Here is a 102,519-nt window from a genome sequence, read left to right as displayed (position 1 = left end):
GACGTGCACACAGCAGCGTGCGGGTCTATAGGCTTCCTGTTGAGCCCATATACTGCTATGTGCGCGTTCATCCAGAAGCTCGGTACACCTGCACAATATCGGCAGAGATTGGATCCATTAGATCTGCAACAAATGAAAGAGGCTACAACCATATAAAAAAAAACACATTCAAACGTTTCGGTCCACTCAGAATATAAGACGATTTGCATCCTGCACAAGGTACATCCAGATGTCATAATGAATGATGTTCTCACTACTTACTGTGGATTTGTTTGGTAGTTTACAAACCCTGCAAAATAATATTTGTTCGCTTAAATAAAATATGTCTCAAAACAATGTAAACACTAGTCATAGAATTCATATAAAAACCCAGAAAAGTGATCTATGGGGGGGGGGGGGGGGTAGCTTATCGGACACTTCCAAGATCTATCAGAAGACTTAGGATTAAAGGGGTTGAGTTTATTGTAAAATCTTTAGTTGGGACCCTAATATGAAGATATACAATAGTGATGACCGAACATGCTCGGATAAGGTGTTATCTGAGCATGCTCGTGCACTAACCAAGTGTCTTGGGCATGCTCAAAAAATATGTTCCAGTCCCTGCGGCTGCATGTCTCGTGGCTGTTCGACAGCACAACACATTCAGAGATTGCTTGCCTAACAAACAGGCAACCCCTGCACGTAATGCAGCTGTCCAACAGCCACGACACATGCAGCAGCGGGGACTGGAACATATTTTTCGAGCATGCCCAAGACACTTGGTTAGCGCACGAGCATGCTTGGATGTTCGCTCATCACTAATATACAACCTTTGTATTTCCAAAGGTGCCCTGATATTCTGTTATCTGTGTTGCATGCAGCTCAACATCAATGCTGTGTGTGATGAGCGCTGGCTGATTTGCTCAACAGCTAAGCTAGCCCCATCCTCTATCACGGTGTATACAAAGACAGAGAGGTGGGCTGGCTTAGCCACTGATAAAGAGCGGTCAGCCAGCCCCCTTCAGGCACAGCACAAGCCAGACTTAAGACTGCCGATAGCTGAAGATCAAGGTATGATTGGAAAATAAAAAAAGTAGTAAATTGTGTATCTTTTTATTAGAAACGCCTCCTGCAAAAGACATTAGCATTAGAGCCAACGGTAAATGTAAGGTGTGTACTGTTTGAGGACACAGAAGAATGGACCAACGCAGAAGTTTACACCACCTCACTCCTCCCTGAGAGCCATATTCATCGTGTGCCAAGTCCTTGACGATCCTACTACTTCCCACACCCACCTGGAGATTTTGGGTTTAGCTATTTAACCTCGGTGTGCAGACCTAGAGACCTGTCTGGATAATACATACTGAAAGGGAAGGGACAGCACCGCTGCCTTCCATACTGCCGGCTGACCCTACACAGACATTTCCTATAGTCGCCCCTGTTAACCGCAGAGACCTTCCCGTCTAGATCCGGCTCCTGGGAATCTGCGTGACTGTATGAAGACAATGGCCCTTTATAAGGTTAATCAATCATTAACAGCCTCAAAGAGTGGAGAACAGAGGACTACAGTAATACCTCGCTCATGTGACGAACATGATGGGCTTGGGCCTGTATCCGTGTGCGCCACAAAGTTCTGCTAATGGGACTACACCTGCACTTGTAGGACGGACGCCAGGGTATACAGTACATGACTTGTACCAAGTACCTGCTGTTCCTGGAAAGAACAGAAAAACCACATTGGCCATATTACCTAGCAGATTAGTGCGTTCTCGGGCGAGCTGGCCAACAAACACAACAGTACCATCAGGGAAATGGGGAATTCATTGTCTTGTTTACACTGGGCAATTATCATTATTTTTGCTTTCTTAATCTAAGACAACTCCTTTATAAAATATGTGAACCTATACAGGGAATGTGTCAGAATGATTTTACTGCTGACTTTGTGACCCTAAGAGGACCAGTCACTTGCCAAAAATAGGTTTGTTTTTTTCACTAAACACTGCTATTTTCCGGAATCAGATGATGTTTTTCTTTTGTTGCTGCTCCTCTCCGTTGCAGAGACACGGCCCCCCATCTTCTATGTGTATACATCTAGGGGTTATGTAGCCAAGAGGGCGTGTTCCACAACTCAGAACAGCGGTATTTACACCAGGTCTAAAAATGACCTATTTATGGAAAGAGACAAGATCAGGAATATTTTACTGCTGCAACTGGCGACATGGCTGCATAACAAAAATGTGGGTGTTTTGTAGTAATCCATTGACCCAGAGCGGACAAATCAAGCCTTGAAGCCACATGTAAATTAGCTATAAAGTGCATTGGGGAGTGTCATTGCACGTTCAGTATGCGGACACTCCCCCGGGGCTTTCCTACTTAGTTTGCATGTAGTTTCCAAGCTCGATTTTAAGTAAAGTAAGTGTCCGATGTATGATTCTTCAGCAGGCAAATATCCCGCAACCTTAGTGGCAGCGGCTCACAGCTAGGTCTGATTGATGCCTCTTTACAGGGAACAGTGGGATGACAATGAAGGCGTCAGCTGTCAATCAAGCCTAGGTGGGCGGAGCTGTCGTTAAGATCACAACTCCTGCCTACTGAAGAAACACCCAGTGAACACTTGGAGACTAATTTGCATAAGTTATATAGTCATAAAAGTCTCTTAGCTCCATGCCTTCACCTTTATACGCAGAAATAGAGAAATTTCCTTTCCTATTTTGTACAAATCTGACAGAGAAAAAAAAATGATGGCACGTTCCATCAGACGCAACGCAGAGCGGCTACAGCTTGTGGCGCAGTGCTCAAGGAGCCCACTTGTCTGCAGCCGAGGTGCTGGAGGCCTCAGGGGTTTCTTGGAGTTAAAGGGATGTTTCCATTAGAAATAAGCGAATAGGTGATAAATGTACGACAACCTCCACCGGCCACAAAAATAGGGTTCCCCTGACCCCATGTTCATGGAGTTGTGGTTACACAAGTGCTCTGCTGCTACAATAACAGAATACTGCTCTCCAATATCTCTGCAAAAGGGAACTCTGTTTTTGTGATTCTGGGGTTCCCAGTGATTAAATATGTATTCATTACCCATCGTGTTAATCGCTATAAAGATACAGCAGCATCGTACCTAAAGTCATATCATGGCAACAGCACTATAACCTGGGGAAGACATACAAACATGGCGAGCAAATATGGGGGAGAACCTGATGAGACGCCTACACAAGGGACATCCTATATGTTTGTGTACATATACACATAGATTAATGTTATTAGTGAAAATGAAATAAAGCGCAAAATAACAGTCTAGATCTTTCTGTCATTACCTAACACCCCTATATAACTACATAGAGGAGCACTAAGCACAGAGCTCATTTTCTGCATGATGTCGGCGTACACTAGAGACTGACAGACGTCTGCCTCCATGATTACTATTTTCCATACCCCCAGCTCTTATACCTTCAGAAACGTCCATAAATAACATCAGATCCCTTTATAAAGCAGCATTTTACAACCTGTGTATTTTGCTTACAGGTTTCCCTGATTCCTGCTGCCCTTAAGGTACTGTCAAACTAAGCGATATCGCTAGAAATATCGCTATAACTTGTGACGGTATAGCGATATTGCTAGCGACATCGCTGTGTCTGATACTTACCTACAACCGGCTCCCCCGCTGCTTATCGCTGATCGCACGAGAACGTCCAGGACTGTTTCTCGTCGTCAGCTTCCTGCTGGGCTTCCTGTGGAGAGACGAGCGACGAGCGTGGAGCTGGGCGGGAGGACGTCAGGATCGCCTAGTGTGACAGGTAAGTAGCGACCCCTGACCCCTGCAATGTCGCTGGTGAGATCTGCCTGTGTGGCAGCTCACTAGCGACCACTTAGCGATGTACCAGCGATCCTGACCGCGTCATATTGCTGGTCGGGATCGCTGGTGCATCGCTAAGTGTGACAGTACCTTTACTAAAGAGGAGGACAGGCAACCTTAATAAAATGGATTATGTTTAATGACTCATTAAGACCTCCTTTTTTGGAGTAGGAGGGTTGTATGAGAAAACAGGATTTTTGGTTGCTTACCGTAAAATCTGTTTCTCGGAGCCTTCATTGGGGGACACAGAAACCATGGGGTGTATGCTGCTGCCACTAGGAGGCTGACACTATGCACAGAAAAAGGTTAGCTCCTCCTCCGCAGTATACACCCCACCGACCGGCACTAATTTCCTCAGTTAGTGAGAAAGCAGTAGGAGAAGTAACAAAACAGAATGAAAACAGAACAGACAACTCAACTGTAATCAACAAAACCTAAGAACAGGAGTTGCAGAATATGGGAGGGTGCTGTGTCCCCCAATGAAGGCTCAGAGAAACAGATTTTACGGTAAGCAACCAAAAATCCTGTTTTCTCCATCGCTTCATTGGGGGACACAGAAACCATGGGACGTCCCAAAGCAGTCCCTGGGGTGGGAAACAAACTTCCATCAGGTCAGCGGACTCACCACCGCCGCCTGCAAGATCCTTCTGCCTAGGCTGGCATTCGCCGAAGCATAGGTGTGGACCTTGTAAAATTTGGCAAACGTGTGGATCGAAGACCAGGTTGCCGCTTTGCAGAGCTGCTGCGCAGAAGCTGTGTGGTGCACCGCCCAGGAGGCACCCACTGCCCGGGTAGAGTGAGCTCTAATTCCCGGAGGGGGCACTCGATGCTTGACCCGGTAGGCCTCCAAAATTGCCGATCTGATGCAGCGAGCAATGGTAGCCTTGGAGGCCGGCTGACCTTTCCGCGCACCATCTGGAATGATGAAAAGAGAGTCTGTCTTCCGCAAGGGAGACGTCCTAGCCAGGTAGACCTTCATGGCCCGACCCGGTCTAGCTTGTTCAAGGAGCGTTCCAGAGGGTGGATTGGACCCGGACAAAAGGACGGGAGAACAATGTCCTCATTTAGGTGAAAAGTGGACACCACCTTAGGAAGGAAGGCGGGGGCCGCAGGACCAACTTGTCCTGATGGAGCACCAGGAAAGTGGGGCGCAAGAAAGGGCCACCATTTCCGACACGTGCCGGATGAAGGTGATGGCCACCAGAAAGTCCACTTTCCAGGAGAGAAGGGACAGGGAGACTTCCCTGAGAGGTTCAAAGGGAGACCGTTGAAGAGTCTCCAGAACCAGATTGAGATCGCATGGATCCACGGGAGAGCGGTACGCAGGTGCCGTATGAGCCACTCCCTGAAGAAAGGTTTTGACCTGCGGACGGGAGGCCAACATCTTCTGAAAAGAATGGAGAGCGTTGAAACCTGACCCTTCAAAGAACTAAGGGCAAGGCCCGCATCTAGGCCTGCCTGGGGGAACGCCAGGATAGAAGGGAGAGAAAAGGACATGGGCGGAACGTCATTGGCCTCGCACCAAGTGAAATAGGCCTTCCATGTACGATAATAAATTCTCGAAGACGATTGTTTTCTAGCCCGGATCATGGTGTGAATAACCCGATCTGAAAAACCTGACCGCTTCAGAACCGCGGTATCAACAGCCATGCCGTTAAATTAAGTGGCAGAGAATTGGGATGGCAGATTGGACCTTGAGACAGCAGATCCGCTCTGTCTGGAAGCTTCCAGGGGGCGTCCGCGAGAAGATTGATGATGTCCGCGAACCAAGCCCTTCTGGGCCAATCCGGAACGATGAGGATGACTGGTACCCCTCCGCCTTGATTTTCTTCAACAGCTTGGGAAGAAGAAGAAGGGGAGGGAACAGATAAGGGAGCTTGAACTGCGACCAGGGAATGGTCAGAGCATCGGCGCCCACTGCGAGAGGATCTCGGGCCCTGGATACGAACTGTGGGACCTTCCTGTTCAGGCGAGACGCCAGCAGGTTCACGTCCAGAGTCCCCCAACGACGGCAAAGCTGATGAAAGACTTCCGGATGTAAGGACCACTCTCCCGCCGTGAGACCCTCGCGGCCGAGAAAATCGGCGGCCCAGTTGTCCACGCTGGGAATGTGCACTGTGGATATCGCTGGGACCAATACCTCTGCCCAGTGTAGAATCCTGGACACTGCCGCTAGAGCAGAGGAGCTCCGTGTCCCCCCTTGGTGGTTGACATATGCCACCGCTGTGGCATTGTCTGTCTGAATCCGGACCGGCAGATCCCTGAGAAGCCTTTCCCAGTGAATGATAAATCGCCCGTATCTCGAGGACGTTGATCGGCAGAGTTGTCTCTTGGGTCGACCACCGACCCTGAACCATCTGATTGCGAAACACAACTCCCCAGCCGAGAAGGCTGGCGTCCGTTGTCACAATCTGCCAGTAAATCGGAAGGAATGACCGGCCCAGGGAAATGAGGGGTGACGTCAGCCACCAATTGAGGGACTGTTTGACCCGGAACAAGAGGCGAATTGGACGATCCAGGGAGAGAGTGGACCTGTTCCACCGAGACAGAATGGCCTGTTGAAGCGGTCTCGTGTGAAATTGAGCAAAGGGGATCGCTTCCGTCGTCGCCACCATCTTTCCAAAGACTTTCATGGCTGACCGGAAAGATGGAAGCTTTAGGCTCTGTAGCGATCGAACATCTCGCCGCAGAGATCAACTTCTCTTACGGGAGAAAGACCCTCGATCGACGGGTGTCGAACATTAAGCCTAGAAACACAAGACATTGAGTCGGAACGAGGCAGGACTTCCTCTTGTTTACGAGCCACCCAAAACTGGACAGGGTGTCGAGAACGATGGTAAGGCTTTGGAGAGTATGGTGAAAAGACGGAGCTTTGATTAGAATGGCGTCGAGGTACGGGAAGAGTACGAGACCTCTGATCCTCAACAGGGCCATCAACGCCGCCATGATCTTTGTAAACACTCTGGGCGCGGTGGCAAGACTGAACGGCAGGGCGACAAACTGGTAGTGGTCCTGATGAATCACAAAACGCAGAAATATCCGATGCCTGTAAAAGATGGGGACATGCAGATAGGCATCTTGAATGTCTATTGAACACATGAATTCCTGCGCCTCCATGGAAGCGATTACTGAACGAAGGGTCTCCATCCTGAAATGACGCAGGCGGACCCTCTTGTTCAGCAGTTTGAGGTCCAGAATGGGCCGAACCGCGCCGCCTTTTTTCGGCACTACAAACAGGTTTGAGTAAAACCCTGTGAATCGCTCTGTTTCGGGAACGGGCACAATGACCCCGGAACGGAGAAGCGAGTCGATGGGTGCAAAGACGCCCGGAACTAAGGCGGGGTCTTTTGGAGGACGGGACTCGAAGAAGCGATTCCGGGGACGAGACACGAACTCTATCTTGTATCATGAGGATACAACTTCCCTGACCCAAGCGACTTCCACTGAGGCAAGCCAGATGACCCTGAAGAAAAGGAGTCGGCCGCCCAGTTGGAAAGGCGCCTCGGGCTTTGTAGATAGTCATGCCGAGGTGGACCTTCCAGTTCTGGACTCTCTGCCCTGGGAGGAGTGAGATCGCCAGGATGAAGTGGGCATAAAGGAGACCTTCTTCCTATCCTGGTGTGCTTGCGGCCTTTGTTGGTTGGAAAAAGATTCTGCCGTCGCGACGCGGCGGAAAGACCGAAACTGACACCCTGGAGGGGGGTCTACGAGGCTTGGACTGTGGAAGAGAGCTTGTGCCCCCAGTGGCGTCTTTGATAATCTGGTCCAGCTGGGATCCAAAGAGACGCGCACCCTGAAAAGGGCAGATTGGTAAGGGATTTTTAGACGACAAATCCGCTTGCCAAGCCTTGAGCCAAAAGGAACGCCGGATTGCAACTAAGTTGCTGGACGCTTGAGCTGCACAAGAGGCGGCATCCAAGGAGGCCGAGACCAGATAATCCCCGGCATGGGAGATCTGGTTGGCTATCTCGGCCAAACACTCTGGTTGGGCTCCATCAAGAATGCCTTGGTGGAGATCTTCCGCCCAAGCAGCTTTGGCCTTTGCTACCCAAGTGGAGTCAAAGGCTGGGCTTAGCACCGTCGCAGCCGCTTCGAATGCTGACTTTGCTAAGGATTCCATGATCCTGTCGTTAGAATCCTTCAAAGCCGCCACACCTGAAATCGGAAGGACCGTGCTGTTAGATAGTCTGGACACAGGAGCGTCTACAGAGGGAGAAGCCGACCAGTTGTCGGTAAGCTCTTGAGAGAATGGATACAGCACGCCGAGGCGCTTCCCTCTTTGAAAGCGCCTGGACGGATTTTCCCTTTCCTGGTGAGGAGCTTGGCAAACTCAGAATGAGGAGCGAAGACTGCGGAAGGTGTTTATGCCCGTCTGAACGAAACCTCCTGATCTGAGGGTTTCGCAGGGGGGTCTGTGATCTTGAAAGTATGGTTAATTGCTGCAATGAGGTTCTGTACCGTAACCTTCATGTCCGCGGTATGGTCTGAATCCAGCTCTAAAATCTCCTCGGATGGCGCATCCGAGAACGCTTCGCCTGACTCAGGTGAGGATGCACGGGAAGGAAACTGCTGGGAAGGACTATGTGGTGAGATGGAGCGAGGGGAGGATTCCGGCCGGAGATCCTGCCTGGGTCTTTTGCGGCGCATTGTGGCTGGTTCAGGTGGAACCTCTTGTGACCTGCTGGATCCTGCAGAGGAGTTCAGGGACAACTTATGAAGAATGGCCACTAGGGACTGAGACACCCTGGTGAGATACGCCACTGATTGAGATAGGGAAGAAGCCCAGTCAGGAATGGGAGATTCGCTCTCACGTGGAGCAATAGGGGGCTCCTGGGCAGCGGGCTGGATGGGGGGAAAGTCACTGAAGCAGTGCCGGAAGGATGGGGGACAGGAGGCAGAGGAGGGTGTCAGTCTGCAGATGCAGAGCTACTCACGGTACGGTGTCCTGTGGATTGCTTTCAGCGAGCGCTGCTGCACAGCTCGTCCATATCTATAGGGCCACAGAAGCGGCGAAGGAGTCCGGCTGACAGGCTGGAGAAAATGGCGGCCTCCTGTGAGCCCGGTAGAAAAGACGCGCGCTTCCTTGTGGAGACAGGGAGGGCGGGGTTAACTGCAGCCAAAGGTGGTACCGCCCGCTGCTGAGCGCCGCCTCCGGAGCGCAGATGTGGAGGGAAAGAGCGGAGGGCGGCCTAGAATGGGAGGGAGCGAGCGGTGGGCGGGCTTAAAACGGGCGGGAGAGAAGCCCGCCTAAGGAAAAAGGCGGGGGGCGTGGCCGCGACGCCGAACAAGGCCGCAATAGAAGCCGGGGTCTGGAGTAGATGCGGCTGCCGGCGGGAAGCGCGGGGCGGCGCGGAGGCAACGCTGCACTGCCGCGCGATTGCCCCGCAATGGATCCATGCCTGGCGCCCGGCTGTTGAGCCGAAACAAGATAAGTGCGGCCGGGGAGGGGGCGCAGAGAGAGGAAGAGGCTGCTGAAAGCAGCCATGACACCTGGGGATGTCACTAAGGGCGCCCGATCCGCAAGGTATCCAAGCCTGCAGCATGGCTGGCGAAAATAAGAGAGAGAGGTGTAGCTGGGGAGACGTGGGAGGCTAGGGAGAGGAGGTGACACTCCGGGGTCCCATACTTACCTCTCAGCAAAAACCTGTACCTTATCATGATGCTGTCCTCTTCCATAGAAGGAGGTCTGCGTCTCATCCAGACCGACAGGCTCTGGTGGGTGAGTGGGTGGGAGACGGGGGGCGAGGACCAGGTGGATCGCCTGACACGCATCCGTGCTCGGGCTCTTGGTCCTGCCGTGGAGAGCTATGAGGATATGGGGTGGCAGTACACGCCATACTCATAGTCTCTTTGTGGGAGTACGGATGTGACTGTTCACTCCGTATCCCTCCGAAACCTGCAAGGGAACGACGCACGCTGAGGTAGATATGGGTCTAATGAAAGACCCGTGTCCACCTCCTACTGACACTAAGCTAAACTGAGGAAATTAGTGCCGGTCGGTGGGGTGTATACTGCGGAGGAGGAGCTAACCTTTTTCTGTGCATAGTGTCAGCCTCCTAGTGGCAGCAGCATACACCCCATGGTTTCTGTGTCCCCCAATGAAGCGATGGAGAAAACCTGGACTGAGCTGCTTGCTGCAGTTTTGATAAAATCCCTATTTTATCTGCAGCAGATTTAGCAATTCTCTAATGCTGAGCTCTGTATATCCCAGCCCACATCACAGATCGGTAGATTTCTGCCTATGCACAGTGTACACCGAAAGCGGCCAATCAGTGGTGTGGGTGGGGTTATATAGAACTGTTGAACATGAAGGACTACCTGGCAGCAGGGTTACTAGTGCGCTAGTGATAACCTCCTGCTGATAAAACAGTGATTTTATAAAAACTACAGCATGCAGCCCAGAAAGTGACACATTGCTGGAATCAGGGTATATGTCACTACATTATGCTGCTTTCAGATTAGGTGTAAGAAACCAGGTGACAGATTCATTTCAGGTATGAGATAGGTGTCCACTGGGAGGCTCCTCTCTGGCTTCTCCCAGCCCAGCTTGAATGACAGGTCTCTCTTTATTTGCCTAAAGTAAGAAAAACCTTACCACAATGAAGCTAAGCTGGGTCGGGGGAACTCGGAGGGCAGCCACCCTGCAGACTTTCCTCCCAATAATTTTCTCAAACACACTTCTGATTTTCAAAGTAAACCATTCTAATGAGGAAGCCCAGCTTCCTAGTGCAATCCAAGTGATTGGGGTTGCACCCCGAGGCTACTGCGATGAGCAAGTCACAAAAAATCCAATGCGGTTGGAGTTTTTGCACCTTGCCTGTCACAGTCGCAGTACCCTCAAGGGTTGCAATGTGACCTCAATTCCTTGCATTGCGATGTAGCAGCGACACCTAATGACCTTAGCTTGGGAGGCAGACGCTGCAGCCAAAGTTGCCTCAGCCTTTTGCTGCCTGATGACAGGTTCACTTTAAAGTACCTTATGTTAAAGAATCGATAGTGCTTAAATAACTTTTCTGCCGACATAAAGGAAATAAGATGCAGTTTCACAATGGCTGAGCCGCCTTTCAGCAGTCTCCAGTGGAATGTGCACTTAAAAATAAACTTTGGCTCGGATAGCCTCTTTTCTTAAAACACATTTTGGCTGGAAAAGCTAAAAAAGAAATTGCTCTTTCAACTGCCATAGAGAAAAAACAGACGAAAAAAAGAAAGAAGGAAAGAAAAGATCACAACATAGATAACTGTCATTGAAAAAGTGTTACAAGAGAAGTCCAGATACAATTATTAGAATTAGTATGTGTTTAGGCCACAGGAGAAAAACAAAAATTAGAGCACGATTTTGGCTCGTATTAATAGAGATGGATCATCATCTGCTGCCAGTGGGACATTCCATTATGTTATAGAACATATTCCTCGTATTGGCAATGCAACAGTGATGTAAAAAATCCACATAAAGGAAACCCATTGTCACCCATCTGGGACAAAGTATCCACCATGGAGCGCGTGGAACCTTGGATAAAGTGCACGTAAAGTGCAACTGAACAAACGTTCCTTCCCAGGAGACAGAAACAAAAACAAAAAAAAAAAAGAAACTTGATCTTCATAAGCAACATCGAGAAGAACGGTCCCTTCTGATGCCGGGTAAGGAGCCTTTATACAGCTCGTACGATGGGAGCCATGCAGTAGGTAGGACAACAAGTCGCCATGAGTAGAAAACACGAAAATGTTATTGGCAGAGACAACTCCTTTTCCCCCCAAAATAGAGAGACTACATGGGACTTGGCTTTCTGGTGGCTATCAGGTTTCCTGGAGCTTCACATTCTTCCATGACCAGACGGGTTCCTCTTAAAACAAACTCGTGATCCCCGCAGGCAAGCTCCTGATCGATGCCATCCTCGGAGCCGTTTCCCATCCCCCTCCTAGATACTATAGGGTCCGTACTGACCGTGGTGTCACCGTAGGTTAAGCTTATGTCACCGTCATTCAGTATCAGGTCGGAATCGTCATCCTTTAGCTGCTCCTGGTTCTGAAATGTAAAGAATAAAGGGTTTGATTAATGTGCAGAACACAAGATAAAATAAAAAAATGAATTAGTTTGTTGAATGAACATTATAGAAAAAACACTTGTATTAAGTAGGGATTCTAATCCCAACCGAACAAATACACCGTCATATAGAGAGAAGACAATTAGTGAGTGATCCGACGAATAGAAGAAATTATATATTATAAATATATATAAGAAAAGTACATTAATAAGTACAAAAGTTTAAGTATAATGCAACAGACACAATAATAACTTCAAGACTGGAAGTAAAGTGCAAAACCAGTCAGAAGTAACCGATAGAAATTAAAGGGGTTGTCCGGCCCTGGGCTACAAGTCTGCAGTCTCTCTATGAAATTACCTATGCACACTACTAATAGACAAGTCATTGTCTTTTAATAGTTGCAAAAGGGTCTGCAGTCCAAAATTGGACATGACGGATCCTAATCTACACAATCATCTGTCGGCGGCCCTTCATTCACACAGAACTGTCAGCCGGACCTGTCGATATCCACGCATTCAACGGATGCTAGTCAAATGTGTATGGGAGGCTCATTTGTGATTGGTTATGTCATGTATTTTTCCCACCGTACAAATGTCATGATGTGACTTATATAGTCCATCAGTCTTTCCTACATGTGCAGGATGCATCTTTCCCTCTTGGATCCCTAAAAATGTAACGTGGTTCGGCTGGATCAGAAACCGCACGTACAAGTTTCAAAGGATCTGAAGATTTAAAAAGAAAAACTGGGAAAATATAGATGCTTTAAAACACCAAAATAATCATTACTTACTCTTTAAGCAGTGCCTCTGCTGCTCCAGCACTACCACCAGTCACCGCTGCAGCCATTTCATCATAGAGAGCAGCAGAGAGGAAATGCTGGAGCAGCAGGGGCATCAAAGGGTAAGTATTGCTTCTGACAATTTTAAGTATTTCCTACTTTTGTCTCATTTGGTAAAAACAGACAACACCTTAAAAATAAGACGATTGATGACCGTTTCCGAACAGTACCTAGAAACGAAATCTGAAATAAACTGAAATACACTTGTCATAAGCATCAGATCCAACAGGAGTGAGCGTCTTACCTCATAGGCTTGAGGGCTTGTTAGGCATCTTGCAATGGGGCCACAACAATTGGGGAGTGTACTGGAGAGCGGAGGTCCACTGTGTGTTAGCAGAGGTTTTAAATAGCTACATAGGTTGAGAAAAATGACATAAACATTCAATTCATATCACAGAAGAACAGGCGCCCCTTATGGGAAACCCTCCGCTAATCCACATTCTGATATTTTGGGCACCAGCCCTAGAGTCCCATCCAGCATGGAGGAATCCTGATCAATAATATTCAACATCTGATGGACAAAGGATTAAATGGCAGAATAAATGCCAGCATTGTACAACTAAGCGAGTCTCCAAAAGAAGCCCCCTTAAGCTATACCCATTGTGCATAGAGGCAAGTGACTCTCCCCTTTGGCTAAAAAAAAAATTATCCCCGCTCTTTTCCTTACTGTATGGCGTTATACTCTAGAGCAGTGGTCCCCAACCTTTTTTGCAAAAGGGACCGGCTTCAAGCAAGACCATTCTTCCATGGTCCGGCAGGGCGGGGTTGGAGCTTTGATCATAAGGGGGCGGGGCTATGGACGGGGTTGTAGTTTAGAAGTGCATACTTATCATTTAATTATAACATTTATAATGTGAATGTGACTCAACTCACCATAGGTTTTGAATGAGTGGGAGCACAGGGCTTGTTTCCCTGTATCAGTGGGAGCACTGGGCTTGTTTTCCTGCAACAAGACGGTCCCATCTAGGGGTGATGGGAGACAGCGACACCCTTGTATGCATGGCTCCGCTCCCACCCTTGTATACATGGCTCCGCTCCCACCCTTGTATGCATGGCTTCGCTCCCACCCTTGTATGCATGGCTGGGCTCCCCCCGTCCTCTCCCATCATACTTACCCTCACACCGTCGCTGAACTTCCCTGCATCTCTATCCTGGCGCGTCAGCTTTTTCCTGTGCGGAGCGGTCACGTAGTACCGCTCAGCACTGGATGAAGCTGCCGCGCCCGACAGGGATGCAGGAACTGAGGGTGAATATCGATGTCTTCTTGAAGCCGGCAGTTGCAGCTGTCACTACAATGCTACAGCCGCCGGCTCCCCTTGTGTCCAGCATTCTGAGCCGTGGCTCCGCAGACCAGCAACAGAACTGCAACGGCCCGGTCCTGGGCCACGGAGTGGTGGTTGGGGACCCCTGCTCTACAGTCTAGAATGTTTGCCCTCCTTGCTTCACTCCCCGGTTTGCTAATCCTCTTCTGGCCATCCTGGTGATTCTCTGGCTCATGGCCGCTGCTCTTTCATGGGGTCCCCTGCACATCAGCCTCACCTTCTGCCTGTCCTCCGCCTGCCCTGACCATGGCTGGTCTACTATTGTGAACGATCTCAACCTACGGTGATTCTGCCTGTCTGACTACGACTGCTGCAATGGTATCCACAAATCATGTCCTCTGTCCATTTGCATGTTAACCTTTGCTAAAGACCCGGAGATTTCCTTTGGGAAAGTCTGTACCTCCTTGAAAAGGTTCTGATTTAACACAATGATCTGTAGCATCCAAAATGTCCATATTGCCCCAGTAGGGCTCATGGCACCTGTTAGAGCCATAAGCCCTGGTAGGAGGTATGCAGAGGGATTACCCCCCCCAAAAAGGAGATTTTTGTGTACTCACCGTAAAATCTCTTTCTCTTAGCCTTTAATTGGGGGACACAGAACCGTGGGTGTTATGCTGCTGTCCACTAGGAGGCGACACTATGCATAATCTGAAAAAGATTAACTTTGACTCCTCCTCTGCAGTATACACCCCTGGACGGCGTCAGCCCTCTCCAGTTTTGTGCAAAAGCATTAGAAGGAATATACCAGAAACATAACCATGCCTGTAAAAAAAGGCTACTATAAACAGGCTCAAACAACAATATGAGAACCCAACCGTAACAACGGCCCGCAAGGGCAACAGGGTGGGAGCTGTGTCCCCCAATTAAAGGTTAAGAGAAAGAGATTTTACGGTGAGTACACAAAAATCTCCTTTACTCTGTCGCCTTATTGGGGGACACAGAACCGTGGGACGTCCCAAAGCAGTCCCTGGGTGGGAAGCAGTGGACGAATATTGTGCTGACAGTCCTCTAGACTTGGGGTACTGCCGCCTGCAGGACCCGTCTACCCAGGCTCGCATCCGCTGAGGACTGGGTATACACTCTGTAGTGTTTTGTAAATGTGTGCAGGCTAGTCCAAGTGGCTGCCTTACACACTTGATGTGCTGAGGCTTGATGCCGAATGGACCAAGAGGCCCCTACCGCCCACGTAGAGTGTGCCGTGATACCGGCCGGAAGGGGAGAATTGTTGAGGCGGTAAGCCTCTTGAATGGTGGACTTGATCCACCTTGCAAGGGTGGCTTTGGAAGCCGATAGGCCCTTGCGAACGCCTTCTGGAAGAAGGAAAAGTGAATCAGACTTCCGGAAGGGAGCAGTCCTAGACACGTAAATACGCAATGCCCTGACAAGGTCAAGCGTATGCAGAGCCTTCTCTACCCTATGAATGGGAGCCGGGCAAAGAGACGGTAGTGATATTTCCTCATTGAGGTGGAAGCTGGACACGACCTTCGGAAGGAAGGATGGTACTGTACGGAGAACCACCTTGTCCTGGTGAAAAACCAGGAAGGGTTGTCTGCAGGAAAGAGCTGAAAGTTCAGACACCCTGCGTAGCGAGGTGATTGCCACCAGGAAAACCACTTTCTGTGATAGAAAGCGGAGTGAGACCACCCTAAGGGGTTCAAAAGGAGGTGACTGTAGTGCTGTCAAGACCAGGTTGAGGTCCCACGTCTCCAACGGACATTTGTAGGGGGGAACCAATCGGGAAACCCCTTGGAGAAAAGTCTTCACTTGCGGCTTGTTAGCAATATGCCTCTGAAAGAGCACTGAGAGCGCTGACACCTGCCTCTTCAGCGAGCCCAGGGATAGCCCGGCGTCCAGGCCTGACTGAAGGAAACCGAGGACCTTTGGAAGAGAATAGGGAAGTGGAATCTGCCCACGAGAGTCGCACCATGTGAAGAAAATCTTCCAGGTACGATAGTAAATCCTGGCTGAAGTTGGCTTTCGAGCCCTGATCATGGTTTTAACAACGTCCGGTGAAAAACCTGCTTGGGTCAAAACCCAGGTCTCAATGGCCACGTCGTCAAATTGAGAGCCCCTGAGTTCTGGTGGAAGAACGGGCCTTGTGACAGGAGGTCGGGACGTGTGGGGAGACACCAGAGAGCGTCTGCTGTGAGTTGCACGACGTCGGCGTACCACGCCTGGGCCAGTCTGGAGCGATCAGAATGGTGGGAACACCCTCTTGTTTGATCTTCCTCAGGACTTTGGAGATCAGGGGGAGGGGTGGAAAAATGTACAGAAGCTGGAACTGGGTCCAGTCCTGAACCAGGGCATCTGCTCCGAGCGACCGCGGATCGCGCGTCCTGGCCATGAAATTGGGAACCTTGGCATTGAGATGGGATGCCACGTCCGGGGTCCCCCAACGATGACAGATCTGACAGAAGACTTCGGGATGGAGAGACCATTCCCCCGAGTCCATTCCTTGTCGGCTGAGATAGTCGGCTTCCCAGTTGTCCACACCCAGAATGTGGACCGCGGAGAGTACCGACCTTGCAGCCTCCGCCCATTGTAGGATACGCGTTACTTCGGTCATCGCCTGGATGCTGCGGGTGCCGCCTTGATGGTTCACGTATGCCACTGCCGTGGCATTGTCCGACTGTACTCTGATATGAAAGTCTGCCAGCAAGTGATGGAAGGCTCTCAACGCCAGGAAGATGGCCCGAATTTCCAGGATGTTGATGGGCATGGTCGATTCCCTTGGTGACCACCTGTGATGTAGGTGCACCGCGCCCCAACCCATAAGGCTTGTGTCGGTGGTCAAAACCTTCCATTGACCGGAGAGAAAGGATTTTCCCCTTGCAAGCGAGGTTGGCTTGAGCCACCAGTGCAGGGACCTCCTGGTGTTTGCTGATAACCGGAACTCCCTGTCGAGGGAGAACGGATTCCTGTCCCAGGACTTGAGGATGGCCAGTTGAAGGGGTCTGAGGTGAAACTGGGCAAATGGTACCGCCTCCATTGCTGCTGCCATCCTGCCAAGTACTCTCATGGCATACCGGAGAGATCTGGGGGACTTGCGGAGGAGTGTGTGAACTCCCAGACGGAGAGCCAGTGCCTTGTCCCTGGGGAGGATCACCAGACCCTTGGAGGTGTCGAATAGCATCCCCAGGAAGGTCAGAGACTGACTCGGGGTAGTCGAGGACTTCTGTAAATTGACTAACCATCCCAGGCGCGTCAGAGTGTCGATCGTGATCGAGACGTTGACCTCGCAGTCCTTGAGGGTGGGGGCCTTGATGAGAAGGTCGTCCAGGTATGGAACGACTACTATGCCTCTGGAGTGCAGAACGTCCATGGTAGCTGCCATGACCTTTGTAAATGTTCTGGGAGCCGTGGCGAGACCGAACGGGAGGGCCACAAACTGGTAATGGTCTTGGTTGATTGCGAATCTGAGAAACCTCTGATGGGCGGGAGCAATCGGTATATGCAGGTATGCGTCCTGTATGTCTATGGAGGCAAGATATTCTCCTTTTTCCATAGACGCAACGATTGACTGGAGGGATTCCATGCGGAAGTGACGAACTCGAACATACTTGTTGAGTTGCTTGAGGTCTAGTATGGGTCGGACGCTGCCTCCCTTCTTGGGCACCACGAACAGGTTGGAGTAGAACCCTCGGAAGCGCTCTTCTGCTGGGACTGGCACTATGACTCCTGCTCGCAGGAGGGAAGAAACCGCTTGACGGAAGGCCTGAGCTTTGAGCGGGGATTTGAGGGACAGAGGGAAAAAACCTGTGCGGTGGGCTGGTAGTAAACTCGATTTTGTATCCTGAAGACACTATTTCCTTGACCCACTTGTCTTCTGTAATAGGCAGCCAGACCTGCTGAAAGAGTAGCAGTCGTCCGCCTACAAGTGGGGTGTCTTAAAGAGGGCATGAGTCAGGATGAGGGAAAAGTCTGAGGTTTTCCTCCTTTAGGTTTTGCCTGGCTTGCCTTTGATTGCCAGTTCCTGTCCGGCCTCTGTGCCGCACGTGTGTTGTCCCTGCGGGGGGAACGATTATGGTTTTGTGCTGGGCGTGAGACGGACCAGCCTGAAGAATTCCGAAAGGATCGGAAACGAGATTGATTACGCCTTTTAAACGTGCGTTTTGGTCTTAGTTGAGGGAGGGAAGTACTTTTGCCCCCGGTAGCGTTGGATATCATTGTATCCAGCTTTTCACCGAAAAGACGGCCACTGAAGTACGGGAGATTTGTTAGGGACTTTTTTGAGGCCGCATCCGCTTTCCATTCTCTTAGCCAGAGAATACGCCGGATTGTGATGGCGTTTGATGCTATTCCCGCTATTCTTGCTATTCCTCTTGCAGAGTCCAACGCTGCATGGACCATGTAATCTGCCACCACTGCAATTTGCACCGCCTGGTCCGTCAGCTGAGGATTTGAAGCTTGAAGGCCCTTTTGCAATAGATCAGCCCAAGCCATGATGGCCTTGGCTGCCCAAACTGAAGCAAATGCGGGAGCCAAAGAGGCACCTGCCGCTTCAAAGATTGAACGAGCCATGCGTTCGACTTGTCTGTCTGCTGTGTCCTTGAGGGTTGAACTGTCCGGCAGCGAGAGAAGCGTTTGTGCTGCCAGCCTAGAGACTGGAGGGTCCACTTCAGGCGGATCCGTCCAATCCTTGGTGTCTTTCTGTGGAAAGGGGTATTTTGCTTCCAAATACTTGCGATTGGCGAATTTTTTCTCAGGCTGCGAAAAATGCTTAGAAAGGATTTTTTGAAATTCCGGGTGATTAGGGAAGACCTTCGATGGTTTCTGAACACTTTCAAAGGAAATCTTGTGTTCTGGTGCTTCCGGGGTTGGATCTGAAATGTCCAGCACCCGAAGGATGGAAGAGACGATATCCTCAACTATCGCAGTATTGCTAGGGGGACAAGGGAGCAAAGCGTTCTCTGTTTCGTTATCTGAATTGGAGTCACATATGCCCTCTGAGTCCTACGCATCGCTAAGGAGCTCCCTAGCGGGCGAACTAGAGCGGAGGTTTCCCGTGGTCTGGGATCGTTGTGGAGATCCGCATTGTCCTTCTCTATCAGGGGACGGCCTCGGTGACCTGAGGCCACTGTGTCTTTCCCTGGAGGGGGAAGACCTATTGCTATGTGAGGACGCAGATGAACGCGACCTGTGGGTCCGCTTACGCCTCGAACTGTCGGAAGCGCCCTGATCATGAGACCAGACGTCCCTTTGCTGGGTAACGTTCATAGCCGAGACATGACCCTGCAGAGCCTGCAGTAATGTGGAAGTCAGGTTATCTATAGATTGTGTCATAGACTGCGACATCTGAGTCGCCCATTCCGGCGCAGTAGCGGTCGCAGAAGCGTTGGTAGGGACTTCTTGGGGTTCTGATCCTGTTTTTTGGGTACAATCCCGGCAGTGCGGATACGTGCTGCCGCTGGGGAGAGTGGCCTTGCAGGCTGTGCAGACTGCATAAAAGCAGTCTTGCCTGGTTCTTTTCCTTGAGCCCGACATAGTACCTAGGCTGATTAGTGGAGGCCCTACAGGGGTATCTACGCAGAGGAAAGGAGTAGCAGAGCGCTATATGGTCTAGGAATTCACAGCTGAGTACCAAGGACCCATCTGTGATCTTACCCCACCGGTGCTCCCCCAGCGCTGATAAGTCCCACGTCCTGTGCCCCCCGGAGACTGCTGTGCTGCGTTCCTCCAGGTGCAGCAAGATGGCCACCGGATTCTGAGGTGGAGAGGGAAGGGGGCGGAGAGCTGGAAAAGGGCGCGCTGGGCCATGTAAAAGCGCTCCCCTCCTGCCTCGATCCGCCCCTCCTATGACACTGCAGTGTCATTTTCATCATCCGGGGGGCGGGAATGGGGCGGCGACTTCGGCTAGGCCGAAGCCGCGGCCTAAATTTGAGGTCTCCTGCCCAGCAGGGCTCCAGGACGGCGCGGTCGTCCGCGGGGGGGTCGGATTTAAACCAGACCCCCCCAGAATGAAAGGAGGGCTGGCGGTAGGGCCATATATGTGACTGGGGCCCTGTGGAGGGTCCCTTGGGGCGCCATTGCTGCAGAGACCGGGGAGCAGGGAGCCCGGTCTCTGATAAGTGCCGTGCCTCGCTGCACCTCCCCCGGTCCCAAAAGGAGCCCACAGGTGGACTGGGGTCCCTGGTGCCTGGTACAGGCCCTACCTGCGGTGTCTCAACCTAATACCCCCAGAGGGGGATTAGGGAGGGTGCTGCTGTCACCGTCAGGGGGCTTCATCGTCGCCTCGACCTCGACCCAGAGCCGGACGGAACTGAGGAAGGAGGGGGGTCTCAACCTCGAACCAGTACCCGAGGGACTGGTGAGGGAGCGACATGGGGAAGAGCCACCTCGACCTCAACCGGGTGCCCCTAATAGGGGACCGAGGAGGGAGCCATGCCGGGAGTCTCGCTGGAGACCCTCTTTTCTTCATCTGTAGTCCTTTGGAAAAAAATCCAGGAAAAAAGACGGAGGAAAAAAAAAAAATCTTAGGTGTGCCTCCTGCGACACTAAGCAAAAACTGGAGAAGGCTGACGCCGTCCAGGGGTGTATACTGCAGAGGAGGAGCCAAAGTTAATCTTTTTCAGATTATGCATAGTGTCGCCTCCTAGTGGACAGCAGCATAACACCCACAGTTCTGTGTCCCCCAATAAGGCGACAGAGTAAAATGTTTTTCTACGAGATCAGCTTATATGAAATGGAAGAATAAGAATGTGTTAGTGATGGTGTCAATATCTGAAGGAAAACACAAATGAAAGGATACTTATGATCAAAGTTGTACCACAGTCTGAAAATCCAGGCGCTCTCTGCCTTTGTACTCCTCCGCTCACCCTCTGGAAGTCCCTGTAATAAGAAATGGTTAAAAATCACACAGATCATCACGGATACCCACTCCAATGCCACAAGACAGACTAAGGCTGCACATAGAGAAGTAGAAATGGCGCACAGATTAGCACTATGCAGGTCTGGCTACTGTCAGTTGATGGGCACTGGATGATAAAATAGCCTAGAGCTAGGCACCTGAGTGGCCTGTACGGGAAAGTGTTATGGGCATGCTCTGTGCAAGGAGAGGGAATAGGCGAGCTGTGACCATCACCTATTGTGAAAGGTCGTTTCTGATTATGTGCCATCAGCTATGTAACAGAGATGTCATCTGTCATTGTCATCCTGCCTGTGATAACAATTAGATGACTGAGAAGTGATCTGTGCAGGACAGGACATGTCCATCGGTTATGAAGGACGGTATTACAACTCTACATAAGAAGTAATTGTATTATAACGCAAACCCTCTCACTAGCATGCGGCCATCTTTGTCATACATAATGAATGGAGAGGCAAGACACAGTTGCTACTATTGGCCACACTGAACCCCTACTGGCCGGGACAACCATGGGAGGGAGGGGAACAAATCTCCAGGTCAGGGTGTCAGCAACCTAATCATTATTACCTAGCCAGATCTAAAATGGCCGACTTCAAAATGGATGCCATGGTTCCCCACCCATCTTGAAAAGTTAAACTAATTTGCCACAAACAGGAAGTTGATATCACCAACCATTTTCATTTTATTTAGGTGTATCCATATAAATGGCCCACCCTGTATATACAGTGGGTATGGAAAGTATTCAGACCCCTTTAAATTTTTCACTCTTTGTTTCATTGCCGGACATATGAAAGCCCGCATAGAGTTTGCTAAAAAAAAACAAAAAAAAAAACACATGAAGGACTCCCAGACTAGGAGAAATACCAACATGGTTACTTACCGGTAGCCGGTTTTTCCGGAACCCATGACAGCACCACCTGAGAGAGGGATCCGCCCCGCCGGGACAGGAACCTACTGAGACATAAGGGGCGGCACCTCTCCCCCGCTTCAGTTGGGTTACAGAGCACTGAGAGGACTTCCCGGTTAGTTACATGTTTAATCCAACACCACAACACTCAAAAATACCCTACTAATTGTGCACACCCATATGGTGAAAAGGGGGGGGGATATACGGGTGCTGTCATGGGTTCCGGAAAAACCGGCTACCGGTAAGTAACCATGGTGGTTTTCCCTTCACCCATGACAGCACCACCTGAGAGATTTTTGGAGATTCGAAACACCTTAGGGAGGGACCACCGCTTGCAGCACCCTTCTACCAAAGGTTAAGTCAGCAGAGGAGGATAGATTTAATCTATAGTGCTTAAAGAAGGTTGAAGGTGAGGCCCAGGTAGCGGCCTTACAAATCTGTTCGATCGATACCTCTGCTTTTTCGGCCCAGGAGGTCGCCACGGCTCTGGTGGAATGAGCCTTGATGCCGTCAGGAATCGGGATACCACTAGCTGTGTAGGCTACACTAATGGCCTCCCTAATACATCTAGCAATAGTCCCTTTTGAAACCCCATAGCCTTTCCTGGCACCCTGAAAAGCTACGAATAGGGACTGAGACCTCCTCCACTGGCTAGTCATAGATATGTATTCTACGAGAGCTCTCTTAACATCCAGATTATGGAACTTTTCCTCCCCCAGATTTTTTGGGTTCTCGCAGAAAGATGGAAGGACAATTTCCTGGTCCCGATGGAAATCTGATGCTACCTTGGGCAGATAAGCGGGGTCTGTTCTTAACACTACCCTATCCTGAAAGACTTGCGTATAAGGTGGATTTACTGAGAGAGCCTGTAAATCGCTTATCCTGCGGGCTGACGTGAGGGCCACTAACAGGATTGTTTTTAGGGTCAGAAACTTCAGGGGTAGCTGATGTAATGGCTCATACGGATCTTTTGTAAGGGCCTCTAGCACTAGGTTTAAATCCCAGGGGGCTATCCGGGGTATTGGGATAGGCCTAGCTCTATGGCAGGATTTAATAAATCTGGCTACCCATCTATTTGATGCCAATTTGCAGTTGTAGAGCGCCCCTAGTGCAGACACCTGAACTTTAAGTGTGTTCACTGCTAACCCTATCTGCAACCCCGATTGTAAGAACTCCAGGATGGCATTAATCGGGGGATCTTTCCCTAATGGCCTACCTAAGAACTGCAGGAACTTATTCCATGTTCTGCCGTAGATGTTAGTCGTCACTGGTTTCCTACTCTTTAGCAGGGTGGCCACCAACCCGGGGGAGAACCCTCTATCCGTTAAAAGCGACCTTTCAAATTCCACGCCGTCAGATGGAATCCTTTGACCTGAGCGTGGAATATTGGACCTTGAGCTAGTAGGTCCGGGATTTCTGGTAGAACCCATGGATCGGAGAGGGACATCCTTCGTAGCAGAGCAAACCAGGGCCTTTTTGGCCAAAATGGAGCTATTAGAATCACCCTGGCCTGATCGTTCCTGATTTTTCTGACAACTGTTGGGATCAGAGCCACTGGGGGAACGCATAAGCTAGCCTGAAGTTCCACTGGATGTGCAATGAGTCCACTGCCCATGGATTTTCTCTCGGGTTTAGAGAGCAGAACCTTTCTGTTTGCCTGTTGTGTTTGTTGGCAAAGAGGTCTAACACCGGTTTCCCCAAAGCGGAGTTATTTTTTGAAAAATGGACCGGTTTAGCGCCCATTCCCCCTGCTTCAGGGTATTGCGACTCAAGAAGTCTGCCTCTAAGTTTTCTGCCCCTTTTATATGTAAGGCTGTCAAGGAGTGTAGGTGTTCTTCTGCTCTGCTCAGAATGTCTGTCGCCGCTTCCATTAAGGAGTGTGATCTTGTCCCTCCTTGGTGGTTGATGTATGCCACTACTACCTTGTTGTCTGACATGATGCGTACATTTCGACCCTGGAGTAGCGGAATGAAGTGACTTAGGGCCTTGCTCACTGCCCACAGTTCTCTCAGGTTGGAGGATGCTTCCCTTTCTTGACGCGTCCAGGAACCCTGACCTATGATGCCCCTTAGGTGTGCCCCCCACCCCGAGGAGCTTGCATCTGTTAAGATTATATCTGACGTCTGTCTGTCCCACGGTATTCCCAAGGTCAGATTTTTCTTGTTCAGCCACCACCTGAGAGAGTCTCTGTTTTTTAAGAAAAGCTCCAGCTTTCCTTCTAAACGCCCTCTTAGCGATCTTTGTGCTGTTAGTATCTCCCACTGGAGTTGCCGGGTGTGAAACTGAGCCCACCTGACCGCCGGAATACAGGATGTTAGGGTACCTAGCAGGGACATTGCTCTTCTTAAAGTCATACGTGGTTGGTTTTGGCTCGTGAAGGCCAGATTCTGCACTTTTTCTATTTTGGACTCTGGGAGCAGACACTCTTGCTTTTCTGAGTCTAGTACGAATCCTAGGAAGGTTTGTTCTTTTAGGGGTTGCAATTTTGATTTTTTGAAATTGACTATCCACCCTAATTCCTGCAAGGTGTTGATCACCCGGGTCAACTGCGCTGTACAGTGGTCCTCTGAGCTGCCTACTATGAGAAAATCGTCCAGGTATGGTATTATGACCGTGTCGTGAATCCGGAGAAAGGCAGTCACTTCCGCTATGACTTTGGTGAAAACTCTCGGGGCTATAGATATGCCAAACGGAAGAGCCCTGAACTGAAAGTGCCTTAGCGTGCCTTGAATATAAAGTGCTACCCTCAAGTATTTCTGGTAATCTGGGTGGATAGGGATGTGATAATACGCATCCTTTAAATCGACCACGGCCATGAAGCAATCTTGGTGTAGCAGCTTCACCGCCGTAGTTACTGATTCCATCTTGAAGGTCGAGTTCCTTATGCATAGATTGAGCCGTTTGAGATTTATGATTGTCCTGAAAGTTTGATCGGGTTTTTTTATCAGAAAAAGGGGTGAATAAAACCCCTTCCCTTCCTGTAGGCGTGGTACCTCGGAGAGTACCCGCTTGTCTATCAGGCTCAGGATCTCTGTTTCTAAGGCCACCTGCTCTTCGGTCACCTTCCTGATGGGTGTGATGACGACCACGGATTTTGGCTGACGAATGAAGGGAATTTTCAGGCCTTCTGTTAGGATGGTTAGGATCCAGGCATTGGAGGAGATCTTCTCCCAGGTTTGGAAAAAGAGTGCCAATCTCCCCCCCACTGGAATACTGGCGTCACTGTAGCGACTTTTTTGAGGTGGAGGTACCTCCACCAAACATAAATCCCGATTCTTTATTTCTTTTATCCTCCCATCTTCTCCTGTCAGCGGGAGGGCGCCCCCTATTGAATCTCCCCCTCCGAAAGGGCTGTCTCCTCTGATCCATAGGGAATCTGGGGAAGCCTTTTTTCTTATCGCCTGCTTTCTCCAGTATATCGTCCAAGTTCTTGCCGAACAAGAATCGACCGTCGCAGGGGAGAGAGCATAATTTGGCCTTGGACTGGAGGTCACCCGGACAGCCCTTAAGCCATAACGCGCGTCTAGCAGCATTTGATAGTGATGCTGCCCTGGCTGTCATCCGCATAGAGTCCGCCGAGGTATCGGCCAAAAAAGCTGCTGCCCCGTGCAAGAGATACATCTCCGATAAGATTTTCTCTCTTGGGATCCTTGAAGCCAGCTTTTCTTCTAACTGCTGCAGCCAGATCATGAGGGAGCGTGCCGTACAAGTACCCGCTATTGCCGGCTTTAGTCCTCCTGCTGTCGCTTCCCATGCGTGCCTCAAATATGAGTCCGCCTTTTTGTCTAGTGGGTCTCTAAGAACCCCTGCGTCTTCCAGGGGCAGGGCCGACCTTTTGGAGGATCTGGACACCGCTGCATCTATTTTGGGGATTTTGTCCCATATCTCTGCATCCTTATGCTCGAAGGGATATCGTCTCTTGGAAGTGGATGGAAGGGCTCCCGATTTTTCGGTCTTTTTCCACTCCTTCTCAATAAGTGCCTGGATCTTCTCGTTTACCGGAAAGGTCCGTTTTTTCCTCTCCTGAAGCCCCCCAAACATAACATCCTCTAGGGTTTTAGCCGCCTTTTCTTCCTGTAGGCCCATTGTAGCTCTAATGGCCTTTAGGAGGGTGTCTGTGTCTTCTACAGGGAAACATGGTTTACCCCCCATGTCGCTGTCTGAGGAGTCTGATTTTTCCGCCTGAGATGACATTGACGCGGAATCCGAGGGGGAACTAGGGGGATCCTTCCTGTTTTTTTTCCCTTTTTTCAATAGGGACTTAATTGAGCCTTCCATTTCTGACCTTAGGGCAGATATCAGATTGGCTGCGAAACTAGGCGCTTCCTCCGCCATAGTCCGCTGAATGCACGCAGCACAGATATCTTTTTGCCAATCTCTTGCTAGGGGAGATTTACATATAGCACAATCCTGCTAACATTCACGAAGATCACTCACCACCCGAAATCAAGGGTACCGGACTCGGAGGCTGCGTCGGGGCACGTGACCTGCGTTCTTTGGATCTTGCTGAATCCCCCGACCTGCGGCTGGGGCGACTGCTGCTGGAATGGCTTCCATGCTTTCTGCCAGAGGGCTGAGAGGGAGGCAGGGACGCTGAACGTTCCTGCTCTGACTCCATGTTGCACCGCCGTCTGCTGCTGCCTTCTCTTTAAATACCGCGCCTCCGCTCAGGTGAGCGTCTCTCCCCTCCCCCCTGCGACCGCCGGCCGCCGTTTCAGGAAGCCGGCCGGCGTCGCACCCGGCGCCATTAAACCGTCGCCCTTCTCTGACGTCAGCCGGCGCACCCAGCATGCAATGCGCCGCTGACGTCAGCGGCCGGAAGAAGCCAGCGTCTCTCCCCTGCTATGGGGATCGAAATGCGGCGAGGGGAGGGCGGCGCGGTGGGGGCTTCCCGCAGACCCCGGGGATCCCACCGACGCCCGCACGAACCCGGAACCCCGGAGGGCCCGGGGACTGCGCATCCAGCACCCGACGGCCGGCGCTGCAGGTGAGACACCTGTTCTTCCTGCGCCGGGACAGGGCTGGGTCCATTTCCTTCGCCCATGACAGGCACCGCCGACAGTGGGGTTCCTTCCAGGACAGGAACCCAACTGAAGCGGGGGGAGAGGTGCCGCCCCTTATGTCTCAGTAGGTTTGCTGTCCTGGCGGGGCGGATCCCTCTCTCAGGTGGTGCTGTCACGGGTGAAGGGAAAAAGATTCTCTGGTCTGATGAGATGAAGACAGAACTTTTTGGTGATAATTCTAAGCGGTATGTGTGGTGAAAACCATTCACTGCTTATCACCTGCCCAATACAATCCCAACAGTGAAACAGTGGCAGCCTCCTACTATGGGGGTGTTTTTCAGCTGCAGGGACAGAACGACTGGTTGCAATTGAAGGAAACATGAATGCGGCCAAGTACAGAGATATCCTGGATGAAAATCTCTTCCAGAGTGCTCTGGACCTCAGACTTGGCCGAAGGTTCATCTTCCAACAAGACAATAACCCTAAGCACACAGCTAAAATAACAAAGGAGTGGCTTCAGAACAACTCCGTGACCATTCTTGACTGGCCTAGCCAGAGCCCTGACCTAAACCCAATTGAGCATCTCTGGAGAGACCTGAAAATGGCAGTCCACCAACATTCACCATCCAACCTGATGGAACTGGAGAGGATCTGCAAGGAAGAATGGCAGAGGATCCCCAAATACAGGTGTGAAAAACTTGTTGCATCATTCCCAAGAATATTCATGACTGTACTAACTCAAAAGGGTGCTTCTACTCAATTAGCAAAGGGTCTGAATACTTATGACCATGTGATATTTCAGTTTTTCTCTTTTAATAAATTTGCAAAAATTTCTACATTTGTTTTTTTCAGTCAAGATGGGGTGCAGAGTGTACATTAATGAGAGAAAAATGAACTTTTTTGCATTTACTAAATGGCTGCAATGAAACAAAGAGTGAAAAATGTAAAGGGGTCTGAATACTTTCCGAACCCACAATATATACAAACAGATTTTTATTTTAAGCTTTGGATTTCTATACTGATATTTGTGCACATTTTTTGGATTCTTTCTGACATGTCCCCACTCCTCGCAGACAGAGCGTTCTTCTCCCCATCTACAGCTGTCAGCACAGACTTCCCTGGAGTCTGGAGATACATGGATATGTAGGATTGTATCCCTATCAGATTTCGCAGCTTTTCTTCTCCCATGTTATCTGATCATGGAGGAGCATAGGGGCGCAGTGTCTGTGGATGAGGAGGGCCGCCTACACAAACACGTGAGGGTGCGGGATCTTGTCTGCTTGCGTTCCGGTGACATTACATCACTAACGGTCTCCAGCTTGTTTTACATTAACGGTCCATGTCTCGCTCTCTTGTTCCTGCTCTTTGCCCCTAATGACAGGCATATATTTTAGGGAGTCACCGGGCAATATAAATTCTTGTCTCTTGTGTTACAATGTGATCGGCCATAATTGCTTATTAGTGGCAAAAAAAAACATCCAAGAATTTCTCAGGCCTTGCTTTATGGTAATATTGGTGCAGGAGATGCGTTGCTGCGATTATTGTGTAGCAGCCTGGGGGTCTACCTATGAATGCTAAAAGGCCCCCCATACACATTATGCTAATGCCACTCAAACCCGCAGAAATGGCTGACCATCTTATGTTTATGGGGACCTTCCAACACTAGCTGTAGAGGGAGGAGAGGATCAGCCATATTGACTTACAATGCCCAATCCTTTTGTGCTTGAAGTATGCTGACTTTAGTCGTAAGTACGGTATGGTAGGAATCGCTTTGTTCTGTCTGCCACAATGTAAAGTGATACCAAGTGAATATTCTCCATAAGAAAAGTTATATTGATAAGCTATCTCAGCTTTGCGGACTACCATGTGAATGGAGTAGAGGTGAGCACGGCTGACCTAGGCTCCACTCATTGTCTATAGGACAGTCAGAACCAAGGGAGCCCCGTACTCCGCTATCCCCCATAGACAATGACTGAAGTAGGGGTCAAGCATGTGCACTTCTATTCAATACGGGGCTCTGCACAATCCACTGTCTTGGTTTCCAGAGCCCTGATATCAGGATTGCTGCAAGACGCAATGTTTGGACCCCCAGTGACAAGCGATGACCCTTGAACATAAAACTATAGATATTGCTGTCACAGGAATATGGTACAAATCTGCCTGATCTCATCAAGTCAGGCTACGGCACCATGAGGAGTCCGAGATCAGAAAATATTGGCGCTTTTTTTTTTTTAACCATTTGTGGCTTTGCCCTTGATATTAAGTGGGGCTTCTCTCCCTTCAATGATGGCATCACACGTCATAGCGAAAACAAATAATGTTCCCATCTGAAAAGCCCAAACAAAATTAAAATATCATTAATAAGTTAAAAAATAATTGTTACCACTTGGTCAAGGTCCGCATCCACGCCCACCCTGAAAATGAGAGTAATGTAAGGCACAATCAGTAAAATCCACACACGGTAACATCAGACACATTGTAGGCAAGATCAGGAATAAGAAAGGTCTAAAGTCTCAGGACTCATCACATGCCGGCCAATCTCTAGTCTTTATCAGCACCCCAGACGGGCAGAAAGCGACCCTAGAGAAGATCCTGCAGGTTGCAGTGTGAAGACCACTTTATGGAGCAGACAGGGGGGGTGTCATCTATCTCTGCAGCAGCTTTAGCAGAACAATATGGATTTACTGTAGTAGGAAAGTAGTGACAGCTAGTGGTCAGTATGTGAACAGCACATAGATAACAGGCTATTTGTTATCTAGATCATCAGATATATGCAAATATGGAGGAAATCACTGTTGTATTCAATTAACTAACACGAAATAATATTATTTAATTGCAGAAAAGCAATAACGGAATAATACCCATGTGAGTGAAATAGAAGCAGGCCTGCCACCTAGGTGGGTGTGATGTGCACGGGCACATCTGATGGGATTTCCACCATTATCTCGTGTGCTACAGCAGTCAGAGGCTTTCTCTGATACAAATGCATTGTATTAATTATAGGACAACAATTACATTTATTCATTTGTCATTTTTTTTAAACCTGACATGTACTCGTTCATTGCAGTTATAGGATTTACATTTTCAGTATGTGCAGAGAATTAATTATGTTTTGAATATAATCTCTGTTTGTGGTCATCCAATTGGAACCTACGGTTATGGGACTTCAAGAAGGTTTGCAAAAAGAAGGCCTATCCCTGTGATATCTGAATAGTAGGGGCCTGACACTTAATGGGACGGCAATGCAATACCAGATAGAGTCACAAAATGTACAGAGCCTTGCCTGGTAAACCGGGAATGGGATGCAGGACTTGCTCCACTGCCTCTTCTATTAGCTGATTGTGATTGATGAGAGTCCCAGGAATCAGAACACCTCATTTACATCAGCACGGAGAAGGTAAAGGGCTGCAGTAATTCAAGTCCCATCCCCAGCAGGAAGAAAGTAAAGGGCTGCAGTAATTAAAGTCCCTCCCAGCAGGGAGAAAGTAAAGGGCTGCAGTAATTCAAGTCCCCCCCAGCAGGGAGAAAGTAAAGGGCTGCAGTAATTCAAGTCCCCCCCCAGCCAGGAGAAAGTAAAGGGCTGCAGTAATTCAAGTCCCATCACCAGCAGGGAGAAAGTAAAGGGTTGCAGTAATTCAAGCCCCCCCCCAGCACGGAGAAAGTAAAGAGCTGCAGTAATTCAAGTCCCTCCCCAGCAGGGAGAAAGTAAAGGGTCGCAGTAAGTCAAGTCTCCCGCCAGAGGGGAGAAAATAAAGGGCTGCAGTGATTCAAGTCCCATCCCAAGCAGGGAGAAAGTAAAGAGCTGCAGGAATTCAAGCCTCCCCCCCAGTCTGTCCCATATTGAAATGTGTGAAGGTAAACTGCATGCACACATCATGGCAATAAGGGACATACTTGGGGCAGACTTCAGTTACAGTAGCCTTTTACTTTCTCCCTGCTGATATAAGGCTTATCCAGAAGACTAATATGTTAATTTTTTCAGGAAGTACAGAGTTTTGGTGAAGAAAATCACAGATCCGTACCTGATATTTAAACATGACAGCATTGGTGTGGTGCCTCCCCCAAATACCCACACCGTAAAAAACACTATTAGGAGGGTGGTAGTGAACATCATCTGTCTAGCATAGGTGGCAGTGTCTCGAATCGCCAGGGCAAAAGCCATTGCTCCACGTAAACCTGAAGAAAGGGATAAAAAGGAATTAAAAAATGTAATTAATGTTAGTAAGTAGAATATTTGTCTTCTTATGTAGCAGTGCATCCCTTGCTTCTGTTCTATTACTTGATGGCCATTATGCAACTTACGCCTCCTTATTTCATAGTAAAAGATTTTCCATTCTCGGATCCGGTATTGCAATCAATATAAAAAGACCCTTTCTAATGGACCTTTCGGTAGCACATACCATAAAGGGGATTATCACTTTCATGCATCCTCGTATCCTTTGGTCTAGTGAGCAGTCATACCTGCAAACATCATCATGTGTTGGAAGTTAGGGCTGATCTTGTTCCTTCGCCCCAGGTTAAGCAAGAAGGAAAGAGGATAAATATTAACAGCTCTTCCAAGGAAGACGGCAATCTGTATGACAAACATTAAGGAAATGGAAACTGGAGTCTGAATATTATTACAACGTTCCTGAGGTCCTAAACAATATAAGAATTACATTTTACCACTTAAATGTTACTAACTTCTGAACAGGTCACTATAGCTGGGAGACGCTAAGGTCGTAATTTAACCATGAATTGCCATGGCAAACATCAGGACCACACAATCAAGATCTCGGGGTGCTAATGGGGTTAAAGAGGAAGCCCCCACACTCGGTTAACCATTTACATGACGCAGTCACTATTGACAGCAGCATCTAAGACGTTAAAAAGCCAGGGTTGGTGCCAACACCAATCAAGGCTGATACAACAAGGTGTCGGCTATCATGTACAGTGGACAGCTGCTGCATTTTCACCAGTCAGGGGATGCTATTGTCTGATATGTGAGGTCAGTAAAAAGACTTATTGGTGGTCACTAAGGGGTTATTAAAGGGGTTTTCTCTGAATAAGCATACAGTCATGGCCAAAAGTGTTGGCACCCTTGAAATAGTTCCAGAAAACGAAGTATTTTTCCCAGAAAATTAATACAATTGTACATGCTTTGTTATACACGTTTATTTGCTTTGTGTGTATTGAAACACCACAAAAAAACGGAGGCAAAAAATGGCAAATTGGACTTAATTTCATGCAAAACCCCCAAAATGGTCAGGACAAAATTGTTGGCACCTTTCCAAAATTCTGGGTACACAGCTTTGTTTCAAGCATGTTATGCTCAGTCAAACTCACCTGTGGCAAGTAACAGGTGTGGGCAATTCAAAAATCACCCCTGAAACCAGATAAAAAGGGGAGAAGTTGACTTTGCATTTTGTACTTGTGTGTGCCAAACTAAGCATGGAGAACAGCAAAAGGAGAAGAGAACTGTCTGAGGACTGGCATGGAGAACAGCAAGAGGAGAAGAGAACTGTCTGAGGACTGACTGGCATGGAGAACAGCAAGAGGAAAAGAGAACTGTCTGAGGACTGGCATGGAGAACAGCAAGAGAAGAGAACTGTCTGAGGACTGGCATGAAGAACAGCAAGAGTCTGAGGACTGGCATGGAGAACAGCAAGAGGAGAAGAGAACTGTCTGAGCACTGACTGGCATGGAGAACAGCAAGAGGAAAAGAGAACTGTCTGAGGACTGGCATGGAGAACAGTAAGAGGAGAAGAGAACTGTCTGAGGACTGGCATGAAGAACAGCAAGAGGAGAACAGAACTGTCTGAGGAATTGAAGAACCAAAATTGAACAATATCAACACTGTCAAGGTTACAAGTCCATCTCCAGAGTTCTTGATGTTCCTCTGTCCATGGTGCAACATAATCCATTACATACGAAGGAAATAAACCTGTGTATAAAAAGACATGTGTAATTGCAATAATTTTTTGGGAAAAATACTTCATTTTCTGGAATAGTTTCAAGGGTGCCAACACTTTTGGCCATGACTGTAGACAGCTTTTCATTTACTGTTGAAGTGACCCCTGCTGATTGATAGATTGAATTTGTGTTAGTACAGTCCTGCTCCATTTTGTCCCCTTGTCAGTTTGGCATCAGTTTCTTCCGAGGATCATTAACAGGAAAACCCTCTAAAGATATCATTCACTTGGCACCTTTCTGATGTAACTCTCTTTCTGGATTAGAAGGATGCGTTCGCTCAAACGTTGCTCATTTCTGTGCATTTCCCTGATCCGCAGCGTTTACCATACCATATCAGCTAAATAAACCCCATCATCGTGATATATAACATTATATGCGGAAATTGAAAAATAAAATCTGTAATATCCGTTCTTTATGCAAAATTAATTGTGGGGTTCACCCTTTTTTGGTGCACATCTACAATAAGAAAGATCTGCAGCAAATCTTCTATGTGGGAAGTTCCTTCTGAGCCTGTGCTTGTACACAATCTAAACAAGCAGAGCTGCAGTGTAAAGCATGGAGAGAGAGGCAGACTAGGTAATGAGAACTCAGTTAAACAGTTTCCATCGGAAAATAACATTTTTCCTTCCTGTCATGCCAATTTGTATTAATTGCTGAAAAGCACCCAAAGGGTTAATAAACAATCTGACAGAAGTTTTGAGTACGTTGAGGGGTAATGTTTTTAAAATAGTCTCACTTTTGGGGATTTTACAACATATAGGTCCGCCAAAGCCACTTCAAAACTGAATAGGTCCCTAAAAAAGTACGCTTTGTAAATGTCCTGGAAAAAATGAAAAATTGCTGCTACAGTTTCAAACCTTCCAACATCCTAACAAAATGAAAGGATACTTTAAAAATGGTGCTGATGTAAAGCAGACATGAGGGAAATGTTATTTAATGACTATTTTGTGTAGTATGACTGTATAGATTAAAGGGATAATCATTCAAAGTTTGAAAATTCCTAATTTTTAGAATTTTTTGACAAATTTTTGATATTTTTATTAACACGGAAAATATTGGCATAAATTTACCATTAAAGGGGTTGCCCGGGCTTTTCACATAATCTCAGTACATATCTGGGCTGCAGAATTATGACAATAAGTAATTTACTTTCTGTCACTAGTTTGCATGGTTTTCTAGATATTCTGAACAGAACGTCCAAGGGGGGTGTGTTATGGCATTGAAATGAGAACTAGTCATAACCTCCTACTCTACTCCAAACATGCCCTCTATAGCAGTGGTCCCCAACCTTTTTTGCACCAGGGACCGGTTTCAAGCAAGACCATTCTTCCATGGCTCGGCAGGGCGGGGATGGAGGTGTGGCAGGGGCGGGGCTTTCGTCATAAGGGGGCAGGGCTATGGATGCGGTTGTCGTTTAGCAGTGCATACTTATCATTTAATTATAACACTTATAATGTGACTCAACTCACCATAGGTTTTGAATGAGTGGGAGCACCTGGCTTGTTTCTCTGTTTCAGTGGAGCACTGGGCTACTTCTACTGATGACCGTCACTGCTAATGATGATTGGAACCTACAAGGAAATGGAGCATTGAGCACTTAGAAAAAATTGTACTGGAGTACTGTACATGCTGATTATTTTCTAATCATCAGAAAATGTATGTGTGGTTCCCCCCGTCCTGTCCAGCTCTGTGTGGCTCCCCCTGTTGTATGCATGGCTCCCCTGTCCCATCCTTGTATACATGGCTCTGCTCACATGCTCCCATCCTTGTATACATGGCTCCGCACCCACCCTCCCATCCTGTATACATGGCTCCGCTTCCACTCTCCAATCCTGTATACATGGCTCCACTCTCCCATCCTGTATACATGGCTCCACTCTCCCATCCTGTATACATGGCTCCGCTCCCACTCTCCATCCCATGTATTTATGGCTCCGCTCCCACTCTCCATCCCTTATTTATGACTCCGCTCCCACTCTCCATCCCATGTATTTATGGCTCCGCTCCCACTCTCACTCCCTTATTTGACTCCGCTCCCACTCTCCATCCCATGTATTTATGGCTCCGCTCCCACTCTCCATCCCATGTATTTATGGCTCCGCTCCCACTCTTCCTCCCATGTATTTATGGCTCCGCTCCCACTCTCCCTCCCATGTATTTATGGCTCCGCTCCCACTCTCCCTCCCTTATTTATGGATCTGCTCCCACTCTCCATCCCAAGTATATATGGCTCCGCTCGGCTCCCCCATCCTCCCCCCCCCCATCATACTTACCCCTCACGTCACTGTACTTCCTTCCCTTCGCTGCACGTTCCTGCATCTCGCGGCGCTTCAGCTTCTTCCTGTGCGGAGCGGTCACGTGCTACCGCTCATTAAGGTCCATGAATATAGACGCCACGCCTATGGGAGATGAGTGGCGTCAATATTCATGACCTTAAATGAGCGGTAGCATGTGACCGCTCAGCGCTGGATGAAGCCGCCGCCGACAGGGACCGCAGCCAGTGGCGTAGCAAGTGTTTGTGGCGCCCGGGGCAGTCGAAAAATTTGCTGCCCCTTTGGTCGTTGATAATCCGGAAGCATCCAAAGAGCACCCATCATTGCCTGCTCCGTCACCCCATCACTCCCATCATTGCCTGCTCCATCACCCCATCACTGCCTTCTCCCCATCACTGCCTGCTCCATCACCCCATCACTGCCTTCTCCCCATCACTCCCATCATTGCCTTCTCCCCATCACCCCCATCCTTGCCTGCTCCATCACCCCATCATTGCCTTCACCCCATCATTGCCTTCACCCCATCACTCCCTTCTCCCCATCATTGCCTTCTCCATCACCCCATCACTGCCGTCTCTCCATCACTCCCATCATTGCCTTCTCCCCAACACTCCCATGATCCCATCAATGCCTTCTCTCCATCACCCCCATCATGGCCTTCTCCCATCACCCCCTCATGGCCTTCTCCCATCACCCAGGCATCATGGCCTTCTCTCCCCATCACGGCCTTCTCCTCATGTCCCCATCTCCTCCAGGGCCAGGCTAACCTACACAAACACAGACAAACACACATACATACACACACACAGACATACATATACACACACAGACATACATACACACATTATATATACACACACACACACACAGACACCACCTCTCTCATCTCACCTATCCGCAGCATTGCCCACGCTTCCTCGCTCTGAAACAGCAGCGGCTGCTGAATGATGACGTCATTCAGCGGCGTGCTCCTCTCTGTGTCAGTCAGAGACAGGAAGCGCGGGCGGCGGGCAGAAAGCTGGACGGGTCCTTGCAGCTCCGCTCCTGCTATTCCCTCTTGCAGGCAGCGGAGCTGCTTGGATCGCTCCCTGGCCGCCGCTATACATGAGGGCAATCTAGGAATTGCTGCGCGCCGCCCCCACACGTGCCGCCTGGGGCGTTCCGCCCCCCGCCCCCTCCACGCTACTGACCGCGGCTAGGAGAATCAGCTGCTGCACCGCCCCTGGCTCCCCTTGTGTCCACGGACCGACAAGGGCACTGCAGCGGCCCGGTGCTGGGCCGCGGGCCGGCGGTTGGGAACCCCTGCTCTATAGCAACAACCCCACCCTCCATAGCTACAGGCCCTCCCCGTCCACATGAAGCAGCCCTCATCACACAGTAACGAATCCTTCCCCTCCAGCAGCCTCAGTGCAGAGAGCTGCTCCTCCCCCACACACGCTGAACAGTTATCTATGGAAAGTGAATCTAGTGAGGAGGGAAAATCATCCTGTATTCTGGGCCACTCCATGATTACAATACATACCGGTAACTCATTATCAGTAATTCCTTCCCTCACTGTCCCAGGCTGCTGGCAGCAATGAGAACAGACTGTGTGATGGCCAGTGATGGGGGTCTGCAGCTTCTAATCTGCACAGGGGATGGCAGTCACTGATGTAAACTGTTGTGTGACAGCCTTTGCTGTGTGAATGAGACAGCTCTGTGTCACTGATGTCTTCACACAGCAGCAGATTTGGTGCAGTGTATGTGTGAGCACTGTGTCTCTAATGACACAAATACTGATGGGAGCAGCCTGTCCCAGAATACAGGACGATTTTCCCTCCTCACTAGTTTCACTTTCCATAGAACACTGTTCAGCATGTGTCTGGGGGAGGAGCAGCTGGGTGGTTCTGCTCTCTGCACTGAGGCTGCTAGAGGGGGAGGATTTGTTACTGTGTGAGGAGGGCTTCTTCATGTGGACGGGGAGGGCCTGTAGCTATGGAGGGTGGGGTTGTTGCTATAGAGGGCAGGTTTGAAGTAGAGTAGGAGGTTACGACTAGTTCTCATTTCAATGCCATAACACCCCCCCCCCTTGGACGTTCTGTTCAGAATATCTAGAAAACCGTGCAAACTAGTGACAGAAAGTAAATTACTTATTGTCATAATTCTGCAGCCCAGATATGTACTGAGATTATGTGAAAAGCCCGGACAACCCCTTTAATATAAAGTACAATGTGTCATGAAAAAACGATCCCAAAATCAATGAGATCTGTTGACGCGTTCTAGAGTTATTACCACATAAAGTAACACTGGTCAGATTTGAAAAATTTGGCTCGGTCACTAAGGGGTTAGTGTACATCACTGATGTATATGCATTAAGAAACTGAAACGACTCCAAATATACAGCCAAGTGCTACCTTCAGTGTAAAGAAGAACAAGGAGTCTTGGAAGTGATGATATGGCCACACAGAACCCTGATCTCACCATCATCCAGTCTGTCTGGGATTACATGAAGAGACAACAGGATTTTGGTTGCTTACCGTAAAATCTGTTTCTCAGAGTCTTCACTGGGGGACACAGGAACCGTGGGTGTATGCTGCTGTTACTAGGAGGTTGACACTATGCCATGAAAAAAATGTTAGCTCCGCCTCCGCAGTATACACCCCTCCGACCGGCTGTAGGACCATCAGTTAGTGAAAAAGCAGTAGAAGACATTATCATGTAAGTTAATCATATAATTATTACAGATATTAGAATCATGGGAGGGCACTGTGTCCTCCAATGAAGACTCTGAGAAACAGATTTTACGGTAAGCAACCAAAATCCTGTTTTCTCTTTCGTCTCATTGGGGGACACAGGGACCGTGGGACGTCCAAAAGCAGTCCCTGGGGTAGGAGAAGACAGAAACTTCCTTCAGGTCGGAGAACTCACCACTGCCGCCTGCAAGATTCTTCTGCCTAGGCTGGTGTCTGCTGAAGCATAGGTATGGACCTTATAGAACCTTGAGAAGGTATGCACGGATGACCATGTAGCTGCCTGGCACAACTGCATGGCTGATGCCCTATTGTGTACCGCCCAGGAGGCGCCCACCGCCTGGGTTGAATGGGCCTTGACCCCAGCAGGGGACACCCTGTCCTTCACCCTATAGACTTCCAGAATTGCCATTCTGATCCAGCAGGCAATTGTTGCTTTAGAGGCCAGCAGGCCTCTTCTCATTCCATTTGGGATAACAAAGAGCGAGTCTGCCTCCCTGAAGGGAGCGGTCCTGGCCAGATAGACCCTTACCGCCCTGACCAGGTCTAGCTTATTCAAAGAACGCTCCAGAGGATGGGTTGGGGCGGGACAAAATGACGGAAGGATTATATCCTCGTTCAGGTGGAAGGCCGATACCACCTTGGGAAGAAAGTTAGGATGAGGCCGCAAAACAACCATGTCCTGGTGCATAATCAAAAATGGAGGGCGACAGGACAATGCCGCTAATTCTGAAACCCGCCTAATAGAGGTGATGGCTACGAGAAATACCACCTTCCAGGACAACAAAGACATGGAAGCTTACTGGAGGGGTTCCAAGGGTGAATCTGTCAAGGCTTCCAAGACCAAGTTAAGATCCCATGGAGCCACTGGGGATCTGTAAGGAGGAGCTGCATGTGCCACCCCTTGCAGAAAGGTCTTAACCTGTAAGCGGGAGGCCAAATTTCTTTGAAAAAGAATAGATAGAGCAGATACCTGGCCTTTCAAGGAACTTAGGGAAGACCGGAATCTAATCCTGCCTGGAGAAAGGCTAGGAGAGATGGTTGGGAACAGGGCATAGGTGTGATGTGATTAAACTCACAACAGCCAAAATAAGCCTTCCATGCTCGATAATAGACCCTTAGACCCTTGAAGAGGATGGCTTCCTAGCCTGGATCATTGTATTAATGACTCGGTCCAAAAATCCCGCTGCTCTCAGTATTGTGGTTTCACCGGCCATGCCATCAAATTGAGCAACCGAGAATTCGGGTGGTAAAACGGCCCCTGAGCCAGGAGGTCTGGCCTGTCGGGGGGTCTCCAGGGGGTGCCTGAGAGAAGATTGATAATTTCTGCGAACCAGGCCCTCCTAGGCCAGTACGGGGCAATCAATATGACCGGCACCCCTTCCGCCTTGATTTTCTTTAGCAGTCTGGGCAGGAGAGGAAGGGGAGGGAACAGGTAAGGGAGTCTGAACTGTGTCCAGGGAATGACCAGCGCGTCGACCCCTATTGCTAGATCGCAGCATCTTGAGACAAGCTGTTCGACCCTTCTATTCTGTCGCGACGCCAGAAGGTCCATGTCTGGAGTCCCCCACAACCGGCATATCTGACGGAACATGTCCTGATGTAAGGACCATTCTCTTGCTGCGAGCCCCTCCCAACTGAGGAAGTTGTCTGTGCCGGGAATGTAAACTGCCGAAATTGCCGGAATCGCGGTTTCCGCCCAGTTGAAGATTCTGGATACCTCGGCCAGTGCCCGGGGACTCTTGGTTCCCCCTTGGTGATTGATGTATGCCACTGGCATTGTCCGTTTGAATCCGGACTGGCTGATCCTTGAGGTATCTTTCCCAATGTAGGAGTGCTAGAAAGACCACCCTCAGTTCTAGAGTGTTGATTGATAGTGAAAATCTCGCCTTGACCATCGTCCCTGGACTGTCAGGTGACGGAATACCGCACCCCAGCCCAGGAGACTGGCATCTGTAGTTACCACCTGCCAGTGGACACGGGGAAAGGGCCATCCCCGATGAATGAGGGGGGAGGTCAGCCACCACTTGAGGGACTGCCTGGTCTGAATGGAAGGGAGGAAGGGGCGATCCAGTGAAGAGATGGACATGTCCCACTGAAGGATGTTCCTCTGCAGTATCATGGAACGGAACAGGGCAAAGGGTATTGCCTCTGAGGCTGCCACCATTCTCCCCAGGACTCTCATGGCAGCGCGAAAGGATAGAAGTCGGAATTTTAACAGAGAGCGAATTCCCTGCTGGTAATCCACTTTCTTTCTGGGAGAAAGACCCTTGAGCGGCGGGTATCGATTAGCATCCCTAAGAATTCTAGGCGTTGTATTGGAGTTAGATGAGATTTCTCCCTGTTTACGATCCAACCAAACCGGGACAGCGTGTTTAAAACCACCACTAGGTTTTCCCGGGCCTGAGCGAAGGAGGGCGCTTTGACGAGAATATCGTCGAGATAAGGTACTAATACTATGCCTCTGACCCTTAATATAGCTACCATCGCTGTCATAATTTTTGTAGAAATTCTGGGGGCTGTTGCCAGCCCAAATGGCAGGGCCACAAACTAGAAATGCTGCTGTTGGACAGCGAAACGCAGAAACCTTTTATGTCCCTGAAAAATGGGGACGTGCAGGTAGGAGTCCCGGATATCTATGGAACATAGGAACTCCTGATCCTCCATAGACGTAATTAGCGACCGAATCGACTCCATCCTGAAATGGCGTAAGCGGACCCATCTGTTTAGCCTTTGAGGTCTAGTATGGGACGAACTGAGCCATCCTTTTTTGGTATCACAAACAGGTTTGAGTAAAAACCGGTAAAACGTTCCTGCTCGGGAACGGGGACGATTATTCCTGCGTTGAGAAGAGTCGATTGCCGCAAAAAACCTAGAGCCATAGCAGCGTCTTTTGGTGGTTGTGATAGAAAAAACCGGTCTCGCGGAAGCGCGTTGAAGGCTATCTTGCATCCTGTGGATACCACCTCCTTTACCAGATATCCTCTACTGAACTCTGCCAGACATCTCTGAAGAGGAGAAGGTGGCCTCCTAGTCTGGGAGAGGTACTGGGAAGGGAGTTGGATTCCCTGCTGGCGTCAGGCTGAAGCGGCTCTGCTCGGCCCTGACCTGGTAGCTCTGCTTTTGGAACTGCGGGAATGCCATGAAGGGGTGGACCAAAAGGATACTCTCCTCCTATCTCTGGGTGCTTGTGACCTCTGTGGGCCCTGAGCATAAGTGCCTGTCGCTGGGGCACGGCAAAAGGGCTGAAAGGGTTGAGCCCTACGTTTGAAAACATATCGACGAGGCTTGGCCTGAGGGAGAAGGGAGCTTGTACCCCCCGTTGCATCCTTAATGATCTGATCTAACATTGACCCAAAGAGTCGGGCACCCTGAAAAGGCAGATTGGTCAGTGATTTCTTTGAGGACAAATCAGCCTGCCAAGCCTTTAGCCAGACCGTCCGCCGGACGGCTACCACGTTGCTGGATGCTTGAGCTGCGCAAGACGCGGCATCCAGGGCTGCTGATACCATATACCTCCCGGCATGAGAGATTTGATCTGCGAACTCCGCTAGTTCTGCTGGTGGGGCCCCGGCTAATATGCCCTGTCTAAGCTGTTTGGCCCATTCTGTAACAGACTTAGCTACCCAGGCTGAGGCGAAGGCTGGACACAATGTAGCGGCTGCTGCCTCAAAGGCGAATTTTTCCAGGGATTCTATCCTCCTATCATTGGGATCCTTTAGGGCTGCCCCACTAGTGAGTGGGAGGACTGTATTGGTAGAGAGTCTGGACACTGGTGGATCCACCGAAGGGGAGGCGGTCCAGTTGGCGGTGAGATCTGGAGGGAAAGGATATAGAATCCCAAAACGGCTTCCCCTCTGAAACCACCTTGTTGGGTTTTCCCTTTCCCTGGCCAACACTTCCTCAAAATCCTTGTGGGAGGCGAAGACCTTGGAGGGGGACTTATGACGCTTAAATGAAAAAGCCTTATCATTAGGTTTTGATGTGGCGTCCCCAATGTTAAAGGTTTCATTGACTGCAGCAATGAGGCCCTGAACCATATCATATCCTTGACGCCCTGGGACTGTTCTGGCCCGTACTCAGAACCATCCATTGAGTGTGTCTCTGATAATGCCTCGCCTGATTCCAGGGATGAGGACCAGGAGGAGGCAGACGGCCAGAGGAACTCTGGCGGTGAGATGGAGTAAGAAGGGGACCTGGGTTGGTGGTCCTGTCTAAACCTTTTACGGCCTCTAGAAGGCCCAAAAGGAGGCTCCTTCGATGCGCCTGTGTCCACTGGAGTCTGAAGTGGCAATCTGTCAAGCACCATTACCAAGGTCTGTGATACCTTGGTAAGGTCGGCCACGGACTTAGATAAGGAAAAGGCCCATCCCGGGCATTCACTGTCTCCCGTGGTGATGGATGGCCCCTGGGCGGCAGGCAGGGCGGCTTCATCCTGCTCCAGGGATAATGCAGGAGCTCTGGCAGGCAAAGCGGGCTGCACCTGCTCTCTAGCGTAGGTGACACCAGGGTTCTGCTGCAATCTGAGCAAAGTAGCAAGGGCTGCATTTGGTACATACAAAATATTTGACCATGGTCGCTGAAGCGGATGAGGAGCAGGACTGCTCTCCCTTGGGCATACTGACAGGCTTTACCTGGTGCCGACCATCGTAGGTAAAAAGCAGAGTGAGGGAGCAACCTGTAGTGCAGTACTCACATACCCACGACCTGTGTCGTGTCCCCGCCGCAGCTGCCGCCCGAAGGCTGATGAGAGTGAGGTGAACAACCCCGCCGCTGCCTAGAAGCTTTATGAAATCCCCGCCCGGAACCGGTGGGCGGGGCCCCGCTCCAGCCTCCTGGAGCACCAAGATGGCGCTGGTACAAGAAGAGGAAGCCGAGGGGCGGAGCCTGCCAGAAGCCGGAATCTGACCCTGCTGGAGCCCAGGGCCATAACGCTGCCACGGGAGGAGGCTGGAACCGCGCTGCACCGATGTGCTTGAAAAGTAAGTGTTGGCTCTTAAAATAAGGTTAGAGCCACGGGCTGATTAGAGCAGTCACATTCAGCCTAGGGTGGCTGGTGACCAGAATATAGAACGCTGCAGCCTCTTACCTCCAACTCACACCGTAACAGGTGTCTGTTATCTGCATGAAAAGATTGATGTCCCAAACCTTTTCTGCAGAGCGTCTCTCTCGATCATCAGGCTCTGGAGGGCGAGTGATGGGAGACGAAGGTCAGGACCAGGAGCAGCCACCTGAACACGAGTCCTGTGTTAGGGTCCTGCCAATGGGATTCATGAGGATACGGGGTGGCACTACACGCCGTACTCATAATCCTGGTGTGGGAATACAGATGTAGCAGATCTACTCTGTATCCCTCCATGGTTACCTGAAAAGGAACGACACACATTGAGGTAGGCATGGGTCTGTGAGAGACCGCTGTCCACCTCCTGCTGACACTAAGCAAAACTGATTGTCCTACAGCTGGTCGGAGGGGTGTATACTGCGGAGGCGGAGCTAACATTTTTTTCATGGCATAGTGTCAACCTCCTGGTGACAGCAGCACACACCCACGGTTCCTGTGTCCCCCAATGAGACTAAAGAGAAAGAAGGATTTCCACAAGTGACATCCACAGAACATCTGTGGTCAGTTCTCCAAGATTTTTGGAACAACTTCCCTGCTGAGTTTTTTTTCAAACACTGTGTAGAAATGTAAAGAGAAGAATTGGTGAAGGCAAAGGTGGTCCCACCAAATAATGGTTTGACTTAGATTCCTCTTTTGTTCATTTTCTTAATAATAATATAACTATAAACACTTCTATTTTTTTAAAAGCGTTCTTACCTTACAGCATTTTTTCCACACCTGCCTAAAAACTACGGTACAGCACCGCATATATTTAAAGAAAGGATACAAACGCTCCAAATATAAATGTGGGATTGAAGATGTGATTCTGGAACGTGAATAGAGCGAGACCCATGTAGGAAAAGATGAAGTTTTCTGCCAAAAAATTTAAAAGCTCAAACAGCTGAAAGGAGAAACGAGAGAAAGAGATTACTGGGGAACAAGAACGACATTTTCCTCATGTAATCCTCAGCTAAAGTATTGAGAGCACATGTAGCAGGTCTAGGACACTTCCAGAAGACAAGGAATTAGTGCTGCCATGTTCTATACCTGTCCTAGGGCCAGCCTGGAGGTATCGTAGATGGCAGATCTTAACCTAATGCCCACAGGACTGACAAGCCTCAGTGTCTATTGTTGGGTGACGGGTCAGTTTTCATTAGGAGCATTACTGATTGGTTGCCGTACAGTATACCTGATTTTAAGAAACGAGATGTTTGTCCAAATTTTCCCAAATCATTTGAGTGTGTGAACCCTTTAGTGGTCGATTCCTTATGTTGTGATAAAAAGTTTGTATTCATTCTACATTCCAGTTAAATCATGTTGCAGAAGGTAAGAGCCGAGAGTACAGGAGTGTTTCAACCCAGTATAGCAGGACCGAGGCCGTGATCAAGAACCCGGAGGTGTGAGAGAAGTATTAAGAAGGACGCTTAGATTTGCTACAAGATTGCACTGCATTGTCACAACCTGTCGGATCCACTGTTATTTGGTCACGATGCTGCAGATTTGTTATTACTTGCAAGTCCTACATAAAATGCAATTACAAAAAAAATATATTACCTGTTTTGTGCGGATTTGGGACTCTGTTGAGAGATTATTGTAGGTGTAATGAGCCTGAGTGATGCCACAGAATAGCACTGCAACAACCCCTGCAATAAATCACATTTTATATTAAGTCTGTAGCATGAAGCGTTAGGCATCAATAGACCGCTACCCTTATCTTATGTTCTCCAGGGTCTGAAGCCATTTGTTTGTGAAAATTACCTTTGAAACCTTTTTTTCACTTTCACATTGAAAATAGTTAAATAAGTAATAGCTGTAAAATCTGGTAGTGATTTGCAAACGTTCACAGATAAGATGTTATCACCCACTAGTGATGAGCGAATTTGCTTGGATAAGGTGAAATCCAACCAGCGCGGGTGCTAACCGAGTGTCTTTGGCGTGTTCGAAAAATATGTTTGAGTCCCCGCGGCTCCATGTCTCGCTGCTGTTCAACAGCCACAACACATGCAGGGATTGCCTGTTTGTTAGGCAATCCATACATGTGTCAGGATCAGGTCAATGAAGATATGACGGTCTTCAATAAGCAAATTGAGGGGGTGTTGCAGTGCACCAAGCCCCTGGCCACACAACGAGAGCACTAAAGACCCTTTATATGAATATGGAATAAAGGTTTTTTTTTCTGACAACTAAATCACAACAATATATTCTACAGGTATGATTTTTATAAGAGGACGATCCCCTACACACCTGTATAAGCGGTTTAATTAGCGTTTTTGGGGCGACAGACTCCCTTTAAACATTTTAATGAATGAAATCAGATTTCCGGGAGGTTGGTACTTGTTGATGAACCCTTGCCAACCTAAAAAAGAGCCAACAAACCTGTATAACCGCATGCTTCAGCAAGGAGGAATGTGCTCCAAGACATCAAGAAAAACAAGCCGGTCTCCAGCAGCTGGAACTCCCGCAGCTTGGTGAACTTTGTGACGTGACAAGTGTTAAGGACCATAGAATACTACATAGAAGACCCCCTAAAGTGAAGGACGGGGTTAGGCTATAATGAACATTTCTACTTCATGTTTGCTTTATTTTTTATACATAATAGACACTCGAGAAGGATATTAGTGCGGTGAGTACTCCGGTGGCTGCTCCCATAGCAAACGATCCACTGAAGACACCCAAGAACATTCCCACAGACTTGAACATGGCGGTGGTGTCAAACGTGTGACTGTTGTCTCCAGCCGGCTGATATGCAACTATTGACCTGGAAAAGAGACATTCATTTTTCTGGAATTGTAATGAATTCTTAAGTAATGTGTCCGCGGCATGAGAAAGTCACATTTAGGACGTAGAGTATATGGCTCAGTGCAGCCAAAAACATGCAGAAGTTAATGGGGTCTTACGGGACTTTTATACGGAGGGCCTTTTACAGTCCATTTGTAGGAGATCAGTGGGAATCCAACCCCTCCAACCAGCCATGGATCTCCAAACCATCTCCGTGCCCTCAAGTCTCCAGGTGCACAGAGAAGTGTTAGGCTATGTTCACACATTGAGTAAATGGATGCAGAAATTTCTGCATCTCTTGGGAGGAAAAATGTGTGTTTTGGTGCGTTTTTGACTGATTTGAGTGAAGTCAATGGTGAGAATGCAGGCAAAAAAACACAGAGAATTGATTTGCTGCAGATTATTTTCTGCACCAAATCTGCAAGTCACAAATAAGCAAGGTGTGCATGACATGTCAGGTTCCTCATTTACTTTGCTGGCATCAGGACTGCTTCTGGTTTTGAAGCAATTCTGCAAGGAAAAATGCACCAAATCTGCAACGTGTGCACAAGCACTAAGAAATCCAGTTCATTTCTACAGAAACTGATTGCTCAGCCATACCCGTCCACATTCTTGACATTGGTGTCAGAACCTTCTAATCACATTTTTATGACAAGTCTCAATGTTTTAGTGGAAAATCTCTTAAAAAGACCTCTGATGGAATCTGATCCCTACTGAATGGAAGTAAATAACTTACGATGACAGCACTATGGCCACAGCATCGTTTAGGACACTTTCACCAAAGAGAAGGGCGTATAGATCGACATCTACATGCAACTCGTGGAATATAGCTAGGACAGTGACTATAAAATGAAAAAGGAAAAACAATTTCAGTAAGTTCTTTGACTAGAAAATATCATTGTATTTTCTTGCTAAAGGCTATAGACACAACTGACATCTTTATACATGCTAGTGTTAGTTTTAAACTGCAATTTCTCTGCCCTCCCTGACACTGTAGATGCTTTTATCTCTCCATACTTGAGATCTGAGTACAACCCCCTCCCTGTTGCACACTGATGGCCTATCCTAAGGAAAGCACAATCAGCTAATATGAACAAGCTCCTGAACAGAACAGGAGTCAGGCGAATTAACAGCTGTCCCCAACGCTGACATTGCCCTTAATAAATCCACAAAAGATATGATTATGCCTTTAAGAGTGGTATCAAACTGACCCCTGGACTAAGTTACCCTGAGTCCATTTCTTGTTCCTGACGTGTTTCATCCTCTATAAGGAGGGAAACATCAGTGGTAGGCAATGTGCGGTGCCTATTCTGTTCACCCTGCACAATCACCTTTACATATTAACTTTTCCAAAGGGGAAATACGGGGGAACTAAAAAACAAAACTGTGTATGCTAAACCCACAATTCACAAAGCAACAAATTAAACCCTAGACTTAAATGATGATGCAACAGAAAGTCTAGATTTTATGTTTGCAGAATATACATAGCTGCCGCTCACTAGGAACCTCACCTGAGTTTGTGGGTAACGAAAACATGCAATAATTTGTCTCATTTCCTATGTGATGGATATTTTATACTTGTGTTATTTTGGAAAGTAATGACATGAGTGCATAGCCTGAGACCGCACACAGTATAAACAGCACATGGGCTTACCTGGATCAGTTGCAGAAATGATGGCGCCATAAAATAGACAGTCAGTAAAGTAAAAGTCGCCGCCTAATGTTCCTATGATTTTCATTAACTTCACACATCCATACATCAGAGCCCTGAGAGAAGGAAAAAAAACAATGTTATCGGCCAGTATGACTTATTTTGGCTAAACACTGATCAGCTTCAGAAGACAATAGAGCCCCCCCATAGACATTTGATGAATATCAGCTGAACCCACAGATATGGACAGGTTCAGATGACCATCTAATGCATATGGGGGCACTGACCAACTGATCATCGTTTGAGATGTCAATTGGCATGGCAGATTTCAGATTTTTCCCTCAAAGATAAGCTGGGAGAGGGAGCGCTCCTGTGTATGGCTGTCAGTCGAATGATTGTCCGAAACACTGCTTGTTCAACAGTCATCTAATGTGTATTGTGGGCTTAAAGGTGTATTCCCACCTCCAAGTTCCTATCCCAATACGTAGGAGGTACAATAATATTAGCAAGTACCTTGAATTAGAAATGTAGTATAGTGGGGGGCGTGGCCTGATGCCGTTCTGAGAGCATGCGCTGCATAGGAGCTACCGCCGGGCCCTTTACTATAGCGGCCAAAGCACCCTGCACCGGCGCTTTATCTACTCACCGGATGGGATCCAGAAAGCACAAAAGCCTGGCGCAGTCGGGAACGGCGTCCACGGATCCTGCGACGGTCCTAGATGTCTTTCTTCACCGGGACCAGGGCGCCGCGGGAGTTGGGGCGCCATCTTGCAACGCGGAGGATGCTGGCTGGGGAGTGTGTGAGGAGTGCTGGAGAGGAAGCCAAGCGGTGCGGTGAGGGGCCCTTGGGCCAGGCAGCAGCCGGGTCTCCTGATGCTGGGGCCACATATCAGGGGGACGCCACTATCCTGTGCTCCCCTGCTGGATCACCACATAAGCCCTCGTCTCCTAGTCATCAGGGGGCAGCCTCAGGCGGTGTGCAACACATGGGGAGGAATAGCCTTCACCTTCTCTCATCTGATCTCTCCCAGGCTGCAGCCCTGTTATATTAGTCTCATTGTATAAACCCAGAGGACTGTGCTTCAAAAGGGAACTCTGCTAATTTAACCCCTGGCTACCCATGTGTGGATGAAGGGTCAGATTGCATGGGGAGGCTCTCTGAGGAGGAGGGGGCTCCCCAGAGGACCATTTGCCCCCTCAGTGGCTGAAGTTTCTCTCCCACTTTCCTTCAAGAGATGACTTCAAGGCATTAATTTCAGAAATCAAGGATGCTTGTAGATTGGAAACTGCATGTGTGCGACAGGACCTCCAGCTTCTGGCACGCAGAATTGATTCTTTAGAGGGATAGCATGATGAGACTAGATCCCATGTGGCTACCTTGCACCAGTCATCTACTACTATGCAGCTGAAGATAGTTAGCGACCTACAAGCTCAAGTGGAGGATCTGGATAATAGGGGCTGAAGGTATAATATTAGAGTAAGGGGGGTTCCTAAGTCAGACGGTCAGGAAAATGTTAAATCAATTCTTCAGGAGATATTCACTTCTGTCCTGGATGACCCAGCCTCCATCCCCTTTAGGCTAGATTTAGCGCATCGGGCCCTACAGCCTAAAGGATCTTCCCCCTTCGCAAGAGACATTATTTGCTCCTCCACGATTTTGAAATTAAAGAACGGATCATGAAAAAGGCCAGGACTATGAAGGAGATTTTGTATCAAGACACAGCCATCCAATTGTTCCCTGACCTCTCTCGTATAACGCTACAAAAGAGGAGACTTCTCTAGCCCATGTTGTCTATTCTTAAGGACCTCAACATCCCCTACAGGTGCGGGTTGCGCCTTCGCCCTGATTGCCCGGAGAGATGGAGTGTCTGCGACTCTGGGTTCCATTGCTGATTTGCCTCCTTTCTGCTACAAACTGGATCTCCGGACCCCCAAGATTCCTGATTGGGACACCCTGGATCCACCGGGACAGCCTCCACCCTCAAACTGGACCCAGAAGAGGAAGAATAGCCGACAGAGAGGCGGTGGAGTGGAGAGGGGAATATTGGGTCTCCGTTGACTTCACGGACAGAACTCTTTTCTTTTTCCGCCCCTCCCTGCATAAAGGGGGGATTGGTGCAGAACTTGGTTCTGTTTAACGATTTTGACGTTTTAGTTGCATTTGCCGATGCAGGCTCATATCTGTATTATCCTATAGCTTAATAGCCGTTTCTCATTTTACCTTCTTTTAAGGGGGTTCTGTAACTAGATAATGTTTGTTGTCTGGGGGAGCTCTGTTTGAATTTGCTCTCTAATTTTGGTAGTTTTGGAGGTGGGCCACGACTACCTGACTATTTTTATTGTGGCTGTTGGGGGTTTCCAACCCTGTGGGTTTGTTTCCTTTTTTGTTCCACAGTACCAGCCACAATCCAGGTTTTTTCTAGATCCTGGGAAAATTGATGTTATATTTTCTTCAATTGTCTGTTTTTTTTTCTTTTTGCGTTCTTTGTTGTCTCTGTCTTCCCCATTCCCTTTTGTTTTGGCCAGCGGGAGACCAACGATCAAAAAACGGCCCAGGACGATCCTGCACGATCAGCAATACCCAGCGGGGGGGCCGGTCGCTGATCCATGTCACACACAGCGATCTCGCTGGCGAGATCGCTGTGGCGTCACAAAATCAGCGATCTCGCTGGCGATATCGCTGTGTGTGACGGGGCCTATACTCTGCGTTCTCAAATAATAAGAGATGGGGAGTAGCTATCTTGATCTCTTCAGGTTGTCCTCTGCAGGTTCAAAAGGCACATTTGGACTCCGGGGGTAGATACATCATTTTGGAGGCCGAAATTCGGGACAGATCAAATTTTTGAGAAAAGTTCTTTCCTTAATCCAAAAACTTCTGCCAGCTGCTCTTTTTGACTTATGGAGAATAGACCACCTCAGGGACAGAACCTTTTCTTTTTACTCTCCCCCTCATTATACCCACTGTAGAATAGGTTATTTTTTTGCGAATACTCCCGATTCTCAGGATGATGGCGAAGTCGGAGATGGGTCACATTACTTGGTCTGATCACGCTCCTGTGATCTTGGACCTTAAGTCCTCTCGTCCGATTTTCAGGAAATGTCACTGGCGGTTGAACGAGTTTTTAATTAAAGGGAATCTGTCACCCTTTTTTTCCCCCTATTAGCTGCCGGCATAGACATCGGGGGCTTATCTACAGAATTCTGTAATGCTGTAGATAAGCCTCCGATGTAACCTGAAAGAGCAGAAAACATGGATTTTTGTGAGTACTCACCGTAAAATCCTTTTCTCCGAGACGCTCATTGGGGGACACAGAGACTGTGGGTGTGTGCTTCTGTCGTCTGGAGGCTGACACTAAGTATACAAAAAAAGAGTTAGCTCCTCCTCCGCCGCATACACCCTCGCCCCCAGACCGGGCGTAACTCAGTTTAGTGCATAAGCAGTAGGAGAACGCGCCTTAAACTCAGGCAAGAAATTATACGTCTGAAAAAGGGACCACCCTGATCCTTACATAAGGATTTGTATAATTCAAAATAAACAGATGCCAACTGGCTAATAGGGTGGGTGCTGTGTCCCCCAATGAGCGTCTCGGAGAAAAGGATTTTACGGTGAGTACTCACAAAAATCCATGTTTCTCCTTCGTCTCATTGGGGGACACAGAGACTGTGGGACGTTCTAAAGCAGTCCCTGGGCGGGATCTTAGCTCACCCAATCCATGCTATTTTGCACCCCTGATTAGAGGTGCGCAACTGCTGCCTGGAGAATCTTTCTTCCCAGGCTTGCATCCGAGGATGCCTGGGTATGTACGTTATAATGTTTGACAAACGTATGCAAACTGGACCAGGTAGCTGCTTTGCACACCTGTTCCGCTGAAGCCTGGTGTCGCAGTGCCCATGAGGCACCCACTGCTCGAGCCGAGTGTGCCCTGATCCCTGCCGGAACCGGCGTGCCACTGATTTGATATGATTCTTGGACTGTCAGACGAACCCATCTGGCCAAAGTCGCTCTGGACGCAGCGAGTCCCTTCCGCCGCCCTTCTGGAATCACAAATAGAGAGTCTGTCTGGCGGAATGGCGCTGTCCTTGTCACATATCTCCTAAGGGCTCTTACCAGATCCAGGGTGTGCAATGCCTTTTCTACCCTATGCACCGGTGCCGGGCAAAACGAGGGTAAGACAATGTCTTCGTTGATATGGAATGCAGAGACAACCTTCGGCAAGAAGGGGGGAGCTGGCCTTAAAACTACTTTATCCTTATAAAAAGTCAGGAACGGCGGTTTACAAGATAAAGCCGCCAGTTCCGAAACCCGCCTAATAGATGTTATCGCTACCAGAAAAACGACCTTCCTGGGCAGGTAAGGTAAGGAGACTTCTTGTAACGGTTCGAAGGGAGGCTCCTGAAGGGCCCTGAGCACTAAGTTCAGGTCCCATGATTCCATCGGTGCCTTATAGGGGGGTACTAAATGTGCGACCCCTTGCATAAACGTCCTAACCTGCCAGACCGAAGCGACCTTTCGTTGGAAAAGCACCGACAGGGCCGAGACTTGCGTTCTGAGCGAACTCGGAGCCAATCCCGCGTCCAGCCCTGCCTGCAGAAAAGCCAGTACGTTGGGGATCGAAAAAACCAGAGGAGCCACTCCGCGATCCCTACACCAACGGAAAAACACTTCCCAAGTCCGATGATATATCTTCGCCGAGGAAGGCTTTCGGGCACTCACCATCGTGGCCACCACATCGCGCCTGAATCCTGCCTGTGTTAACAGCCAAGATTCAATGGCCACGCCGTCAAACACAGGGCCCCTAAGTTCGGATGGCAGATCGGCCCCTGGGACAGTAAGTCCGGCCGATCTGGGAGACGCCAGGGTACGTTCACCACTAGTTGAACCAGATCTGCATACCAGGCCCGCCGAGGCCAGTCTGGGGCCAGCAGAATTGCTGGAACCTTCTCTCTCCTTATCTTTCTGATGACTCTTGGAAGCAGAGGTAGCGGGGGGAACAAGTACGGGAGCCGAAACTGGCTCCACGGAAGCACCAGAGCGTCTGCTGCGATTGCCTGCGGGTCGAGGGATCGAGCGACGAACCTTTGAATCTTGGCGTTCTCTCTGGATGCCATAAGGTCCACGTCTGGTGTCCCCCACCGTTGGCAGATCTGTTGAAAAACCTCGGGGTGCAGGGACCACTCCCCTGCCGCGACCCCCTGTCGGCTGAGAAAATCCGCCGCCCAGTTTTCGATTCCCGGAATGTGCACCGCTGAAATTACCACGTGGTTTTTCTCGGCCCAACGCAGTACCAGCCCGACCTCGCGCATGGCTGCCTGGCTGCGCGTGCCCCCCTGATGGTTCACATACGCTACCGCTGTAGCATTGTCCGACTGAACGCGCACCGGCCGGTTTGTCAGCCAACGCTGAAAATGTTGCAGGGCTAATCGTATTGCCCGTATCTCCAGAATGTTGATCGGGAGAATTACCTCCCGAAAGGACCACCGCCCCTGGGCTGTGTGACTCTGGAAAACTGCTCCCCAACCCTGCAGGCTTGCATCGGTCGTCACCACCAACCACTGTTCCGGGGGAAAGGGTTTCCCCTGAACCAGAGACGAGTCGTGAGTCCACCACTGGAGTGACCGTCGGACCGGTGGAGACAAACTGCACCGATGATTGAGGGAAAGCAGCCTTCGGTCCCATGCTGACAAAAGCGCATGTTGAAGCGGACGGAGATGGAACTGGGCAAACGGGATTGCCTCCATCGCCGCCACCATTCTGCCCAACACACTCATGCCGTACCGGATGGATCTGGAGCCCGGCTGAAGAAGGTTCCGTACCCCCTGTTTGATCCTTTGCGCCTTGTCCTGAGGGAGGATCACCAGCCCCTGGGAGGTGTCGAAAACCATGCCTAGAAATACGATTCTCTGAGCCGGAAACAAGGACGACTTGTTCCGATTGATCAGCCAACCTAGGCGGGCCAGGGTATCCAGAGTGATACCGACATTCTCCTGGCACGCCTGAAACGACGGCCCCTTTACCAAAAGGTCGTCCAGGTAGGGTAGTACCGTTATGCCCCGAGCATGCAGGATGGCCATAACCACCGCCATTATCTTTGTAAAGACTCTGGGGGCAGTGGCCAGACCGAAGGGCAGAGCAACAAATTGGAAATGTCGCCCTCCGATCGCAAAACGCAGGAACCTCTGGTGTGGAGGAAAAATCGGGATGTGTAGATATGCATCCTGCACATCGATCGAGGCCAGGAATTCCCCTGGATCCATGGCTGAAATGACCGAACGGAGGGATTCCATCCGGAATCGCCTGACCCTGATAAACTTGTTCAGGATCTTTAAATCCAGTACTGGCCTTACTGTCCCGTCCTTTTTGGGGACTGAAAACAGGTTGGAGTAAAAACCTTGCGTCTCTTCGCTTTTCGGCACTGGGACAATGACCCCGTTGCGCTGTATGTAGCGTCATTATAGCCTGCAACAGACCTTCCGCCTGCGATTCTGTTCCGGAGAGCCGGGAACGGAAGAAACGCCGTGGCGGGAGTCCGACAAACTCTATCTTGTACCCGGACGATATCAGTTCTGCCACCCAAGCGTCGCGTGCCACTGCGACCCAAACGTGGCTGAACCTTAGTAGGCGTCCGCCCACTCTGTCGTCCGTAGGTACGAAGTGCCTCGAGTCATTTTGCTGGAGGCTTTTGTGATCTGGCCCCCCTCGCTCTGGGCAAACGGCCTCGGCCTCTACCCAGCGGATTGGCCCTATAAGAAACTTGCCTTTCTCTAATCTGACCATCATTTGCGGAGGTGGATGCCCTGGCCGAAGTCCACCTCCAGGAGCTACGAAAGGGCCGAAAACGCCTCTGCGTCTGCCTGAATGCCGGCCAACTCTTCTGCTGCGGTAGAAAACTACTCTTCCCCCCTGTGGCTTCTGAGATAAGCTTATCAAGCTTTTCACCGAACAACCGATTGCCTTGAAAAGGCAATGAGGTCAAGGATTTTTTAGAGATAGAATCCGCTTTCCATAATCTCAGCCATAATGCTCGCCTTACGGCGATCGCATTTGCTGCTGCCACAGCAGAACACTCGGCCGCATCCAGAGCGGCGCCGACGAGATAATCACTCGCTCCTGATATCTGATTTGTCACCTCCAAGATTTCCGCGGGCAGATCCCTGTCTTGGAGGGCCCTATGCAGAGTGTCTGCCCATGAAACCATGGCCTTAGCCACCCAGGTAGCCGCAAAGGAGGGGGCCAGAGCCGACCCTGCTGCCTCATACACTGAGCGGGCAAGCCCCTCTATGAGGCGATCAGTTGGGTCCTTAATAGAAGAACCGCTGGGTATCGACAATAGCGATCTTGATGCTAAACGTGACACCGGTGGGTCCACTACTGGCGACTCCACCCACCCTTTATGGAGTTCAGGAGGAAACGGATACTTTGCTTGCAGCGCCTTTTGCATTGCAAAGCGCTTATCCGGGTGTTCCCTATGTTTCTGGACTAGCTCCTCGAACTCCGGATGTGTGGCAAACCTTCTATGCGGACGCCTGGTTTTCTTGAAGGAGACCTTGTGACCTGAGGCCGTGGACACATCATCCTCGATCTCTAAAGTCTGGTTGACCGCCTCAATGAGGCTGTCCACCGAGTCCTGGTATCCCAGGCTTTCTGGATTCCAGGCTTCCTCCTCCTCGCCCTCGTCCTGATCGCTTCCTGAGCTTGGCGACAGGGAACGAGATGCCCTAAAAATCGCCGCCGACTCCCCAGAGGGCCCGGCCGACGGAGAACGAGCTCTCTTACCATGAGCTTGTCTGGTGCTGGAGCGGCCCCTAACGGACGAAGGGTCCTGAGACGTGGACGAGCTGTCTTCCGCTGGCAGACCACCATCCTTGACCCTGCCCGGGCCCCGAAGGGACTCAATTTCCTTCGTAAGGGACATCATAGAATGCGATAAAGACACTGCCCATTCTGGGGGGTCCTGACCCCTGGGCTCTGCAACAATGGGGGGCTCCTGGGCTCGCTCCGACTCACAGGCTTCGCAAAATTTACCCGGCTGCGCCTTAGGCAGCCTGACCCCACAGGAAACGCAAACAGCGTATAGGAAAGAGTGAGCTTTCCCTTTGCCAGACATATTGCAGGGTAGGGTAGGAGGAGGAGGGTAACCCCTTCCTTGACAACCAGTGCGGCACTCGAAACGGGGTTGCACTCACCCACCGGTAACGTCCCACCTCTTCCACGGGGTGCTCTGGACGCAGCGAAAACCCTGAGACGTGGACGAGCTGCTTCACGTGCCGTTACTCGCCGGGGGCACTGCGGTGCACTTTGGAGAGAGGCGGCGGGGCTTCCGACCGCACTCCGGCGAGGAAATGCGAGGAGGGGGAGGGGGGGCGGGAGCCTCCGGTCACTGTGCGCGCCCGCCGCGCTCCCCGGGCCGCCGGAAGTCAGTGGGCGGGGCTTCCGGCCCCCACCGGAAGCGGCGGGCCTCGCGCGGAACTCGCGGCCCTCCCCATACAGCGGGGACCGCGGCCGCCGGCGGAGCTTCAGCCGTACTCCGGCGAGGACCTGCGATGAGGAGTGGGAGGAGGGCGCGCGCTCCCCGGTCACTGCGCGCCCGCCGGGCTGCCGGAAGTCAGTGGGCGGGGCTTCCGGCTACCACCGGAAGGGGCGGGCAGGCCTCGCGCGGCCTTGCGGATCTCCCCATACCGCGGGGACCGCGGCCGCCGGCGGGACTTCTGGCCGCACTCCGCATGTGGCACTACTCGCACCGGGTTCCACCGGGGAGAGAGTCGGGCCCCGTGAGAAAAAGTAACCCCGTCGGGCGGGGGAACAGACAGCCCCGCGGCGCATTCTGGAGGGTCCCGTTCCGGGGGGTGACCCTACAAAAAAAGGTGAGCCTGGCCGCCGGGGGGGCTCTCTTGGGGTGCTCTCAACCCCATCCCTGGGCGGGGAGGGGGAGGCTACTGGGGGTGGATGCTTCGATCCCCTGGCTCACCTGCGCCTCCAACTGCACCCCTGGTGTCACTACCTAGGGGTGGAAGGGGCCAACCTGAAATCCCGCGTTGCAGGAGAGGAACAAAACGTGGAGTCCGTTGGGGATCGCCCATCGCTCACACGTGCTCGCCCGTTGTAGTTCATGGGGAAATCGAATCCTCTCATCAGGATGCGTTGCCCCTCTTTACAAAATAAAAAAGAAAAATGGTTGTCTGGGGAAAAGTCCCAGATGTGTCCCTCGGTGCGGGAGAGAAAACACGTGGAGGACTACTCACACGTGGTCGCCCGTTGATGATTTGGGGAGATCGGACCCTCTCTATAGGATCCGTCGCCCCTGTCTTATCTTCAAAGAAAGGAAAAAAAAAACAAAAAAAAAAAACCTAGTCTGGAGCTCCAGACTGCGTGTGCCTCCATCAGACACTAAGCAAAAACTGAGTTACGCCCGGTCTGGGGGCGAGGGTGTATGCGGCGGAGGAGGAGCTAACTCTTTTTTTGTATACTTAGTGTCAGCCTCCAGACGGCAGAAGCACACACCCACAGTCTCTGTGTCCCCCAATGAGACGAAGGAGAAAACACGTTATATTATACTCACGGAGGTGGGCGGTCCGGTCCGATGGGTGTCGCCGTCCCGTCCGGCGCCTCCCTTCTTCATGCGATGATGTCCTCTTCTCCTGTAATGGCTCCGGCTCATTGCTCTGCCCTGCTCAACAATCCGACAATTAAGAGGACCCTGTTGAACCATATCTCTGACTTTTTCCATCTGAATGAGGGTTCGGTTTCTTCTCTAGCAGTTTTATGGGAAGCTCATAAGGCAGTTATGAGGGGGCACTGCATAAAGGAAGGCTGGTAACCTCACCATCAGTTGGGGCCTTGAATAGAGTTGTGGCGCTCAGAGATAAATGGAAAGATATAACATCGCACAGGATCGAAAAACTCCTTCTCTACTCTAAAGAAAAGTATTATGAAAAGGGTAACAAAGCACACATTCTTTTAGCCAGGATGTTAAAGGATAGAGCCCTAAGTTCCCATCCTCAGGCCTTGAGGGGTTCTGATGGTACGATCCACTATGATCCTGCTGTAATTTCAGATCTGTGCTATAGTTTCTATAGCAAATTATGCAACTTAGAAGATACTATATACCCAAACAAATCTGATAGAAGGGGGTATGCTGCACCAATTTCTCTCAAGCTTAACTCTACCAACTCTTCCCTCGGTAGCTTTGGAGTCTCTTAACCGGAGTGTGACGCGGGAGGAGATCGTCAACATGCTAGCTGACCTCCACTCGGGCAAGACTCCTGGTCCTGACGGGCTGACATATTTGTACTACAAAACCTTTGCAGAAGAGCTCTCCCCTCACATGGTTAATCTCTTTAACTCTTTCTTGGAGGGCTCCCCCATGCCGGAAACATTGGCCCATTCCTACTTGGTTCTTATCCCAAAGAAGGGGAAGGATCCCCTGGAGTGTTCGAACTACTGGCCAATAGCGCTGTTGAACTCTGATTTTAAGGTGTTCACTCACTTGTTGGATAATAGGTTGAACTGTTGACTCCCTCAGCTCACCAACAAGGATCAGATGGGTTTTGTTCCTAACCGGCAGGGGGGAGACAACACTAGAAGGGCCATAGATTTAATTGATGTAGCTAACAAAAATTAACTACAGTGTCTGATATTGAGTCTAGATGCGGAAAAGGCATTTGACCGCCTTAATTGATCCTTCATCTTTGAAGCCTTAAATGACTTTGGTTCTCGAGCCCCTTCCTAGCAGCTTTAAGGCTACTTTCACACATCAGTTTTTTGCCGTCAGGCAGGATCCGGCTATTTTTAGAAAAAACGGATCCGGCATAAATTTTGGAGAACTGTAGAAACGGATCCGTTTTTTTGCTGGATCCGTCTAGCAGGTTATATCTGTTTCTGGGGGCTGGCCAATTGGATCTGAGCATGCGCAGACTTAAAAAACCGGATCCGGTGGCTGGATCCGTCTTTTTCTGGATCCGGCGCATTCCGGCGCCCATAGACTTTCATTGTAGCAAAAAGCTGGAAGCGCCGGATTCGGCGTTTCCGGCTTTTTCGCCGGAGACAAAAAACGTTACAGTAGCCGTTTTTTCCAGACGCCGGAATGAGACAAGTAGCCGGATCCGGCAAAAAACGAATGAAACGCAATGCCATCCGGCGCGATCCGGCGCTAATGCAAGTCAATGGGGAAAAACTGGATCCGGCATTGCATTTTGCCGGATCCGGTTTTACAAAAAAAAGCCGGATCGCGCCTGACGGCAAAAAACTGATGTGTGAAAGAGGCCTAAGAGTACTGTACAATGCTCCCATCGCCTCAATCAAGCTCCCCTTCCATACGTCATCCCCATTTAAAGTATCGAATGGGACAGGTCTGGGTTGCCCTCTATTGCCCCCATTATATGCTTTATGTATTGAGCCGCCTGCGGCTATGATCAGGCAAAATCCGAACATTTCAGGGATAGAGGTTCAGGATAAGATGTTTAAGATCTCCTTATTTGCTGATGATGTTCTTTTGACTGACTAATTTTCATGTTACGTTGACTAATCTTTTGGATGATCTTAAAAAATATGGCGATTTGTCGTGGTATAAGTTGAACGAGTCAAAAAATGAGGTCCTCCCATTGAACATCCCCCCAGATGTACTGGATCACCTGAAATTGAATTTTAAATTCAGGTGGAGAGTTGAGAATATTCAATACTTGGGGGTTAAACTTGCTTCCTCTTACGACAACTTATATAGTTCCAATTTCCCGCCACTCCTGACTGAGTTGAAGAGATTGCTAGATAAATGGAAGTCGCTCCCGATATCATTTTTGGGTAGGATCTCCTCGCTCAAGATGTCCCTCCTCCCCAAACTACTCTATTATTTTGGGACCTTGCCAGTCAAGGTTCCCATGAGTGAGCTCAAATCTCTCCAGGCAGCTATGATGAGGTTCCTTTGGAAAGATGGTCATCATCGGATCCTAGGCGTGTCTTCGTCTCCCATAAGTCACAGGGAGGATTATCGGTCCCAGACATACCGTAACTAAATATTATTGAGCTGCTCATCTTCATAGAATCCCTTCGTGGACCTTACTTTGGGCATAAAATAAATGGACAGAAATAGAGAAGTTGTGGTTGGCCCCAATCCATCCTAATTCTTTGCTATGGTCCAAAAGGACTGTGATAATTCCGGAGCCCCTTTTGGGCCCGATTCGATTTACAAGGGAAATATGGCATACATGTATGAAGAAGTTTGATTTAGCCTCTCCAAATTCGCCTATGATTTCCTTCATTCTCCAACCCCTGTTACGAAGCAGTCTGGAACATGCAATGGCCCATCCTTGGTCCTCTGCAGGCCTATTTAGATTTGCGGATGTGGTGGACGGGGACATGCCTGGGCTGCTTTCATTTGATGAAGTTAAATCTAAATTCTATATTACTTATAAAAAATTTTTACCAGTATTTACAAATCAAGCATTTTGCCTCTTCCCTTTTTGGCTCCTCAGGAATCTCCCTCCCAACTGATTTTGAGAGGCTTTGCAGGAAGGTGACGATGACTAAAGGTTTGATTTCAGAAATCTATAAAATTCTCTGTTCCCCTCGAGACGATCGTCAGCTAAAGCATCCCTATATGAACAAATGGGAATCCATTCTGGGTAGGGAACCCCAAAATGGCATATCATTTGGGAAAAGGTGGCAAAATCTTCTATGTGTACCCTCTATAAAGAGAATTAGTGCAAGATATTAATGTTTTGGTACCACACTCCCAATCTTCTGAATAGACTGAACCCTGCGATTCCAAATGTGTGTTGGAGTTGTGGCCTGGAAAGGGGGTACACTTTCATATTTTCTGGACGTGTTCAGAGATTCAGAATTTTTGGAAGGAAGTAAGTTCATTGATTTATGCTGAAGGTGCTTTATGCTGAAGTTGGGCTAGATCCGACTATATATCTGCTAAATCTTACCCCTAGGGGAATGGGGAAAAGCTGTTACTTCACATTCTTACTGCAGCAAGATGTTTGATTGCCCTTAATTGGAGGCAGGTTTCCTCGCCGCCTTTCCTCCATCTACTTTACAGAATTAATGATATTAGACGGATGGAGTATATGACTGCGATACTCAATGCAAAGGTGGAGTCCTTTGACTCGGTCTGAGCTCCTTGGGACTACTTCTGGGCGCAAAGTTCAGAATAGATAGATATCTGACCATTGTCCTTCCCTCCTTCGGGTGCTTGCTTTCCCCCCCTTCCTCTCCCTCCCTTCTCCTTCCCAACAATGTGTCTTCTGTCTTTTTGTCTGTTCATATTAGGGTATGTGCACACATAGTTTTTTGTCTCTGCGGATTTTGTAGAGAAAACCGCAGGTAAATCCGCAGGACAAAGACATGCGGTTTATCTGCAGTTTTGCCCTGCGGTTTTACACCTCATAATGGATGAGGTGTAAAACTGCAGCGTTTCTGCACCAAACAATTGACATGCTGCGTTTTGAAAACCGAGCGGAAAAAAACGCAGCATGTGCACAGCTTTTTTTTTATTTCCATAGGAAATAAAGGTACTGTACAACGCAGCAGAATCTGCTGCGTTTCTGCAGAGCCGGAAACGCAGCAGAAACCGCAAAGTGTGCACATACCCTTAAAGTTACAACTTTGTCAAACTGCTTTAGGTTTATTTTTCAATGTGTTGGACGAGATATTGACTCTCTTTCAACTTTCTTTGTCTTTGATTGTAAAAGATGTTTGTGACCTTTTTATATTTGTCAATAACGGATGTATCATCAATAAAAATTAACAGCTTAAAAAAGAAATGTAGAATAGTTCTTCTGATTTGCAATGTTTCTTTCCTTATATGCAGGCATTGCAGGACCTTAAGAATCCATAGGTATAACCATTAGCAACTAGCTGACACTATATAAGTGGTCATAACCATGGATACCTAAGGTCCTTCAATGCCTGCACATGAGGAAAGAGACATAGCGAATCCGAAGAACTATACTACATTTCTAATTAGCGGTATTTGCTATTATTATTACTATAACACCTGCTACATATTGGGATAGGCTCTTGGAGATGGGAAGACCCCCTTTAAGTCTTCCAGAGCCTCAGATACAGAAAAATATACACCATATAATATACATTTCACTGATTTATGCAAACAAGTCTGCAGATGAGATATACATACCCAATCATAAAACAGGAAAGCACTGTTCCCAGGAAGGCGTAGGCAAGAATTGAGCCCAGGTTTCGGAAGAAATGCCTCTAGAAAGGAAGACAAAAATACGGGGGGCGCGGGGGTCATTGAGGCTGTTGTGAGATGGTCTATAAGTAAACAATCACATTTATTATGGAGATTTGTACATTGCATTGGCAATATCCTGCCCAACATGGCTCCTAATCTGTCTGTAAGGAGACCTGCCGCACAGTCCTAGCTGGAGAAGAAGGATCTTCAGTCTCCGGACAGTGATGGTGAAGATTGGGGACGTGCGGTGAAAGGGCTCGCCGAGATTTACCCATCAGATAACGCTGACATATCATAGCCACATCATTATGTAGTATGGGGGGTCCATTAAAGTACTATTCTGTCACTGTAAAGGCTTTGTGCTGCCCAATATCTGCTGAGGACCTCTCACTATACAGGGATCTGAGGATGGGTGCACACAGAAAAGAGAGCAGTGAAGTTATCTTCACACCTCAGGACAGAAAAAGAGACGCTATACACCAGAATACTACAGCTTGTCGCGATATTATCACTGAATTATGCCTGGATTGGCTATATCCTGCCGCATTGGGAAATAATCAGAGGATGGAAAAGGCCGATAATGAGCACTCCCCCAATACCAGTGCCGAAAATTCCAAGGTTTTCTGCTTTGTTGGAAAAGCTCTATGAGATGTACTCAGATCAGAACATGTTTTTTCAGAAAAGGATGGGACCTCCATGTCCCAGCAATAAAGTATTATGAAGGGGAAGAGGTAAGGAAGCCTATGGATATGTCTAATATGCCAAGATCTTTTTAAAAGCAAATGCACCAAATGTAAGGTCTCCAGGCGCAAAGTGCATAGAGAATTAGGGGTCTTACAAGCAAACTGCCTTAAAACCAGTGATGGGAGAGCGTGCTCAGCATTGGGGTGCAGGATCAAGCGGCGAGCATTGCCGAGTATCGGCTGGTGCTCAAATCAGAGAGACAAAAATTATGGAATTTGCCATTCACTTCCATTATGATCGCTACTCGAGTCGAGCACCGAGCGTTTCAATCAACACGACTTATAGCGAATCCACCACAAGTGGCCATCGGCAGCCGAGTGCAGAAGTGACATCCTCGCTGGGCGGCGGTGCTACATACTTACTCTTTTTAAGCTGTATCCTGCATAAAATATAATTGGAGGAAGAAGAATATTGAAGAAAACTTCAGGGTCAAATGTAACCTGCAAGAATAACAGAAGTAGTAAAGTTATATACAGTCTGTGCTACATTTATTACTAATAATAAAGACTTACACACAGTCACTAAATGACACCTATAACCAATGTGAGGCTGAATAAGAGGGCCGGGGAGGGCAGCTCTGATCACAAGGGAATAGTAGAGACGTCCTCTCGATAATGCTGGGGCTTTACTAGAATGCTTACCTGTCATCTCAGGTGACAGCGCGGAATAAGCTGTGTGTACACAAGGAGTGACAATATTTCTGAGCATTACAGGACCCAGTTCTCTGAAAGCTGAGCTCTGTATAAACCCACCACTAATTAGCAGCTTTCGGAGTATGAGTACACTGTGCATAGGCAGAAAGCTGTCAATCAGTGGTGGGGCAGGGTTATATAGAGCAGGAGGACTACATTGTATGAGACAACTAGTCCTCTAGTGAAAATCTCCTGCTGATAAAACACTGATATTATAGAAACTGAATCAAGCAGTCCAGTAAGTGACACATCACTGAAATCAGGATCTCTGCCCGTACATCATGCTGCTCTCAGATTACATAGCAAAAACCTTGACAGATTCCCTTTAAAACCCTTACTTGAAAGCATCACTGTGTGTGCACACGTGCGTCACTCTATACAGCTGCTTCCCTCATCCCAATCAAGAGCCTTCTATATGCAACATGTAACCTGATCCCTCAGTGAGTTGAATCGGTCTTTCAATATATACGGTAAATTCAGGAGGGAGGAGAAGAAGTGGCTCACGAGTGGAGAAATAGGCATTTTTTTCTGATATCACAAAGTTTCACTCTTGATGCAAAGTTTTCGAAACTACAGTGATTATTTAAACCTGGCTTTGCTATTTATTGGAGTCTGGCAACATGGGGGATCAGCCAATCACATTACAAATACAGTGGCTACAACTGTGTTATACTTCGGGACACTCGATGCAAGGGATCAGTGCTGCAGGCAGTTCTGCCCTAAAAGTGACAGAAACTACTACAGAACCCCCCACGGACTCCATTATAAGTCAACAGAAAAGTTTCCAGCCTGCAGCTATGTATATTAGGAGTGAGCAGGCTACTTCATGGAGGAGGGTGCAGGCACAGTGAGCTCCTCTATGACCTGAATCACGTGGCTGACATTGCACAAACAATGCTGTAAAGCTGATCCCGCTACTGATAAATCTGCAATTTAGGTTCTGACATTGAATTTGTCCAATACTCCGGCTGTTAGTGGGGATCTCACCTTCCGGAGCATTTCATTGTCCTGCAGATTGTTAACCTCCTGGGAGCTGATTTCTCCTTTCAGGGTGTACTCGTAGAAGGTGCCGCTGACATTCACCAGCAGCGTGGCCGGGGTCGTTTGCTGCTCGCAGCTTATGGTTACGTTGTTGGCGTCACTCGTAATGTGCACTCCGTATCGCAACACCACCCCGACAACCAGACCTGGAAAACAGAGAAAAAATTCCATGAACAAACAAGGATTAACTAGATCCAGACAGACCCATATTACCCCTTTTGTCATCAGTCACATTTTCAGGTTTTTGGGGCTCCCCCCTCTCCATTTCAATAACTGCACATACATTGTTTCCTCCCCTTCTTCCCCGAGCCATAACTTTTTAATTTTTCTGTCCCTTTAGACATATGACGGCTTGCTTTTTGCACAACAAGTTGTATTTTTCTAATAACGCCGTCCATTTTACCACAAAGTGTAATAGAAAAGCGGAAAAAACTCTGATTTTGATGAAATTGCAACAAGAAAGAAAAACAATCCTGACATCACTTTGCTTTTTAGGGAATTGTTTTTAAGGCATACTGTGTGTGATAAAACTGACCTCGCGGTATGATTCTGCTCATCAGTACGATTACAGCAATACCAAACAGGTCCAGTACTTTTATGGTGAAAAAAAAAACATCAGAAATAAAAAATTTTTTCCGAGACCAGTAACGTTTTCATTTTTCGGTCGATGGAGCTGTGTTATGGCTTATTTTTTGCGGGCTGAAATGACGTTTTTAGTGATACAATTTTGGGATAGATATGACTTTTTGATCGCTTGTTACAGCATTTTTTGTATTGTTGCAGTGACCCAAAAACACAATTTTTGAGCTTTGAATTTTTTTCTGTTTACAAATCGGGTTACCGTAATTATTTTTATATTTCAATATATGGGACTTTTCTGAACACGGCAATACCACACTTTTTTCTAACTATCTTTATTTTTAATGGGGTGATTTTAACTTATATATTCTTGCACTTTTTTTTATTTACTTTTCACTGTATTTATTAGTCCCCTTTGGGGACTTGAACCTGCAATTGTATGATCGCATGTGCTATATACAGCAATAGCATACTATTGCGGCATATAATATAAATCACAAACTCCTTTGAAGCCTGGGCACAGGATGGATTTTAAGGGAGCTGCATAATGATAAACATGGAGGTCTTCAACAGACCCCTAGCTGTCATAGCTAGCCATCAGTGCGCAGATATAGGGTTAATCTGCAGGCTAATAATGTTACAACGCTGAATGGGTGCATCACTGTAAGTGCGGCAACTGGGAGAAAATTAATTTATTCCCCCAAGGAGCATAGGGTCGGTGCGGCGAGCGAGTGCAGTCACCGGTCACTAGACTGTGCGCACGCCCGGCACTTTGATTGACAGCTTGCTGTGCACAGATGTGGATCACGCTAGCAATCAAAGTGCGGTGGCAAGCTTACAGCCACTGTTCACACTATACTTCTTGCACAGCATTGGTGTGTGGTGATCAACAGCTGTGGGCACAAATGTCAGAGGGACCCCAACTACAGGAGATTGAAAATTAGCACATAGGGACGGGTTGTCCACTGCTAACATGTCGGGCAATGCTAAATAAGACATCACAGTGAGCTCCTTAGGGAAATCACATGAGAATAACCTCTAGGCAAACTCACAATTACTTTAAAAGTTAGAAATGGAAAAGATATGACCACGCCGGAAGAGGGGATAGGTGGAAAAACAACTTCTACTCAGACAACAGCGTTCCACCACTTAACAAAATACAATGAGATCAGCTGTCAGCCAATATAGCCGACAGGACTGAACGCCGGCACAGCCCAGCAATCCGCAACTCTGCTAGTGCCGGGAGCGGCCAGAGAAAAGAGAATGGCATAGAGGCCCCCACAAGACACAAAATATAGTCGGGGGGTCCGCTGCTCATTCTAAGCCGCACCTCGTACCGCTGATGGCCGGCTGCACTGATAATCCCACCATACAGCATGCTTCCCCTGCTCCAAAATTGCTGCAGTGTCAGAAGGTAAAAATAAGAATAATTGTGCTAAGTACCAAGAGAAGCTTTATAGGTGCCAAATGGATGGAAGAGGAGCCGTGAAAACACCTCAGGCCTGGTACAGGAAGGTGCGGGCTCTCTCCTTGGCCACTTTGACCATGACAAGCGCCGTACTGTCAAAGTTCACCCTATTCCGATGCTAAATGCTGTTGTTGCAAAGCACAAGTCCACAAGATTTCTGGCAATTTGCAAACAGAAGAACAAGCAACTCAGGTTCCAAGTATTTTCCCACTCTTTGACCATTTTGGAAAATGAACATTGCGACCAAGAAGCACGGGTACGTGCTCTTCCCCTGCATAATCTTCCTGCTCCTTGGGAATATGGCACCTACTGATTCTGCAGCCTTTCCCCATCTGCCCTTGTCAAGGGAACGCGTCATGTCCAGACCAGAAATGCTATTTACCAGCAGATACAGAGTTAATCTGGAGGTAAGAATCGCTAATGTCAGACGCATGTCCTTCCTTATGGAGGGTGTTCCCGAGAGAAGATCTGAGCTCTGTGGACAGGAGTTGGCTTTATGAAACAAACTCTTTACCCCTTTAATTAAGTGTATTATCGACAACAGAAAGAACAATAGTACATGTGTTAAAGAAGTTTTCAAACTTTGGGAGAGTTTGGAAAGTCTCCATAACACAAATCTGAGCCATCGCACTGATGAGGTACAGTAATTTTGTTTTCATTATGAAACTTAGGGGATTTCCATGAGTTTGGCTACAGGAATAAACACAGCTCAGGTTTGGCAGGATAAATTGTGTATTTATATTGGGGGTAATGATAATTCCCGCCCATATGTTCTATTAGGGGGGAATCCCTCTTTACGTATCAAAAATGAAAGCCACTCTGGCGCACCTGGCACTTGTAGTGCCACATTTTACCCACAACAGCGCAGATGGAGGGAAAAAAACTGATCACCAGGGGATAGAGAAGACCGACAACATAGATCAGATGCCAGCTTTTCTAACGCGCTCATAGGCTTCACTTATAATATGTACACGAAGCTTCTGAAGACACAAATATGTTTAAAGCACTTAAAGTGAATCTGTCAGCAGGACAGCATGAGGTAGTGACTAAAACACAGATATCAACAATGGGTCACTTATCAGGCTGTGTGCTGTGGTGTACTTACAATGAACATTTTATCACCAGGACATTATCATTGTCTAGACTAGCTGGCACATGCTTAATAGTCCGACACCGCCCCCTCCTGTGATAAACAGCTCACTGACAATAGACAATGTACATAGAGAGCCTGGTGTTCGTGGGGTTAGCTTTCTCAGCTTTGCTGCATTCTACATCTCATAACTCTCACTGTGTCACAACTGCTGCACCCAGTAAACTAAGTGATACTATGCTGGAATCAGGGTCTCTTCCTCTACATCATGCTGCTCTCAGATGAGGTAGCAAAAACCAGCAGACCGATTTCCTTTAATATGCTGTGCACTGAACCAAAGGTGTTTTTTAGGCCCAGTAGCCTGACACACTGAATCTCACAAAGCGGTATAGAGAACACAGCCACTGGTGTATGGGGGGAGATGGTACATACTTTTGAGTAAATTATCACACATAGAAAAAAATAACTGGTACTTCTTTGGGTGGGGTTTACCAGGATTAACTGGGATGGTTCCATTAAGACAACCACAGGCGAGAAGTAGAGAGAAGACAGCCTCCTGCCCTACTGGACTTGGCACGGCCATGTTTTACAGAACAGGTGTCCACTTGCACAAAGTGAGTAGCAGAAATAAAATGATTTGCCAAGTTTAATGCCATTGGCTTATGCCGACGACCCTAGTTTATAAGCCCTAATAGCGCATTTCAACCTTAAACAGGGGTTCTCTCCTTGGGACCCACCTTCTAAGAGCCACAAGAGCTGGCAGAACAGAGACATCCTTCATCTCAATGACCGTTATGTAATACTAAGGGCGCAATACATACGGTACATTTTTTGGGTCATTTTTCTTTTTCATATCTTGTGGGATCCGTTGCCTCTTTTTGGGGACAAATTATTAAAAATGTTACATGAATGTGCCAAATAAAAAATGTTCTGTATTTTGTCATTAACCTTTTTTTGAGAAAAAAGTCCCTAAATGATATCAAATTTGCAAAAAATGCAGGCGTATATAAAATAACTCTGGGGTAGTAGATGGGGGGGCTGTCACAGCTGACGACTCAGCCAAATCATCTGGAAATCCCAATCCCTGGTCACAATTAAACAGGCAAACGCATAAAATAGTCTTTTAAAAAGGCACAAATTAAAGAAAAGTATATGGTGCAAATGAAAAACATCAAAAACTGCACAAAAAATAGTGCAAATGCAGTAATGAATTGGGCCGTACGTGCTTCCTGCGGCACTTGCCACCACTGGTTAGGGGGTCCCACTGTGCAGTATGCTGGTGTTCCCGTCGGTCTGATGGCTATGGCTGCTTCTTTTTGAGGGGGTTGATACAGAGTTGGGACAAGCTTTACGGGTCGGGGGCTGATAGGCAGCTTTCTGGTGAATATTCACCCACAAGTAGACTGACAAGAAACACGTGAAATGGAAACTATCAAGAGATTGTACTGTTGACTCTAAGTCAGAGAACAATGACGTCCTTTATTGTAAGATAAGTTAACATACACACATAGAGCCCTGGATTGTGTGAAGGCTATGTACCATGTACACATCCAGAAACGCTTTCATATTCTCCTGCATATCTATATATATAAAATTGAATGTGTGTGTGTGTTTGTGTGTAACACCAACCAATCACGAAACATCTTTCATTTGACCAGAGCTGTTTAAAAGAAGCTGAGCTGGGATTGGTTGCTATGAGCAACAGTTTTCCTTGCATCCAATCACTAAGCATATTTCGTTTCACCAGAGCTGTTTAAAAGAAGCTGAGCTGTGATTGGTTACTATGAGCAACAGCTTTCCCACTCGACAACACCTCAGCAGACACTGACTGAGTGGGAGAAATCTAGCATCCCCGGGAACATAAGCTCCCAGCCATTGTCTGCCCCTCAGAAAGGAGCAGAGAGCACATGAAAGAAATGAATTCCCCCTCCTGTGGCCATATACCCATCACACATCCTCCCTCTTAAAGGGATCTCCGGTATGGAAGTCAGGGCAAATCCCTCAGCGCTCTGATTCTGACCCCAGGCCTCTCATAATGGGATCATTGGTATGGAAGTTAGGGCAAATCCATCCAGCGCATTGGTTTTGACCCCATGCCTCTCTTAAAGGGATCCCCGGTATAGAAGTTAGGACCATTCCACTCAGCTCTGTGGTTCTGACCCCAGGGTCTCTTAAAGGGATCATTGGTATGGAAGTTATGGCAATTCCACTAAGCGCTCTGGTTCTGACCCCAGGGTCTCTTAAAGGGATCCCAGGTATGGAAGTGAGGGCAAATCCACTCTGCGCTTTGGTACTGACCCCAGGCCTCTCTTAGAGGGATCGCCGGTATGGAAGTTAGGGTAAATCCCTCAGCGATCTGATTCTCACCCCAGGCCTCTATTAAAGGGATCATTGGTATGGAAGTCAGGGCATATCCACTCAGAGCTCTGGTTCTGACGTCAGGCCTCTCATAAAGGGATCCCCGGTATGGAAGTTAGGACCGTTCCACTCAGCACTCTGGTTCTGACCCCAGGCTGATGTGTGATATTAGGGGTAGTAGTCCGGTGGCTCTGGCTGACGGGATGATGTGGGATATTAGGGGTAGTAGTCTGGTGGCTCTGGCTGACGGCATGATATGGGATATTAGGTGTAGTAGTCCGGCGACTGTGACAGGATGATGTGAGATATTAGAGGTAGTAGTCCGGTGGCTCTGACAGAATGATGTGGGACATTAGGGGTAGTAGTCCGGTGGCTCTGCTGGGATGATGTGGAATATTAATGGTAGTCCTGGCGGCTGTGACGGGATGATGTGGGATATTAGGGGTAGTAGTTCGGTGGCTCTGGCTGACGGTATGATGTGGGATATTAGGGGTAGTAGTCTGGTGGCTCTGGCAGATGGGATGATGTGGGATATTAGGGGTAGTAATCCGGTGGCTCTGACGGGATGATGTGGGATATTAGGGGTAGTAGTCCGGCGGCTGTGACAGGATGATGTGGGATATTAGGGGTAGCATTCTGGTGGCTCTGGCGGAATGATGTGGGATATTAGGGGTAGTAGTCCAGTGGCTCTGATGGGATGATGTGGAATATTAATGGTAGTCCGGCGGCTGTGACGGGATGATGTTGGATATTAGTGGTAGTTGTCCGGTGGCTCTGGCTAACGGGATGATGTGGGATATTAGGGGTAGTAGTCTGGTGGCTCTGGCTGACGGGATGATGTGGGATATTAGGGGTAGTAGTCCGGTGGCTCTGGCTGACGGGATGATGTTGGATATTAGTGGTAGTTGTCCGGTGGCTCTGGCTGACGGGATGATGTTGGATATTAGTGGTAGTTGTCCGGTGGCTCTGTCTAACTTGATGATGTGGGATATTAGTGGTAGTAGTCCGGTGTCTCTGGCTGACGGGATGATGTGGGATATTAGGGGTAGTAGACCGGTGGCTCTGGCTGACGGGACGATGTGGGATATTAGGGGTAGTAGTCCGGTAGCTCTGGCTGACGGGATGATGTGGGATATTAGGGGTAGTAGTCCGGCGGCTGTGACGGGATGATGTGGGATATTAGGGGTAGTAGTCCAGTGGCTCTGATGGGATGATGTGGAATATTAATGGTAGTCCGGCGGCTGTGACGGGATGATGTTGGATATTAGTGGTAGTTGTCCGGTGGCTCTGGCTAACGGGATGATGTGGGATATTAGGGGTAGTAGTCTGGTGGCTCTGGCTGATGGGATGATGTGGGATATTAGGGGTAGTAGTCCGGTGGCTCTGGCTGACGGGATGATGTTGGATATTAGTGGTAGTTGTCCGGTGGCTCTGGCTGACGGGATGATGTTGGATATTAGTGGTAGTTGTCCGGTGGCTCTGGCTGACGGGATGATGTTGGATATTAGTGGTAGTTGTCCGGTGGCTCTGTCTAACGGGATGATGTGGGATATTAGTGGTAGTAGTCTGGTGTCTCTGGCTGACGGGATGATGTGGGATATTAGGGGTAGTAGACCGGTGGCTCTGGCTGACGGGACGATGTGGGATATTAGGGGTAGTAGTCCGGTAGCTCTGGCTGACGGGATGATGTGGGATATTAGGGGTAGTAGTCCGGCGGCTGTGACGGGATGATGTGGGATATTAGGGGTAGTAGTCCAGTGGCTCTGATGGGATGATGTGGAATATTAATGGTAGTCCGGCGGCTGTGACGGGATGATGTTGGATATTAGTGGTAGTTGTCCGGTGGCTCTGGCTAACGGGATGATGTGGGATATTAGGGGTAGTAGTCTGGTGGCTCTGGCTGATGGGATGATGTGGGATATTAGGGGTAGTAGTCCGGTGGCTCTGGCTGACGGGATGATGTTGGATATTAGTGGTAGTTGTCCGGTGGCTCTGGCTGACGGGATGATGTTGGATATTAGTGGTAGTTGTCCGGTGGCTCTGGCTGACGGGATGATGTGGGATATTAGGGGTAGTAGTCCGGTGGCTCTGGCTGACGGGATGATGTTGGATATTAGTGGTAGTTGTCCGGTGGCTCTGTCTAACGGGATGATGTGGGATATTAGTGGTAGTAGTCTGGTGTCTCTGGCTGACGGGATGATGTGGGATATTAGGGGTAGTAGACCGGTGGCTCTGGCTGACGGGACGATGTGGGATATTAGGGGTAGTAGTCCGGTAGCTCTGGCTGACGGTATGATGTGGGATATTAGGGGTAGTTGTCCGGTGGCTCTGGCTGACGGGACGATGTGGGATATTAGGGGTAGTAGTCCGGTAGCTCTGGCTGACGGGATGATCTGGGATATTAGGGGTAGTAGTCCGGTAGCTCTGGCTGACGGGATGATGTGGGATATTAGGGGTAGTAGTCCGGCGGCTGTGACGGGATGATGTGGGATATTAGTGGTAGTTGTCCGGTGGCTCTGGCTGACGGGACGATGTGGGACATTAGGGGTAGTAGCCCGGCGGTTCTGGCTGACGGGACGATGTGGGATATTAGGGGTAGTAGTCCGGCGGCTCTGACGGGATGATGTGGGATATTAGTGGTAGTTGTCTGGTGGCTCTGGCTGACGGGATGATGTGGGATATTAGGGGTAGTAGTCCGGCGGCTCTGGCTGACGGGATGATGTGGGATATTAGGGGTAGTAGTCCGGCGGCTCTGGCTGACGGGATGATGTGGAACATTAGGGGTAGTAGTCCGGTGGCTCTGGCTGATGGGATGATGTGGGATATTAGGGGTAGTAGTCTGGTGTCTCTGGCTGACGGGATGATGTGGGATATTAGGGGTAGTAGTCTGGTGTCTCTGGCTGACGGGATGATGTGGGATATTAGGGGTAGCAGTCCGGTAGCTCTGGCTGACGGGATGATGTGGGATATTATAGTGAATGTGGCTATGCGGAGTGAGCGGGGCTATACACTCAGCTTTATAATCATAATTTGCTATAACTAACCGCAGTTAGTTACTATGCCCGGGCAGCGCCGGGATTCTTCAGCTAGTATAAAATAATGCACATAAGGGTTTACCGTTTTGTGTCCACAGCTCCAAAGCAAACGATGGATCTCCATGGTAACAGATAAAAGCTGTGCAGTCTCATCCTGCAGCTATATTACCATCTATCGATCTTTTGCTTCTGGGCGTGCTTACTAAATTAGCCCAAAGGAGGGGACAAATGGAAGAAAGTAGAAGTATACAGGAAGACACTGCAGACATATCTTTGCGGTCTGTTACCACGGAGATGCATTGGCTGCAGAGAAGCTGCAGAAACAAAACAGTGAGAAATGTAGAAGATCCTGGAGTAAATTGTATCATTTTTCAATTCAGATGTTTAGGAATAATGTGGCTGTGAAGGTGAATACAGCAGGCTTGACCAGAACCCTGCGGATCTCCTACTACCTGCGGCGTCCATGGCTCCTCTTCTTAACTTTTTCAATCTTTTTGTCTTTTAAATAAACTTATCCCCTCCACAAACACTACTTACATGTAGATATAGGGTTGAAAGCTTGTGTAGCCAGCAGCGGTTACAGGAGGAAAATGAACTTATATCTCCCTGGAGTGTCAATTCGACAACTGTGGCTGGCGTGTATTATTTCAGGAGGACCTGTGGCCGGCGTGTGTTATTACAGGAGGACCTGTGGCCGGCGTGTGTTATTACAGGAGGACCTGTGGCCGGCGTGTGTTATTACAGGAGGACCTGTGGCCGGCGTGTGTTATTACAGGAGGACCTGTGGCCGGCGTGTGTTATTACAGGAGAACCTGTGGCCGGCGTGTGTTATTACAGGAGGACCTGCGGCCGGCGTGTGTTATTACAGGAGGACCTGCGGCCGGCGTGTGTTATTACAGGAGGACCTGCGGCCGGCGTGTGTTATTACAGGAGGACCTGCGGCCGGCGTGTGTTATTACAGGAGGACCTGCGGCCGGCGTGTGTTATTACAGGAGGACCTGCGGCCGGCGTGTGTTATTACAGGAGGACCTGCGGCCGGCGTGTGTTATTACAGGAGGACCTGTGGCCGGAGTGTGTTATTACAGGAGGACCTGTGGCCGGCGTGTGTTATTACAGGAGGACCTGTGGCCGGCGTGTGTTATTACAGGAGGACCTGTGGCCGGCGTGTATTATTACAGGACGACGTGGGGCCGGCGTGTGTTATTACAGGAGGACCTGTGGCCGGCGTGTATTATTACAGGACGACGTGGGGCCGGCGTGTTATTACAGGAGGACCTGCGAGTTACGACCGGCGTGTGTTATTACAGGAGGACCTGCGGCCGGCGTGTGTTATTACAGGAGGACCTGCGGCCGGCGTGTGTTATTACAGGAGGACCTGCGGCCGGCGTGTGTTATTACAGGAGGACCTGCGGCCGGCGTGTGTTATTACAGGAGGACCTGCGGCCGGCGTGTGTTATTACAGGAGGACCTGCGGCCGGCGTGTGTTATTACAGGAGGACCTGCGGCCGGCGTGTGTTATTACAGGAGGACCTGCGGCCGGCGTGTGTTATTACAGGAGGACCTGCGGCCGGCGTGTGTTATTACAGGAGGACCTGCGGCCGGCGTGTGTTATTACAGGAGGACCTGCGGCCGGCGTGTGTTATTACAGGAGGACCTGCGGCCGGCGTGTGTTATTACAGGAGGACCTGCGGCCGGCGTGTGTTATTACAGGAGGACCTGCGGCCGGCGTGTGTTATTACAGGAGGACCTGCGGCCGGCGTGTGTTATTACAGGAGGACCTGCGGCCGGAGTGTGTTATTACAGGAGGACCTGCGGCCGGAGTGTGTTATTACAGGAGGACCTGTGGCCGGCGTGTGTTATTACAGGAGGACCTGTGGCCGGCGTGTGTTATTACAGGAGGACCTGTGGCCGGCGTGTGTTATTACAGGAGGACCTGTGGCCGGCGTGTATTATTACAGGACGACGTGGGGCCGGCGTGTGTTATTACAGGAGGACCTGTGGCCGGCGTGTATTATTACAGGACGACGTGGGGCCGGCGTGTTATTACAGGAGGACCTGCGAGTTACGACCGGCGTGTGTTATTACAGGAGGACCTGCGGCCGGCGTGTGTTATTACAGGAGGACCTGCGGCCGGCGTGTGTTATTACAGGAGGACCTGCGGCCGGCGTGTGTTATTACAGGAGGACCTGCGGCCGGCGTGTGTTATTACAGGAGGACCTGCGGCAGGCGTGTGTTATTACAGGAGGACCTGCGGCCGGCGTGTGTTATTACAGGAGGACCTGCGGCCGGCGTGTGTTATTACAGGAGGACCTGCGGCCGGCGTGTGTTATTACAGGAGGACCTGCGGCCGGCGTGTGTTATTACAGGAGGACCTGCGGCCGGCGTGTGCTATTACAGGAGGACCTGCGGCCGGCGTGTGCTATTACAGGAGGACCTGCGGCCGGCGTGTGCTATTACAGGAGGACCTGCGGCCGGCGTGTGCTATTACAGGAGGACCTGCGGCCGGCGTGTGCTATTACAGGAGGACCTGCGGCCGGCGTGTGCTATTACAGGAGGACCTGCGGCCGGCGTGTGCTATTACAGGAGGACCTGCGGCCGGCGTGTGCTATTACAGGAGGACCTGCGGCCGGCGTGTGTTATTACAGGAGGACCTGCGGCCGGCGTGTGTTATTACAGGAGGACCTGCGGCCGGCGTGTGTTATTACAGGAGGACCTGCGGCCGGCGTGTGTTATTACAGGAGGACCTGCGGCCGGCGTGTGTTATTACAGGAGGACCTGCGGCCGGCGTGTGTTATTACAGGAGGACCTGCGGCCGGCGTGTTATTACAGGAGGACCTGCGGCCGGCGTGTGTTATTACAGGAGGACCTGCGGCCGGCGTGTGTTATTACAGGAGGACCTGCGGCCGGCGTGTGTTATTACAGGAGGACCTGCGGCCGGCGTGTGTTATTACAGGAGGACCTGCGGCCGGCGTGTGTTATTACAGGAGGACCTGCGGCCGGCGTGTGTTATTACAGGAGGACCTGCGGCCGGCGTGTGTTATTACAGGAGGACCTGCGGCCGGCGTGTGTTATTACAGGAGGACCTGTGGCCGGCGTGTGTTATTACAGGAGGACCTGTGGCCGGCGTGTGCTATTACAGGAGGACCTGTGGCCGGCGTGTGTTATTACAGGAGGACCTGTGGTCAGGGCCCGGTGTTGCTCCCATACTATACATATCTGTAGCACAGGCCATGCACAGCACTTGCCCCTGGGTCTGCAGTCACTGCCCGTCACCTCCATTGTCTGGTGTGAGTGCAGGGGCATGACGCCTGGCAGGAGTGGTGGCAGTGACTGACCCTCCATCGTCGCCCCCCTCCTGCACTGCCCCACCCGGGCTGGCACCTACCATAGATCATGGCCAAGCCAGTCTCATGGAGGAAGCGAAACCTGCGGTGCTTGAACAGCCAGATGGTGAGGATGGTGAGGGTGAGCAGCAGGATGAAGATCAGCAGGTTGGTACTGTCTAGGCGGTGAATGGCCTCCACCTGCTTCTCCGTCACGATATCCTCCATGGCGCTGTCCTCTGCCCAACACAGACCTATAATAAACAATAAGGGCACTGCTAGCCAGGCACCCGTGCACCGAGAGCCCGGCACCACCGGACCGCACGGCGCCATGACAGGGGCCGGTCTGCCTGGCAGAGTCCTCCCAGAAATGAGTCAAAGAGCAGCAGCTGCCGCCACCTACTGGAGGAGGAGAGGCCCAGCAGCCAGCACCGGTGCCCGCAGTACAGTCACCGCACACCAGGGAGTATACACTGGATACAGTCACCGCACACCGGGGAGTATACCCTGTATATAGTCACTGCACACCAGGGAGTATACAGTCACCGCACACCAGGGAGTATGCACTGGATACAGTCACCGCACACCGGGGAGTATACACTGTATACAGTCACCGCACACCGGGGAGTATACACTGTATACAGTCACCGCACACCGGGGAGTATACACTGTATACAGTCACCGCACACCAGGGAGTATACACTGGATACAGTCACCGCACACCGGGGAGTATACACTGTATATAGTCACCGCACACCAGGGAGTATACACTGGATACAGTCACCGCACACCGGGGAGTATACACTGTATATAGTCACCGCACACCAGGGAGTATACACTGGATACAGTCACCGCACACCAGGGAGTATACACTGGATACAGTCACCGCACACCGGGGAGTATACACTGTATATAGTCACCGCACACCAGGGAGTATACACTGGATACAGTCACCGCACATCGGGGAGTATACACTGGATACAGTCACCGCACACCGGGGAGTATACCCCGTATACAGTCACCGCACACCGGGGAGTATACCCTGTATACAGTCACCGCACACCATGGAGTATACACTGTATATAGTCACCGCACACCAGGGAGTATACACTGTATATAGTCACCGCACACCAGGGAGTATACCCTGTATACAGTCACCGCACACCAGGGAGTATACACTGTATACAGTCACCGCACACCAGGGAGTATACACTGTATACAGTCACCGCACACCGGGGAGTATACCCTGTATACAGTCACCGCACACCGGGGAGTATACCCTGTATACAGTCACAGCACACCGGGGAGTATACACTGGATACAGTCACCGCACACCGGGGAGTATACACTGGATACAGTCACCGCACACCAGGGAGTATACACTGTATACAGTCACCGCACACCGGGGAGTATACACTGTATATAGTCACTGCACACCAGGGAGTATACACTGTATACAGTCACCGCACACCAGGGAGTATGCACTGGATACAGTCACCGCACACCGGGGAGTATACACTGGATACAGTCACCGCACACCGGGGAGTATACACTGTATATAGTCACTGCACACCAGGGAGTATACACTGTATAGTCACCGCACACCAGGGAGTATGCACTGGATACAGTCACCGCACACCAGGGAGTATACACTGGATACAGTCACCGCACACCGGGGAGTATACACTGTATATAGTCACCGCACACCAGGGAGTATACACTGGATACAGTCACCGCACACCAGGGAGTATACACTGGATACAGTCACCGCACACCGGGGAGTATACACTGTATATAGTCACCGCACACCAGGGAGTATACACTGGATACAGTCACCGCACACCAGGGAGTATACACTGGATACAGTCACCGCACACCGGGGAGTATACACTGTATATAGTCACCGCACACCAGGGAGTATACACTGGATACAGTCACCGCACATCGGGGAGTATACACTGGATACAGTCACCGCACACCGGGGAGTATACCCCGTATACAGTCACCGCACACCGGGGAGTATACCCTGTATACAGTCACCGCACACCATGGAGTATACACTGTATATAGTCACCGCACACCAGGGAGTATACACTGTATATAGTCACCGCACACCAGGGAGTATACCCTGTATACAGTCACCGCACACCAGGGAGTATACACTGTATACAGTCACCGCACACCAGGGAGTATACACTGTATACAGTCACCGCACACCGGGGAGTATACCCTGTATACAGTCACCGCACACCGGGGAGTATACCCTGTATACAGTCACAGCACACCGGGGAGTATACACTGGATACAGTCACCGCACACCGGGGAGTATACACTGGATACAGTCACCGCACACCAGGGAGTATACACTGTATACAGTCACCGCACACCGGGGAGTATACACTGTATATAGTCACTGCACACCAGGGAGTATACACTGTATACAGTCACCGCACACCAGGGAGTATGCACTGGATACAGTCACCGCACACCGGGGAGTATACACTGGATACAGTCACCGCACACCGGGGAGTATACACTGTATATAGTCACTGCACACCAGGGAGTATACACTGTATAGTCACCGCACACCAGGGAGTATGCACTGGATACAGTCACCGCACACCGGGGAGTATACACTGTATATAGTCACCGCACACCAGGGAGTATACACTGGATACAGTCACCGCACACCAGGGAGTATACCCTGTATACAGTCACCGCACACCAGGGAGTATACACTGTATACAGTCACCGCACACCAGGGAGTATACACTGTATACAGTCACCGCACACCGGGGAGTATACCCTGTATACAGTCACCGCACACCAGGGAGTATACACTGTATACAGTCACCGCACACCAGGGAGTATACACTGTATACAGTCACTGCACACCGGGGAGTATACCCTGTATACAGTCACTGCACACCGGGGAGTATACCCTGTATACAGTCACCGCACACCGGGGAGTATACACTGGATACAGTCACTGCACACCGGGGAGTATACACTGGATACAGTCACCGCACACCGGGAAGTATACACTGGATACAGTCACCGCATACCGGGGAGTATACACTGGATACAGTCACCGCACACCGGGGAGTATACACTGAATACAGTCACCGCACATCGGGGAGTATACCCTGTATACAGTCACCGCACACCGGGGAGTATACCCTGTATACAGTCACCGCACACCGGGGAGTATACCCTGGATACAGTCACCGCACACCGGGGAGTATACACTGGATACAGTCACCGCACACCGGGGAGTATACACTGGATACAGTCACCGCACACCGGGGAGTATACACTGGATACAGTCACCGCACACCGGGGAGTATACACTGGATACAGTCACCGCACACCGGGGAGTATACACTGGATACAGTCACCGCACACCACGGAGTATACACTGGATACAGTCACCGCACACCGGGGAGTATACACTGGATACAGTCACCGCACACCGGGGAGTATACCCTGGATACAGTCACCGCACACCGGGGAGTATACACTGGATACAGTCACCGCACACCGGGGAGTATACACTGTATACAGTCACCGCACACCGGGGAGTATACACTGTATACAGTCACCGCACACCGGGGAGTATACACTGTATACTGTCACCGCACACCGGGGAGTATACCCTGTATACAGTCACCGCACACCGGGGAGTATACCCTGTATACAGTCACTGCACACCGGGGAGTATACACTGTATACAGTCACCGCACACCGGGGGAGTATACACTGTATACAGTCACCGCACACCGGGGAGTATACCCTGTATACAGTCACCGCACACGAGTATACACTGTATACAGTCACTGCACACCGGGGAGTATACACTGTATATAGTCACTGCACACAGGGGAGTATACACTGTATGCAGTCACCGCACACCGGGGAGTATACACTGTATACAGTCACCGCACACCGGGGAGTATACAGTGGATACAGTCACCGCACGCTGGGGAGTATACACTGTATACAGTCACTGCACACCGGGGAGTATACCCTGTATACAGTCACCACACACCAGGGAGTATACACTGTACAGTATACAGTCACTGCAGACCGGGGAGTATACACTGTATACAGTCACCGCACACCGGGGAGTATACCCTGTATACAGTCACCGCACACCAGGGAGTATGCACTGTATACAGTCACCGCACACCGGGGAGTATACCCTGTATACAGTCACCGCACACCAGGGAGTATACCCTGGATACAGTCACCGCACACCAGGGAGTATGCACTGTATACAGTCACCGCACACCGGGGAGTATACCCTGTATACAGTCACCGCACACCAGGGAGTATACACTGTATACAGTCACCGCACACCGGGGAGTATACACTGTATATAGTCACTGCACACAGGGGAGTATACACTGTATACAGTCACCGCACACTGGGGAGTATACACTGTATACAGTCACTGCACACCGGGGAGTATACACTGTATACAGTCACCGCACACCGGGGAGTATACAGTGGATACAGTCACCGCACACTGGGGAGTATACACTGTATACAGTCACCGCACACCGGGGAGTATACCCTGTATACAGTCACTGCACACCGGGGAGTATACACTGTATACAGTCACCGCACACCGGGGGAGTATACACTGTATACAGTCACCGCACACCGGGGGAGTATACACTGTATACAGTCACCGCACACCGGGGGAGTATACACTGTATACAGTTACCGCACACCGGGGAGTATACCCTGTATACAGTCACAGCACACCAGGGAGTATACACTGTATACAGTCACTGCACACCGGGGAGTATACACTGTATATCGTCACTGCACACAGGGGAGTATACACTGTATACAGTCACCGCACACCGGGGAGTATACACTGTATACAGTCACTGCAGACCGGGGAGTATACACTGTATACAGTCACCGCACACCGGGGAGTATACACTGGATACAGTCACCGCACATCGGGGAGTATACCCTGTATAAAGTCACCGCACACTGGGGAGTATACCCTGTATACAGTCACCGCACACCGGGGAGTATACCCTGTATACAGTCACCGCACACCGGGGAGTATACCCTGTGCAGTCATCGCACACCGGGGAGTATACCCTGTATACAGTCACCGCACACCGGGGAGTATACCCTGTTTACAGTCACCGCACACCGGGGAGTATACCCTGTATACAGTCACCGCACACCGAGGAGTATGCCCTGTATACAGTCACTGCACACCGGGGAGTATGCACTGGATACAGTTACTGCACACCGGGGAGTATGCCCTGTATACAGTCACTGCACAACGGGGAGTATACCCTATATACAGTCACTGCACACCGGGGAGTATACCCTGTATACAGTCACTGCACACACTGGGTATAATGCACCCCCATAGGGTTATAATACAGCTCCATAGTTGTTTAATGCACCCCATTAGTGGTATAATGCGCCCCATAATAGTATAATGCGCCCCATAGTAGCATAATGCACCACCATAGGGGTATAATGCGCCACCATAGCAGTATAATGCAGGCCCATAGTAATATAATGCAGCCCCATAGTAGTATAATGCGCCCCATAGTAGTATAATACACCCCATAGTATAATGCAGCCCCATTGTAGTATAATTCATCTCCATAGTAGTATTATGCAGCCCCACAGTAGTATAATGCACCCCCATAGTAGAATAATGCACCCCATATTAGTAAAATGCACCCTCTAGTGTATAATGCAGCCCCATAGGGCTATAATGCAGGCCCATAGTAGTATAATGCACCCCCACAGTGGTATAATGTATCCCCATAGTAGTATAATGCACCCCACTAGTGGAATAATGCACTCTCATTTAAAGCACTCCATAGTATAATGCAGCCCCATTGTAGTATAATGCATCCACAAAATATAATGCACGTCCATAGTTTAATGCACCCTCATAGTAGTATAATGCACCCCCATTGTATAATGCATCCCAATAGTGGTATAATGTAACCCAATAGTAGTTTAATGCACCCCCATGAGGTATAATGCAACCCCATAGGGGTATAATGAACCCCCAGTATAATGCACTCCCATAGGGGCACATTGCACCCCCTATAGGAGTATAATGCACCCTCTTAGTGGTATAATGCACCTTCATAACAGTATAATGTGCCCTATAGTAGTATAATGCACAACCATAGAAGTATAATGCACACCCATAGTATAATGCACCACCATACTGGTATAATGCACCCCCATAGGGTTATAGTGCTGCCCCATAGTAGTATAATGCACCCCACAATTTAATGCACCTCATTAGTGGTATAATGCGCCCCATAGTAGTATAATGCACCCCATAGTAGTATAATGCACCCCATAATATAATGCACCCCAATAGTGGTATAATGCACACCCATACGGGTATTATGCACCCCCATAGCAGTATAATGCAGCCCCATAGTAGTATAATGCGCCCCATAGTAGTAAAATACACCCCATAGTATAATGCAGCCCCACAATAGTATAATGCACCCCCATAATATAATGCACCCCAATAGTGGTATAATGCACACCCATACAGGTATTATGCACCCCCATAGCAGTATAATGCAGATCCATAGTAATATAAGGCAGCCCCATAGTAGTATAATGCGCCCCATAGTAGTAAAATACACCCCACAGTATAATGCAGCCCCACAATAGTATAATGCACCCTATAGTATAATGCACCCCATAATGTAATGCACCCCCATAGTATAATACACCCCCATACTGGTACAATGCACCCCCATAGGGTTATAATGCAGCCCCATAGTATTATAATGCAGCCTCATGGTACTAAAATGCACCCCATAGTTGTATAATGCACCCCATTAGTGGTCTAATGCGCCTCGTAGTATAATGCACCCCATAGTAGTATAATGCTCCCCATAATATAAAGCACCCCAATAGTGGTATAATGCACACCCATAGGGGTATAATGTGCCACCATAGCAGTATAATGCGCCACCATAGCAGTATAATGCAACCCCAGAGTAATATAATGCAGCCCCATAGTAGTATAATGCGCCCCATAGTAGTATAATAAGCACCATAGTAGTATAATTCACCCCATAGCAGTATAATTCACCCCCATAAAAGTATTATGCACCACCATAGTAAAATGCAACCCATAGTAGTATAATGCACCCCATATTAGTAAAATGCACTCCTTAGTGTATAATGCAGCCCCATAGGGCTATAATGCAGCCCCATAGTAGTATAATGCACCCACATAGTAGTATAACACACCCCAATTACATAATGCAGCCCCATAGTAGTATAATGCACCCCCAGAATGGTATAATGTATCCCCATAGTAGTATAATGCACCCGTATATGAGTATAATACACCCCACTAGTGGAATAATGCACTCTCATAGGGTTTTAAAGCACTCCATAGTATAATGCAGCCCCATTGTAGTATAATAGGGGTATTATGCTCCCCATAGTAGTATATTGCACCCCCTATAGGGGTATAATGCACCCTCTTAGTGGTATCATGCACCTTCATAATAGTATAATGAGCCCTATAGTAGTATAATGCACCCCTTATAGTAGTATAATGCACCCCCATAATGTAATGCACCCCCATAGTAATGCACCTCCATACTGGTATATTGCACCCCAATAGGGGTATAATGCAGCCCCATAGTAGTATAATGCAGCCCCATGGTAGTATAGTGTGCCGCATAGTAGTATAATGCACCCCATAGTAGTACAATGCAACCCATAATATAATGCACACCAATAGTGGTATAATGCGCCCCCATAGCAGTATAATGCAGCCCCATAGTAATATAATGCAGCCCCATAGTAGTGTAATGTGCCCCATAGTAGTATAATACGCCTCATAGTATAATGCACCCCCATAGTATAATGCACCCCCATAATGTAATGCACCCCCATAGGATAATACACCCCAATATTGGTATAATGCACCCCATTAGTGGAATAATGCACCCCATAGTAGTATAATGCGCCCCATAGTAGTATAATTCACCCCATAGCAGTATAATTCACCCCCATAGTAGTATTATGCAGCCCCATAGTAGTATAGTGCACTCCCATAGTAAAATATACCCCCATAGTATAATGCAGCCCCATAGTAGTATAATGCATCCCATATTAGTAAAATGCACCCCCTAGTGTATAATACAGCCCCATAAGGCTATATTGCAGCCCCATAGTAGTGTAATGCACCCCCATAGTAGTATAACACACCCCAATAGCATAATGCAGCCCTATAGTAGTATAATGCACCCCCATAATGGTATAATGTATGCCCATAGTAGTATAATGCGCCCCTATATAATACACCCCACTAGTGGAATAATGCACTCTCATAGGGGTTTAAAAGCTCTTCATAGTATAATGCAACCCCATTGTAGTATAATGCACCCACAAAATATAATGCACCTCCATAGTGTAATGCACCCTCATAGTAGTATAGTGCACCCCATAGTATAATAGTGGTATAATGCACCCCCATGGTAGTATAATGCACCCCCATAGGGGTATAATGCAACCCCATAGGGATACAATGCACCCTGTAGTATAATGCACCCCTATACAATGCACCCTCTTGGTATAATGCACCCCCATAATGTAATGCACCCCCCATAGTAATGCACCTCCATACTGGTATAATGCACCCCAATAGGGTTATAACGTAGCCCCATAGTAGTATAATGCACCCCATAGTAGTACAATGCATCCCATAATATAATGCACTCCCATAGTAATATAATGCAGCCCCCAAGTAGTGTAATGCGCCCCATAGTAGTATCATATGCCCCATAGTATAATGCAGCCCTATATCAGTATAATGCACCCCCATAGTATATTGCACCCCCATAAAGGTATAATGCACCCCCATAGGGTTGTAATGCAGCCCCATAGTAGTATAATGCAGGCCCAAGGTAGTAAAATGCACCCCATAGTTGTATAATGCACCCCATTAGTGGAATAATGTGCCCCATAGTAGTATAATGCACCCAATAAAATAATGCACCCCAATAGTGGTATAATGCACACCCATAGGGGTATAATGTGCCACCATAGCAGAATAATGCAGCCCCATTGTAGTATAATGCGCCCCATAGTAGTATAATACACCCCATAATATAATGCAGCCTCATAGTAGTATAATTCACCCCCATAGTAGTATTATGCAGCCCCATAGTAAAATGCACCCCCAAAGTATAATGCAGCCCCATAGTAGAATAATGCACCCCATATTAGTAAAATGCACCCTTAGTGTATAATGCAGCCCTGTAGGGCTATATTGCAGCCCCATAGTAGTATAATGCTCCCCATAGTAGTATAACACCCCCCATAGCATAATGCAGCCCCGTATCAGTATAATGCACCCCCATAGTAGTATAATGCCCCCCTATAGGGGTATAATGCACCCCAATAGTGGAATAATGCACTCTCATAGGGGTTTAAAGCACTCCATAGTATAATGCAGCCCCATTGTAGTATAATGCACCCCCAAATTATAATGCACCTACATAGTGTAATGCACCCTCATAGTAGTATAATGCACCCCCATAGTATAATGCATCCCAATAGTGGTATAATGTAACCCCATAGTAGTATAATGCAACCCCATAGGGGTATAATGCACCCCATAGTAGTATATTGCACCCCCTATAGGGTTATAATGTACCCTCTTAGTGGTATAATGCACCCCATAGTAGTATAATGCAGCCGAATAGTAGTATAATGCACCCCCATAGTAGTAAAATGCGCCCCCAAAATATAATGCACCTCCATATTATGAAGTACCCCCATAGTAGTATAATGCATCCTCATAGTATAATGCACCCCATAGTAGTATAATGCACTTCCATAATATAATGCACCCCCCTTAGTGGTATGAAGCAGCCCCATAACAGTATAATGCACCCCAATAGTATAATGCAGCCCCATATTAATATAATGCACCCCCAAAATATAATGCACCTCCATAGTATAATGCACCCCGATAGCATAGTGCAACCCTATATCACACACACTTATAACCCTCCATAGACTTTATTACACAGGCGTATCTGGGATCTCATTGGCTGCAGGGCACATTCTAGAATGTTGTGTCACCTCTTATGACATCATAAAGGATAGATACGCAGACGCTCGGCCAGAACTCCTGTGAGGGTTATAGTAGGAGCTGAGAGTGAGTATGCGTGTCTTCTACTCTTCTTCTGCCCTTATTAGTTCCCATTTCCTATCTATAGAAGTCTCCGATTTCTTATGTCAAGCTTCCTCTACTTCCCAATTCTCATGTCCCATACATTATTAATGAGGAAACCTTATATTTGTTAATTAGTTCGTTATGCCAATATTTACTATTGATAACATTGGCATTGAAGATCAGACTATTTATATGGAAACGTCTCTTTGTCCCATTCCAGATGTTGTGTTAATTTCTATTAGAAAATGAGCAAAAATCAGAGAGCGATTCATCTAAGTTCGAAAGAAGGTAAGTCCTGTAATCAGAATAGTGACTGTAATGGTGTCTGTATACGTTGTGAGGCAGTGACCCCTGTTACAGCTAGGGGGCGCTGGATGTCCTCCCCAGGATGTGCATGGAGGCGTAGGAAGTCCAAAGGTGTGCATGGCAGTCACGGGCAATGGCACAGTGGTGACTGCAGTGCAGACAAGAAATAACAGAAATAAGGCTAGTTTCACACTAGTGTTTATTCCACGCAGCGCACGGCGCCGCTAAGCCCTGCCCCCTGCCGGCTCCCTGCCTGCCCCATCCGGTCATCGCCGCCTACTATCGCACATGGACGCTTGCGATCTGCGCACCCTATCTTTAGCATAGGGTGCGCTGGCCGTGCGCTAGTAGGATTTTGGCGTGCGCTGTGCACTTTTGAAGGTGCGCCCGTGTGCACCGAACGCAGCATGTTGAATTTCGGCGCGCTCGGCGCACCTTCAAAAGTGCGCAGCGCACTCCAAAATCCTACTAGCGCACGGCCAGCGCACGATCTGTGCACCCTATGCTAAAGATAGGGTGAGCAGATCGCAAGCGTCCATGTGCGATAGTAGGCGGCGATGACTGGTGTATTTATCGGCTGTATACTGGAGGTCTGGTTCCAGGTGCTATGTAGTGCTGTGAAATGGACGCTGATGATATACGACTTCCACTTGTGTGTGTATTGGACTTTAATACTGTGAGGAAACAGATTAGTGAGACTTTTGTGTATAATGCAGCCCTATATCAGTATAATGCACCCCCATAGTATAATGCACCCCCATACTGGTACAATGCACCCCCATAAAGGTATAGTGCACCCCCATAGGGTTGTAATGCAGCCCCATAGTAGTATAATGCAGGCCCATGGTAGTAAAATGCACCCTATAGTTGTATAATGCACCCCATTAGTGGAATAATGTGCCCCATAGTAGTATAATGCACCCAATAAAATAATGCACCCCAATAGTGGTATAATGCGCACCCATAGGGGTATAATGTGCCACCATAGCAGTATAATGCATCCCCATTGTAGTATAATGCGCCCCATAGTAGTATAATACACCCCATAATATAATGCAGCCTCATAGTAGTATAATTCACCCCCATAGTAGTATTATGCAGTCCCATAGTAGTATAGAGCACCCCCATAGTAGAATAATGCACCCCATATTAGTAAAATGCACCCCTTAGTGTATAATGCAGCCCCGTAGGGCTATATTGCAGCCCCATAGTAGTATAATGCACCCCATAGTAGTATAACACACCCCCATAGCATAATGCAACCCCGTATCAGTATAATGCACCCCCATAGTAGTATAATGCCCCCCTATAGGGGTATAATGCACCCCAATAGTGGAATAATGCACTCTCATAGGGGTTTAAAGCACTCCATAGTATAATGCAGCCCCATTGTAGTATAATGCGCCCCCAAAATATAATGCACCTCCATAGTGTAATGCACCCTCATAGTAGTATAATGCACCCCCATAGTATAATGCATCCCAATAGTGGTATAATGTAACCCCATAGTAGTATAATGCAACCCCATAGGGGTATAATGCACCCCATAGTAGTATATTGCACCCCCTATAGGGGTATAATGTACCCTCTTAGTGGTATAATGCACCCCATAGTAGTATAATGCAGCCGAATAGTAGTATAATGCACCCCATAGTAGTAAAATGCACCCCCAAAAAATAATGAACCTCCATATTATGAAGTACCCCCATAGTAGTATAATGCATCCTCATAGTATAATGCACCCCATAGTAGTATAATGCACTTCCATAATATAATGCACCCCCCTTAGTGGTATGAAGCAGCCCCATAACAGTATAGTGCAGCCCCATATTTGTATAATGCACCCCCAAAATATAATGCACCTCCATAGTATAATGCATCCCGATAGCATAGTGCAACCCTATATCACACACACTTATAACCCTCTATAGACTTTATTACACAGGCGTACCTGGGATCTCATTGGCTGCAGGGCACATTCTAGAATGTTGTGTCACCTCTTATGACATCATAAAGGATAGATACGCAGACGCTCGGCCAGAACTCCTGTGAGGGTTATAGTAGGAGCTGAGAGTGAGTATGCGTGTCTTCTACTCTTCTTCTGTCCTTATTAGTTCCCATTTCTTATCTATAGAAGTCTCCGATTTCTTATGTCAAGCTTCCTCTACTTCCCAATTCTCATGTCCCATACATTATTAATGAGAAAACCTTATATTTGTTAACTAGTTTGTTATGGCAATATTTACTATAGATAACATTGGCATTGAAGATCAGACTATTTATATGGAAACGTCTCTTTGTCCCATTCCAGATGTTGTGTTAATTTCTATTAGAAAATGAGCAAAAATCAGAGAGCGATTCATCTAAGTTCGAAAGAAGGTAAGTCCTGTAATCAGAATAGTGACTGTAATGGTGTCTGTATACGTTGTGAGGCAGTGACCCCTGTTACAGCTAGGGGGCGCTGGATGTCCTCCCCAGGATGTGCATGGAGGCGTAGGAAGTCCAAAGGTGTGCATGGCAGTCACGGGCAATGGCACAGTGGTGACTGCAGTGCAGACAAGAAATAACAGAAATAAGGCTAGTTTCACACTAGTGTTTATTCCACGCAGCGCACGGCGCCGCTAAGCCCTGCCCCCTGCCGGCTCCCTGCCTGCCCCATCCGGTCATCGCCGCCTACTATCGCACATGGACGCTTGCGATCTGCGCACCCTATCTTTAGCATAGGGTGCGCTGGCCGTGCGCTAGTAGGATTTTGGCGTGCGCTGTGCACTTTTGAAGGTGCGCCCGTGTGCACCGAACGCAGCATGTTGAATTTCGGCGCGCTCGGCGCACCTTCAAAAGTGCGCAGCGCACTCCAAAATCCTACTAGCGCACGGCCAGCGCACGATCTGTGCACCCTATGCTAAAGATAGGGTGAGCAGATCGCAAGCGTCCATGTGCGATAGTAGGCGGCGATGACTGGTGTATTTATCGGCTGTATACTGGAGGTCTGGTTCCAGGTGCTATGTAGTGCTGTGAAATGGACGCTGATGATATACGACTTCCACTTGTGTGTGTATTGGACTTTAATACTGTGAGGAAACAGATTAGTGAGACTTTTGTGTATAATGCAGCCCTATATCAGTATAATGCACCCCCATAGTATAATGCACCCCCATACTGGTACAATGCACCCCCATAAAGGTATAGTGCACCCCCATAGGGTTGTAATGCAGCCCCATAGTAGTATAATGCAGGCCCATGGTAGTAAAATGCACCCTATAGTTGTATAATGCACCCCATTAGTGGAATAATGTGCCCCATAGTAGTATAATGCACCCAATAAAATAATGCACCCCAATAGTGGTATAATGCGCACCCATAGGGGTATAATGTGCCACCATAGCAGTATAATGCATCCCCATTGTAGTATAATGCGCCCCATAGTAGTATAATACACCCCATAATATAATGCAGCCTCATAGTAGTATAATTCACCCCCATAGTAGTATTATGCAGTCCCATAGTAGTATAGAGCACCCCCATAGTAGAATAATGCACCCCATATTAGTAAAATGCACCCCTTAGTGTATAATGCAGCCCCGTAGGGCTATATTGCAGCCCCATAGTAGTATAATGCACCCCATAGTAGTATAACACACCCCCATAGCATAATGCAACCCCGTATCAGTATAATGCACCCCCATAGTAGTATAATGCCCCCCTATAGGGGTATAATGCACCCCAATAGTGGAATAATGCACTCTCATAGGGGTTTAAAGCACTCCATAGTATAATGCAGCCCCATTGTAGTATAATGCGCCCCCAAAATATAATGCACCTCCATAGTGTAATGCACCCTCATAGTAGTATAATGCACCCCCATAGTATAATGCATCCCAATAGTGGTATAATGTAACCCCATAGTAGTATAATGCAACCCCATAGGGGTATAATGCACCCCATAGTAGTATATTGCACCCCCTATAGGGGTATAATGTACCCTCTTAGTGGTATAATGCACCCCATAGTAGTATAATGCAGCCGAATAGTAGTATAATGCACCCCATAGTAGTAAAATGCACCCCCAAAAAATAATGAACCTCCATATTATGAAGTACCCCCATAGTAGTATAATGCATCCTCATAGTATAATGCACCCCATAGTAGTATAATGCACTTCCATAATATAATGCACCCCCCTTAGTGGTATGAAGCAGCCCCATAACAGTATAGTGCAGCCCCATATTTGTATAATGCACCCCCAAAATATAATGCACCTCCATAGTATAATGCATCCCGATAGCATAGTGCAACCCTATATCACACACACTTATAACCCTCTATAGACTTTATTACACAGGCGTACCTGGGATCTCATTGGCTGCAGGGCACATTCTAGAATGTTGTGTCACCTCTTATGACATCATAAAGGATAGATACGCAGACGCTCGGCCAGAACTCCTGTGAGGGTTATAGTAGGAGCTGAGAGTGAGTATGCGTGTCTTCTACTCTTCTTCTGTCCTTATTAGTTCCCATTTCTTATCTATAGAAGTCTCCGATTTCTTATGTCAAGCTTCCTCTACTTCCCAATTCTCATGTCCCATACATTATTAATGAGAAAACCTTATATTTGTTAACTAGTTTGTTATGGCAATATTTACTATAGATAACATTGGCATTGAAGATCAGACTATTTATATGGAAACGTCTCTTTGTCCCATTCCAGATGTTGTGTTAATTTCTATTAGAAAATGAGCAAAAATCAGAGAGCGATTCATCTAAGTTCGAAAGAAGGTAAGTCCTGTAATCAGAATAGTGACTGTAATGGTGTCTGTATACGTTGTGAGGCAGTGACCCCTGTTACAGCTAAGGGGCGCTGGATGTCCTCCCCAGGATGTGCATGGAGGCGTAGGAAGTCCAAAGGTGTGCATGGCAGTCACGGGCAATGGCATAGTGGTGACTGCAGTGCAGACAAGAAATAACAGAAATAAGGCTAGTTTCACACTAGCGTTTATTCCACGAAGCGCACTGCGCCGCTAAGCCCTGCCCCCTGCCGGCTCCCTGCCCGCCCTATCCGGTCATCGCCGCCTACTATCGCACATGGACGCTTGCGATCTGCGCACCCTATCTTTAGCATAGGGTGCGCAGATCGTGCGCAAGTAGGATTTTGGCGTGAACTGCGCACTTTTGAAGGTGCGCCCGTGTGCGTCGATGCAGCATGTTGCATTTCGGCACGCTCGGCACACCTTCAAAAGTGCGCAGCGCACGCCAAAATCCTACTAGCGCACGGCCAGCGCACGATCTGTGCACCCTATGCTAAAGATAGGGTGAGCAGATCGCAAGCGTCCATGTGCGATAGTAGGCGGCGATGACTGGTGTATTTATCGGCTTTATACTGGAGGGTATGGTTCCAGGTGCTATGTAGTGCTGTGAAATGGACGCTGATGCTATACGACTTCCACTTGTGTGTGAATTGGACTTTAATACTGTGAGGAAACAGATTAGTGAGACTTTTGTGTATAATGCAGCCCTATATCAGTATAATACACCCCCATAGTATAATGCACCCCCATACTGGTTCAATGCACCCCCATAAAGGTATAGTGCACCCCCATAGGGTTGTAATGCAGCCCCATAGTAGTATAATGCAGGCCCATGGTAGTAAAATGCACCCCATAGTTGTATAATGCACCCCATTAGTGGAATAATGTGCCCCATAGTAGTATAATGCACCCAATAAAATAATGCACCCCAATAGTGGTATAATGCACACCCATAGGGGTATAATGTGCCACCATAGCAGTATAATGCAGCCCCATTGTAGTATAATGCGCCCCATAGTAGTATAATACACCCCATAATATAATGCAGCCTCATAGTAGTATAATTCACCCCATAGTAGTATTATGCAGCCCCATAGTAGTATAGTGCACCCCCATAGTAGAATAATGCACCCCATATTAGTAAAATGCACCCCTTAGTGTATATTGCAGCCCCATAGTAGTTTAATGCACCCCATAGTAGTATAACACACCCCCTGTTGTGAGTTCATTTTCCCCTTCACTACTGAGGCCCGAGGAACTCCCTCTTCTGGTAAAGAAAGGTAGTGAGCCTGATTATCAAACACCTGAGGCTGATGATGATGACTGGCTGAGTGGAGTTACTGACTGGATATAAGGCTGCCGACGCCCTTCTGCCCTGCGGGTGATTTCTCTGTGGGATCCTTGGAGACCAGTCTGAATTCCTGCTCCTCTAAAGCTAAGTTTGCTGCTCGGCTTTTTGCATTTGTGCTTTGACTTTGTTTTGCTTTGTTTTTCTGGATTTCTGCCATTCCCTGCTGGGGTGTGCTGAATTCCTTTAGCTCTGTCTTCTGAAAATACCCGAGTGCTGATTTAGTTTTTGAAGCCTAGCTGCTTCAGGGTCTTTTTCATATCATTGAAAAATACTCCAAAAGAACATCCTTATTCCATTATTATTAAAGTACATAAATGGTGCCTCATGAAATCTTACAGTATGGAGACGATTCTCAATTAAATGAGAGAAAAGGAGAACATAGAATCCAAATCCATTTTAGACATATATATATTTATTTATCAAAAAACAGACACACATGGTTTTTTCCTGGGTTCAATGCAATACAATATACTGCATAGAGGAAGCTCCTTACAAGCGGCCTCTGAACTATATATATTTTCTATATACTACCTGGTTGGTATAATGATTAATGGGATTAATACATTTGTAAAACTTCTTTTAACACTGGTGATTTACATCTTGTGCATCTATTTACCAGCCAGTGGCATGAGTATAAAGTTACCAACCGGTTTTGTTTAAATAAACAAATATTCTAAATATAGAATTATATATTTCTTGCGAGATTTGTTTGGGCAACCATACCCAACACAGGTTGTCTACTTGTTTTTTCTAGTATCGGGCCTAATGTGATTACCCATTTTATTGATTTTTTTATTATCCTGTATCTCTGACATGTGTCTGTTTTTTGATAAATAAATATATATATGTCTAAAATGGATTTGGATTCTATGTTCTCCTTTTCTCTCTTTTTCATATCAGCTTGTTGGCTTATGTCTTTGATAGGGTTTTGGCAGATTGCAGACAGCAGCCTTCCTGTCCTTTCCTATCTAGGTAGTTTTGGGCCCCGGCTTTGCTCAGTCTATCTTTCTGTCTGTGTTAGTGTTTTCATCTTGCTTCACCGTCACTATATGTTGGGGGCTGCCTATTGCTTTGGGGTCTGCTCTGGGGCAGTTTAGATTTCCCCTTTCTTTCTTTAGGCCTATTTAATTCTCCGGCTGTGATCGAGGGGTCTAGGGCATCGTAGGAACCCCCCACGGCTACTGCAGGTTGTGTTGATAGGTTCAGGGGTCTGCAATCTGATAGTTGCCAACTTCTCTGATTTTCTGGACTTAGCTTGTATTTCTGTTTTTGCCTCCTACGGTGACTCAATCATAACAGAATCACCCGCCATACCGCAGATCCTAGGGTACTCAATAGCAGGAAAGAATTGTAAAAAAAAAAGTGTGTATATTTTTTCCTCTATATCTCTGAGGCCGTAGGGGGAATTTTTTTTTTTTCTCTCAATGGAGATAAAGCAATTGTCTGATCGTGTGGAGCAGCTCGCTGCGGAAGTGCGGGGAATTTCCGCTTACCTTGCTCATTCACATGCTGCTGAACCAAAGATTCCTACACCTGATGTATTTTTTGGGGATCGGTCTAAATTTTTGAATTTCAAAAATAATTGTAAATTATTTTTTGCCTTGAAGCCTAACTCGTCAGGGAGCTCCGCGCAGCAGGTTAAAATTGTCATCTCTTTGCTGCGTGGCGATCCCCAGGATTGGGCGTTTTCTTTGAAACCAGATGATCCTATTCTGACTAATGTGAACGCATTTTTTCAGGCATTGGGGTTGTTGTATGATGAACCTAATGCCATTGATCAGGCTGAAAAGACCCTGCTGGCATTGAACCAGGGTCGTGATTCTGTAGAATTGTACTGCCAAAAATTCCGAAAGTGGGCAGTACTTACTACCTGGAATGATAATGCCTTGTCTGCTCTCTTTCGGAAGGGGTTGTCAGAAGCCGTAAAAGATACTATGGTGGGATTTCCTGTTCCCTCTGGTCTTGACGATTCTATGTCATTAGCCATTCAGGTTGATCGGCGTTTGCGCGAACGCAAAGCTGCACGAGAGGTGTTGCCACCTGTTGAACAGATGTCTGAACCTATGCAATGTGATAGAGTTTTTTCCAGAGAGCAGCGTCAGGAGTTCAGAAGGCGTAATAAGTTGTGTTTTTTTCTGTGGAGATGCCTCGCATATTATTTCTGTCTGTCCTAAACGAGAGAAACGCTTTGCACACACGTTTTCTGTTGGGGGTGTTCAACCTAAGTTTCTTCTGGCTATTACTCTGATCTGCTCCCTGTCCACATTTTCCGCCAAGGCTTTTGTGGATTCGGGAGCAGCCCTAAACCTAATGGACTTGGATTTTGCTAAACGTTGTGGATTTCCGATGACACCTCTGCAGACGCCTATCCCTTTGAGGGGGATTGATGCTACTCCTTTGGCTAAAAATAAACCTCAGTTTTGGACACAGGTGGTAATGCGGGTCGCCCCAGACCATCAAGAAAATTGCAGATTTTTGGTGTTGCATAATCTGCATGATACTATTGTTCTGGGGTTTCCCTGGTTACAAATTCATAATCCAGTTTTGGATTGGAAATCTGTGTCTGTGGTGAGTTGGGGTTGTCGGTGTGCCTTTAGTGAGGCTCCGGTGTTTTCCACCTCTCCTCAGTCGCATGATGTTCCTGATTATTTGGCGGACTTTTATGATGTATTTAGTGAGAATGAGTCTGCGTCTCTGCCTCCTCATAGGAGTTATGACTGTGCAATTGAACTGATCCCGGGATGTAAATTTCCCAAGGGTCGGCTCTTCAATTTATCTGTACCCGAGCACGAGGCTATGCGATCCTATATTAAGGAGGCGTTGGAGAAGGGTCATATTAGACCATCCTCATCACCCTTAGGTGCCGTTTTTTTTTTTGTAGCCAAAAAGGATGAATCATTAAGACCTTGTATTGATTATCGTGCCCTCAACAAAATTACTGTTAAATATCAGTATCCGTTACCCCTGATTTCTGATCTATTCTCCAGAGTTAAAGGTGCTTGCTGGTTTACCAAGCTTGACCTCAGGGGGGCGTATAATCTTATTCGCATTAAGCATGGGGATGAATGGAAGACGGCGTTTAATACTCCGGAGGGACATTTTGAGTACCTGGTGATGCCTTTTGGGCTCACTAATGCCCCTTATGTCTTCCAGTGCTTCATGAACGATATTTTCCGAGATTTTGTCGATAAATTTTTGATTATCTATCTGGATGATATTTTGATCTTCTCCAAGGATTGGGATTCTCATGTGGAACATATTTGGACTGTGTTTCGGATCTTGAGGGAGAATTCCCTGTATGTCAAAGGATCTAAATGCCTTTTTGGAGTACAGAGGACTTCTTTTTTTGGATTTATTTTGTCCCCGTCAACTATTGAAATGGACCCGGCCAAGGTACAGGCCAGTTACGATTGGGTTCAGCCCACTTCTTTGAAGGCCCTCCAGAAGTTTTTGGGTTTTGCTAATTTTTATCGGAAATTTATAGCAAAATTTTCTAGTATTGCCAAGCCATTGACTGATTTGACTAAGAAGGGTGCTGATGTGTTAAATTGGTCTCCGGAGGCTGTTTCTTCCTTTCAGGAGCTGAAGCGAAGATTCACCTCCGCCCCGGTTTTGCGGCAACCTGATGTCTCACTTCCATTCCAGGTAGAGGTGGATGCTTCTGAGATTGGTGCAGGAGCTGTTTTGTCCCAAAAGGATCCTGTAACATCTAAAATGAATCCCTGTGCTTTCTTTTCCCGAAAGTTCTCTCCATCTGAACGTAACTATGATGTGGGGAATAGGGAACTGTTGGCCATGAAATGGGCATTTGAGGAGTGGAGACATTGGTTGGAGGGAGCTAAGCATCAAGTCGTGGTCCTCACTGACCACAAGAATTTGATTTACCTAGAGTCGGCTAAGCGCTTGAACCCTAGACAGGCTAGGTGGGCCTTGTTTTTTGCACGTTTTGATTTTGTGGTTTCTTTTCTTCCTGGAACGAAGAATGTCAAGGCAGACGCCCTCTCTAGGAGCTTCTTTGCTGATTCTCCTGTGGTGACCAAGCCTGCTACCATCTTAGGCGAAGGGGTAGTTCTTTCTGCCATCTCGCCCGATTTGAGACGTGCTCTGGAAGAGTTCCAGGAGGACAAACCTGAGCGTTGTCCCAGTGGAAAGTTGTATGTTCCTGACCAGTGGAAGAAGAGAGTGATGTCTGAAGTTCATTGCTCTGCTTTGGCTGGTCATCCAGGTATTTTTGGTACTAGAGATCTGGTGAGTCGGTTTTTTTGGTGGCCCTCCTTGTCTCGTGATGTCAGGAATTTTGTGCAGTCCTGTGGGACGTGCTCCCGGTCTAAATTGTGTGCTCGCTCTAGTGGGTTGTTGATGCCTTTGCCTGTCCCCAAGAGGCCATGGACCCATATTTCAATGGATTTCATCTCTGATATGCCTGTCTCTCAAAGGATGACTGTTATTTGGGTGATTTGTGATAGGTTCTCTAAGATGGTTCATCTTGTACCACTCCCTAAGTTGCCGTCTTCCTCTGAGTTGGTGCCCCTGTTTTTACAACAGGTGGTTCGTTTGCACGGGATTCCTGAGAACATTGTATCTGACAGAGGAGTCCAGTTTGTGTCTAGATTTTGGAGAACTTTCTGTTCCAGGCTGGGAATTCAGTTGTCCTTCTCCTCTGCTTTTCACCCTCAGACCAATGGGCAGACAGAGAGAACAAACCAGACCTTGGAGTCATTCATATTTGAGATGTTTTATTTCTGCTGATCAGGATGATTGGGTTTCATTTTTGCCCTTGACCGAATTTGCTTTAAATAATAGAGCTAGTTCTGCCACTTTGATATCACCTTTTTTTTGTAACTTTGGGTTTCATCCTCGATTTTCTTCAGGGCAGGTGGAGCCCTCTGCCTGCCCAGGTGTTGACACTGTGGTGGAGAGAATGCACCAGATCTGGGACCAAGTGGTGGATAAGTTATCTCTCTCCCAGGAAAAGGCCCAGCGGTTTTCCAACCGACATAGGACCATTGGTCCCCAGTTTAAGGTTGGTGATATGGTGTGGTTATCATCAAAAAATATTGCTATGAAGGTGGCTTCTCCTAAGTTTAAACCTAGATTTATTGGACCTTACAAGATTGTGGAGATTATTAATCCGGTCTCTTTTCGTTTTGCTCTTCCTGTCACATTTAAAATCCATAATGTGTTCCATAAATCTTTGTTGAAGAGGTTTGTTGAACCTGTTGTTCCGGGGGTGGCACCTCCAGACCCTGTATTGGTTGAAGGTAACATGGAATATGAGGTAGAGAAAGTACTGGATTCCCGTCTGGCTAGACGGAGACTCCAGTATTTGGTTAAGTGGAAGGGTTATGGTCAGGAGGATAATTCCTGGGTCTCTGCCTCTGATATTCATGCCAAAAGATTGGTGCGTGCCTTTCATCGGGCTCACCCTGATCGCCCTGGTGGCATGGTTGAGGGTTCGGTGACCCCTCCTCAAGGGGGAGGTACTGTTGTGAGTTCATTTTCCCCTTCACTACTGAGGCCCGAGGAACTCCCTCTTCTGGTAAAGAAAGGTAGTGAGCCTGATTATCAAACACCTGAGGCTGATGATGATGACTGGCTGAGTGGAGTTACTGACTGGATATAAGGCTGCCGACGCCCTTCTGCCCTGCGGGTGATTTCTCTGTGGGATCCTTGGAGACCAGTCTGAATTCCTGCTCCTCTAAAGCTAAGTTTGCTGCTCGGCTTTTTGCATTTGTGCTTTGACTTTGTTTTGCTTTGTTTTTCTGGATTTCGGCCATTCCCTGCTGGGGTGTGCTGAATTCCTTTAGCTCTGTCTTCTGAAAATACCTGAGCGCTGATTTAGTTTTTGAAGCCTAGCTGCTTCAGGGTCTTTTTCATATCATTGAAAAATACTCTAAAAGAACATCCTTATTCCATTATTATTAAAGTACATAAATAGTGCCTCATGAAATCTTACAGTATGGAGACTATTCTCAATTGAATGAGAGAAAAGGAGAACATAGAATCCAAATCCATTTTAGACATATATATATTTATTTATCAAAAAACAGACACATGTCAGAGATACAGGATAATAAAAAAATCAATAAAATGGGTAATCACATTAGGCCCGATACTAGAAAAAACAAGTAGACAACCTGTGTTGGGTATGGTTGCCCAAACAAATCTCGCAAGAAATATATAATTCTATATTTAGAATATTTGTTTATTTAAACAAAACCGGTTGGTAACTTTATACTCATGCCACTGGCTGGTAAATAGATGCACAAGATGTAAATCACCAGTGTTAAAAGAAGTTTTACAAATGTATTAATCCCATTAATCATTATACCAACCAGGTAGTATATAGAAAATATATATAGTTCAGAGGCCGCTTGTAAGGAGCTTCCTCTATGCAGTATATTGTATTGCATTGAACCCAGGAAAAAACCAACAATACCAATTTATTGATGAGCTAGATGTAAATCAGCCAGTGCTGAGAATGGTCTTGTCACCCCCATGTGTTGAAAAGTAAAACAACAGTTAGCACAATTATCTACTACTGTTGTAAAAAAGTAAGAAAAAAGGAGGACAAAACACCACTCGCCACACTGGCCGTGGTATGGGGTTAAACTGAGTCTTGTTAAGAACTCAGCAATGCACCATATCAGCTGCATGTACTGAAGCATATAACAATAAATCCTGCGGAAAAGCGGCAAAATAAGCTTGAGTAAGCTAAACTAGGAAGCCGTCTGCATACCGCGAAACGCGCGTAGGGGTATACAAGTCAGCGCCTGCCACATATCAGGACATGATGGGTATGTTAGTTTAGCTTACTCAAGCTTATTTTGCCTCTTTTCCGCAGGATTTATTGTTATATGCTTCAGTACATGCAGCTGATATGGTGCATTGCTGAGTTCTTAACAAGACTCAGTTTAACCCCATACCACGGCCAGTGTGGCGAGTGGTGTTTTGTCCTCCTTTTTTCTTACTTTTTTACAACAGTAGTAGATAATTGTGCTAACTGTTGTTTTACTTTTCAACACATGGGGGTGACAAGACCATTCTCAGCACTGGCTGATTTACATCTAGCTCATAAATAAATTGGTATTGTTGGTTTTTTCCTGGGTTCAATGCAATACAATATACTGCATAGAGGAAGCTCCTTACAAGCGGCCTCTGAACTATATATATTTTCTATATACTACCTGGTTGGTATAATGATTAATGGGATTAATACATTTGTAAAACTTCTTTTAACACTGGAGATTTACATCTTGTGCATCTATTTACCAGCCAGTGGCATGAGTATAAAGTTACCAACCGGTTTTGTTTAAATAAACAAATATTCTAAATATAGAATTATATATTTCTTGCGAGATTTGTTTGGGCAACCATACCCAACACAGGTTGTCTACTTGTTTTTTCTAGTATCGGGCCTAATGTGATTACCCATTTTATTGATTTTTTTATTATCCTGTATCTCTGACATGTGTCTGTTTTTTGATAAATAAATATATATATATGTCTAAAATGGATTTGGATTCTATGTTCTCCTTTTCTCTCTTTTTCATATCAGCTTGTTGGCTTATGTCTTTGATAGGGTTTTGGCAGATTGCAGACAGCAGCCTTCCTGTCCTTTCCTATCTAGGTAGTTTTGGGCCCCGGCTTTGCTCAGTCTATCTTTCTGTCTGTGTTAGTGTTTTCATCTTGCTTCACCGTCATTATATGTTGGGGGCTGCCTATTGCTTTGGGGTCTGCTCTGGGGCAGTTTAGATTTCCCCTTTCTTTCTTTAGGCCTATTTAATTCTCCGGCTGTGATCGAGGGGTCTAGGGCATCGTAGGAACCCCCCACGGCTACTGCTAGTTGTGTTGATAGGTTCAGGGGTCTGCAATCTGATAGTTGCCAACTTCTCTGGTTTTCTGGACTTAGCTTGTATTTCTGTTTTTGCCTCCTACGGTGACTCAATCATAACAACCCCCATGGCATAATGCAGCCCCGTATCAGTATAATGCACCCCCATAGTAGTATAATGCCCCCCTATAGGGGTATAATGCACCCCAATAGTGGAATAATGCACTCTCATAGGGGTTTAAAGCACTCCATAGTATAATGCAGCCCCATTGTAGTATAATGCACCCCCAAAATATAATGCACCTCCATAGTGTAATGCACCCTCATAGTAGTATTATGCACCCCCATAGTATAATGCATCCCAATAGTGGTATAATGTAACCCCATAGTAGTATAATGCAACCCCATAGGGGTATAATGCACCCCATAGTAGTATATTGTACCCCCTATAGGGGTATAATGTACCCTCTTAGTGGTATAATGCACCCCATAGTAGTATAATGCAGCCGAATAGTAGTATAATGCACCCCATAGTAGTAAAATGCACCCCCAAAATATAATGCACCTCCATATTATGAAGTACCCCCATAGTAGTATAATGCATCCTCATAGTATAATGCACCCCATAGTAGTATAATGCACTTCCATAATATAATGCACCCCCCTTAATGGTATGAAGCAGCCCCATAACAGTATAATGCACCCCAATAGTATAATGCAGCCCCATATTTGTATAATGCACCCCCAAAATATAATGCACCTCGATAGCATAGTGCAACCCTATATCACACACACTTATAACCCTCCATAGACTTTATTACACAGGCGTATCTGGGATCTCATTGGCTGCAGGGCACATTCTAGAATGTTGTGTCACCTCTTATGACATCATAAAGGATAGATACGCAGACGCTCGGCCAGAACTCCTGTGAGGGTTATAGTAGGAGCTGAGAGTGAGTATGCGTGTCTTCTACTCTTCTTCTGTCCTTATTAGTTCCCATTTCTTATCTATAGAAGTCTCCGATTTCTTATGTCAAGCTTCCTCTACTTCCCAATTCTCATGTCCCATACATTATTAATGAGAAAACCTTATATTTGTTAACTAGTTTGTTATGGCAATATTTACTATTGATAACATTGGCATTGAAGATCAGACTATTTATATGGAAACGTCTCTTTGTCCCATTCCAGATGTTGTGTTAATTTCTATTAGAAAATGAGCAAAAATCAGAGAGCGATTCATCTAAGTTCGAAAGAAGGTAAGTCCTGTAATCAGAATAGTGACTGTAATGGTGTCTGTATACGTTGTGAGGCAGTGACCCCTGTTACAGCTAGGGGGCGCTGGATGTCCTCCCCAGGATGTGCATGGAGGCGTAGGAAGTCCAAAGGTGTGCATGGCAGTCACGGGCAATGGCATAGTGGTGACTGCAGTGCAGACAAGAAATAACAGAAATAAGGCTAGTTTCACACTAGCGTTTATTCCACGCAGCGCACGGCGCCGCTAAGCCCTGCCCCCTGCCGGCTCCCTGCCCGCCCTATCCGGTCATCGCCGCCTACTATCGCACATGGACGCTTGCGATCTGCGCACCCTATCTTTAGCATAGGGTGCGCAGATCGTGCGCAAGTAGGATTTTGGCGTGCGCTGCGCACTTTTGAAGGTGCGCCCGTGTGCGTCGAACGCAGCATGTTGTATTTCGGCGCGCTCGGCGCACCTTCAAAAGTGCTCAGCGCACGCCAAAATCCTACTAGCGCACGGCCAGCGCACGATCTGTGCACCCTATGCTAAAGATAGGGTGAGCAGATCGCAAGCTTCCATGTGCGATAGTAGGCGGTGATGACCGGATGGGGCGGGCAGGGAGCCGGCAGGGGGCGGGGCTTAGCGGCGCCGTGCGCTGCGTGGTATGAACGCTAGTGTGAAACTAGCCTAAGGCTAGTTTCACACTAGAGGATGGCCGAGGTGCGGAGGGCTGCGGACTTCCTCTGTGAAGCTCTGCCCACGTCCACACCTCCTCCCGTCAGCGCCGCCTACCTCGGCATGCGGTGTGCGTACCCTGTCTTTAGCATTGGGTACGCAGGCTGTGCTGCTGTATGCAGATGCCTCCGCAGGTGTCGTTTTGACGGTGTGGCGACCTGCGCCAAACGCAATGTGTTGCATTTTGGTGCGGTCGCCGTAGCGTAAAAACAAG

The 102,519-nt window shown here is 48.3% G+C and overlaps 1 protein-coding gene across 1 annotated transcript; it reads right to left on the bottom strand.

Annotated features, from left to right (window-relative positions):
- Positions 1-11,064: 11,064 nt before the first annotated feature.
- On the bottom strand, positions 11,065-76,193 carry SLC9A6 (solute carrier family 9 member A6). Its single transcript, XM_073543531.1, has 16 exons — positions 75,875-76,193; positions 63,906-64,105; positions 62,589-62,666; positions 61,426-61,502; positions 47,294-47,406; positions 46,376-46,481; positions 45,478-45,619; positions 45,238-45,343; positions 44,416-44,504; positions 43,649-43,762; positions 31,268-31,379; positions 30,829-30,982; positions 29,190-29,220; positions 20,780-20,859; positions 12,954-13,059; positions 11,065-11,852 (listed from the first exon to the last, which is right to left on the bottom strand). Exons 1-16 carry the CDS (start codon positions 76,143-76,145, stop codon positions 11,595-11,597), a joined length of 2,037 nt encoding a protein of 678 aa, XP_073399632.1. The 5' UTR covers positions 76,146-76,193; the 3' UTR covers positions 11,065-11,594.
- Positions 76,194-102,519: the final 26,326 nt, after the last annotated feature.

The sequence above is a fragment of the Dendrobates tinctorius genome, unplaced genomic scaffold (genome assembly GCF_039654945.1).
Source record: "Dendrobates tinctorius isolate UK_male_01 unplaced genomic scaffold, ASM3965494v1 ptg000133l, whole genome shotgun sequence".
Classification (NCBI taxonomy): Eukaryota; Metazoa; Chordata; class Amphibia; order Anura; family Dendrobatidae; genus Dendrobates; species Dendrobates tinctorius.
The sequence above is the reverse complement of the archived record's forward strand: the minus strand, read 5'-3'. Positions and strand labels throughout refer to the sequence as shown.

Excerpts from the sequence above, each read along its gene's own strand:
- SLC9A6 (XM_073543531.1), bottom strand. The coding sequence starts at position 76,145 with ATGGCGCCGTGCGGTCCGGTGGTGCCGGGCTCTCGGTGCACGGGTGCC. Across the intron at positions 30,983-31,267 it reads ACACATGATGATGTTTGCAG|GTTTACGTGGAGCAATGGCT; the intron begins GTATGACTGCTC and ends CCCTTTCTTCAG. Across the intron at positions 20,860-29,189 it reads ATGCGGACCTTGACCAAGTG|GGACTTCCAGAGGGTGAGCG; the intron begins GTAACAATTATT and ends TTCTTATTACAG.